Here is a 144,179-nt window from a genome sequence, read left to right on the forward strand (position 1 = left end):
TGGAAGCTAAATTACTTTTTACGGAGAAACAAAGCAATTAGAGAATATTTAATAAAAATGTCTTTTTTTTTTCTTTTTCTCCTTGGTGTGCAGTGGCGCAGCGGGTGAAGGTCTGCACGACGCGCACAGACAATCTGTCGGCACTTCCGCCAGGGCTTCTATAAATGAGCATCAGAAGGTCATGTGATGCCGGCGCTCAGTCATAGAGGCCCCGGCAGCAGCGGAGGATGTGTATATGAATTGCACAGACCTCCACCAGCTGCCATAGAGGAAGATCCAGGTCTCCTGCAGCGCTGCGGGGGATCTGGATCTTAGTCTTGTAGTTAGACCTCTATTTGAGGCCTCATTAGAAGACGGCCTTGAATATAAGATGATGTTATAATCGGGCAAATATATGGTTATTATTTCAAAAGAAAGCCCTACTTGTGCTGAAAAAACAATATATAATGTGTATGGGTGTACTAAATGAGTTAGTGAGCAGAGTTGAATAAAATTATCTAGGCAGATAAAACATTTCTAGCTCCAGAGGACATTGGCCAGGCATTTAATGACTACTACAGTAAGCTTTATAATCTGACACAGGGGCTTCTGCTATAGAGATTAGGCAAACAACTAATTGATAAAATCGATGATAATTGATAATTAAAATCATTGACAACGATTTTCATTATCGATGCTCTGAAAATGCTCTGAAAAACTCTTCTCCTTATATAATCCGACCTCAAACAGAGATCGGATTATAACACTAGAATCCAGATCCCCCGCAACGCTGCAGGGGACCTGGATTCCCCTCACTGTCGGCCGGTGGGTGTCCGTGCGATGCGCACAGACAACTTCCGCCTCTCCCCTCCACTTCCATACACCCCTCTGAGAACTCACCCCTCCCATACACTACTCTGCCTCTCTCCCAACTCCCTGGTGTTTTGTGAACCTCCGTTGCTGACAGGCACTTTAACTGCAGCTTCATAGAAGCCTCAGCGTAAGTGAAGGTCAGTAATGGAGGCTGTCTGTGCACATCGTGCAGACCCCCACCGGCTGACAGAGAATCGAGGTCTCCTGCAGAGGATCATCCTCTCTGTCAGCTGTGGAGTGGTGTATGGCAGGGGGGAGGAGGCAGAGTGGTGTATGGGAGGGGGGAGGAGGCAGAGTGGTGTATGGGAGGGGAGAGGAGGCAGAGTGGTGTATGGGAGGGGGGAGGAGGCAGAGTGGTGTATGGGAGGGGGAGGAGGCAGAGTGGTGTATGGGAGGGGGGAGGAGGCAGAGTGGTGTATGGGAGGGGGGAGGAGGCAGAGTGGTGTATGGGTGAGTTATAGTGGTGTATGGGGGTATAATGAATTTCAGGGTAGCAGAGTGGTGTATGGGGGTGTAATAAATTTCAGGGAGGCAGAATGGAATATCTGGGGGAGTTAGAGTGGTGTATAGGGGGAGGTAGAGTGGTATATGGGGGGTATAATGAATTTCAGAGTGGCATATCTGAGGGAGGCAGAGTGGTGAATCAGGGAGTATAATGAATTTCAGGGTGGTGCAGGGCATTTATGGGCGGCGAAGTCGCACATCAGGGTGCACAGTGGCATGTAGGGAGGTATAAGGCATAAACGGGGGTGAGTGGCATATTGGAAGTTATAAGGCATATCAGGGGGCATGGGCGTAGGAGCCCCTAAAAATCTGGGGGGGATAGCATTTTTACTGGTAGGGTATACCTGGCCATTTCACCAACAGGGACTTTATGACATCACATTATAAATACATAGACATTAATATGAAGTTGGTCCCCCTTTGCAGCTATAACGGCTTCCACTCTTCTGGGAACGATTTCCACAAGATTTTGGAGAGTTTCTGTGGGGAATTTTTGCAACCATGCCTTTATGGACCTTGTTTTGTACACTGGGGCAGTCATGATGGAATAGAAAAGGACCGTCCCCAAAACTGTTCCCACAAAGTTAGAAGCATAGTGTTGTCCAAAATGTCTTAGTTTATCACCTTCAGCTCATAAAACGTTCTACTGGATGAATGGGAGAAAATTCCCACAGAAACAGAAAAATCTTACAACCACAGATGGACTGCACTGGACCCAGCCACAGAGACTACTATGATGTATTCAAGGAACCATCTAACACGTCATGCACACAGGAACATATCCACACACTTAAACACTTGAATAACATACACACGCATGCACACACTTACATACACACACAATAATACACCCCAAAAGATTCCCACACTAATATACCTAGACACATGCCCACTATAACACACCTGGAAACATACTAACATACCCATAAAAACAGATGTGCACAATAACATACCCACAAACATACGCTATCACACCCAGACACGCAAACACATCCTTCACTTACTCTGCCTACCCCTAGATTTAACACGTGGCGCTTTGTATTAGTGATGGCCTAGACCAAGTGTCCAAATGCTACACACAGTGACACACACACTCATTTTAACCAGAAATAGGCCTGGATTTAACCCTAGGTGCCCCTGAGTTAAACGTGTTACAGGGAATCATTCTCTTCCCTTTAACACACACATGCACTGCTCTTACGCATGCCTGCCCACAAAAACAGATATCTACGCTGCAATTGCCTGCAGATACACACTTGCCAATACTCACACATATGCACTACCCTTATACACGCCTGCCCAAACATACATAAACTGCTCACACACACACATGCCTCCCCATAAATATACACTGCCCTTGCACATACTTACACAGACGTATACACTATAAGACAAATACACTCCTTATATACACACATATACACTGCCCATACACACGTACACATATACACTGCCCATACACACGTACACATATACACTGCCCATACACACGTACACATATACACTGCCCATACACACGTACACATATACACTGCCCATACACACGTACACATATACACTGCCCATACACACATACACTGCCCATACACACATACACATATACACTGCCCATACACACGTACACATATACACTGCCCATACACACACATACACATATACACTGCCCATACACACGTACACATATACACTGCCCATACACACGTACACATATACACTGCCCATACACACGTACACATATACACTGCCCATACACACGTACACATATACACTGCCCATACACACGTACACATATACACTGCCCATACACACGTACACATATACACTGCCCATACACACGTACACATATACACTGCCCATACACACGTACACATATACACTGCCCATACACACGTACACATATACACTGCCCATACACACGTACACATATACACAGCCCATACACACGTACACATATACACAGCCCATACACACGTACACATATACACTGCCCATACAGACGTACACATATACACTGCCCATACAGACGTACACATATACACTGCCCATACACACGTACACATATACACTGCCCATACAGACGTACACATACACACTGCCCATACACACTGCCCATACACACGTACACATATACACTGCCCATACAGACGTACACATACACACTGCCCATACACACTGCCCATACACACTGCCCATACACACGTACACATATACACTGCCCATACACACGTACACATATACACTGCCCATACACGCTGCCCATACACATATACACTGCCCTCATGTGCGCGTGCCCATACACACACATATACACACACATATGCCTGCCCAAGTGCCCATACACATTCATAAACATTGCCCATATACATGCCTCACCATATGTATATGCACACACACATATCAGACCCCCCCCTCCGTTTTGCACATCAGACCCCCCCTCCGTTTTGCACATCAGACCCCCCCTCGGTTTTGCACATCAGACCCCCCCTCCGTTTTGCACATCAGACCCCCCCCTCCGTTTTGCACATCAGACCCCCCCCCCTCCGTTTTGCACATCAGACCCCCCCCCTCCGTTTTGCACATCAGACCCCCCCCCTCCGTTTTGCACATCAGACCCCCCCCTCCGTTTTGCACATCAGACCCCCCCCCTCCGTTTTGCACATCAGACCCCCCCCTCCGTTTTGCACATCAGACCCCCCCCTCCGTTTTGCACATCAGACCCCCCCCCTCCGTTTTGCACATCAGACCCCCCCTCCGTTTTGCACATCAGACCCCCCCCCCTCTGTTTTGCACATCAGACCCCCCCCCTCCGTTTTGCACATCAGACCCCCCCCTCCGTTTTGCACATCAGACCCCCCCCTCCGTTTTGCACATCAGACCCCCCCCCTCCGTTTTGCACATCAGACCCCCCCCCTCCGTTTTGCACATCAGACCCCCCCCCCTCCGTTTTGCACATCAGACCCCCCCCCCTCCGTTTTGCACATCAGACCCCCCCCCTCCGTTTTGCACATCAGACCCCCCCCCCTCCGTTTTGCACATCAGACCCCCCCCCTCCGTTTTGCACATCAGACCCCCCCCCCTCCGTTTTGCACATCAGACCCCCCCCCTCCGTTTTGCACATCAGACCCCCCCCCCCTCCGTTTTGCACATCAGACCCCCCCCCCTCCGTTTTGCACATCAGACCCCCCCCCCTCCGTTTTGCACATCAGACCCCCCCCCCTCCGTTTTGCACATCAGACCCCCCCCCCTCCGTTTTGCACATCAGACCCCCCCCCCTCCGTTTTGCACATCAGACCCCCCCCCCCTCCGTTTTGCACATCAGACCCCCCCCCCTCCGTTTTGCACATCAGACCCCCCCCCTCCGTTTTGCACATCAGACCCCCCCCCCTCCGTTTTGCACATCAGACCCCCCCCCTCCGTTTTGCACATCAGACCCCCCCCCTCCGTTTTGCACATCTCTTACCTTTCTCTTCCTCTTTGCCCTCTGGTTTGCTGCTGACTCTCAATGCAGTGCGGCTGCCCACACCTGTTTATTCTGAGCGCCGGGGCTGGGATATAAACGTCATATCCCGTCGCCCGGCGCTCAGTGACTGGTAACTGTTACTTTAATGTTGGACTGGTTAGGGAAATCCCCAACCAGTCCTGTACGCTGCAGCTGCTGATCGGGCCGCTGGGCGCAGACGGCATTCACCTCACACAGCCCTGGGGGGGATTTCTCTATTATCGGTCCCCCCCGCATGATTTCCTGGGGGGGATCCATCCCCCCCGTCCCCCCCGGTTCCTACGCCCGTGTCAGGGGGCACAGTGGCATATCACTGGCATATAAGGAGTATAAGGCATATCGGGAGCACAGTGGCATATCAGGGGGCACAGTGGAATCTCTGGCACATAGGAGGTATAAGGCATATATGGGGGCAGAGTGGCAAGCTAGGGGTCAGATGTGCATAACTGGGGGGCAGTTTGGTAAATAAAAGAACAATATAAACAAGGCTTTTTTCTCATAGTTTTTATGAAAACTAGTTAACATATGAATTAATATTTACTAATAACTTTGTTTTAAAACCTAGTTTGAGAAACACTGTGTTTGGGTTCTTGTAGCTTTTATTATTATGTCAGTAAAATAAGAAGGTGAATAGAGAGAGAGAGGCCATTACAATAAAGAGATTAAAGTGTAAATTGTATGTTTTTTATTACATTTTAAATAAAAAAAATTGCATTTTTCTATATACTCCTATAATAGTATCCCGATTCTAAAACCTGACAAAGACCCTACTAACATAAGAAACTATAGACCGAGTTATTTTTTTTTTTTTTTTTTAATTAATGTAGACATAAAATTATACGCAGCTATCTTAGCGGATGGTTTTAAGTCAATTTATTCCTTTCATAATTCATACTGACCAGATCGGATTTGTCCCTAACAGAATGTCCTGTAATAATAGAAGAATAATGTTTGACATTATAGATCAAGTGGCCGACCCTGCTAGAAACCACGGAGCCTGGGGGTGCATTGGCAAGTCTGTCCCCCAGTTATGCACATCTGCCCCCCAGATATGCCTTATACCCCCTTATATGCCACTCTGCCTCCCTGATATGCCAGCATTTGCTCTGTAGAAAACCTTGTCTTATAATCGAGCAAATACGGTAAATATAAACCATCATTTAGTATGAAAAATATATAAAGATGTGGGGAACATTAAAAAAAAAAAAGTGGAAATATTTTCATAGTTTCACCTATAAAAACTATATATAACCAGTGCACATGGGGGGGGGGAAACCACAAAAGTGTATTTAGGTATTTGTCTTGTTTTCATTTATTTTGGTACTTACAGGGTTAATTATGACTCGCAATGCTTTTTTAAAAAATGTGGTATGTTGGGAGTTGTGCCCCAATAGCAGCTAGAAAAAGAAAAACTGCGTAACAAAAGTATATATTTTTTAAATGTTAACATCCCAAAGTATTTAACTAGGGGCATTTTAACTCTTTTGATTTAACCATTTTAGTGCCAATCTGTCCTAAACATTGCAGTAAAGTTTTATTTTTTAACAAACATATTTTAGTATTTTTTCCTGGGTACGTGAAATTACTTGTGATTAGTATTCAGAAACACCCCCCATATACATGGTTAGGGCATGTCTCTTTGGCGCTGTGGGTTGAAAATTGGAGCATTCTGTGACAGGGCCAGGTTAACTGGAGTTGCCCCAGACCTCCTGTCCTCGGGCAGAGACAGAAATTTTCGTGGAACTCTGGGTCGGTTGTCTGGGGGAAGTTTGCACAAAGTGTTTCGTTGTGTGAGGGTTATTGGGAGATTTTTGTTGGGGATTCGTGTGCGGTTTAGCCGGGTCCTGGATCGCGTCTCTAAGTTATAGCCGGACTGAATGTGGCTGCAGCTTCAGCCCTTCTAAGGGACAATTGTGTAACCCGGCTGGAGCTCTTAATCAGCCAGCACAGCTCTGTTTGCCCAGAGGGCAGCCTCACTACAGGGGGATAACACAGACAAGGGGAAACCCATTGTATCCCTTAATCCCCTCGCCTTATCCACTGCCTGTGTACCCTGCCCCCCAAGCTGATGGGATTTGGGGTTGGGTTCTGTGTGTATCGACAACGTCTGTTATAAAAATATAGGGCCAACACAAACTTTAAATAATTGGAACACATATAAATGTATGTGCGTCAAAAATAGGCAGAGTCACTTAGATGCAAACAAAGGTAAAACATTTAATACGAACAAAAATAGAAGAAGAATATAAAAAGTAGATAACAAAAACAATACAAAACAAGTCTTACAAAACCTTGGAAAGGAATTTAGTTCATGACATCTGTCCTATGCGTTCCTGAGGATGGAGGGAGGGAGTGTTGAGACGCGAAGAGTCCGTGGATGGCAAGTACATCTCCCCTCTACCTCTCCTGCCATGCTTCTCCAATGCCTAACTTATATACGGTTTGGATAATGATGTCAGTCTTGTCAGTCTATTGGTCTTCACCTAATTGGGTAAACAAGCTCACTAAGATCTTTACACGTCGAAACCCTGTTTTAGGTGGTCACTGTACGCATATTGTAATGCCCTTTTACAGTTACAAATATACCACGCATTAGCAAGTTACTATCCTATCTATAGAATGCCTGTTCAGCAAATCCTTCATTCCATATTTAAGGTCAAGGAAACCTTGAAGCCTATTATTGAAACCTATTAATATATCTTAATAATCATTTATTTATGAACAATGATTACATATCTTTGACTATTGCTTATACCAATAATTATATATGGTCCTTTTCTAAATTGGGGTTAGAAGAGATGTTAAATGTATTAGAATCTTTTACAGGCTGGTAAAGGAATGTTGATAGAATTACGGCTCTATATAAGTTCTATGTGTTTGAAAAAAGGGTGGTTCTTGTTTTACTGCACGAATTGTGGTCTGACTGATCCATGGAAAGGATCAGGTGACCCTGTAACGCTGACTGTGCAGTTTTGAGTTTTTTTTTTTTTTTATTAAATGATTACAATTTTTAAAATATATATATTAGTGTGGAATTGGCGCATGAGAAGTGTTCAAATTTGAAATACTCTGGGGTGTCAATTTTCCAAAAATATGTAGTTGGATGATGTAAATTGAACTGGCCAGCTTCAAAGTTGTTCCAAATCAACACATGGGCACAGAATGAATCTCAGAATTTGAAAACTGAAATGCACGTCTCCCAAACAACCCAACAAACCTATGTATGGGCGGTATCACTGTACTCAGATGTTCCTGAACATTGTTATATTATGGGTGTTGTAGTAAATGTAGTAACTTTATTAGTAAATGTATACCTAAATTGCAATCTCTGTTGAAAAAAATCATTCAATGATGATGATGGGGGTGATTTAGGTGTTCACTAAGGCTGCAACAACTAATCGATAAAATCGATAATAATCGACTTTACCAGTCCCTCCCTGCAATCACTGTGACAACTGGCACCACCCCTTCCTTCTCCCAGAACCACATGGCTGTGACACTCATCTAACAGTAAGTATAAAATTAATATTTGGGCTGCTGAAAGTTAGGGGAGGTGGGGGGTTAATTTAGGGGCAGTTATGGTTAATGGGGTGTTTAGGATTAATTTAGGGGCAGCTATGGTTAATGAGGTGTTTAGGGTTAATTTAGGGGCAGCTGTGGTTAATGGGGTGTTTAGGGTTAATTTAGGGGCAGTTGTGGTTAATGGGGTGTTTAGGGTTAATTTAGGGGCAGTTGTGGTTAATGGTGTGTTTAGGGTTAATTTAGGGGCAGCTATGGTTAATGGGGTGTTTAGGGGCAGTTGTGGTTAATGGGATGTTTAGGGTTAATTTAGGGGCAGTTGTAGTTGATGGGGTCTTTAGGGTTAATTTAGGGAATACTGTGGTTGATGGGGTCTGTTACGGAGATGGCTAGTCCGGCCGACTACCTCCACTGTCTCGTGCTCCCTTAGCCTGGGACAACACACTTTCCCCGGTTCCCCAGTCACTAGCCGAGACGAAGACTGAATTATTTTGGACACACAGAGCTGGATATATCCAGCAAAACGCACATCTACATAAAACAAGATATTGGGATACAAACCGCCCCCTTACTCTGCCTCCCAGAGACAACAGGGGCAGTAACGGGATTAACAATACAATGGGGGGGGGGACTGATTTACACAAAATAATAATGCAGGGGTCTGATATTAAATTAAAACAATGGCAGTCACTCCTTGGTGGCAAATCCTGGCTGTCTGCCGGAGATAATCCCCCCAGCCAGTGATGACATGATATACTGCTGGGGGTAGCCACAGAAGCCTTTACAAACCCAGGGCCCATAGTCAATAGGGAGGAGGCTGGCAGTCAGGCCTCTCCAGTGGCCCCAGTGATGGAGGCTTCCGTCAGAGGGTCTTTAGGGTTAATTTAGGGGATGCTGTGGTTAATCGGCTGCGTAGGGTTAATTTAGGGGCAGTTGTGGTTGATGGGGTGTTTGGGGATAATTTAGGGTAGTTGTGGTTGATGAGGTATTTAGGGTTAATTTAGGGGTAGTTATGGTTAATGAGGTGTTTAGGGTTAATTTAATTAATTTAATAAAGTTAACTTAAGGTGCAGTTAGAGGTAAAGGGGGCAAACTAAGGGGAATCTAAATCCTGGGGGCAGTGAAGATTATTAATGTATTTATTTATAAAAGTATTGTCAGTGTGCTGTCAACGGGTCTATGAATCTATGAGGGGACTATGAGATATCTGGGGGGTATAAGGCATATCTAGGGAGGCCAGAGTGGTGTATAAGGCATATCTGGGGGTAGAGTGGATTATTATTCTGCTGTTCGTATTTAACATCATTTGTTTATCAAATTATTTTAAATAAATGAAAAATGTATTCATTTTTTTATCCAATTAATCGAAAAAATAATCAACCAACTAATCGATTATGAAAATAATCATTAGTTGCAGCCCTAGATTTCACTATTGCTAATTTTGAAATAACAATATGCTGCTTGTACTTATTGCCTTGTAACTTGCAAAAAAACCCCAAACATTGGGCTTTTCTAAACTCAGGACAAGTATTAGAATCTGCTTTTTTCATTAACATTAACAAGAGTAATATTTTTCAGAAAAGCATTTTATATATATATATATATATATATATATATATATATATATATATATATATATATATATATATATATATATATATATATATATATATATATAATCAGGGTTTGACAAATTTGTTTTGAATCTAGGAGTCAGCTAAAAGGAGCCAGGATTTTTTTTATTTATTTTCAACGACAAAAATAACAGACTAAATTTACACGTAAAAAAAGACTAGAACCAAACATGGGCATTTACGTTATTCAGATAATTTAATATATTCTTATGTGACACACCAAATTTTCTATGTAATTTTCTATATTTGTGTTTTTCACTTGGCTTTTTGTGGCCATGAACATGCCTTGTGTTTGTCGTTGTCATTTTATTGTCATTGTATTTGTCACTACTTTGTCCTTAACCCCCCATTTAATATTGTTGCCCCTTGTGTATTAATGCCCCAGCCAGGCCCCCCTTTACTATTGAATAATGTGTTCTGCCCCACAACCTTTTGCATTGCCCCCCTTTGTGCATTTATGCCACCACACCCATGTGCATTGATTTATGTGTTACCACCAGCCAACCCTCCTCCCTTGTATGTATGTATGTATATATATATATATATATATATATATATATAATATAAACCGTATTTGCTCGATTATAAGACGAGTGGGGAATTATCTTCTCTGCCAGCCGGTGAACGTCTGCTCGATGAACGGAGACAACCCCCGCTACTGCTTGTACTTCCGCCGTAGCTTCTATGAGGCAGCACCTTCCAATGCTCGTAGAAGTTTCGGTGGAACACCCGGTGGGGGAGTGTTGAATGGGTGGCATAAGGCTTTTCTGGAGACAGAGTGCCCCATGATATGCCTTTTATCCCCTATATGTCACTCTGTCCTATAATATGCCTTTTAACCCCCTATATGCCAGAGTGGCATATAGGGGGTTAAAAGGCATTTCAGGAGGAAGAGTGGCATATAAAGGGTTAAAGGCATATCAGGGAGGCAGAGTGGCATAAAGGGGGTATAAGGCTTTTCTGGAGGCAGAGTGGCATATAGGAGGGTATAAGGCATATCAGGGAGGCAGAGTGGCTTATAGAGGGGGTATAAGGCATATCAGGGAGGCAGAGTGGCATGCCTGGGGGCAGATGTGCATAACTGGGGGGCAGGTTGGCAAATAAAAGGAAATAAAAACAAAATATTTTTCTCAATCATAGCTTTTATTAAATATGAAAAAATAGTTTACATGAATTCATATTTACTAGTATAACTTTTTTCCTATTGGGTCGTCTTATATTCAGGCTTTTTCTTTTTTTCCTAAATTAATATTCAGATTTTGGGAGGGGTCTTATAATTGAGCATATACGGGGTGTGTGTGTGTGTGTGTGTATATATATATATATATATATATATATATATATATATATATATATATATATATATATATATATATATATATATATATATATATGTATGTGTATATATATATATATATATAATGTATGTATGTATCTATATTAGGGCTGCAACTAACTATTATTTTCATAATAGATTAGTTGGCCGATTTTTATTTTTTCGATTAATCGGATAAAAAAAATTAAAGTACATTTTTCATTTTATTTAAAATAATTTAATAAACAAATGATGCTAAATACAAACAGCTGAATAAAAAACTGATAAAATGCATTCCTTGTCTTTATTTCCCAACCAGCCCCCCCAGTTATGCACATTTGAGCTTGCCACGCTGCGTCCCAGACATGCCACGCTGCCTCCCAGACATGCCACGCTGCGTCCCAGACATGCCACACTGCCTTCCAGACATGCCACGCTGCCTCCCACATATGCCACACTGCCTCCCACATTTGCCACGCCACGCTGCCTCCCACATATGCCACTGTGGCCCCTGATATGCCTTATACCCCCTAATACACCACTCTGTCCTCCCTAGACATGCCACGCTGCCCTCCCCACATACGCCTTATACCCCCAGATATGTCACTCTGTCCTCCCCAGATATGCCTTATACCCCCCAGATATCTCATAGTACCCTCATAGAGTCACAGACCCGTTCACAGCACACTGACACCATACTTTTATAAATAAGTACTGGGTTAATCTTCACTGCCCCCAGGATTTAGAATTCCCCTTAGTTTGCCCCCCTTTACCTCTAACTGCACCTTAAGTTAACTTAATTAAATTAACCCTCAGTCCTCAGCATTAAATTAACCCTAAACACACCATTAACCATAGGGACGTACTATACAGCATATTGGGATGATGGGATGATTGGCTGCAATGCTTAGCACTATCATTAGGTGTCAGTACACATTTTACACTCATGGTAAATCAAAGTATGTTCTATTAGGTAGTTCTTGATGCTAAATTGCAATGAATACATTGCAAAAAGAAGCTGCAAATGTTTAACTGTTTACTTGATGAAATATATAGTTTTATAACGGAATCATGGTAAATTCTATAGAAATAATAGAAAAATGTTATGTAATCAAAATATTGATTTAATATGGTACATGTATGTGCAACACCATATTTTACCTGTTTTGATTGGCACAATATGGGAATATATATTTTAAACATGGGGATTATGGGTGGAATATTATAATTACACGTGCTAAATAACACATTTGACCTGTTTCTGATAAGAATATGGGTATAATATTTTTTTTACATGGGGATTATGGTTGGAATATTATAGTTACACATGCTAAGGAACATATTTGATCTGTTTCTGATAAGAATATGGTATAATATTTTTTTTACATGGGGATTATGGGTGGAATATTATAGTTACACATGCTAAGTAACACATTTGACCCATTTCTGATAAGAATATGGGTATAATATTTTTTTTACATGGGGATTATGGGTGGAATATTATAGTTACACATACTAAGTAATACATTTGACCCATTTCTGATAAGAATATGGGTATACTCATTTTTTACATGGGGATTATGGGTGGAATATTATAGTTACACATGCTAAGGAACACATTTCACCTGTTTCTGATAAGAATATGGGAATATTTTTATTTTTACATGGGGATTGTGGGTGGAATATTATAGTTACACATGCTAAATAACATATTTGATCTGTTTCTGATAAGAATATGGGTATACTCATTTTTTACATGGGGATTATGGGTGGAATATTATAGTTACACATGCTAAGTAATACATTTGACCCATTACTGATAAGAATATGGGTATAATTTTTTTTACATGGGGATTATGGGTGGAATATCATGGTTACACATGCTAAGGAACATATTTGACCTGTTTCTGATAAGAATATGGGTATAATATTTTTTTACATGGGGATTATGGGTGGAATATCATGGTTACAGATGCCAAGGAACAGATTTGACCTGTTTCTGATAAGAATATGGGAATTTTATTATTTTTATGTAACCCTTTTTTTACCTTGCTCCGCTGCCAGGCTGGTAGTTACATATTGCAGTGACGCTGGTGACAGGAAACCTGAGCCTCCGCAATTGCTGGGAGATCGGGACATCTTCTTTCTTTATGCAGTGCCTCCACTCAGTGATTTGTACTATGTTGAGTAGGGGAACCCACCCACTGAGAAATGGCCCCTTTCACACAAGAAAATAACACACACAACTGAAATGCTAATTATTTATAGAATATATCGAAATAAACAGGTATTATAATATAAGGACCCAGCTGCTGTGGCTATGCAGTTCAGTTCTAGCAGTGGGTGCACAGTCCTGAGAATATATATATTTAACACAGATAATTGCCAACACCCGCTTCCCCACCCCAAATGTAGGTGTTCTTCCCACCCAGATGTCCCAGTGTTGGTGCACTGTTGGGGCCCTTGATGCAGGTAGCGCTACCCGGGAAGAAAAGTATATATGTTGAGATATATTAGTTAAGTACCTCTCCTTAGTGTCTTCAGGCAGCACTGGGATGCTGCCCCTTTAACCTCCTGGCTGAGAGTATAACTGTCTTCCCACACAGATGTCTGTCTGCAGCTCTGCTTTCACCTCACTGGTACAGGATGCAGGACTTGGACGCTCTGGGTACTTGCAGTCTCTCACTCTCACACTCAGGAAGCATACAGCACCATGCTGTATTCTCTGCACACTTCTACTTCAATGTACTGCTTGGATATCAGCAGTACACACATTAAAGGCAGCAGGCTTATTTCAGGCCTACTTACAGGGAGGATAGTCTGTCTCTCTTCCTCCTTCACTCCCCTGCTTAGCTCTGCTCTTCCAGAAGTTTCTTTCTAGACCCTCTCCTCTGATAGGCTGAGAAACATTCCCTAGCTTAGGAAAACTGACATATGTCCCATAGAGATACTGATTGGCTCAGAGGAGACAAGTAACCTGGTGCTGGAAGGAAAGGTCAGTATCCATGACAACCCAGCTGTAATGTTATTAAACAAAATAACTGCACTGGGTTACATTTACATGGGGATTATTGGTGGCATATTATAGTTACACATGCTAAGTAACATATTTGACCTGTTTCTGATAAAACTATGGGAATATTATTATTTTTACATGGGGATTATGTGTGGAATATTATAGTTACACATGCTAAGGAACATATTTGACCCTTTTCTGATAAGGATATGGGTATAATCTTTTTTTTACATGTGGATTATGGGTGGAATATTATAGTTACACATGCTAAGTAACATATTTGACCTATTTCTGATAAGAATATGGGAATATTATTTTCACATGGGGATTATGTGTGGAATATTATAGTTACACATGCTAAGGAACACATTTGACCTGTTTCTGATAAGAATATGGCTATAAATATTTTTTTACATGGGGATTATGGGTGGAATATCATGGTTACAAATGCCAAAGAACACATTTGACCTGTTTCTGATAAGAATATGGGCATTTTATTATTTTTACATGGGGATTATGAGTGGAATATTATAGTTACACATGCTAAGGAACACATTTGACCTGTTTCTGATAAGAATATGGCTATAAATATTTTTTTTACATCGGGATTATGGGTGGAATATCATGAATACACATGCTAAATCATATATCTGGCCTTTTTCTGATAAGAATATGGATATTTTTCAACATGGGGATTATGGGTGCAATATCATGGCAAGGAACACATTGGAGCTTTTTCTGATGGAAATATGGCTATAATTATTTTACATGGGGATTATGGTGAAATAGTATGGTTGTACATGCCAAATAACACATCTGTCCTTTTTTATGGATAGTTGGGTATAATTCTTATATATGGGAATCACTGATAGACTACCAAGCTTTCATATAGGGAAGGTAGGATCAGTCATGTATTGTTACCTTCATTTTGGGGCATTGATTGGTTATTTATGGATATTTATGATTTTCATGGTTTATGCCAAATATGGCAAACAAAAAGGAAAATACATTAGGTAAAAGTTTGTGCTTTTTTTTTTTGCACTGTACACAAACAAAATATTTTGATGTTCAACACATATATAAAAATATTTATAACCATACTCTCAAAAGAAACTAGTCAAATATGTTACTATGAATGTGTAAGCATTTATTCCTCCCATAATCCCCTTATATGAAAATAATTATACCAATTTACCAAAAGAAACGCATCAAATATATTACTGGGCACGTGTACCATGATATTCCACCCATAATCCCCGTGTAAAAAATATCTATAACTATATTCCTATCAGAAACATGTCAAATGTGTCCCTTTGATCATGCTATTCCTCCATAATCCCTATGTAGAGAAAATATACCAACATTCTTATCAGAAATGGGTCGAATATGTTACTAAGGGTGTGTAACCATGACATTTCACCCATAATCCCCATGTAGAAAAACATTTATAACCATTTTCTTAACAGAAATAGATCAAATATGTTACATGGCACATGCAATCATATCATAGTATCCATAATATGTATGAAAAAATGTAATCATACCCATTTTCTTATCAGAAACAAGTGAAATACCGTATTTGCTCGATTATAAGACGAGGTTTTTTTCAGAGCAAATGCTCTGAAAAATACCCCTCGTCTTATAATCGGGGTCGTCTTCTAATCAGACCTCAAATAGAGGTCTGATTAGGAGACTAAGATCCAGATCCCCCGCACCGCTGCAGGGGACCTGGATCCTCCTGTCGTCGCCCCCCCCCACACACACTTACCGGTGCTTCCGGAGGTGAAGTTGGCAGCGGGGGTTTGTATGCGTCCGTCGCAAATACCTTCCCCGACTGTCAGAGACCAGAGTTCCAGAGTTCCTGATCTCTGACAGCCGGGGAAGGTATTTGCGACGGACGCATACAAACCCCCGCTGTCAACTCCACCTCCTTCCGGCTGCCGCGGAATGAGACGTCAACCCGCTGCCCCGGCAATACAGCAGGAAATTGGAAGCACCGGTAAGTAAGTAAGTAAGTGTGTGTGTGTGTGTGTGTGTGTGTGTGTGTAGGGCATTTCTGGAATGCCTTACACCCCTATATGCCACTCTGGCACTTAGGGGGTTAAAAGGCATATTATGGGGCAGAGTGGCATATAGGGAGGTATAAGGCATTTCAGGAGGCAGAGTGGCGTTAAGGGGGCATTTAATAGTGCACTCTGCCTCCTGAAATGCCTTATACCTCCCTATATGCCACTCTGCCCCATAATATGCCTTTTAACCCCCTAAATGCCAGAGTGGCATATAGGGGTATAAGGCATTTCTGGAGGCAGAGTGCTCTATATAATGCCTTTTAACTCCCTTAATGCCACTCTGCCTCCTGGAATGCCTTATACCTCCCTATATGCCACTCTGCCCCATAATATGCATTTTAACCCCCTAAATGCCAGAATGGGATATAGGGGTATAAGGCATTTCTGGAGGCAGAGTGGCACATAGGGGGTCAAAAGGCATACCATGGGGCACAGTGGCATATAGAGGGTTAAAAGGCATATCATGGGCCACAGTGCCATATTGGTGTGGCAAGCCTGGGGGCAGATGTGCGTAACTGGGGGACAGGTTGGAAAATACAAGAAATAAAAACAAAAAAAAATATTTTTCTCAATCATAGCTTTTATTAAAAAAAATAGTTTACATGAATTAACATTTACTGGTAAAACTTTTTTCCTTTAGGGTCGTCTTATATTCAGGCTTTTTCTTTTTTTCCTAAGTTAATATTCAGATTTTGGGGGGTCGTCTTATAATCAGGGTCGTCTTATATTCGAGCAAATACGGTACATCACTAGGCATGTGTAACCTTGTTAGTGCACCCAAAATCCCCATGTAGAAAAATTATAGCCATATTCTTAACAGAAACTTGTTGAATAAGGTACTAAACATGTGTAACCATAATATTCCACCCATAATCCCCATGTAAAAATAATAAAAAATCCCATATTTTTATCAGAAACAGGTCAAACGTGTTCTTTGGCATCTGTAACCATGATATTCCACCCATAATCCCCATGTAAAAAAAATGAGTATACCCATATTCTTATCAGAAACGGGTCAAATGTTACTTGAATAAGGTACTAAACATGTGTAACTATAATATTCCACCCATAATCCCATGTAAAAAAAAAGATTATACCCATATCCTTATCAGAAAAAGGTAAAATATGTTCCTTAGCATGTGTAACCATGATATTCCACCCATAATCCCCATGTAAAAAAATATTATACCCATATTCTTATCAGAAATGGGTCAAATCTGTTACTTAGCATGTGTAACTATAATATTCAACCCATAATCCCCATGTAAAAATAATAATATTCCCATATTCTTATCAGAAACAGGTCAAATGTGTTCTTTGGCATCTGTAACCATGATATTCCACCCATAATCCCCATGTAAAAAAATATTTATAGCCATATTTTTATCAGAAACAGGTCAAATGTGTTCCTTAGCATGTGTAACTATAATATTCCACCCATAATCCCATGTAAAAAATGAGTATACCCATATTCTTATCAGAAATAGATCAAATATGTTCCTTAGCATGTGTAACTATAATATTCCACCCATAATCCCCATGTAAGAAAATGAGTATACCCATATTCTTATCAGAAATAGATCAAATATGTTCCTTAGCATGTGTAACTATAATATTCCACCCATAATCCCTATGTAAGAAAATGAGTATACCCATATTCTTATCAGAAATAGATCAAATATGTTACATAGCATGCGTAACTATAATATTCCACCCATAATCCCCATGTAAGAAAATGAGTATACCCTGTCACGTACAAGTAGTTTAGGAGACACCGTGGTCAGGTAGGACTCCAGGACAGAACAGGTCAAACAAGCCGAGGTCAGGATTCCGGAGAGCAGGATAGTCAAATAACGTAGCCGAGGTCAGGATTCAGGAAAACAGGATAAACGTAAACGTAGCCGAGGTCAGGAATCAGGAAATCAACAAAGTCAGACAAGCCGGGGTCATACACGAGAATACAGGATCAAACGCTATCTGGGTACTAGCACTAGGCATAGACAACCAACAGAAGGCAAAGTCAGACAGAACTGAGCAGGTTTAAATAGGAACCGCAGAGGAAGTTCAAATCTCCCGCCAAACCTATGACGTCACTTCCAATGTCCGGGAATCACCACCATCCTGGTTGTGGCGTAATCTCCCTTCATATATACCTGCAGTTTGGGAGTTCGCCACCAGAGGGCGCGCGAGCGCTGAAGCCGGACGCTGTGTTCCAGGAGGTCTGCCCCTCCTGCGCGGCAATCCAGCAGACGTCGATGGAAGCGGCACCGCGTTGGAGGGCGGCCTCCCTCTCCTGCGAGGAGGCTGCAGCGGTGATAGCCGTGCGTTGGAGGGGGGTCTCCCTCTCCTCCGTGGCGGCTCCGGTGTCCGTGCGTTGGAGGGGGGTCTCCCTCTCCTGCGTGGCGGCTCTGGTGTCCGTGCGTTTGAGGGGGGTCTCCCTCTCCTGCGTGGCGGCTCCGGGGTTTGTGCGTTGGAGAGGGGTCTCCCTCTCCTGCGTGGCGGCTCCGGTGGTCGTGCGTTGGAGGGGGGTCTCCCTCTCCTCCGTGGCGGCTCCGGTGGTCGTGCGTTGGAGGGGGGTCTCCCTCTCCTCCGTGGCGGCTCCGGTGGCCGTGCATTGGAGGGGGGTCTCCCTCTCCTCCGTGGCGGCAACGTGGGAGCCAGGGGCAGGTAAGTAACAGTACCCCCCCTTGAAAGGGCGCCCTCAGGGCGACCACCAGGGCGAGAAGGACGCCTGGCGTGAAACGCACGTATCAGTCGTGGTACGGAAAGTCGTGCCGCAGGTATCCAGGATCGTTCCTCAGGACCGAGACCCCTCCATTGTACCAGATACTGCAAACTGCCCTGTTGGCGCCGGGAATCAAGAATTACCCGAGGAGTCCTTCTCTCCGAAGCCCTCCTGGCAGTCTCGATATTAGAATTCCCGCCTCGGGTAAACCGGTTGCAGACTAGGGGCTTCAGCAATGAGGCGTGAAACACCCGAGGGATGCGGAGCGTTCTGGGCAATGCAAGTTCGTACGCCACCGGATTGATCTGCCGTAGAACTGGAAAGGGCCCAATAAACCGTGGGGCCAATTTCATGGACGGAACCCGGAGTCTCAGGAATCTAGTAGACAGCCACACTCTATCGCCAGGCCGGTATGAGGGGTTGGCAGAGCGTCTCTTGTTGGCCTGACGTTGCTGAAGCGAAGCTGCGTGTTCTAATGCCGAATGTACCGAAGCCCAGGTGGTACGAATGGCAGTAAGTCTCTCCTCCAGATCTGGAATGGCTGAAACCGGTACTGTCTCTGGGAGTGACTGTGGATGGAGACCATACAGGCAGAAGAAAGGCGAAATCCTGGTAGACTCTTGGAGCGTGTTGTTCCTAGCAAACTCCGCAAACGACAACAGATCGACCCAATCATCCTGATGATCATTGATGAAGAGACGTAAATACTGTTCCAGATGTTGGTTTGCTCTCTCCACCAGACCGTTCGTCTGCGGGTGATATGCTGAAGAGAAGGCCAATGTGATGCCCAAGGATTTCGCAAATTCACGCCAGAATCTTGCCACGAACTGGGTACCTCTGTCCGACACGATCTCAGACGGTACTCCGTGGAGCCGCACAATCTCCCGGATGAAGATGTCCGCCAGGGTAGAAGCGCTGGGTAGCTTCCGTAGTGGGATAAAGTGGGCCATTTTAGAGAAACGGTCGACCACTACGAGGATCACTGTATGTCCCCTGGACGGCGGTAATTCCACAATAAAGTCCATGGCCACATGAGTCCAGGGAACCGAAGGACAAGGGAGAGGTCGAAGAAGGCCAGCCGGACGAGAACGAGAGGACTTGTTGTCCGCGCATCTTGCACATGACTGAACGAATGCTGTAACGTCCCTGCCCCAATGAGGCCACCAAAAAGTCTGTGAAAGTAGCTCTCTGGTGCGTGCCACTCCTGCATGTCCTGAGGTCCTGGCACCATGTAGTGTGCGTAGAACAAGTACTCGCAGACTGGAAGGAACGTACAGTTTCCCCGGAGGCAAGGAATCCGGAGCTTGACCTTGGGAGCGAGTGACGCGGTCCAGCAAAGGGGCATAACCCCGTAACCGAATGGCTGCAACGACCTTGGCAGAAGGAATGATGGGTTCCGGCTCTCTACTCTCCTCCTCAGGTTGCGTATGCATGCGGGATAGTGCATCCGCTTTAATGTTCTTAGAACCCGGACGGTACGTAGCACAAACGGAAAACGGGAGAGGAAGAGAGCCCACCTTGCCTGGCGAGGATTGAGGCACTTCGCCGACTCTATGTATTGGAGATTCTTGTGATCGGTCAGAATCAGGGTCGGTACCGAGGCCCCCTCCAACAGGTGACGCCACTCCTCCAAGGCCAGGATAACTGCCAACAGTTCTTTATTCCCTATATCGTAATTCCTCTCGGCTGTAGAGAAGTGTCTGGAGAAGTAGCCGCAAGGGTGTAGTGGTCCGCTGTACGAAGCTCGTTGGGAGAGTATCGCTCCCACTCCAGATTCAGAGGCATCCACCTCCAGGACAAATGGTAGAAGCGGATTGGGATGCCGTAATACTGGGGCCGTCGTGAACTTCTCTTTGAGAAGAGTGAACGCGGACACTGCTTCGGAGGACCACTCAAACACATTGGCCCCTTTCTTTGTTAAGTCCGTAAGAGGGGCGACAATCCTCGAGTAATTCCGGATGAAGCGTCTGTAGTAATTGGAAAACCCGAGGAAACGTTGCAGAGCCTTAAGACCCGTAGGCCGTGGCCAATCTTTGATCGCCAGAACCTTCGATGGGTCCATATCAAAACCCTCAGGAGTAATCACGTACCCCAAGAAGGTCACCTTGCGGGTCTCAAAAACACATTTATCCAATTTGGCATATAGCCCATGCTGTCGGAGACGGCTCAGAACTTGACGGACCTGGTCGCGATGGACAGATAAGTTTGGCGAGTAAATCAGGATATCATCCAGGTATACGACCACGAATTGCTGGAGAAAGTCCCGTAAACAGTCGTTAATAAATTCCTGGAACACCGCCGGGGCATTGCACAGACCGAACGGCATGACCAGGTACTCATAATGTCCCGAGCGGGTGTTGAAAGCTGTTCTCCATTCGTGGCCGGCACGAATACGGACCAGGTTATAAGCCCCACGTAGATCCAACTTGGTGAAGACTTGAGCCCCATGTAATCTGTCAAAAAGTTCCGAGATGAGGGGAATAGGATAGGAGTTCCGCCTTGTAATCCTATTCAGACCTCTGTAATCGATGCAGGGTCTTAGTTCTCCGTTCTTTTTCTTGACGAAGAAAAATCCCGCTCCAGCCGGAGAAGTAGACCGACGGATGAAACCCCGCCTGAGATTGTCCTCAATGTAGGATTCCATGGCCTTGGTCTCGGGAACCGACAAGGGGTAGACCCGCCCTCGGGGTGGCATGGTACCCGGAAGGAGGTCAATAGGACAATCGTAGGGTCTATGTGGAGGTAACTTCTCTGCCTCCCTCTTGTCAAATACGTCCGCAAACTCCTGATACTGACTTGGAATAACCATAGCGACCTTCTCCGGGCCAGTAGACACCATGGCCAGTCGAATGGGTGTGTCACAGTGCTCCCCGCAAGCTTGACTCCAGTACGTGATCTCCCCAGTTGCCCAATTGATGGTAGGGTTGTGCCTCTGTAACCAAGGGAACCCCAAAACAACAGGAGTAGAGGGAGAACAGATTACCAGGAACTGAAGATTCTCTTTATGCATCATCCCTACGGAGAGTGTCACAGGTACGGTAGTCCGGGTGACTTGTGGCGGATGAAGTGGTCTGCCATCAATGGCTTCAATTCTCACCGGCGTGTCTTTAGGTGTGGTGGGAATAAACTGCTGCTCGCAAAAATGGGCATCAATAAAGTTCTCTGCGGCTCCAGAATCCAAGAAGGCCTCTGTGCAAACGGATCCCCCCGGCCAAGATATCCGAATTGGAACGGTCATCCGAGTACTGCTAGAATCAGAGGACAGACCCAGCACACCTAAAGCAGGTCCTCTAAACCACTCTAGGTGCGGGCGTTTCCCGACTTCTTAGGGCAGGATCGTGCCCAATGTCCAGTCAGACCGCAATATAGGCAGAGACCCTCTTTTCTTCGCCTGGCTTTCTCACTCTCGGACAAACGAGTGATTCCCAGCTGCATAGGCTCCTCGAAGGTGACAGGAGACGTGGGTGGTGGTATGAACTGAGGAGCAAGACGCGGGAGGGAACGTACACCTCTCTCCCGTGCTCTCAGGTTGTCTCGTTGCACCTGCCGTTCTCGAAGACGAAGGTCAATCTGGGTCACATAGGAGATTACGGAATCTAGGTCAGATGGAAGATCCCGAGCAGCGATCTCGTCTTTCAAAGTCTCTGATAGCCCGTTCAGAAAAGCAGCAATAAGGGCCTCGCTGGTCCAATTCACCTCAGCCATTAGCGTACGACATTCAATAGCATAGTCCATGAGGGTACGCTCTCCTTGACGGATGTTGAAGAGAGAGGATGAAGCAGTGGAACTCCTGCCTGAAACATCGAACACAGCACGTAGTGCGGCCACAAATTCGGAATAGGAGCGAACCGCTTGGGTACTCCTCTCCCACAGAGGAGATGCCCATGCCAGGGCCCTGTCCGTGAGAAGCGAGATTATGTAACCAATCTTAGCCCGATCAGAAACAAAGGCATAAGGGTTAAGTTCAAAATGAATCTCGCACTGGTTGAGAAATCCACGGCAGGTCGCAGGATCTCCTCCATATCGCTGGGGTGGAGGAAGATTTATAGGAGCATGAGCCACCGGCATCGGGGCTGGAGCTGGTACCGGCGGTGGAGCTACAGCTGGAGAGGCATGCACTTGTAGACCGGGATCTGTGCGTTGTAGAAGGGTCTGGAGTGCTTGGGCAAACTGGTCCAGACGGTGGTCCATCTCATCCAGACGAGCCTCACAGGAACCCTGAGATCCTACCGAAGCGGGTCTCATGATGGCCTTCTGTTTCTGTCACGTACAAGTAGTTTAGGAGACACCGTGGTCAGGTAGGACTCCAGGACAGAACAGGTCAAACAAGTCGAGGTCAGGATTCCGGAGAGCAGGATAGTCAAATAACGTAGCCGAGGTCAGGATTCAGGAAAACAGGATAAACGTAAACGTAGCCGAGGTCGGGAATCAGGAAATCAACGAAGTCAGACAAGCCGGGGTCATACACGAGAATACAGGATCAAACGCTATCTGGGTACTAGCACTAGGCATAGACAACCAACAGAAGGCAAAGTCAGACAGAACTGAGCAGGATTAAATAGGAACCGCAGAGGAAGTTCAAATCTCCCGCCAAACCTATGACGTCACTTCCAATGTCCGGGAATCACCACCATCCTGGTTGTGGCGTAATCTCCCTTCATATATACCTGCGAGCGCTGAAGCCGGACGCCGTGTTCCAGGAGGTCTGCCCCTCCTGCGCGGCAATCCAGCAGACGTCGATGGAAGCGGCACCGCGTTGGAGGGCGGCCTCCCTCTCCTGCAAGGAGGCTGCAGCGGTGATAGCCGTGCGTTGGAGGGGGGTCTCCCTCTCCTCCGTGGCGGCTCCGGTGTCCGTGCGTTGGAGGGGGGGTCTCCCTCTCCTGCGTGGCGGCTCCGGTGTCCGTGCGTTGGAGGGGGGTCTCCCTCTCCTGCGTGGCGGCTCCGGGGTTTGTGCGTTGGAGAGGGGTCTCCCTCTCCTGCGTGGCGGCTCCGGTGGTCGTGCGTTGGAGGGGGGTCTCCCTCTCCTCCGTGGCGGCTCCGGTGGTCGTGCGTTGGAGGGGGGTCTCCCTCTCCTCCGTGGCGGCTCCGGTGGCCGTGCATTGGAGGGGGGTCTCCCTCTCCTCCGTGGCGGCAACGTGGGAGCCAGGGGCAGGTAAGTAACATACCCATATTCTTATCAGAAACAGATCAAATATGTTCCTTAGCATGTGTAACCATGATATTCCACCCATAATCCCCATGTAAAAAATATTATACCCATATTCTTATCAGAAATGGGTCAAATATGTTACTTAGCATGTGTAACTATAATATTCCACCCATAATCCCCATGTAAAAATAATAAAATGCCCATATTCTTATCAGAACCAGGTCAAATGTGTTCTTTGGCATCTGTAACCATGATATTCCACCCATAATCCCCATGTAAAAAATATTATACCCATATCTTTATCAGAAACGGGTCAAATGTGTTACTTAGCATGTGTAACTATAATATTCCACCCATAATCCCCATGTTTAAAATTTATATTCCCAATTCCAATATTGTGCCAATCAAAACAGGTAAAATATGGTGTTGCACATACATGTACCATATTAAATCAATATTTTGATTACATAACATTTTTCTATTATTTCTATAGAATTTACTATAATTCCGTTATAAAACTGTATATATTTCAGCAAATAGTTAAACATTTGCAGCTTCTTTTTGCAATGTATTCATTGCAAATTAGTATGAAGAACTACCTAAAAGAACATACTTTGATGTACCATAAGTGTAAAATGTGTACTGACACCTATTGAGCATTCAGCAGCCCAAATATTAATTTTAAACTTAGTTAGATGAGTGTCTTAGCCATGTGGTTCTGGGTGAAGGAAGGGGCAGGGCCAGTTGTCACAGTGATTACAGGGAGGGGCTGGTAAGTAGGAACTGCTGCTGTGAGTCACTGAAACGGATTATATAATGAGGGGTATTTTTATCGATTATCGATTTTATCGATTAGTTGTTGTAGCCCTTCGAACTTCGGGTTTCACAAACCGATATCTCCACAAGAGGAGACACCACGGACATTCAGGGAGGAGGAGCCAAAGGGGGAAGAAATGAGAAGCGTCCCCGTCGCCTTGATACGCCGCAACCAGAAGACGTTACACGTAAAGACGAGATGACGCGACCAACACGTACCTGAAATAGGATGGATTCGGACAATATTTAAAACGAACTTTTCCGACTGCTACACATACGTTACCACTGCGGATTAATTTCATTTTTTCTCCTGAGGAAGCCCATGTAGAGGCGAAACGCGTTGAGAAATTAAAGAAGAAAATCAAATTATCGTCATTGTATCGGAGAAGAAAATTCGTGAGGACTTTGTTCCCCTCTCCGGGCCACGGACTTTTTAAATTGAATACTCTATTTGAAATCTACTATCCTATTTTAAGGAAGAAATAAAGAACTCCTTTTACTTTTGAAGAGCCTCTTATACCGGCATTGTTTGTGAGTGCATTTACATATTTACATCGTATTTTAATTAGACGGTATCACACTATCATATATTTTCCTTTTTTTTCCCAATTTACACATGCGCCCCGATTGTTGCTGTGTACGTTTCTGAACACTGAGAGGAGTGTTTTGTTGGGTTGCGGCAGCGTAACATTAGGGAAGTACTTTCTTTTTTCATTTTTACTTTCATTTTCATTTGACTTGTGATTGGGTGTTAACGGTTTCGTATTCTGTATATAACCTATGCTGACTAACTGCATAATAGATACCAAAAATGTTAAAATACATGTATTCCTGTTCATAAGATAAAATACTGTTTTACCATTCAACTCGTGTATTTTTTTCTTTAAAAAAAATGTTTTCTTTAAAATAGCACCAAACTTTAAGTGTGCAGCCTATAATTGGTTGTTGAATTAAAAGTGAGGGTCTTATTGTTAGCTATGCTTTTAACTCTTTATTGCATAAGCTTACCCTCCCATATCAGGATATGTAAAACCTGTGTGTTTTTAATTTGCTAGCCATCAAAGCTTTTGACCCGATAAAGGGAAGACTCTCGAAATATTGTCATTACAAAATACCGGTAGCCAAATAAAAAAAAAAGTGTTAAGATTCTGCAAAATTCTGTTACCTTGCATCTACATTGCTTGGCTAATATGGATACTCCAAACCTCACGTGTCCTGAGACAGAAGGGTGTGGGGCCTAAAGTAGACAGTCACGCAGTGCTACGTGACTCTGCCTACTTTATGCTCTGTCCCGAGACAACAGCAGCAAAAGTTGGCAAGCATGTACCATATTTGCTCGAATATGCAAAATGCTTTGAAAAATACCCCTCATCTTATATTCAAGGTATTCTTATAATTAGACCTCAAATAGAGGTCTGACTACAAGACTAAGATCCAGATCCCCGCAGAGCTGCAGGGGACCTGGATCCTTTGATGCTACCCGGCACTTCCGCTGGGGGTTCTATGACGGAGCGCCAGCGTGACATGAACTTCCGGTGCTCAATACGCGTATACAACTTAAATGTCCCTCCCGCCGGCCCCGCAAGACACCCGGGAGTCTGCTCTGGTAAGTCGGGGGGGGGGGGGGACAGTGGCAGCATATCTCGGGGGGGAGGACAGTGGCAGCATATCTCGGGGGGGGACAGTGGCAGCATATCTGGGGGGAGGACAGTGGCAGCATATCTCGGGGGGGACAGTGGCAGCATGTCTATTAAAAAAACTTTTTCTTTAAAAAAGCACCAAACTTTTAGGGTGCTGCTTATATACGGGGGCGGCCTATATCCGAGCCGATACGGTATATTTTTTAAATGGTTAGAGGTCCTCTTAGGGACCTCTTGAACATGTTATTAATCCCAGTGATGTCACAATGACATCACTTAGCTCACTTTATTATTATTTTTTAATTATTTATATTATTATAATGATTTTTTTATTTTTTAAATGACTAACCGTTTTTTTTTCTCCTTTTCCGTTTCAGCATGGGAGGAGGTTGAGAGGCATGGTTTCTCACTCCCCTCCCCGCGACCCTCATGCACCGATCACACTGTGATCTCTATGCAGGTCCTCACAGACGTGCATAGAGATCGCAGCGTCTGTGTCTCATCGGAGGACAGGATATCCCCCCAGGGGATTGAAGGGGTTAAATTTACTTTTGGAGTTTTTTCCCATTTTCACTTGTTACATATAGTTTTTTTTTTTTACAGGTGAAACTGTGAAATTGTTTCTGCCGATATTTTTCATATTAAATGATAGTATATATATAAGGGGTAGTAGAAGTATTATTAAACACTCATCTACACACACCAGACAAGCCAGAAGGCTTGCTTTTCCCTCAGAAATCTCATGGTGCTTTCACAACCACAAGGGATTCTGGGTAGGCACATGCAAACAAGGTTAACAATTATCACCTTTGCCTCTATATCCACTTTATACATGGATTCCTTGAAAGTAATTGCCCGCTGTACAAGACAGCCTTTAGACAAAACTCAGGAAGAGGTACAATAGCCAGATCACCACTCATTTTTGTATTTAAGTTTATTATACAAAACTGATTATGATAAAACAGACATCAACCTGTTTTAGCAGGAATACAAAGATCAGTAATATTGGTACAGATAGACGATAAGCAGTACTGCGACGCAGCGCAGGGCAATACACGTTACAGTACGACTTCAGTTTACGGAAACCTCAGTAGAAGCAGTGTACAATTACATTCCCAGACGTGGCACATATGGTTAGCACTTTAGTGGAACATAACCTGGGGAAATGGGGGGGGCGAGGAGAGTGGGGCTAGTCTTCAGCCTCTAGACTGTCCTTGAGTGAGTAGTCTCTCAGCAGGCTGTGGATAAGCCTGCGGCAGTCACGGACTGTGACTTGCTCCCTCCTCAGCACCAGGCGGTTCCTGGCAAACCATAAAGCGTCCTTTACGCAGCACATGAGGCGCCAAGCATCCTCAATGGCGCTCTCAGTGTGTGTCCCTGGGAAAAGTCCATAAAGTACCGAATGGTAGGACAGGTAATTTCTCGCGATAGAGTGCTTGAGATCCAGCTCCAGGGCTCTGAACAAGGCCTGTGGAAACGGGCACTGCCAGAACAAGTGGAGGGAAGTCTCCTCCTCCACAATGCACTGTGGGCAGTGTCTATATCTGCACAGCCCCCTGGCATGCATAAATGTCCTTAGGGGGAGGCCTCCCTGAATGGCCATCCATGCAATGTCTTTGTGCCTGTTGGTTAGCTTGCTCAACGACAAGTTAGCCCAGACAGTCTTGGCTGTGGCGTCGGGGAGCCCTGGGATGTTCTCGATAGTGTCTTTGGCTCTGATGAGCTTGTGGATCACACGGGGTAACCACAAGTCTGGTTTAACTCCCTCCAGTTGGTGCTCCCTTACAAATTTGCCCACGTCCGAGTAGAACCAGGGCATGGTCCAATTGTAAGGGACGGAGCTGTCCCACTTTTCCCACTTGAGCTGCCTCCACAGGGGCAGCAGGAAGAAGCGAGACATTGAGTTTCCAGCAGAGCCTTTCACTACGTCTCTGAGAGTCCTGCGCACGCAGTTGCACACAAAGAAGGTCCTCAGCATGGTAGGGATGTCAGGCACTCCTTTGCCTCCCTTGCCGGGTTCCTTGTACATCACTGCGCGCTTTACTCTGTCCATTTTGGAGCCCCAGATGAAGTGGAAAACTGCTCGGTTGATGGCTCGGTGAATGGTGACCAGCAGGGGCCACACCTGAGCCACGTACTGCAGCACGGGAAGAATCTCGTTGCGCAGCACCAGCACTTTCCCTTCGATGGTAAGGTCTCTGAGGCTCCACAGCCCAAATTTCTGCTTTACCTTGTTGAGTCTCTCCTCCCAGCTTTTCAGGGCCGCGCCATCTCTGCCGAACCAGACTCCCAGGATCTTTAGGAAGTCGGTTTTGACGGGAAACGGGATCGGCTCAGAAGTCAGGTCCCACTGCCCGAACAGCATGGTCTCAGACTTCCCGCAGTTGACCTTTGCGCCTGAAGCTCGCCTGAAGTCCTCGCACGTCTGGACGAGCGCTCTCACAGACCGGCGATCCGCGCAGAAGATGGTCACGTCGTCCATGTAGAGCGAGCACTTTATCTCTTTCTTGTCTCTGCCCGGCGCGGTGATCCCTCTGATCTCTGGATTCCGTCTGATGCACTCGGCGAAGAGTTCTATACAACAGACAAAAAGAAGAGGTGAGAGAGGGCAGCCTTGTCTGACCCCAGAGAGGACCGGGAAGGGGTCAGTCTTTCAGCCGTTCACCAGCACCGAGCTGCGGATATCAAGGTACATCAGGTTAGCGTAAGAGCAGAACATCTCCCCCAGCCCAAACCTCCGCAGTACCTGACCCATAAAACCATGAGACAGCCGATCAAATGCCTTCTCTTGGTCTAGGGTGACCAGAGCGGCACGGACGTTGCGGTCCTTGATGTAGTAGATCGTGTCCCTGATGAGGGCCAGGCTGTCCGCGATCCGGCGCCCTGGGATGCCGCAGGTCTGGTCGGGGTGGACGATCTGCCCGATGACTTTCTTCAACCTGGTGGCTAGCACCTTGGCGAGGATCTTGTAGTCCACGTTCAGGAGAGAGATGGGACACCAATTTTTAAGGTCGCATCTCTCCCCCTTCCGCTTATACAGGATCTTGATCATTCCCTCTCTCAGCGTGGGGGGCATCCTGCCCTCCACCACCACCTCCTCGTACAGGTCGAGGAGGTCCGGGCCGATGAGGTCCCACAGCGTTGTGTACAACTCGGCTGGGAGACCGTCACTGCCCGGTGTCCTGCCCTTCCTGAAGGATCTGGCGGCAGAGTGCAGCTCCTCCAGCGTCAAGGGGGCGTCCATGGCTGCGCGACCTGCGGAAATCTCTACTACCCCTTAAATTTAAGTGGAAGGGTTTCCATCACCTTTTACCCACCATAAATTATGTAATGGTATTTCTTAGCTACCCCAAGCCTCATACTATTAAGCCAGTATTACAACCTCATGAGTGGTGATCTGGCTATTGTACCTTTTCCTGAGTTTTGTCTAAAGGCTGTCTTGTAACAATTACTTTCAAGGAATCCATGTATAAAGCGGATATAGAGGCAAAGGTGATAATTGTTAACCTTGTTTGCATGTGCCTACCCAGAATCCCTTGTGGTTGTGAAAGCACCATGAGATTTCTGAGGGAAAAGCAAGCCTTCTGGCTTGTCTGGTGTGTGTAGATGAGTGTTTAATAATACTTCTACTACCCCTTAAATTTAAGTGGAAGGGTTTCCATCACCTTTTACCCACCATAACTTATATATATATATATATATATATATATATATATATATATATATATATATATGTGTGTGTGTGTGTGTGTGTGTGTGTGTGTGTGTGCCCTATTTGTGTTGAAACAAAAGTGTGTGGGTGCACTAAATGAGTTAGTGGGCAATCGGATTTGAGTAAAGACCTAGTAAAAACACAAAAACTGCTGGTCATTTAGTGCAAACATAGAAAAGAAAAAAAAAACTGGCCCTGAATGGGTTAAAATCAGAGGCGTATACAGGGTATGGCAGCTATGGCACGTGCCATGGGTGCCATCTCAAGGGGGGCGCCGGTGAGCGGCTTTTAAATGCCGGGTTTTTTTTTTTTGATGCAGAGGAGAGAGAGAGGGGCCCTAGCAACGAGCCCTCTACCCCTGTCCAAGTGCCGGCATTTCATGCAGAGCGCCGCAATATGCCGGCATCAGCGAGCGGCTTTTAAACACTGATGCGGAGGAGAGAGAGGGATTAAAAGATTAAAGTCTCTCGGGGTAGCTCACCAGCGAGGAGACGATTATATAATTCACGAAGGTGAGACAACAAACGTCTTACAAGTTGACAAAGATTTTATAATGGACCGAATTTCCTGTAGAGAGAGGTGCTTCCAGGAGATCTCTATCCTGTTGGGTAAGTATCCTTCAAATGGGTAACACTGTCTCTTATATTTAGAACGAGTGACTAAGTTAGCCAGGAGTTTCCCTGCCCTGTTTTCCCAGCGATAATACCTTAGCCTCCTTATAGATTTTCATGGACTCAGTAGACTTGGTCAATATGTGGTTCAAATGCTGGTATTTTAACTCTTTCCATGCACACATTTTATCACCTGCCTTCATCAAAGTTTGCAGTAGTATTTTTTTATGTTTTTTTTTTCCCCTCACACGTTGTACTGGTATATATCACTGTCAAGCAACACCCCGATATGTGTTAAGCATCCTCTCCCAAGTATGCCCCATTCATGGGTTTGTTGGGTTATTTAGGAGACCACCTGTGAGAGGTGTGCATTTTTTTAAAAATTTGGACATCTGGCCTGTCTGTGCCCATGTCCTATTTTTGGGGCTTCAATCTATTGGTTTTTCAGTGTTGGCTTTTGTATTATAGAAGTATTTTATACACATATGAACTGACATCCAGAATATGTACTTAAAGGCCCATTAGGAAATACTGAAGCTTTGCTGTCTTTCTAATTGATTACTTGTAACGATGTCGACGCAAGCACCCCCTGCTAGCTGATAGCATGCATTGTGATCAGCATTGCTATGGAGCCTGCTTGTTGATCACAGTGTGATCAGGGCTGGGAAGATTGGAAGGAAGTAAGTGGGAAACAACATTTCTCAATTTTTCCCACAAACATTTTTACAGCTACACAGCCGCCCTTTCAACATGGGACGCACCAAAAAGTCGGTCTCCGACCCCTCTGCTACAGAGGACCGCTCCCTGTCATCCTCCCTCCGGCCGATCTGGCCTCCCAGACCCCAGACGACCACGAGGCTGCATCTCCGGCCAGCACATCCTCTATGGAGGAACCGGCCTCGTTGGTGCCCTTACCTTGTCTCATCCGTCGGAGGTATTACAGGGATTTACCCTGCTCATCACGGAACTTAAGCAGGTGATCCGGGACGAGGTATCGGTGCTCTGCACAGATGCGTGAGAATACTCAAAGACCCAACAGCACCACATTAATATTGCCGCTCAACACGTGAGTGATCATCACACACACTACCTGAGGGAGCTACGCTGCTGGATTGAGGACATTGATAACCGGGGTTGGCGACAGAACATCCGTGTATCTTGAGTCGGACACCCCTGAAGATGTCATGGCGGTCCTGACCGGATTATTTAATGATTTTCTCAGCCGCGCACCTGATGGCCGGGATATAATTTGCCATCTGTCAGACTTCTGACTAAAAGAAGCTATCGTGGCTCGTGCGAGGGAGGTCGGTACTTGGCCATCACGATCATCAGATGTCCTTCTTCCATGACCTATCCAACCTGACCTTACAAGCGAGGAGAGCCCTGCGCCCCCTGACGTTGGAATTACAAAGGCTTTGAATAACTTATCGCTGGGGTCACTGCTTCGCCCCGGTGATCAGGCACGACAACTGGTTACTCACCATCATGATGTCCAAGAAATCCTGCAACTCCTCGGTCTGCCAGACGTCCAGATCTCGCACTGGGCTGATATGGATGCTTTCCCTGGTCAGCTGCTGGATCCTCTGCCTCTTCCTCGCAGACGTGGCCGGCCTGAGTCCAGATGGAGCTCTTCCCTGGGCATCAATACGTGCTCACCTAACGTTCTGGCTTCCCCCAGTCTGGGCGCTATTGAAGAATAGGTGGTCCACTTCAAACATCGCGGAACTGGGGCTTCACCTTCTCTCCGAAGAAAAAAAAAAAAAAAAAGTTTGTGTTTCACGGGGCAGTGGTATTCGAAGATTGATGGAACCCCTGCTTTGGGACTACCAACGGCTACAGTGTTTCTGCTTACATCACTTGACGGCTTATCTCACCGGCTACACACTCCTCTCCACGACTTGATGGACTTTCTGCATCCTCTTGCCCTCATGGACTTTACCCGCCTGCTGTACCTTCTGGACTTATGCCTGTTCTCTCCAGTTTGGTATTTGCCATCTATTCTACTGCCTTTGTGTTGTATTATGTTCTTGATTTTCTTAGTGCCACATACCACAGATAGGAAGCTACTATACTCCCTGCTCAAGGCTTTTTGATCGCCTTTTTGTTCCTGTTTATGAGGTTATCATTCACCTTATACCCATGCCCGCTGTAACCCCCCCTTTTTTTTATTATGTTTACACCGTTTGAGACACGCATGCTGGTTGCTGGGTGGCTCCTGAGCTCCCTGCTGTGGGCTTATCGATTGCCTTCTTCCCGTTATGTCTGTGGGGACCAGACCTCCCCAATTATGCACAACTGCTATATCCAGGACGCCTCTTCTGCGCAACTAGGGTACGTGGTTTATGACTGTAATTTAAAATGGGATTCTGTGTGTGTGTGTGTGTGGGGGGGGTTATCGCTCATTGCTGTTGTATGGAATCGATCCCCGTACTCACGTCAAGTTTGATGTTTTTGTCACCTTTATCCTCTCTACCTCCTGCACCGTATTGTGCCCCCACCTTCGGATGTCTTGTTTCTGCCTTTTGTTCCTAATGTATGGATATATTTTGTCTTTTTCTTTATTGTATTTGACTCATGTTATAGAGTGATGCGGCTGGCAGCTCGCATTTGGTTCACCTGTTTTATTGTTTTTGTTCAGATTTTGGTTTATCTTAGTTATATCCTTTCTGCCGCGGTTGACTCTTCCCCACCCTGTGACGCCTTGGGTTGTCAGGACTATAGTGCCCGTCAAGCGTAGTTCATGTCTACTCTGTCCCCCTCCCCTCTTTTGCCAGCGCCTCTTACCACCTTCCCTTCCCTCCACCCTCCCCCTCCTTTTTTTTCTTTTTCTTTCTCTGAACCTTTCCTCTCTATCTTTGTTTCACTTTCTCTCGTCCAATGCCTTCCCTTGCCCAAAGTGCGATGAACTTGCTCTTCATCAATGTGGCCTTAATATTCCTGAAAAGCGTTCCACCCTTTTCCGGGAATTACTGAGGGGTCGAGTAGATATTGCTTTTGTGCAGGAAACCCACTTCCATGGGCTCGGGAACCTAAACTATCATGCAGATCATATTCCACCGCTTTCTTAAGTAATAATCTGTTGGCTAAGACCAAAGGTGCGGTGATACTTTTTCCCGCCCGTATACCTTTTCAGGTATTAGATACGTGGGTTGATACGGAGGGGATGTTTTTACCTAGCCAGGGACATACTGTTCTACGTGCCGTCCTCCGTGAACTTACTGGCTTCCAAGAGGGGATTCTGGTGTTAGGTGGGGACTTTAATATGGCTTTATACCCCGTGTTTGACACCTCTGCAGGTAGTGCGCAGACTACCGCCACGTCCTGCGGAGGATTATGTCTCTTCTTACAGAACACAAACTGGTTGATTGCTGGAGGGCCCTGCACCCTGCTGATAGGGATTATACTTTTTTTCTACTCCACATGGTTCTTAATCATGCATTGATTATTTCTTTCTCCCTTGCCATTTTGCCACGCTCCTACGTAGCTCTACTATTAGTACGGTGACCTGGTCGGATCATGCCTCGGTCTGTTTCTCTGGCCTCCTCGCTCTTTTGCTCATCTGGGTGCTCTTGGCGACTTAATGAGTCACTATTGTCAGATAAGTTGTCCCGTACTGAGACGTCCCGAGTCCTAAAATGCTATTTTGACAATAACCTTTTGTCAGGGACCCATGAGCCGACTGGGAAGCTCACAAATGTGTAGTTAGGGGCCATTTTATTAGTACTTGTTCAAAACGTAGGCAGAGAGGGTTGACAGGCTCTATACTCAGATATCCGTGGTAGAACAGGCTCATAAGACCTCGTTGTCGGGAAGCGACCTGCAGCTCTTTTTGACTATACAAGGTGAACTAGCCTTGATCCTCAATGGTAGGATGCAACTAAGGAACTGTTCTATGAGCATGGGGATAAGCCCGGCAAGTACTTAGCTACGGCTATCCACGCTGTTCGGAAACCTACATACATCTCCAGGATCCACTCTCGTCCCTCTGATATTTCCCGCTGCTTCCAGAGCTATTATGAAGGGCTATACAACCTCTGCCCGGGTCCCCATGGTCCATCTTCTCCTAGTAAGATAGCAGATATCAGATCATATCTGGATAGAACAATACCTAGGAAAATTACTGTATAAGAGGCAGCTCTCCTTGATTCCCCGATCACTCTGCCAGTGCGCATGTTGGCTCTTAAATCCTCCCCATCTGGAAAATGCCCCGGCCCTGATGGGCTCCCACTTCCACAGATATTATTAATGGGTCCCCACTTTGTGGATGCCTTTAACGCTATTTTGGAGGGTGGTCGTATTCATGACCACATTTTATCGGCCTTGATCACTCTGATCCCTAAAGAGGGAAAAGGATCCTGAGCAATGTGGTAGTTACCGTCCCATATCCTTGTTAAACACCGATTTGAAGCTGTTTGTGAAGATACTCGCTAACAGAATGAAACCTTTCATGCTATCCTTGGTACACCCGGATCAGACAGGCTTCATCCCCGGCCGAGAAGCCAGGGACAGTACCATCAGAGCCCTTACACTTATGCACTTTGTAAAACGCACCTCTACCCCGACCATGCTCCTTTCCACAGACGCTGAGAAGGCCTTTGACAGAGTGGACTAGCCTTTTATGTTGTCCACCCTGGTTCATATGGATTTACTTACCTGGATCAGGTCTTTATACTCCACACCCACGGCCCAAGTTCGGGTTAATGGCTCCTTTTCCGACTCCTTCGCTATCCGAAACAGGACTAGGCAGGGTTGCCCGTTGTCCCCGCTATTCTTTGTGCTCTCTCTGGAGCCTTTCCTTCAGGCTATCAGGATGAACCCTGACATTTGCTGGCTCTGGGTGGGGAACACACACACCATAAGATTTCTCTTCTTTGTCTCTCTACCCCCTACCACCCCCCCTTCCCTTTTACTCTTTTCCCTTGTGTACCTCCCTTTCATGTGTCTAGCTCCTCATACATGCCTGGGCTTCCTGAACTCGCGCTGTTTATGACATTTTGTGTATACAATGATATACTATATTGCTCACCTACGTTCACGCATGTTCATTGTTACAGCTGCTGTATTAGACACTTACATTTTGTTTAATATATTGTATGGAGCTACCTCCCCGATACTTTGTGTTACTTCCTTTACCCCCCCTTTTCCCTTCTGTACCCTTTTTGGAATATTAAAAATAAAGATACTCTGATTTACACTAAAAATAGTATCCTGTAGGCTACTATGTAAGGGTTGGGTGTGGCTCAAGAAAAGTTTATGTGGGGTACGTTTGCAATTGGGAATGTTGTAAAATATAAATTGGGTCATTGTTCATCAGTGGCATCTACTGTGTGGAAGAACAATTCACAATTATATTTCTGGCATGTTCCTACGGTTTTGAATGAAAGCCAATCCTATCTGAAAAAAGTATGTATGATTTGTGTGGATGCATTAAACAAGGAAAATCTTAATGAAACCCACATATGGGTAAAAATGTAAAAAAACTTACGTTAGTGAAGGGGGTAAATCGTATATAATAACGTGATATGTAAGTTGGTAATGGTTTTTAAAACATCCACTGGGCTCGTTTGCTTGATATTAATATTTTGAAATCTAAATGTTTTATTAATATACTTAATCAACAAATATTAGGTGATTTGATTTTATTGGAAGAAATCTCTTTTAGGCATTAAATCTGTGCATATAATTTCATTCCCCATCACGCCATCCCAGTTTTTCTGATGGTAGGCGGAAAAAACGAATTGGGAGAAGATGCATTAAAGTCTGTGTATATAATTTTGAATTAGTGATACATATATATAATCTCATATAAAATGTTTTTTTTTCTTTTCTAGTGATTTCGGTTTATACCAATGGCACAATCTTCTCCACTGAAACCGATATAGCTTTCTATGTGTTAACCAGTGAGAGTGGTCCTTTTGATTTTACCTGGGATTTCGGAGACCAAACATCTGATCAAACAAAAACATTCAGTGTATTTAAAAGATACTATGTTCCAAACAGGTTTGTTTGTTTTTGACTATTTACAATCATAAAAGTATAATTAAAATTAGTCTATAGATCAGGCAGCCTATAGAGTTTTTTTACCCTGTGTATAGTGGCAGTACGTATGGGTTTGTTCTTTCCCCTCAGGATAAGCGTCTGAAAGATGGCAAAGAGTTAAAAAAAAAAAAAAAAAAAAAAAAAAAAGGCCCTCCTCCTACCTATAAAAAGCGGCAACCTGGTAGCAGGATCAGTTTTTTCTTGTCCCTTGCAGGCATCGTAATTCAAGGAGGTCTTCAGAGCGGTGCGGCACACGGGTTGTTGCCAGGGGGGGATGAGAGTTCCACTGTCTGTTAAACTTCCCAGGTGGAAGACTGCTGATGCGCGCCTCGTACAGGTTACAGGTCCAATGTTTATAGTAGCGGAGCAGACGCAGTGAAGTGGAACGCCCGCCCGGGTGGCTATGTGTTCCTCTGTTTGTTCCTATGGCGCTATCTGTAAGTCTAGGCATTTAGCCTGTGCTGAGTGTAACACGCCGCTGCCAGACGGATACAGAAAAAAGACATGCCAACAGTGTGCTGCAGACATCATGGCTAAAGAGAGGCAAAAATAAATGCAATCTTTTTTATGCTGGTTTCAAGACAATTTATCACAGACCTTTCAAGCTTTTAAGGATGCCGCTAAACCTCCTACACCTGAGATGCCAGAAAGAAAGCGGAAAAGGCGTTTATCATCTGCATCGTCTTCTGGAGAGTGTTCCCATTTTTCGTCTGACACATCAAGTTACTATGATTATGAAGAGGATTTAGGTTTTTCTTTTCAAGAAATCAGCAAGTTTATTAAAGAGGTTAACTACGTTCTACAACTGCATCTGGGAGCAAAAAAAAAAGGGCTTCCGGTTCTTCCGAAGGTTATGGAATTGATGCAGAGAGAATGGCATAACTCTAGCAAAAGGAAATTTTTTTTCTAAACATTTCAAACAGTTATTTAGGTTTCAGGAAGATGTTAAATGGGAAGACCTTCCAAAAGTGGATGTACAGATCGCACAGCTTGCCAAAAAAAACACGCTTCCTATAGGGGAGGTAGGGGGCCTCAAGGACGCTAGGGACAAAAGAGCGGAAACAGCCGGTTGGAGAATCTTTCAAGCGGCCAGAAAAGATCTGAAACCGACATGGACCAGAAAATATCCACCAGGCAGGATAAGCCCACAAAGTGGGAGGTTGCCTTCAACATTTCCAAGAAGCATAGTTTCAAACTACAGACAAATAGTGTCTGTAGGTTACAAAATCAGATACAATCGCTTCCTGTGTTCTTCATACCTGACCAGAAGAAAAAACAAACTGTTGGCGGCAGTATCGAATTTATTGAAAAAAGGAGTCATCGAACATGTTCCCTTGATTCATCAGTGGCGAGGAGTTTCCAGATTTCAAAAGAAGTTATGCAACATCTCAATTGGTGGAAGGTAAGGTCAAACCTTGCCAGCGGTCTCTGCTTTTAACCAGTAGACTGGTCCATCATCACAACAGATGCGTCAGAAACAGGATGGGGAGCTCACCTACGGTTTCACAGAGCCCAGGGAAAATGGTCACCAAAAGAAGCAAGGCACTCTTCCAATTACAGAGAATTGAATGTGGTGTTTCAAGCCCTAAAAGCGTTTGAACCGTGCATAAGAAACCAGCGTGTGAAAATTCAGTCAGACAATGCTACTACAGTGTCTTAACTCAACAGGCAAGGGGGCACAAGAGCTTGGAAGCTACTATGTCTTTGTGCAGAGATCAGAAAATTTGGGCATCTGGAAGTAGACCTCATGGCTACAGGGTTAAACATGAAAGTTCATCTGTTTGCTTCCCTTCAGCCTAGCATATGTATTTCCACCGGTGGCGCTTATCCCATGTGTTCTTCTAAAGATCAAGCCAGAGTTCTCGCAGTCCTAACCTTCTGTCCGAACAGGGGCTGGTTCTCAGACCTGCTTCAGATGGCAATTTGTTTTTGGGAACTTTCGGCAGCTATAGATGGAAAATCACAATGTTCTATTGCATACCATTCGGATGTTTCGATTATCGGCGTGGATGCTGCAAGGATGATTTTAAAGGAGGAGGTGTATTCGTGGCAATATGGCCAGTCTTTTGCTGAATTCAATGAGAGGTTCTACGTCGGTAATTTACCTCAGAACTTAGTTGTGCTATGATCACGGTTTGCAGAGTTACCCTCCCTCTATCCCGGTCATTTTACAGTTTCTCCAGATGGGTTTTGGTGCAGGTCTTGGCTTTTAGCCATTTCTTAATTAATTAGTTGGCTTCGGATCCTTTTATTAAGCGATTATTATTTTTTACGCTATTACGATAAAAAAGCCTCCTACTAAATCATTCGTTCTTCCTTGGGATCTGTCTCTGGTTCTTAAGGCTTTATGTACAGCTCCCTTTGAACCTTTACAGGAAGTGTCACTAAAATTCCTCTCCCTAAAAACTGCATTTTTAGTCGCCATCAAGTGAACTAGGAGAGTGAGTGAACTTCAAGCTCTCTCGGCTTCCAGTGAGTTCCTGGTTTTTCATCAGGATAAAGTAGTTCTGCATCTTCGACTGTCCTTTCTGCCTAAAGTGTTGTCGCAAAGTAACATTAACCAGCCTATAGTCCTACCTTCCTGTTATCCTAATCCAACATCTCTGGAAGAGAGCATGTGGCATACCGCTTCTACCACCAGCCTTTGTCAAAGTTTGTGGTAGTCATTTCTTGTACTTCAGGTATAAATATATAGTTCCTGGTATATTATTATTATATTGAATAATGAAACATTGCTGTATTTATTGTTAATTTCAATGTTTTTGTGTTTTCATAGGTATTCTATTAGAGTGAATGCGTCAAATCAAACCAGCAATTTTGTTTCAGATATACACACTATAGTTGTGCAAAAAAGAATAGATCCCAACCGCCTTGCAGCCAGTTCATCTGCATTAGTAAATTCGACAGTAACTTTAAATTGCAGAATCAACTCTGGAACGAATGTTAATTATTTATGGAATTTTGGTGATGGAACAGTTAGACTTGGAGAAAGCCTTGAAACATATACATATATGAGGTAAGGAGATTTTTACGTTTTAAGATCTCTAATAAAAAATGAAAGTTGCTCATTAAAATGACTAGAACATGTTTTATCTTATATTCCATACCCTGTTTTTAATCATCATTTTTATTATCAATACTATCAAAAAAACTTTCTTCACACAATTTGGCAATATGCCAAGCCACTTATCAAAGTTAGGAAATCAATCTAGCTATAAAATGTTTTCTAACTCACGCACCTGCTTTTGAGGGCTACAGTGACACTCCTCTTTCTGGCTTACGGTTAATGAGCGATTCAGTCCTCAAGTGCTCAAGGGCCCAATTTAGTGAATAATTATACACTTACATAAGTTACTTAATTGGAGAGGTCTTTGTTACAAATTGGATTTGAGAGGGGGCATAGAGGTATACAGGTACCTATGTAACAGTTTAGTCACTGGCATTAGATGTCTCCTCCTCAACTTACTATTACTATTACAGTTGTAGAGATCAGTCTTTAGTTTTGTGAACAACACAAAACAATTCAATAAAAATATTGGCAACAAAACTAGGCGTTACACTGTGGTTGCTCACAGCGTGACTGACTTGTGTTTTAGTTGTTTAAATACAACTCTGTTGCTGAGTAGAGTTTGTTAAGGCAGTTGCCCATTTATGCTACCAGCAAAACCTCTAGTTTTTGGACAACAAAAACCATTTATATTGATAAATGTTAATGACAAAATTAGACAATTGACTGAACTGGAGCACAGTGTGACTGTGTTTTAGTTGTTGAAATACTGTTCTTGAGTAGAGTTTATTAAGACAGTTGTCTATTTAAGCTACCAGCAAAACCTCTGGTTTGTGGAAAAACTCATAGAGAAATAATGTGCACGCTCTGCACAGTGTATTTTAATTGAAATTTTGTTCCAGGATTGGGTTTAAAACATCTGCACATTTACACTAAACAAAATAATTAATACATTATTAATATTGGTGTCAAATCAGGCAGGGTAGGGGACTTTTTTTTTTACAGGTGACTGCATTTGGAGGCAGGCATGTATGAAAAAGTAGTCAGTAGTAGTAGTATTCCAGTCCCAAGTAGGCTGAAGCCTTCTTACTCAGTCAGAGTTACCGCACACAGCAGCAGCACAAAACATCATCGCTCTTACAGTGGTAAAATATTGTCTACCCCACCTATTAAATTAAGGTGTGATTTTTAGTTCCTACCAAATGCTCACAGAGGAGTCATGTTCTGATGCATTGGTTGGATCAAAGTTGAAGATTGCTTGTAAGATGTTCTATGGTAAAACAAAGAATAAAATAACTAGCAGTGCCACCATAACCACCACTGGTGCCACCACTACTGCAACTGCTGCCATAACTAGAATATTTCTAATTTCCTAAAGTAAGGATAGGCGGGCACTGTTGAAGGATAGCAGCAGATATACTATATGATTGGGCCTTGTGCAAATGTAAAAAAGGATATGATCACTGACAGTGACACATCTTCCGGTAATTCCTCTGTTAGATGTATTGCTTGTTCCACTCTGGAGAAACAGCAACTGCAGGATTCCCCTGGTTCCCCTACATCCACTAGCACTAGTACCATCACCACCGTCACAAATACTCTTGTGGGGAAAACATGCTACTACCATTGTTTTACAGCTGTTGTATAGCTCCTCAGAAATGTGTGGGATGAGTTTGAGAGTATAAGAGATGGGCGCACCGCAAGGAAGTGAGCCTGGGTGTGAGGACAACCTAACTGCTTGCCATGCAGAAGATTAATATCTAATCAAGAGACTAATGAATGTAGAGACTAATGAATGTTTACAAAAATTGATTTAACTACAGACAGGAGGCTCATATTTGCTTAACCTTATTTACTGTGTCACCATAGCAGCAAAGACATATTAGCATTAGTAAAGAAACCAATCAGAACACAGCATAGCCAATAAGACTGTTAACATCCCAGAATCCTCCTCTTTCTTTGCTGCTGTCACCAGTGTCAGGTCAGTCAAGAACCTCTCATTTGGGCATTATCTGTATTTAGTACATTTTGGTTTATATTTTATATATACCGTATTGGCTTGGATATAGGCCGCCCCCGTATATAGGCCGCACCCTAAAAGTTTGGTGCTTTTTTAAAAAAAGTTTTTTTCTTTAAAAAAAAGCACCAAAAAACATGCTGCCACTCTGTCCTCTCCCCCCCCCGAGATATGCTGCCACTCTGTCATCCCCCTCCGAGATACGCTGCCACTCTGTCCTCTCCCCCTCCCCGAGATACACTGCCACTCTGTCCTCTCCCCCTCCCCGAGATACGCTGCCACTCTGTCCTCTCCCCCTCCCCGAGATATGCTGCCACTCTGTCCTCCCCCCCCTCGAGATACGCTGCCACTCTGTCCTCCCCCCCTTCGAGATACGCTGCCACTCTGTCCTCCCCCCCCTCGAGATATGCTGCCACTCTGTCCTCCCCGCGATATGCTGCCACTCTGTCCCCCCCCCACTTACCAGAGCAGACTCCCGGGTGTCTTACGGGGCCGGAGGGGGACATCTATGCACATCGTGTATACAACTCCCGGTACCGGCACTCAGCGGAAGTGCCGGCACCGGAAGTTGTATACGCGTATTGCGTAGATGTCTTCCGCCGGCCCTGCAAGACACCCGGGAGTCTGCCCTGGTAAGTCGGGGGGGTTAGAATGCATCGTGCGCACGTTCACCGGCAACGGCGCATCGCCGCTGTCGGTGAACGTCCGTGCGATGCGCTTAGACAACCTCCCGTGCCGGTACTCCCCCCCCATGGGAAGTGCTGGCACGGGAGGCTGTCTGAGCGTATCAGAGAGTAGGATACAGGTCCCCTGCACCGCTGCGGGGGATCTGTATCCTAACCCCGCTGCCTGCCCGGCGCCCGGGACTGCATGTCCCGGGCGTCGGGCGCTAGACCCCGAATATAGGCCGCACCCCCACTTTAAAGACTTAAAGTGGGGGAAAAAAGTGCGGCCTATATTCGGGCCGATACGGTATGTTTTTCCCTTTTTTATGTTCTTTTTATTGTAAGTATTGTTTTTTGTGATTTATTTACTTTTTGTGTTTATTTTTATATTACATTTTTACCTTGTTGTTTTCATTTTTCGAGGATTATCAGGAATCCGCGTTTTCTCTGTATTTTTTTCTGTTCTTCCTACATCTGTCCTTTGTTCTGACGCCGAGATTCCATCTTTGTTTCGACGTTTCTCTGCGCCATTACTTCTTCTTTCTTCTTCTTCTATCTTCTTCTGCTGTCCTATCTGATGTAACGGCTTCCGGCATGAAAGTCGGAAAGCGGTTACATTACACTGCTGATGTCACCCGGAAGTTCGTTGGAGGACAGGATGCTAATAATGGCGGCCTCCAGGTCCGCAGATAATGAGATAAAACCCGGTTTAAATGGTCCTCCAATGAGGCACAGACGCTGCGATCTCTATACAAGTCTGTAGGGACTTGCATAGAGATCAGTGTGATCGGTGCAGGGGGATCGCGGGGAGGAGAGTGAGAAACCATGTTTCTCACCCTCCTCCCATGCTGAAAAAAGAAACTGAGAAAAAAAAACGGTTAGTCAAAAAAAGAAAAAAAAAATTAAAATACAATAAATAATAATTAAAAAAAAAACAATAAAGTGAGCCAAGTGATGTCATTGTGACATAAATGGCAGTAATGACATGTGCAAGAGGTCCCTAAGAGGATCTCTAACCATGTAAAAAAAAAATATATATATATATATATATTTAAAATAAAAAAATGTAAAAAATATATAAAAAAGATAATAAAAAAAAATTATAAAACCTTACATCCCATTGCCCTAGCATACCTTCTACCCAGTATAACCCTCCTGCCCCGTTCACAACCCTCAAAACCGTTAAGCCATAAGCATAAAAATCCTACAAAAAATTAGGTATTTCTGAAATCAGGACACCTGAATTGATAAACTTGGAGGGGATTTTCCATCACTTTACCTAATTTTGTGAGGATTCAGAGGGAAAATATAAAAAAATTAGGTGGCTTTTTCAAATTTTTGCTAGTTTTTTTACTAAATTTCTCATTCTAAATTTTCAGCTAATGGTATCAAAAGAAAGCTCTATCTCTCCTTGAAAAAACAATATATAGTTTATATGGGTACATTATTCACAGGAAAAGAGAATAATCGCTCACCCGACATAGCGCAAAAATGGCAAAACTGCACCGGGACTTGAGGTACCAAAAACCCCTGGGATTGAAGGGGTTAAGGTTATTAATACTTGGATAAAACAAAATAATAAAAATTAACACGTGAACAAATGTCTTATATTAAATTGCCTATATTTTTATTTTAAATTAAAAAAAGAACTTTAATGAAAATGAACAAAAATGAAAACATGAACAAATTAATTACATTAAATTGCCTATATTGATTTTTATTTTCTATAAAAAAAAATCAACAACATAGCACTGGGGCGTCCAACGTGTGGCCCGCAGGCCAAATGTGGCCCGCCAGACTTCAAGGTGCAGCACGGTGTGTGCAAGACGGCCACCTAATAAAATGAAAGCGGCCGACATGCACACGCGGCAGTCTTACCACCTCACCTCGCGGCCGCACCACGTGAACGTTGCTCTGCCGCTAAGTGAGTTCGTAAGACAGCCAAGTGTGCACGCTGGCCGCTTTAATTTTATTAGGCGCACACACTCAGTGGCAGTGCCTCAGTGAGGCTCTTCATCCAGCCCCTTTCAAGACGTGACGCTCAAGGGGGCAGGCTTACAGAAGAGTTCCTCCTGACAGGAGAGGATCATCATGTCAGAGGAGAGCAGGAAAAAAAGAAAAGTGAAAACGTAAGTTTAAAAAAAAAAAAAGGTTGGGGGTTCGAGGAAAGTGGACCTATATTTAAGGGAGGGGTGGAATTCCCTTGGGACATCATTAAAACTTAAATAATACAAAAGGGGATGGCTGGGTTTTGAAATGACAAAATTTGGGGGACCGAATGGACGTGGTGACGTAGCACGCTGTACGTCTCACGTGCTGCGTAACACGGCGGCTGGTGCCGACCTGGACCTTGGGCGGATGAGGGGAGCGGCGAGAATGGCGGGAGCGGCGAGCTACTGACTCACCGTTGTTGGTGTCCGGACCGCGGGAGCTTGGACTTGGCGATCCGCACCGGACCAGCGAAGCAGGCAAAGCAGGCTCTAGGAGAGGATTGGGAGCGGCGCGGGCGAGAACGCCGCGGCAAGTGCGGTGAGAACGCCGCGACAATCGCAATAAGCGCGGCACGTAGTAAGCGCGGCATGAACGCCGCGGGAATTTAGATTGAGCGGCGTAGAGCCGTTGGAAAACATGTTTGTGCTGCAAGAGTGAGCGGCGTGGAGCCAATAGAAGCCAACAGAAGATATTCTGACGACGTCTGAATTACTGAGCAACGCTACAATTTTGCTTCAGAAGGGTGAGCAGTGATTATTTGGCGTACTATACTAACCCAGATCTGCATTTCACCCTGGCCTGAGGACTCCCATACTATGCCGTTATACATTTAAGTACAAGAGAGAACTTTATTTCCCCATCCGAAGCTGCTTTATGATATAATGAATCTAGCTATCTATCTTATATTGAATTGATGATTTTTAAACGACTTTTTGTTTCTTTCTTTTTTCCTCTTGATTCTGAGAGGGATAAGGAATCTGGATATATAAATACTAAGGTATATAAAGACTCATAGATATTAAGGAACAATTTTTTTTTTTTTTTTTTTTCTTTCTCGTTAATATCTTGGGATTATATTAAGACGTGTACAATTCTACTGATACTGCTCTTCATTAATATCTTGGTTTAGCAGATCAAGTTCTTAAGAGCCATCTGAATATATTTATGTGTTTTGAAAGAAGATCAATAGCTAAGTTGGTCTCCTTTAATTTATTATTTAAATCATGGCCCCCAAGAAAGATAGAGAGAGGGAAAAGGAAAGAGACAAGGAAAAACGGTTAAGCATCGATAAATCAAAGACTCTGACAAATTATTATTCTCCCAAAGCTGGGAACAATACATCAAAACCGTTGCATGAATCCCTTCTGGATCCACAAAATAACATTCGTATGGACGCTCAATTGGAGTCTCCACAGCCTGAGCCATTACAATATACTAGAGTTTTGAATACAAACGAGCTATACTCTAAGCTAAGCGCAGAGATGAAAAGTAATACAGATGCCCTGAAACAAGGGATGGAAGACATAGCAAATAAGCTTACTGCTCAATCTACGATAATGCAGGGGCTACAATCTGAAATTGAGTCTCTGAAACAAGAAAATAAGGATCTCAGATCTAACATTCAAGCAATGGAAAGTAAATTAACTCACTTTGAAGATCTATCTATATATAGCTCCCATATTCATTTTTTTTTTTTTTTTTTTTTCTCTTTATCCATATACTTCTCACGTTAACATCACACTCACTTTTATTTATATTTTAATATTTGCACGTGGGAACAATCCCTTAATGTAGAAGATTATTTTATATATATTTTTCGCCATATGAATTATACAAAGGATTATATATTGCACCTTACACTATACAAATATTTATAGTTCCCTTAATAATATAATAGTCCGCTCCCACATTCATTTTTTTTTTTTTTTTTTAATCCATATATACTTCGCACTTTAATACCACACACACTCTATATATATTTAATTACACGTGGGAACAATCCCTTAATGTAGAAGATTATCATATATCACATATATATGAATTCTTAGTACACGACTTAATGAGGACACTTACTATAAGCATTATACACACGTTTTTATCAACTACATACACTTAAGCGGGAATAACCCTCCAAGTAACTCATTACTATACTATATCCTTTGATTTATATATATATATATATATATATATATATATATATTTTTATTTTTTTTTTTTCATCCTTTGAATTATACACAAGATTATATATCTCACATGTTTTTATGCGGGATTAACCCGCCAATGTAGAAGATTTTGTACACGACTTAATTTACAAGAACACTTATTATAAGTATTATATATACCGTATTGGCTCGGATATAGGCCGCCCCCGTATATAGGCCGCACCCTAAAAGTTTGGTGCTTTTTTAAAGAAAAAGTTTTTTTTCTTTAAAAAAGCACCAAAAAAAAACATGCTGCCACTCTGTCCCCCCCCCCCGATATGCTGCCACTCTGTCCTCCCCCCCCGAGATACGCTGCCGCTGTCCTCCCTCCCCGCGATACGCTGCCGCTGTCCTCCCTCCCCGAGATCCGCTGCCGCTGTCCTCCCTCCCCGAGATCCGCTGCCGCTGTCCTCCCTCCCCGAGATCCGCTGCCGCTGTCCTCCCTCCCCGCGATCCGCTGCCGCTGTCCTCCCTCCCCGCGATACGCTGCCGCTGTCCTCCTCTGCCCCCCCCTCCTCGACTTACCGGAGCAGACTCCCGGGTGTCTTGCGGGGCCGGCGAGGGACATCTACGCAATACGCGTATGCAACTTCCGGTACCGGAAGTTGCATGCGCGTATTGCGTAAATGTCTCCCGCCGGCCCCGCAAGACACCCGGGAGTCTGCTCCGGTAAGTCGGGGGTGGGCAGAGGTAAAACGCTTAGATAACCTCCCGTGCCGGCACCCCCCCCCGTGGGAAGTGCTGGCAGGGGAGGCTGTCTGAGCGTATCGGGGAGAAGGATGCAGGTCCCCTGCACCGCTGCGGGGGATCTGTATCTTAACCCCGCTGCCTGCCCGGCGCCCGGGACTGCATGTCCCGGGCGTCGGGCGCTAGAGCCCGAATATAGGCCGCACCCCCACTTTAAAAACTTAAAGTGGGGGAAAAAAGTGCGGCCTATATTCGAGCCAATACGGTATATCTCTATGAATTTTACACACTCAAGCGGGTATACCCCGATAAGGAGAAGTCGCACCACACACTATACTAATATTCAGTTTTTTTTTTTTTTTGTTTTGTTTTCTCTTTTTTCCTGCCCTAAACTTAATATCTGGACCAGGTTGGCACCTACGCATGGAATAGCCCTTTATAATGACGGGGCAAAAAATACATAGAAGTTCTATATGTATTAATTGTATGAATGTATATGTTTTTGAATTTATATGTAAGATTAGATGTCAGAGGCTGATAGAGAGAAAGACAAACAATCTAAATGACACTTAGATTGATGTCTATTAATTGCCAAGGTTTAAATTCTCCGCATAAAAGAAGTTTTTTGTATGATTTGTTGACTCGAGATAACATTGATATTTGTTTTGCACAAGAAACCCATTGGATAAAAGGATCCCCCCTTCAATGGAAATATAAAAAATTTTCATCTGTATATGTATCTAGCCTCGAGCATAAGAGGAAAAGAGGAGTTGCAATTATTATAAATGATAAAATCAAGTTCGATAAAATCCACTATGAGTGTGATTCAGAAGGTAGATATGGGATCCTTGTATGCAATGTGAATGATGTTACTTATACTTTTGTAAATATATATGCACATATGAACACTTCTATGGTTAAATATATTGAAAAGGTAATTGATAGAACATATGCTATTGCAAAAGGATATGTGATTATAGGGGGGGACATGAATTGTATCCAAGATGTCAAGCTGGACAAAACTATGAAACATGGGAATTATCCTGATGCTAAATTGAAATCTTTGGCCAAATCTTTCTCACTATGTATTGCAGGGAACAATTTATTTGATATGTGGAGGACAAATAATCCTTCGGTAAAAGACTTTACATTTTACTCTGCGGTACACCAATCTTATTCAAGAATAGATACCTTTTTGTCGGACAGCAAAACTTTAGAAATCTGTAATTCCGCTACCATTGGAGTTAGGACATGGTCGGATCATGCTCCAGTAACGATTGAAATTAAAAATAAGATAGAATTAAAATCTAGGTCAAATTGGAGACTTAATGAATCATTGCTATCATCTCCATTATTTCAAGAAAAATTGAGCACTCTGGCCAAAGATTTCATAGCAATTAACGATAATGGGGAAATTTCCGATACAACTCTGTGGTGTGCGTTCAAATGCACGATGAGAGGTTTCTTAATAAAACAAGGGGCTGTTATTAAGAAAGCTAAAGGAGCTACGCTCTCAGATCTCTATATTCAATTGGCAAAATTGGAATCGACTAATAAATTAAATCCATCTATACCGACGATTAGAGAGATAAAGGTAATTCAACTTGAAATAAAAATAAGCTAATTGAACGTTCTAACAGGAATTTAATTAGGTTAAAACAAGACTGGTATTACAGCAGTAATAGAGCGAGTAAATTACTATCAAATAAGATCAAGAGCCGTACTAGCAAAAATAGGATTAATAAAATTATTCTTAATGATAAACTCTATCTATCCCCAAAACAAATAGGCGAGGCCTTTAGGCTGTATTATAAATCATTATATAATTTACCAGGTTTAACTAAAGATAAATCAGAGATTAGAACCTTCCTTAGCAGATTGAACCTTCCTAAGTTGTCTCCTATACAATCGGATATTTTAAATGATCCAATTCAACTTACTGAAATAACAAATACTATACGAAATTTAAAGAAGGCTAAAGCCCCCGGCCCAGATGGCTTCTCCGCTCCTTTTTATCAACTATTAAATCCAATTATTGCTCCATTAATCTTGAAAATGTTTAAAGAGGTTCCAGTGAATAAATGCTTTCCATCGGAAATGCTTCAGGCCTTGATAATACCTATTCCTAAATTAGGGAAAGATCCAAGCAAAGTGACAAATTATCGTCCCATATCGCTGATAAACCTAGATATCAAAATGTTTTCAAAAATTCTAGCTGAGAGACTAAAAAAGGTAATACGAGCATTAATTCACCCAGATCAAACTGGGTTTCTAACTGAAAGGAGCGGGGAAGATAATACTCGCAGAATTTTAGATCTTATATAAAAATTAAACGAGTCCAGATCATCGGCGGCCTTCATCGCCTTAGACGCCGAGAAGGCGTTTGATCGGGTTGATTGGGCATTTTTAGAAGAAACTCTTAAGATTTTTGCCATGAAAGGGGACTTTTTACATAATATTTTAGCCTTATATCAAAATCCTCAAGCTAAAATCCTAGGCATGAACCTAAGCTCCGATACTTTCAATATCAATAACGGGACTAGACAAGGTTGCCCACTAGCTCCCCTGCTCTATATTCTTTCTATAGAACCTCTTGCGGCCATAATCCGCCAATCGGCTAAGGTTACAGGAATAATAACTGGCCCAATTGAACATAAAATTAGTTTATATGCAGACGATATTCTGCTTACTTTAACTCAGCCAGATACTTCGATTCCTGAAGTTATTGATCTTATTAAAGAATATGGTTCATATTCCAACTATAAATTGAATATTGATAAAACTCAAACTATCGATTTTAATATGGACCCTTCCCACTTAATGTGCCTGAAGGATAAGTTTCCCTTTTTTGCGAGAGGGAAATATATTAACTATCTAGGTATTAAAATTTATAATAACTTTAACGATATAATAACCTATAATTATCTGACATTATTTGATAATATGAAAACCCAACTTAATGAGTGGCAACGCTTAGAAATCTCCTGGTTGGGTAGGTTAAATATACTTAAATCTTATATGATACCTAAGTTAATATATCTATTTAGAACTATACCACTTCCAGTGCCCAGTAAGACTTTGAATCAATTCGATAAAATATTTTCAGCATTTGTTTGGTCAAAGAGGAAGTCTAGAGTTTCACGACTTATACTAAGTAAAAGCCAGGCTCAGGCTGGACTAAACTTTCCTAATATTTCAATTCTACATAAAATTTGCATGTTCAGCCACTTTTTAGCCTGGGATATTAAACGGGATCAAGATTTACCTTGGCGTATTTACGAAAGATGGAAATTAAATATTTCTAACCCACTAATATTAAATATTTTAAAAAATATGCTTAGCTTCAAAGTAAAATTTGGCCCTCTAGATCTATGGTCACTTAGCATGCCTATAGAAGTGCTACATCTATTTTTGGAAGACATAGATTTCAAAATTTGGCAGGTTCATGGGATAAAAAAAATAGGAGATATTTTCTCCCCAGGAGAACTTAAATCTTTTCCAGAAATCCAAGAGAAGTTCTCCCTTCCAAATAGGGCGCAGTTTCCCTTCTTAAGATTTATAAGTTTTATTAAATCAAAGATTTGGACACCAGCAACAGATTTAGACTTATTTATTGAGGGACATTTTAAAAAAAACATAATTGCCAAACTAGGAAAATTATTAGAAAAAAACTCAATTTCGAATAAGCCTAACACCATTATGAAATGGGAGGTTGAACTCGATATTTCTTATCCGTCAGAAAATTGGTACTCCGCTTGGATTAGGACAAGGAATGCTATTCATTGTATTAATCTTCAGGAACAGTATTACAAAATACTCCATAGATGGTATTATACGCCTTCAATCTTACATAAAATGCTAGGAACTACTTCCAATTTATGCTGGAGATGCAATCGGGAACTGGGCTCTATGACCCATATTTGGTGGGATTGTAGCGGATTAATCAATTTAAAATCGGAAATTATGGCATTGTTCCAGAAGATTTTTGGTTCACAATGGGAGTTAACCCCTCAAGCGTTTTTATTTCATATAGATATTCCTTATCAAAACAAATTTAATTTCGATCTAACTATTAACATATTAGCAGCAATAAAAATCTGTTTGGCCCGTAACTGGAAAACAGAAGAAGTTCCAGCTTGGCTTCAGATTCTGAAGCAAATTGAATAGCAACATCTAATGGAGAAAGGCTTCTTCAGAATCCATAATAACTTAAAAAAGTATGATAAGATCTGGTTACCTTGGCGAAATTTCTATTCTGGTACGGCCTGATTTTAATTGCTCAGACTCCTTGGCAATTCTCAATCTTTATATTCTCCTCATATCTCTTGAAAGCCTCATTTGCCCTGTTTAAATCTAAGGGCCGTAAGTTAGCCATCTAAGTTATGAATGTGTATAGATTTAATTCCATATCTGTTTATATATATTTTAGAATTTTTTCTTCTTTTCTAAAATATTAATGTGATTATGGTTTAGTTAATGGAATGATCTTGCTTTGTTTGCTTGTTTGTTTGTTTTGTACCTGAAAATCTATTAAAAATAATAAATAAAAAAAAAAAAGAAATTACAAAATCAATATAAACAGGGGTGTGTGTGGCTGGGGGTAATACACCTGGCAGTGGGGGCATCAATAGGCAAGAGGGTGTCACGTTTCCCCATGCGCTGACCGGACTTGTTTATATTTTACGTTGCTCGTTTCATGTTTCCAGCCACTAGTGGCTGCCCTTGCATTTCAGAACCACTCAAACCAATTATCAGGTCCAGCTGCAGTTGCTTACCTGATTATCACAGCCTTTATAAGCCTGCCCAGCCCTGCAGTCTGGGCCTTGACATTGAAGTCAAAGGACTACCTGTTTGATTCCTGCCTTGCTCCAGAACCTGCCTTGCTCCAGAACCTGCCTTGCTCCAGAACCTGCCTTGCTCCAGAACCTGCCTTGCTCCAGAACCTGCCTTGCTCCAGAACCTGCCTTGCTCCAGAACCTGCCTTGCTCCAGAACCTGCCTTGCTCCAGTACCTGCCTTGCTCCAGTACCTGCCTTGCTCCAGTACCTGCCTTGCTCCTGAGTTGCGGCCAGCGCCCCAGTAAGTGGACTCCAAAGTCGAGTACCCTGTAAGTGGGCAACCTGCCGTGTGCCCTGCAAGCGGGCAACCTGCCATGTTCCTGAGTTGCGGCCAGCGCCCCAGTAAGTGGACTCCAAAGTCGAGTACCCTGTAAGTGGGCAACCTGCCGTGTGCCCTGCAAGTGGGCAACCTGCCATGTTCCTGAGTTGCGGCCAGCCATGTGCCCCGCAAGAGGGCTTGTCTGCCGTGTGCCCCGCAAGAGGGCTTGTCTGCCGTGTGCCCCGCAAGAGAGCTTGTCTGCCGTGTGCCCCGCAAGAGAGCTTGTCTGCCGTGTGCCCCGCAAGAGGGCTTGTCTGCCGTGTGCCCCGCAAGAGGGCTTGTCTGCCGTGTGCCCCGCAAGGGAGCTTATCTGCCGTGTGCCCCGCAAGGGAGCTTATCTGCCGTGTGCCCCGCAAGAGGGCTTATCTGCCGTGTGCCCCGCAAGAGGGCTTATCTGCCGTGTGCCCCGCAAGGGAGCTTATCTGCCGTGTGCCCCGCAAGGGAGCTTATCTGCCGTGTGCCCCGCAAGGGAGCTTATCTGCCGTGTGCCCCGCAAGGGGGCTTATCTGCCGTGTGCCCCGCAAGGGGGCTTATCTGCCGTGTGCCCCGCAAGGGGGCTTATCTGCCGTGTGCCCCGCAAGGGGGCTTATCTGCCGTGTGCCCCGCAAGAGGGCTTATCTGCCGTGTGCCCCGCAAGAGGGCTTATCTGCCGTGTGCCCCGCAAGAGGGCTTATCTGCCGTGTGCCCCGCAAGAGGGCTTCCTGCCAAGTGACATTCCTTGTTCAATTATTGTTGTACCATCACATGCAATACAGCTCTTAAACCTGATCTTCTGTCTGTGGTTCATTCCTGCTCCTGTCTGTAACAACCTCAGGCCGTCATGCATCGTGGGGTACAGACAGCCCCTCGGATCCCCTGCACCTGGGCTCCTTATCTATCTGTGTCCTCGGTTCGTGACAGAATGTCAAGGCCCATACAAGGAGTCCGCGGGGATACCTGCAGCGTGGAATTAGTGGTGAACACGAAGACCAAGACCCAGACACAAGGAAAGATGATGAGACCACAGGTCTGGGAGCATCCGGAGGCTGCTCCTTGCGGTGGGGGTATGTCACGTTTCCCCATGCGCTGACCGGACTTGTTTATATTTTACGTTGCTCATTTCATGTTTCCAACCACTAGTGGCCGCCCTTGCATTTCAGAACCACTCAAACCAATTATCAGGTCCAGCTGCAGTTGCTTACCTGATTATCACAGCCTTTATAAGCCTGCCCAGCCCTGCAGTCTGGGCCTTGACATTGAAGTCAAAGGACTACCTGTTTGATTCCTGCCTTGCTCCAGAACCTGCCTTGCTCCAGAACCTGCCTTGCTCCAGAACCTGCCTTGCTCCAGAACCTGCCTTGCTCCAGTACCTGCCTTGCTCCAGTACCTGCCTTGCTCCAGTACCTGCCTTGCTCCAGTACCTGCCTTGCTCCTGAGTTGCGGCCAGCGCCCCAGTAAGTGGACTTCAAAGTCGAGTACCCTGTAAGTGGGCAACCTGCCGTGTGCCCTGCAAGTGGGCAACCTGCCATGTTCCTGAGTTGCGGCCAGCGCCCCAGTAAGTGGACTCCAAAGTCGAGTACCCTGTAAGTGGGCAACCTGCCGTGTGCCCTGCAAGTGGGCAACCTGCCATGTTCCTGAGTTGCGGCCAGCCGTGTGCCCCGCAAGAGGGCTTGTCTGCCGTGTGCCCCGCAAGAGGGCTTGTCTGCCATGTGCCCCGCAAGAGGGCTTGTCTGCCGTGTGCCCCGCAAGAGGGCTTGTCTGCCGTGTGCCCCGCAAGAGGGCTTGTCTGCCGTGTGCCCCGCAAGGGAGCTTATCTGCCGTGTGCCCCGCAAGGGAGCTTATCTGCCGTGTGCCCCGCAAGGGAGCTTATCTGCCGTGTGCCCCGCAAGGGAGCTTATCTGCCGTGTGCCCCGCAAGAGGGCTTATCTGCCGTGTGCCCCGCAAGAGGGCTTATCTGCCGTGTGCCCCGCAAGGGGGCTTATCTGCCGTGTGCCCCGCAAGGGGGCTTATCTGCCGTGTGCCCCGCAAGGGGGCTTATCTGCCGTGTGCCCCGCAAGGGGGCTTATCTGCCGTGTGCCCCGCAAGAGGGCTTATCTGCCGTGTGCCCCGCAAGAGGGCTTATCTGCCGTGTGCCCCGCAAGAGGGCTTATCTGCCGTGTGCCCCGCAAGAGGGCTTATCTGCCGTGTGCCCCGCAAGAGGGCTTATCTGCCGTGTGCCCCGCAAGAGGGCTTATCTGCCATGTGCCCCGCAAGAGGGCTTCCTGCCAAGTGACATTCCTTGTTCAATTATTGTTGTACCATCACATGCAATACAGCTCTTAAACCTGATCTTCTGTCTGTGGTTCATTCCTGCTCCTGTCTGTAACAACCCCAGGCCGTCATGCATCGTGGGGTACAGACAGCCCCTCGGATCCCCTGCACCTGGGCTCCTTATCTGTGTCCTTGTCTGTGTCCTCGGTTCGTGACAGAGGGTGGTTGGGAATCACATAAATTAATACTAAAAGGGGGGCTGGCTGGGGGCAACACATAAATCAATACACATGGGTGTGGCCGCATAAATGCACAAATGGGACATTAATACACAAGGGCCAAAAATATAAATAGATGTATAACACCTGGGGTACTTCCCTATTCAATTGACTCTTTAAGACTTCCTGGGGTACTTCCTCTATTACGCTACTCGCGTATGTTGTGATTTAGTGGGTACTCCCCTACCCGTTTTTTAACGGCAAATACAGTTACTCTACTTAAGTTGATATGTATATTTTATTATCTGCTGTGTTTTTTTGCTGAGTACGAGTATATAACAATGTCTGCAGGAGAGCCTCAAACTTTGGTCCCTGAAGAATTAAAGGTTTGGCTATCCAATGCGACAATTTCTTTGGATCAAGCCCTAAGTAGAGTGCTGACATGCTTGCCCCACTCAAGATTGTCCTACTGGTGCCCCGGTGGAGCCTCATACTGTCCCTCCTGGGACTCAGAAGCCATCTCTGTAGGCATCAAGGGAATGGGGCAACCCTCTGCCTGACGGCAAGGGCAAGGCACCCGCTAAGCATTCTTCTAAGAATCCTGTTTCTGGCAGCATGAAAGGAGCATCCTCACTTTCGAAATAGTCGGATGATGAAGCGGATACTGATTTCTATGGTTCAGATTACCAAGCTGATCAGTCAGATGTGGAGTCTATTGATGATTTGCCCGGCTCTTCTATTTCTTGACTGGTCAAATTGGTCTCATCAGAGTTTGACCAACCCATAGAAATAGCAAGATCCAACAAGACCTCTGTGGCTGACAATGTAGTCTTAGATGCGTTAGGGAGCCCTTTTTTAGACCCAAAGTACATAAAACATCTGAGGCGTCCTTTGGAAAAAGGAGCACGCAATAAATTAAGGGCAGAGTGTCCTAGACCATCTGTACCCCATAAAGTGATGCAAGGACCCACAGAAGGGTATTGAAAAAGGTATGCGCAGTGCTCAAGACAAGTTACCGGGTCCGGCCTCTCAGATCTCTCAGATAGTGGAAGGAAGTCAGCTGCATCCCTGTCTGGTTAGTGAATGAGCCCAACGCACTCTGATACTATTGGGTAATGCTAACGCGGCGTTATCCGCAGAATGCAGGAAGGTGGCTTTACTGAAGATTGACGGTCATCTCCTCTAGCTTTTGCACCCCAGGGGCATTTTTCCTCGAGGGCTGGATTCCAAAGGGGCTGAGGATTCAGCCGAGCTTCATACGGCCCCAGAGGCAGTTATCAAAATTTTTAACAGAGAGGATCCTTCAGAGCACAATACACTATCCGCATTCCTTTCTCAGCCCAGAGAGTGAACTTTCATGGCAAGGGTTCCTCGAGATCCCTGGGAAGAGCATCTTTCGTTGAGTACTACCATCTTAAAACCCTTTTCTCAGTTATCACAGGCAGGTTAGCTTTGTTTCTACATCATTGGGTTCAGATATGCTCGCATCCCTGGGTTATTCAAACTGTTCAGGTTTATGTCATAGATTTCTCTCAACTGCCACATCAACACATAGCACCCTGTCCCATTTCTATGTCTCAGGCAGATGATCGTCTCATTCAAGAGGAGTTGATATCACTATGGGAGAAAGGGACTATAGAGGTTTCTCGTCACCCTCCCACTTTTATCAGCAACATTTTCCTTTTTGCGATGTTTTGCTTGAAGGAGACTGGTTCACCAGGTTAGATCTAAAAGACTCTTATCTCACCATTCCGGTCCACGAGGATTGTCTGAAATTTGGAAAGCTCAGTTATGGTAATTCACTTGCCTTCTGTTTGGGTTAAGTTCCACCCCATGGTGTTTCACCAAGATTTTGAAACCCGTTGTGGCCTTTTTCAGGGAGTTAGGCATTCGTTTAATTATGTATTTGGACAATATCCTGCTCATGTCCCAAGACCCGCGACTCTTACGGTCACAAACAAACTTTGTCGTCAGTCATATTGAACGCTTGGGCTTTGTGATCAATTGACGACAGAAGTCGGCTTTGACTCCCTCTCAGGTAGTTCAATTTCTAGGCTTCGAGGTGGATTCAGTCTCGGGAGTCTTGAGACTCCCTCAGCCCAAGATCAACAACATAAAGAAGGAGCATCGGGCTTTGAAATTACCAGAGTTGTCTCTTCGGACTCGCATCATGGGCCTCTTATCGGTGTCCATTCAGGCCATATTCCCAGGACCACTCCATTATCATGCTCTCCAGAGATTGAAAACACAACACCTGCCCGTCGTACGATCAGATGATCACGATGCTGTTGGAAGCCAGATTGGAACTTCGTTGGTGGCTTCGTCATATGGAGGACTGAAATGGCAGAGCCATTTTTCGGATCCCAACCGGATCTGATCTTGGAATCTAATGCCAGTCTCTCAGGTTGGGGAGCGGTCTCAGAAGAGACAGCGACGAGACGGCAACGGGCAGTCGATGGTCTCACCAGCAACGTCTGTTACACATCAATTGTGTCGAATTGATCGCAGGGACATTTACGATAAAAAGTTTGGTGAAGGATTGTTCCAATTGCTATCTCCTTCTCAGGATGGACAATTTCTCAACTGTCCGCTACATAAACAAACTGGGGGGTTCACGGTCCAAGATCTTGACCAAATTGACCAAGGATCTGTATCACCTTTGCCTGGAACGAAACATCTTGATTCAGGCAGAATACCTGCCCAGGAAGAACAATCTGGTAGCAGATTGGTTCTTCCGGTATTGGCGAGATGTTAGCGATTGGAAGCTCGACGCGGACGTATTCGCGGCGTTAGTCGGAGCTGGGTTCATTTTCTTTGGATCTTTTTACCACTCGTCTCAACAGACAAACTGAAACGTTTTTCAGTTGGATGCCAGACCCAGAGTCCGCGGGGATAGACACGTTTCTCCACATCTGGCCCCACTCATTGCACATACTTTGCTTCAGGTACGCAGACAGCAGATTAATTTGACGCTGATCACCCTATGGTCAACACAGCCGTGGTGTCCAGTTCTACTGGAAGTGTCATGGGCAAATCCAGGAACCTGGAGATCTGCCGCAGCTATCACAACAGGTTAGAGACTTACTCAGAGTCGCTTGGGCCCCAGGCGCCAGGAAGACGTATATCAATGCTTGGAATGGCTTGGCATAGTTGATGTCTGGGACAACAAGAGGATCCCTATTCGGCACCTCTACCTTGCGTCCTAAATTTTTTGGCCTCTTTTTTGCTGAAGGCAAGTCCTATAGGACTATAAATGTGTTTTGTTAAGCACTTTCAGCGTCACATGTTAATCTGGCAGGGGTTCCTCTGGGTAGGGATCCTTTGGTATGTAGATTGCTTCGTGGAATGCGTCTTTCTCAGCCTCCCAGTCCTAGATACTCTGGTTTCTGGGATTTTCAAAATGTTCTGGAGGTTTTTGAAAACTGGCCAGATAATGTATCATTGTCATTCAAGCAACTTTCAGCTAAATTAGCTGTCCTTCTCACCTTTAGTCTTTTCGACGAGTTTCAGATATTAGAGCGTTTGATATAGAGTCTATTTCTTTTCCCCTGGATTGTGTCTGCATGTCTGTTTCTCGTAGGACAAAATCATTGTCTACTTCAGTTTCTTATCCCTATTTTCCTTCGGAACCAAAGTTGTGCATGGCTCTCTGTTTACGTCACTATATTGAGATTACTCGATCGTTAGGTCCTTCACCCCGGGGTCAGTTACTCATTTCTTATGTAAAACCTTTTCATCCATCTCATGCCGTTCCATTGCTTGGCGGATTAAGTGGGTGTTATGTTTGGTGGGTGTTGACACCTTCTTTCGGGTGCATTCTGTCAGGGGAGCAGCGGCTTCTGCGGCTTTTTCGGAAGGTGCTAATTTGATGGATATTTTGAGAGCAGCCGATTGGTCTAGAGTATCTACTCTTAGGAATTTTTATTTTCGTTCTTCTTAGCATCCAGCTTTTGCTCTCTTAGATCAGCTTTAAAATATGAGCCTCCTGTCTGTAGTTTAATGAAGACAGGAGGCGAGTATTTGGCCACCCTCCCTGCCCTTGTCGAGTTGGCATATATTGTGGGTGGGTTTATAGATTTCTGGAGATTTCATTAGTATTGTCATTATATTGTTTGACACTTTTATGGAGACATGATACTGTTATGTTTTCTCTATTCCTTTTTTTTTTCAGGTTGAATGGCATTGTTTGATGAAGGAGTTCTATCATGGTCGAATTTGTTTTTTATGGTTTATGGCGACTTTGTGCAAGGTTCCCTGTTCCGGTTCAAGTGACAAAGAAAGAGGAGGATTCTGGGATGTTAACAGTCATATTGGCTATACTGTGTTCAGATTGCTTTCTTTACTTATGCTGATATATCTTTGCTGCTATGGTGACAAATAGAAACATAGAAAGTGACGGCAGATAAGAACCAGTAGGCCCATCCAGTCTGCCCAACCTCTGAGTACTTTCCTTTAGTACTTGCCCTTATCCTATATCTAGCTTGGCCTTATGCCTATCCCATGCTTGCTTAAATGACTTTACTGTATTAACATCTACCACTTCTGCTGGGAGGCTATTCCATGCGTCCACTACCCTTTCCGTAAAGTAATATTTTCTGATGTTACCATTAAACCTTTGCCCCTCTAGTTTATGCTTGTGTCCTCCTGTTGTGGTAGTATTTCTCCTTTTAAATAAACTCTCTTCCTTTACCTTGTTGATTCCCTTTAAGTATTTAAATGTTTCTATCATATCCCCCCTGTCCCGTCTTTTTTCCAGGCTATATAGGTTAAGATCCTTTAACCTGTCCTGGTAAGGTTTATCTTGTAATCCATAAACCATTTTAGTAGCCCTTCTCTGCACTTTCTCCAACATTTCTATATCCTTCTGGAGATATGGTCTCCAGTACTGTACACAATACTCCAAGTGAGGTCTCACCAGTGATCTGTACAACGGCATGAGCACTTCCCTCTTTCTACTGCTAATACCTCTCGCTATACAACCAAGCATTCTGCTAGCATTACCTGCTGCTCTACTGCATTGCCTGCCTACCTTTAAATCCTCAAAAATAATTACCCCTAAATCCCTTTCCTCACACGTTGAGGTTAGGACAGTACCAAATATTCCATACTCTGCCCTTGGGTTTTTATGCCCCAGGTGCATTACTTTGCATTTATCTACATTAAATGCCAATTGCCACAGCTCTGACGATTTTTCCAGTTTTCCTAGATCGTTTGCCATTTTGCTTCTTCCTCCAGGAACATCAACCCTGTTGCAAATTTTTGTGTCGTCAGCAAATAAACATACCTTTCCATCAAGTCCATCTGCAATATCACTGATAAAAATATTAAAGAGAATGGGTCCAAGTACAGATCCCTGAGGTATCCCACTGGTAACAAGACCTTGTTCTGAATATACGCCATTGACTACAACCCTCTGTTGTCTGTCACTCAGCCACTCCTTAATCCATTCAACAACAGTGGGATCTAAACCCGGAGATTGCAGTTTATTTATAAGTCTTCTATGTGGGACAGTGTCAAAGGCCTTACTGAAATCCAGATACGCAATGTCTACTGCACCACCTTGATCAATTACTTTAGTCACCCAATCAAAAAAATCAATAAGATTTGTTTGGCAAGATCTTCCTGAGGAAAACCCATGTTGTTTTTGATCTTGAAACCCATGTGACTTCAGATGTTCAACAATCCTTTCCTTTAACATTGTTTACATTAATTTCCCCACTACAGATGTAAGACTAACTGGCCTGTAGTTGCCCGACTCCTCCCTACTGCCTTTTTTGTGAATGGGCACAACATTCGCTACTTTCCAATCCCCAGGGACAACTCCCGTTACCAACGATTCGTTAAATATATCAGTTAACGGTTTTGCTAGTACACCCCCAAGCTCTTTTAATAACTTGGGGTGTATCCCATCAGGTATTTGTCTTAACCTTAGACAACTGAAGTAGAACCTCCGCCTCGATAAACTCACATATTTCAAATGATTCAGTCTTTTTTCCCAGCCGAGGTCCCATTCCATCATTTTCATCTGTAAAAACTGAACAAAAATATTCATTGAGGCAGTCAGCTAAACCTTTATCCTCTTCTTCATATATTCCTTTTGTTTTTAGTCTAACTAATCCTTGTAAAGGAGGTTAAGGAAATACTCGCCTCCTGTCTTCATTAAACTTAGATTATTCAAACACCAAGGCTAGATAAAAACCCCAATTTTGTTCTATTAGTTCTTCACAGAGGATACATTTAATTTGTTTTAAAAAATTGTAATATATACATGTTGCTCTATGAATATGTTGTCACACACAAAGGATGTCTTAAATCACAAAAGACAATAAATGCTCAGTTATGACAGTCTTCTATTACTGTTAACAAACAAATCTAAATTTATAATTTCAGTGAGGGGGAATTTACTGTGAAAGTGCTGACCTTCAACAACATCAGTTCTGCGATTTTGACTAAGCAAATTTTTGTTGTAAATGAGCCCTGCCAGCCTCCTCCAGTAAAACATATGGGACCACAAAAACTTAAGGTATTTATTTTTATGCTTAAATTGTCTTTCCTGTGTTTTACTACTTACTGTGAACATTTGTTAAACATTTTGTTTTGGTATGGGTTTTTGTGAGAGGGGGGCTCCTCGGTTTTACAAGTTGTGTTACCTTAGGTTAATTGAGTAATCTTGGGAATGAGGGTAGGCTGTATAGAGTATATTAGGCGTAGATATAGATAACGGTGTTGCAGATTTTTAACCTAGGAATATATTCACAAAAGCTGGGGTTTCCAGGTGAGCTAAACTATTTAACTTCTTGAATCCAAAGTCATTCATGATCCCCATGAAATTGCAGGAGACTTCAATTGTGAATGGATGCATTGTGTTCTAAGTGACTGAAATGCTCCATTCATGTAAAGTGAGTTCAACCTCTCTGAGGTGAATAAAAAAAAAAAGAAAAGAAACTAAGTTATCCAGCTGTAGGCTATATTGCTGTGGATGGCACAAACAAGGCAGTACTTGGGAACCGCCATTAACTCTCCCAGTGCCAGAAGTCTGATGCAATCACATGAGGCTTACTTTCTTGTAACATCCATTAAAAAAAAAACTATGCATGTGGGGGTTTTCTGTAATCCAGAGATGCATCTGAATACTTGGTGAAAAAAGCAATGAGATTGGTGGCCAACTAAGTATCCCCTTTGTGACAATAGCTAATTTTTATTTTTTTGTTCCCTTCGTGACAATGGCTGTTTTAACATTTCTGCAGTGCCCGTGTTTAGCTATATATTTTTCATTCTCATTTACTGAACCCACACAAGTTATATATTGTTTTTAAAGAAAAGAAGGGCTTTCTTTTTACACCATTTTTTTTATTGTACGTTACGTACCCGCATAGGCGGTGCTCCTCTTCCCTACCTTCTGTTCAATGAAGGGGGAGGCCCACTTCTACTCTCAGCCGCTGCTACAGCAACCACCGCAGAGAAGGAGACCTTCCTCTACCTCAAAACCGCTCCAGCAGCAGCCAGTACAGAGAAGAGGGAGATCCTCCTCCAAGACACAGCAACAGCCTCCAAGGAGGAGGGGGAGACCTGCAGCAGTCAGGTCCTGCAAATAAGAATTCTGTGCACGTGCCATCTAGAGATCAACTCAGGAACTACAGGGCTTTATAACAGCAAGATTGGAGACACCAGAGTCAGGTAGAACCCAAGAGTAGAGGATAACGCTATCCTCGGCAGTCTTTTCGTGTTTGACCTCGGCTTGTTTCCTCGTTTATGTTGATTCTCCGTTATCCTGACCTTGGCCTGTTTGACCACGTTACTGCTACTCTTGGGTTCTACCTGACTCTGGTGTGCTGTGCGGGACAATGTATCATATTTTATTTGTACCAAAGTCAAATAGGACCTTTAGGACAGTATTAAACCTAAAAAGCCCGAATCCCTTTCTAAAGCTATATTATTTAAAAAATGGATTTGAAAACCAGCAGCTTTGCTGTGTAGTGGAAGTCAAAAGATGTGCTGAGCACTAAACTATTTGAATGTATAAAAGTTTATTCCGGATACATGCAGCTGCATGGAGTTCCATACTAAAGCAGACAGGTCTGACAACTTCAGAAAAAAACCCACTATATATATATACATATATATATATATATATAATTACAAAAAACTCTATGCTTTTACCTTGAAAGATAATTAGGGCTGCAACTAACGATTATTTTAATAATCGATTAGTTGGCCAATAATTTCTTCGATTAATCGGATAAAAAATGCAATCTTTTTAATTTAAAATAATGTAATAAAAAACATACAATTTACACTTTCATCTCTTTATTGCAATGGCCTCTCTCTATTCACCTTCTTATTTTACTGACATAATAATAAAAGCTACAAGAACTCAAACACAGTGTTTCTCAAACTAGGTTTTAATACAAAGTTATTAGTAAATATTAATTCATATGTTAACTATTTTTCATATGTAATAAAAACTGAGAAAAAAGCCTTGTTTATATTTTCTTTTATTTACCAAACTGCCCCCAGTTATGCACATCTGACCCCCAGCTTGCCACTCTGCCCCATATATGCCACATCCACTGTGCCCTTGATATGCCACTGTGCCCCCGATATGCCTTTTACTCCTTATATGCCAGTGATATGCAACTGTGCCCCCTGATATACCTTTTATCCCCAGATATGTCTTATGCCCCCCTGATATGCCTAATATCGATATGCATTATACCCCCTATATACCTTATAACTTCCAATATGCCACTCACCCCCATTTATGGCTTATACCTCCCTATATGCCACTGTTCACCCTGATATGCCACTCTGCCCCCCATAAATGCCCTGCACCACCCTGAAATTCATTATACTCCCTGATTCACCACTCTGCCTCCCCCAGATATGCCACTCTGAAATTCATTATACCCCCCATACACCACTCTACCTCCCCCCATACATCACTCTAACTCCCCCAGATATGCCATTCTGCCTCCCTGAAATTCATTACACCCCCATACACCACTCTGCTATCCTGAAATTCATTATACCCCCCCATACGCCACTATAACTCACCCATACACCACTCTGCCTCCTCCTCCCCCCTCCCATACACCACTCTGCCTCCTCCCCCCTCCGATACACCACTCTGGCTCCTCCCCCTCCCATACACCACTTTTCCTCCTCCCCCTCCCATACACCACTCTGGCTCCTCCCCCTCCCATACACCACTTTGGCTCCTCCCCCTCCCATACTCCACTCTGCCTCCTCCCCCTCCCATACGCCACTCTGCCTCCTCCCCCTCCCATACTCCACTCTGCCTCCTCCCCCCTCCCATACTCCACTCTGTCTCCTGTCAGCAACAGAGGTTCACAAGACACCAGGGAGCCGGGTAGAGAGGCAGAGTGGCGTATGGGAGGGGGAGGAGCCATAGTGGTGTATGGGAGGGTGGTATTTTGTGAACCTCCGTTGCTGACAGGCACTTTCACTGCAGCTTCATAGAAACCTCAGCGTAAGTGAAGGGCAGTGACGGAGGCTGTCTGTGCACATCGTGCAGACCCCCACCAGCTGACAGAGAGGAGGATCCTCTGCAGGAGACCTTGATTCTCTGTCAGCCGGTTGGGGTCTGCATGATGCGCACAGACAGCCTCCGTTACTGCCCTTCACTTACGCTGAGGCTTCTATGAAGCTGCAGTGAAAGTGCCTGTCAGCAACGGAGGTTCACAAAACACCAGGGAGTCGGGAGAGAGGCAGAGCGGTGTATGGGAGGGGGGAGGAGTCAGAGGGGTGTATGGAAGTGGAGGGGAGAGGCGGAAATTGTCTGTGCGCATCACACGGACACCCACCGGCCGACAGTGAGGGGAATCCAGGTCCCCTGCAGCGTTGCGGGGGATCTGGAATCTAGTGTTATAATCCGATCTCTGTTTGAGGATTATATAAGGAGAGGAGTTTTTCAGAGCATTTTCTCTGAAAAAAACCTCCTTTTTATAATCGATAAAAATCGATTCGACTAATCGATAATGAAAATCTATCGATGAAAAAACTAAAAAAAGCCCTAAAGATCACTATGATCTGAACATACATAATATTAGCATGTAAAACACTGGTGGGTTTCAGAAATAATAAGTAGACACCTTTTGCCCTGGAATGACCCCACTTCCTTAAAACCAGTTATCAACATTTTAACCTATGTCCTTTGACATGTTTATCATATTCTTTATCTGGTAGAGAATGGGGATTTAGCATCTTATGATCTCTATTCACTCACATCCCGATATTCCACAAATGTTTCCAAAACAAAAGATAAAACCATAGATCTCAAAGAAGTGCTCCACACATTCCCTTCTGTGACGGAACCCTCTATCACTGGGGCCACTGGAGAGGCCTGACAGCCAGCCTCCTCCTTATTGACTATAGGCCCTGACTTTGTAAAGACTTGTGTAACTACCCCAGGGCTTGACAAATTTGTTTTAAATCTAGGAGCCAGCTAAAAAAGTTAGGAGCCAGGACTTTTTTTTGCCCTACACTCATACTTTTCCCTGCACCCATGCTTTGCCCTGCACTCACAGTCTCACACTTTGCCCCAGCCCTCACACTTTGCCCCAGCACTCACACTTTGCCCCAGCAACCACAGTCCTGCACAGACATACCCAGGTTCCTGTGTTGTTCACCCTTTTTGGTATGAAGAATGATCCACAAAGGTTCTGTTAAGTCAACTTTTATTTATTCCAGTTCTGTATCATGATACCTTAGGTGCTTGCTTTGCACTCTACTCTGGGTGTCTGCAGTTCTGGCTCTTGCTGAGGCATGATGTCACTTCCTGTTATCTGACCCTTATGCATATTCATAAGGCTCAGCTCAGCACATCCTTCCTTTTCTAAACAAAAACAACAACAACAAAAACATTCGTAATTATTAATAGAACTATTGTTGCAAAACAAGATGTCTACATTTTCTGACATGTCTAGCAACATATAACACATAAACTGAGTATAACGCAAAATGAAGTAGAAATTAGTTTAGGGTCAGTTTGCAGTTAACATTCTTCTATGAGTCTATGTGGCCTTCTGACAGCTCTGCCACTTGATGTATGTTGGTTCCCCTGTGAAGACTGCGGTAGAGTTCCACCTGTATAATGTTCTGGGGCATGAATGCCCTCTGCATTGTCAGTATCCTCAAAAGATGGCTCATCACCAAAAATTGTATCACGATCAATTACATTCTGCTCATGTTGTATTTCAAGACAATCCTTTTCTGAAACCTCGGGATTGCTTAACAAATCCATATCCAGTGACTGGGGTCCAGAGAATGATTTGTTATCTTCAATAATTGTTTCTGATTACGTCTCAAAATCACTCCGTTATTTGTCTTTACTTCAAAGGACCTGTCTGAGACTTGCCGCAGTACTACAGCTTTATTCATCCAACGTTGACCTGTTCAGATCTTTACAGTGTCCCCAATGTGCAGCATTTGTACATTATTTGCACTTTTGTCATAGTTCCTTTTCTGACGTTCCCTTATTTCTTCCTTCTTTGCTATGTAGGAAGTATGCAAGTGTCTGTTAGAATGATACTGATTCAAATTCAATTGTGGTAGCTTTGTCTTTATCTGACGTCCAAAAAACAATTCCGCAGGAGATTTGCCCCCCTCCAAAGGTGTAGCTCGATAATTAAGCAAAGCTACTTGTGGGTCTTCACCTGAGTGACTAGCCTTTTTAAGTAATCTTTTAAGGATTTTGACACCGCACTCAGCTAATCCATTACCTTGAGGATATTTTGGGACTTGATGTTTTGTGAAGAAATCCAAACTCCTCAGAAAATGCCTTAAAGTACCTGCATGAGAACTGTGGTCCGTTGTCTGTTTTTATAATTGTAGGGATGCCAAACCGTGAAAATATAGCTTGTAATTTCCTGCATACATGCTCTGATGATGTATTCCTGAGTTTGGCAACCTCTGGGTACGATGAGTAGGAGTCCAGCATAGCTAGGTAATCACGTCCATCAAGTGAAAACAAATCCACTCCAAATCCTCCCATACACCACTCTGCCATGGAATCTTTACCATATCTTCTTGCAGTAGAGGTTCTTTTGGACTGGCAGGCTGAAATGACTGACAAGTGTGACATGAAGAGACTAGCGCTGCTATATCACTCATCATTGAAGGCCAGAAAAGAACTTCCCTTGCTCTCCTCTTACATTTTTGTATCCCTAAATGTCCTTCATGTATTTTTTGTAGCAGGTCACGCCTGAGAGAAACTGGAATTATCAATTTCCTGCCTTTCAAGAGTACATTGTCAAGCTCTAGTAGTTCGTCCCTGTGTGCCAAGTATTGTTTAGGCATGTATATTTTCTTATCTGTCGAATGTATGGCTTGTATCACATTTTGAAGTGTTTCATCCTCTGCAGTTGCCTTTTGCAATTTTTTCCACATTACTGGTGAAATCACTCCAGACATCATGATGCTGTTAATATGAACATCTACATCATTATCAATGCCATCATCAGGAGACCTGGTTCGTTCAGACCAAATCCTAGACAGGGTATCTGCGATTAAAAGATTTCTGCCAGGAGAGAACTCCAATGTATAGTCATATTTTTGCAGCTTGAGCAGCAGTCTCTGAATTCTAGGTGGAGCTTTCCATAATTCCTTATGAGAAATTGTGATTAAGGGTTTATGATCCGTTTCAATTGTAAAGGAAGTGCCATAAACAAAATTGTGAAATGCTTCACAGCCAAACGCTATGCCAAGCGTCTCTTTTTCTATCTGGGCATACTTGTATTCAGTTTCTGTGAAAGCCCTGGCAGCGTATGCAATAGGCCTCCACCCTGTGCCATCATTTTGTAAGAGAACAGCACCAAGTCCATCTTTCGATGCATCTGTGGAGATTTTTGTTTTAAGTGAGGCATCAAAAAACTGTAGCGTAGGAGCTGTCATTAGCAATTCCTTTAATAATACAAATTCAGCCTCATGCTTTTTCCCCAGTGCCACTCAACAGCTTTTACTAGTAAATCTCTCATGTGTTTAGTTTTGTCTGATAGATTGGCAATAAACTTGCCCAAGTAGGTTACCATTCCCAGGAATCTTTGTAAATCTTTCTTGTTTACAGGACTTGGCAAGTTTTCAATAGCCTTGACCTTGGTAGGGTCAGGCTTCACTCCAGAACTTGAGATGATCTCTCCCAGGTAAAGAATCTCTGATTGAAGAAATCTACACTTTGTTTGGTTTAACGTTAATCCCTTTTCATGTGCAATCTGTAGTACTTTCTCAAGTCGTTCATTATGCTCAGCTTCATTAGTACCCCAAATCAGAATGTCATCAATGTATACTTTGACACCTTCTACCCCATCAAACAGTTGTTGAATAGTTCGGTGAAATATTTCAGGCGCTGAACACAGACCAAACGGAAGACGCTTGAAACAGTGCCTTCCAAAAGGTGTATTGAAAGTACATATGCGCCTGCTTCCTTTCTCCAGAGGGACCTGACAAAATCCATTGGAGGCATCGAGAACTGTGAACAGCTGGGCACCTGCCATCTCCCCTAGGATTTCATTTCTTGTGGGGATTTGGCAATGCTCCCTTTTAATACTCGCATTTAACTCTTTGGGGTCCAGACACAACCTTAGGGAACCATCCTTTTTAGCCACAATAACCAAACAATGAACCCATTCTGTTGGTTCATGTACCTGTTCTAGGACATCCATCTTTATCAAGCGCTGTAGCTCTTTTTTAAGTTTGTCTCGTAGGGCTACTGGTACTTTGCGAGGAGCATGAATCACCGGCGTTGCTCCAGTCTTTAAGGCAATTTTATATTTAATGGGAAGTTTTCCAAGTCCACTGAAAACATCCTTATACTTTACAAGTAAGGTAGCAATGCTCTTGTGTTTCAGTTCTGTAATCTCAAAGAGCTGGGTGAGCAGTCCTAACTGTTGTATAGACTGTAATCCAAGCAAAGGAACCTTTTCTCCAGGAACCACAACAAACGGGTGTTTTGTGACTGTAGAGTTATGCTTTAGGGTAAGTATGCATTGACCCACAGTTGGAATGTCAAGTCCACTATATGCCTTCAGTACTTTAGTTTGTTTCTGAAGTTTAGGTCTAGGTTCTAGTTTTTTCCACAGAACATCTGGAATAACATTGGGATCTGCTCCAGTATCTACTTTAAATGGTATCAGTGTACCATGTGCTTCCACCTCTATAATCCATTCTTTAGCTGGCATAGGCAGTTATTTGACCATGTCCACAAAAAGATCTTCATCACTAGAGTCAGAGGTGTATGTTTTAACAGCATGTAGTTGTGTAGTTGTATATTTTTTGCAGATCCTACATTTCTGTCCATATGCTGGACATTTGCGAGGCTCATGATTTTTGCCACATTTCCCACATGACATATCTCTGTGCTTTGCATCTTGTATATCCACTTTATTCCTCTGTCTCCTCTCTGACAGGTGTCGAGTGGACAATCCTCTTGAATATGTAGGTCTGTGTGTTCTTACATCATTAACCACATCCTGACTGTCTTGCTTATATAAGACACCTAGTTGTTTTCAGGACTGCTCTGCAGACTGACAAATGAACACAGCTCTTTGCAGAGTCAAATCACAATCCCTTAGTAGCCTCTCACGTGTTTTATTACTGTAACAGCCTATCACAAGCCTATCTCTGATTAAAGATTCTTGCAGAGTGCCATAGTTACAAGACCTGCTTTTTAATTTGAGGTCAGTGAGAAACTCCTCCACTGTCTCGTGTGGTAGCTGAACCCTGGAGTTAAACACAAAACGTTCATATGTCTCATTTTTCTTTGGTGTTCAATATGCAGAAAATCTTTCCATAACTATTTCATAGTTCTCACTATCAGTTTCAGATAATTGAAAAATGTTATATATGTCCAAAGCTTCTGCACCAGCAACAGTTAAAAGCAATGCTACTTTCTGATCACTTGGCAAAGTGCTTGTGTTTGTTGCTTTCATATACAGGCTAAATCTTTGCTTGAATGATCTCCACACTTCTTCCAGATTACCCACAAACCTGATTTCAGGAGGTGGCTTCAGACTATCTGTTCTCACTGGTAAACTCTGTGAGGTTTGCTGGCCATGAGGTGTGAGACTAATTTCTGCTCTTTGTTGCAGATCCATGCTTCTTTATTTGTTTGTTGCTTTTACCTGGAGAACCCCACTTCTGGTACCATGTGTTGTTCACCCTTTTTGATATGAAGAATGATCCACAAAGGTTCTGTTAAGTCAACTTTTATTTATTCCAGTTCTGTATCATGATACCTTAGGTGCTTGCTTTGCACTCTACTCTGGGTGTCTGCAGTTCTGGCTCTTGCTGAGGCATGATGTCACTTCCTGTTATCTGACCTTTATGCATATTCATAAGGCTCAGCTCAGCACAGTTCCAGCATGTACTGGCTGACTTGGCATGATAGGATGGCATGTGTATTGATGCTGCACATGACTTAGAGCACCCTGTGCCATGCTCCCCCCCTACTTACACAACCATGCTATCACACACACTCATTCATACACCCTCCTTCACCCCCTTACCTGCACTGCAGATCTCTCTCATGCCTAGGGGCCCTGCTTATTCTCTCTCTGTCTCTCTGCACGAACTTCTCTTGTCCCGCCCACTGGGAGGAGGAATGGAGCAGTCATGTGACGTGAGATGAATTCACAGTAAGACACACAGTTAAGCTGTCCGGCCCCTGCTGGGATTATTTTCGGCCGTTTTTTATTTTTATTTTGCCGAAGATGTGTTTCGGCCACCGGTTTGTCTTACAAACACCTAGGCGCCCTGGGCTACCCCCAGCAGTATATCACCTCATCGCTTGCTGAGGGGATTATCTCCGACAGTCAGCCAGGATCGGCAACCAGGGAGTGACCACCATTGTTTTAGTTTAATGTTGTATAAGTCAGTCCCCCCCCCCCCCAGTTCCACCAATACAGACATTTACCCCGGCTGTCCCTGGAACAGATAGTGGAGGTTGGGACCCTATTGTTTTGTTAATCCCGTTACTGCCCCTGTTGTCTCTGGGAGGCAGATTAAGGGGGCGGTTTGTATCCCAATATCTTGTTTTATGTCAATGTGTGATTTGCTGTATATATCCAGCCTGGTTTTACCCTACACTGAGTCTCGGCTAGCGACTGGGGAAAGAGTGTGTTGTCCCAGGCTAAGGGAGCGCAAGTCAGCAGAGGTAGTCGGTTGTACTAGCCAGATCCGTGACACCTTCAATTTATGTTACTGGGATGAAATTCATAGAGGCACAGAGTTGAAGAGAGATTCATAGAGAGAGAGATATACACCGATCAGCCATAGCATTATGACCACCTGCCTAATGTTGTGTAGGTCCCCCTTTGCCGCCAAAACAGCCCTGACCCATCAAGGCATGGACTCCACTAGACTGTGCTGTGGTATCTGGCACCAAGACGTTAGCAGCAGATCCTTTAAGTCCTGTAAATTGCGAGGTGTGGCCTCCATGGATGCATCCTGATGCCGTGTGTTCTCGAGGTAACCGCCGCACATGCACCCGGTCATCCAGGTGATGTAATAAGATATGCTTCATCAGACCAGGCCACCTTTTTCCATTGCTCCCTGGTCCGGTTCTTATGTCACTTGCCCATTGGCGCTTTTGGCAGTGGACAGGGGTCAGTACTCTGTGGCTACCCAGCCCCATACTCAACAAACTGCGACCTTTCTATCAGTACTAGCCTTAAGGTTTTCAATTTGAGCTAAATTAGCTCGTCTGTTGGATTTGACCACACGGGCAAGCATTCGCCCCCACGTGCATCAATAAGCCTTGGTCGCCCATGACCCTGGGCTTTTCCTTCCTTGGACCACTTTTAATAGGTACTAACCTTTGCAGACCAGGAACACCCCCACAAGATCTACCACTTTGGAGATGCTCTGACCCAGTCATCTAGCCATCAAAATTTGGCCCAATCACAATTTGTCAGTCACTCAGTGTCACGACCGAGGTACGGGTTCTGGAACCGCGCTGCAGAATCGGCGCCTCCTGGTGGAGAGAGGACGCACTGCCACCAGGGCACAGGAGATACTAGCCGTTCACCACCGAGAGTATAGAGTAGGTAAAACACAGGAACAAAAAATAAAAAAATAATAACGGTATCCAAAGGGTCAGGCAAAAGAGTAGTCGGGGTCACACGCAATGGTCAGGGCAGGCAGCAAAACAACAAAGGTCAGATTCAAGCAGGAGTCAATACCAGAGAGACAATACAGGATTCAGAACGCTAGTGTAGGCAAAAGGCACTAACACAGGCAAGGTTGTAGTGCCAAATGAGGGTTTAAATATCCCTCCAACAATGTAGATCCTCCTACCCTCCTAATTAGGGGGAGGAGGAAAAGTTATATCTGTCACTTTAAGAGTGACCTGAATATTCATGAATTAAGCCGTTCGCGCATGCTCCGTCACGATCACTCGAACTCACCGGGGACGCGCGCCTCGAAGGAGGACGGACCCGGCGGCAGCTCACCGCGACGGCGTGAGCAGGTAGCCGACCGCGCGGGCTGCGTCTCGGCGTCCCTGCCGGCCACCCGACAGAAGAGGTAACAGTACCCCCCCCCTCTACGAGAGCCATCCTGGCGATCAGGAGCAGGTTTCTATGGAAATCTGGAATGGAAAACACGAATCTTGGCAGGAGCATAAACATCAGAGGCCGGAATCCAAGAATTCTTCTGAGGACTGTATCCCTTCCATCTAATAAAATATTGTAATTGCCCCCGTTTCTTTCTAGAATCTAAGATAGTCTGTACTTCATATTCCTCTTCATCTTGTATAATTACTGGTTCAGGAACCCGGACCGAGGAAGAGAATTGATTAGTCACCACTGGTTTCAGCAACGAGACATGAAATGCGTTATTGATACGCAAAGTTTTAGGTAAGACCAGGGAATAGGTAACTTCGTTGATCCTTGCTTTAATCTTGTACGGCCCGATATATTTGGGTCCCAAAGTTCTGGCAGCTTGCCGAAGATGCAGATATTTAGTGGAGAGCCAGAGTCACCGGGATTAAGCATAGGTCCTCTGGACCGATATTTGTCAGCTGACTTCTTTTGTAGTCTTTTAGTGTGCTTTAAATGTTCAGCCAATACAGCCCAGTGATCTTGTAAAATTGAGCTTCTGCCGCTAGAACCCCTGTGGAACTGGTTTCCTGAGGCCATAATTGAGGTTCGTATCCATGAACTGCTTTGAAAGGAGACATCCTCAGAGATTCATGAAATGAGCTATTGTAAGACCATTCAGCGAGATGTAATAATGTAGACCAATCTGACTGGTCTTCTGAGACATACATCCTAAGATATTGTTTTAGTACTTGGTTAGCTCTTTCTGCTTGTCCATTAGATTGCGGGTGTTGTGAAGAAGAGAAATGCAACTCGATACCCATGAGCTTACACATAGCCCTCCAAAACCTGGAAATTAATTGTGATCCTCTGTCGGAGATCATTCTTTGAGGTACACCGTGTAAACGTACAATCTCTTTCATGAAGATCTCGGCTAATGTACTGGCAGACGGTAGTTTGGAGAGAGGGACGAAATGAGCTTGTTTGCTGAACAGATCAACTACAACCAGAATTGTCGTGTGGCCTTTGGAGAGAGGTAGATCTGTAACAAATCCATGGCTATATGTTGCCATGGTTGTTCTGGAACGGGTAATGGACATAGCAATCCTGCCGGTCTGATGCGGGGTATTTTATTATGACCACATACGTTACATGCTTGTACAAAGTCTATAATGTCCCGAGTCATAGAAGGCCACCAAAACTGTCTTTGGAGAAGAAATTTCACATTCCGAATCCCCCGATGACCTGCTACAGGAGAAGCATGACCCCAAGATAAAACGGCTTTACGAAACCGCGGTTGAACATATAATCTCCCAGGAGGTGGTATCAGTCCCTTGGGACGAGGTGTCTGTGATTTGGAGATGTGCCACATGAGGGTGTTGCGAATGGTGGTAATGATTTTGGTAGGAGGAATGATGGGTTCAACAGGGGTGTCAACATTAGGTGCTTCGTGCTTCCTGGACAATGCATCCGCTTTACGATTCTTAGAACCCGGACGAAACGAGATAGAGAAATTAAAACGGGTAAAAAATAATGCCCATCGAGCCTGTCAGGGATTAAGTCTTTTGGCCTTTTCAATATATACCAGATTCTTGTGATCGGTCAGGATTGTGATGGGAATGGTAGTGCCCTCCAGAAGATGTCGCCATTCCTCTAAGGCTAATTTGATAGCTAACAATTCTCGATTACCGATGTCATAATTTCTTTCGGCCGGAGTAAAAGTTTTAGAGAAGTAGGAACATGGGTGAAGACGATTTGATTCCTGATTACGTCGGGACAGAATGGCCCCGGCTCCACTTTCCGATGCGTCGACTTCCAGGATAAAAGGTAAGTCTGGATTGGGTCGTTGTAAGATAGGAGCCGTTGTAATGGCCAATTTTAGTTTTGCAAAAGCCTCTTTCGCCACCGGGGTCCAGCATATGGGATTCGCCCCTTTCCGGGTGAGTGCTATGATTGGAGCAATGGTTTGAGAGACGTTCCGGATGAAGCGACGATAATAATTAGCAAATCCCACAAATCGCTGTACACCCTTGACGTCAGAAGGTTCTTCCCAGTCTTTAATAGCAGAAAGCTTGTCTGGATCCATCTCCAACTGTCCGGATGATAAAATATAACCCAAGAACTTGACTTTGTCGCATTCAAACTCGCATTTCTCGGCCTTGGCGTATAGTGAATGGTCTCTTAAACACTGCAATACTTGAGAAACATGTCGCCGATGCTCAGTCAGATTTTTGGAATAGATCAAGATGTCATCTAGGTACACCATAACATGGGATAGCAACATATCACAAAAGATGTCATTCACAAAGTTCTGAAAAACTGCTGGAGCGTTACACAGTCCAAAAGGCATAACTAGATATTCATAATGCCCGTATCGAGCATTGAACCCGGTCATCCATTCATCACCCTCCTGAATACGAACAAGATTATACGCCCCACGGAGGTCAAGTTTGGTAAAGAAAGTGGTGTCCTTTAATTGGTCATATAACTCAGTTATGAGGGGAAGAGGGTATTTATTTTTTACAGTTATTTTATTTAACCCCCGGTAATCGATGCAGGGGCGTAAAGAGCCGTCTTTCTTGGCGACGAAAAAGAACCCTGCACCGGCTGGAGATGCTGAAGGCCTGATGAATCCTTTTTCCAAACTCTCTTCAATGTATTGGGCCAAAGCTTGATTTTCGGGTTGAGATTATGGGTACATGTGCCCCTTAGGTGGATTTGTACCCGGTAGCAACTTGATTGCGCAATCATATGCACAGTGAGGAGGTAACGTGTTCGCCTTTTGTTTCGAAAAGACGTCCAAAAAGTCCCAGTACTGAGATGGTATTAGTTGACGGGGGTCTGTAGCTGGTGTGTCCAGTATTAAACTTAGTGGGAGTGTTACAGCACTTCTTTAAACACTCCTTACTCCAGCCCAGGATCTGCCCTTCTCTCCAGTCAATGCTGGGGTTATGAGATTGGAGCCATGTCATTCCCAGGATAATGGGTATGTGAGGACTGGACAGGACATCGAATTGTATCTCCTCGAAATGTAGAACACCGACTACTGCACCAATAACGTCCGTTTGAGAGGACACCAACCCTGTTCCCAGGGGAGTCCCGTCTAACGCAGAAATAGCCGTCTTCTGGGTCTTTGGCTTTAAGGGTATATTATTATCCAGAGCCCAGGTCTTGTCTATAAAGTTCGCTGCTGCCCCTGAATCAATGAAAGCTTGGGTGGCCACTTGGTGGCCTTGCCACTGCATCTTGATGGGAACAAACAGTCTTTGAGGTTGAGGAGGTGTGACTACAGTAGCACTTAGTGAAGCACCTCCGGTCTTCACTAAGTTCTGGCGTTTCCGGACTTCTTTGGGCATGCGTAGATTAAATGTCCCTTCTGCCCACAGTATAAACATAGGCCCAAGGATCTTCGACGCTGTTTTTCGTCTACGAAAGATGAAGTACCGGGCCTATTTCCATTGGTTCCGCGGCCGTAGGTACTGGTTCAGAAGATGTGTGGACAATTGGATGAACCGGAGGCCGAAATTGACGCGGCCTTCTGTCTCGTTCTCTCTCCCGTTCAAATCTTCTCTCCAGACCTCTGGCTTCTAACCGTAGGCATAGAGTAATTAAGTTCTCCAGATCACGAGGTAAATCACTGTAGGTGAGGGCATCTTTCAAGGATTCATTCAGCCCCCTACGAAAGGCAGAAGTTAACGTGCTGACATTCCAGTCGGTTTCATATGCGAGTGTGCGGAATTCTACGGCATACTGAGCCACCGTTCTTCTTCCCTGTTGTATCTCCATAAGGTTGGATTCAGCTGCTTCACGTCTCCCTGGAGCATCAAATACGGCCCTGAATGAAGCAATAAAGGCGTCGGCGTCGTCCAAAATGGAAGAGTCTTGTTCCAATAACGGCGAGGCCCATGTTAACGCTTCTCCTTTTAATAAATTGATGATAAAAGTCACTCTGTTGTTGTGGGAAGCGAAGGTGTGTGGATGTGCATGAAAGTGTAGAGTGCATTGATTCAGGAACCCTCTACACTCATGTGGGTCTCCAGAGTATTTTTCAGGTAGTGGCATCTTTGGTGCTTTAACGAAAGTGCCAATTCCAGGCGCAGGAGGTGAGGCGTCCGAAGATGCACTTCGGGAGATTGTAGGTGCAAGATTCGTGGCCATTGATCTGAGCATGTCAGCTACGTCATCCAATTTTTGTTCCAAGGATTGGAGCTGAGACGCATGAGCGGCTAGGACTTGATCTTGTCTTTCTTGATGGTTGGACATCCTTGCCAATTCTGCGGGATCCATATTGCAGGCCTGTGTTAACTGTCACGACCGAGGTATGGGTTCTGGAACCACGCTGCAGAATCGGCGCATCCTGGTGGAGAGAGGACGCACTGCCACCAGGGCACAGGAGATACTAGCCGTTCACCACCGAGAGTATAGAGTAGGTGAAACACAGGAACAAAAAATAAAAAAATAATAACGGTATCCAAAGGGTCAGGCAAAAGAGTAGTCGGGGTCACACGCAATGGTCAGGGCAGGCAGCAAAACAACGGAGGTCAGATTCAAGCAGGAGTCAATACCAGAGAGACAATACAGGATTCAGAACGCTAGTGTAGGCAAAAGGCACTAACACAGGCAAGGTTGTAGTGCCAAATGAGGGTTTAAATATCCCTCCAACAATGTAGATCCTCCTACCCTCCTAATTAGGGGGAGGAGGAAAAGTTATATCTGTCACTTTAAGAGTGACCTGAATATTCATGAATTAAGCCGTTCGCGCATCACTCGAACTCGCCGGGGACACGCGCCTCGAAGGAGGACGGACCCGGTGGCAGCTCACCGCGACGGCGTGAGCAGGGAGCCGACCGCGCGGGCTGCGTCTCGGCGTCCCTGCCGGCAACCCGACGGAAGAGGTAACACTCAGATCCTTAGGCTTGCCCATTTTCCCTGCTTCTAACACATCAGCTTTGAGAATGAAATGTCCACTTAATATGCCTAATATATCCCACCCACTGACAAGTGCCATGATAAGAAGATTATCAGTGTTACTGTCTTCTCTTGGCAATGCAGTAGTTGGTAAAATACTAGAGCATTGAAGGTCTGAGTGTTTTTTCTTGTTATTCAACCTACAGTTTGTGTTCTCCACTACTGGATAGGATTGTTACATTTCTGGAAGTCACAAAAACCCCTGGGAGATGAGTATGTGACGTCGCGCGCCACGTTCGAGCATCGAGCTGAGCTGACTCCCCCGCCGGGATGTGTGAGCGGTCTCCTGACTGGTCGGAGATCTGCGGTCTACATGCAGTTTGGATATATGGATCAGATGTCTGCTACCTTGTACCTGGGATCAGAAGTTGGCTAAAAGATAGAATGCAGAGGGTTGTTGTGAATGGATGTTTCTCAGCCTGTACGCAGGTATTAAGTGGAGTGCCTCAGGTGTCTGTCCTCAGTCCTCTTCTTTTTAATTTATTTATAAATGATCTCCCAAGCTGCATTAAGAGCCATGTCACAGTTTTTGCTGATGACACAAAATTAGGCCGGGTAATTCAGACTAATCTTGATGTTTCTTCTTTGCAGGAAGATTTAGACAGAGTTGGGGACTGAGCATGCAAGTGGCAGATGAGGATCAATATAGAGAAATGCAAAGTTATGCATTATGGTAAAAATAATAAAAATGCAACCTATTCTTTAAATGGAATATCCTTGGGGGAAACTACCAATGAGAAGGATTTAGGAATAACGGTTGACAACAGACTTGACAACAGTGCGCAATGCCAGCAAGCAGCTGCGAGGGCCAGTAAGGTTTTAGCATGCATAAAAAGAGATTGATTTTACAGGTCATTGGTAAGACCTCACCTTGAATATGCAGCACAATTCTGGGCACCGGTCCTTAAAAAGGACATTATGAAATTAGAAAAAGTGCAACAGAGGGCTTTGAAATTAATAAGGGGATTGGGAGATACTAGTTATGAAGAGAGACTAAAAAAGTTAAAATTGTATACGCTAGAAAAACGGCGTCTCAGAGTGGATATGATAACATTATATAAATATATGCAGGGCCAATATAAAGAGCTCTTCAGTGACCTGTTAATTAACAGAAATATACAAAGAACAAGAGGTCACCCTCTGAGACTGGAAGAGCACAGGTTTCATAGACACCAAAGGAAGGGATTCTTTACAGTGAGGAATTGAATTCACTTCCAAGGGAGGTGGTGTTATCCAATACATTAGATACCTTCAAAAGGGGCCTCGATATTTTCTTAGAAAGGCATACAGGGATATAAATAGAATAACATTAATATTTTAGAGCTTCTTGATCCAAGGAGAAATCCGATTGCCTCTTGGAGTCAAGAAGCATTTTTTTCCCCTGATAGCAGAGTTCGAATTATCTTAATTAGGGGTTTTTTTGCCTTCTTTTGGATCAAGAATAGGAAGGTTAGGTAGAAGGGTTGAACTTGATGGACTTAGGTCTTTTTTCAACCTTATGAACTATATGTAACTAAATATGCAGCCTGAATTGAAACAATGCTACGGATGCTCCATGCTGCTAGATAAGGCAAAGTACCCTCAGATCAGGGAGTGTGAGTAGCCTAGCAGGGTGATAAACTGTTTTATATGATACAGTGTATTGACCCAGACTGCTATTCACGAGGGTTATTCTGCCTGGATTGAAAGAAAAAAGTAGGACTATCTGGATCTGTCCAAGATTTCTGTTGCTTAATTTGCTTGCTCCATACTATAGGGAGACTGCGCCTAACGTGTATATCTGTAATGTATTGTATCTTTTAGGGGAAGTTCACAGGAGATATAAAATACTATCGATATAGGTACCGTGGTAGATTTAATACTCTGGCAATGTATATAATTAAAAGGATTTGCGGATACATGATACTAATTACATTTATATATTTGGGATATGTGCATCAATAAGTTACTACAGCCTAGAACCTGGCCTCTCTGCTGTTCATGTCTTTGATTTTGTGCCCTATGTGAAGTGGAGATCAGTCTAAGGGCAGAGCACCCTCTGAGGGTAGAGGGAAAACATCTGGAGAAGAAAACCTGCCTAGTATAACTCTCCAACCCTAAATATAAATTTGGCATCTAGAAAGCTGTTGGAACAAAAGCCTCTCTCTAACAAAGAGAGGGGAAAAACAAGACAAGAGGCTGTCTGATTTCTTCTCGCCACAAGCAGACAGGTCCTCAAGTCAAACAACTAGCTATTCGACTCCAGATAGGAGCACAAGTAAGGACAAAGATGATTTAGTGGCACAACTAGAAGGGCAAAGGTACAAAGAGAGGCAAATGGTCACACCAGAATATATTAAGGCATGCTTTCAACACCAGTTTCAGCAAATAAAGCCGATACTTCAGGATAATTTGGTGGCTTCTCAAAAGGAGCCAATGGCTGTTGGTCAAAGATTAAAAACTAATGAAGAAAAGATGGAAAATTTGGAATGTATGGTTGCATCTCAGGAGACATGAAAAAAACAACAGGGATAGATACAGTAACTGCAGTCTAAGATTACTGACATGGAGGATAGACATAGACGGAATAACCTGAGAATTAGGAATGTCCCTGAAGACATAACTCATGACAAAGTAGAGGCCTGCCTGATTTTAATAAAGAACTGGGAATCACACTAGACAGCAATGTAAACTTTTTTGAGAGGTACCATAGACTTTCAAAGCCGAGGAATCTCCCTATGGATGCCCACAGAGACATTATTTGTTGCCATTCATAGATGTCACGACTTACCTGTCCTTCAGGGAATCCAGTCTAGACGCTACCGCTCCTACTACCAGCAAACCAGAAAGTCACTACACCATGCCTCCCGGTTCCTAGCACCGAGCGAGTTACTCACAGGAGGGGGGCGCACCTGTCCAGGAAACTGACAGGGGGCGTTCCTATTCATCTACTGAAGGGCGGATCGGAGTCCCACTTTGGGGATGTGGCTCTGTGTGGCACCAGATTTAAAGGTCCAGAAATCCTGCTTTCGGTTATCCTTGTGTGGTTTTCGTGTTCAGACGTATTTTGCATAGAGGGGAGAGTCTGTCATATTGCAACATGATCTAATGGCTAGAAAAGCCTCCAAAGTATTATTTGTTTAATACTGTTCCTTTAAGAATCTCTGACCTGACCTCACAGCATTTTAAAAGCTTGGTTCACCTGTGCCTTAGGGCACAATTAATGTGTTAAGAGACTGACTAACGCCTGAATCTGCTCCTGAGAATCCTGAAATATAACAACCTTATCAGGACCTCCTGCCTGTTGTGAATTTTGACTGTGGATTGAACTACCCATTTTGCATCAACCCCTGTTTTTTCTACTCTGGATACTGTTACAGGGTCACCTTATGCTGGGTACCCCTATTTGAGGGCTGAGGAATCACCAGTCAGTCCCTCATACGGATAGCTCCTGCTATCCAAGGATCAGTCCTACCACCATTCATAGTAAAACAAGAACTCCTTTATTTCAAACACCCGGAACTTATATAAAACCTCAATTCAATGTGCACCAAACCCAACCCCAAATCCCATCACAGATCCCATGAGTATTGTAGAAAAGCCCCTTAAATACTGGGATTTATAACCTTAACCCGTCCGGCTTTCCTTTAACTACACTGGTTTACTCAAGAGGAACCCCACCGTGTTGGGAGCCAGCTGTTGTCCTTGGAGATTAATAATTGTTAGTCTTGAATATCTAAACTTCTCCAGTGATCAAACAGCAATCAAGACCACAGCTTCTATGTCTATTAATCAGGTTTATTCGAAAACAAATTATCAATTCATACAGTACTGATGCTGGAACAAATGGTGATAAAAGGTACTGTAGGTTCAATATTCTTGGTGAGATGAAGGTGAGAGCGTGGAAAGAGACCTTGTCCTTGTAATCATGGCAATTTATACCCCTTTACATTTGGTTAGGGTATACGTAAAGGAATCCTATTGGAACAGTTATATGATACACCGGCATTCCACAGAAGACCCTCTAAACTACAAGATTGTCCCTTCTGAAGTCTGGGGCTGCAGCCACATTCAGTCTCTGGGCCGGTTACAAAATAAAACGCCTTATAAAATATCACCGGGTCACGATATCACAAACTGGACACAAAAACGCTGGCTACACTTCACATGAACATATGAGCCAGTTAGCCTGGTCCTGTCACAGATACCAACCTGTACCTTTCACAATCTCTATGGACTGTCTGATGTTTTCTCTTTAAAGAGATTCTGAACTTACCCTGCCTTTTCGGATCAATTGGAGATTATCAAAGTTTCTTCTTCGAATTAATTTGACTTTACCTGTTTGCCATATTAATCTGACCCTGTGTTCTCTGAGAGGCTGAATTATATCATCTCATAGAAAGTGATTTAGTGAATTTATTTATATTCAGTCTGGCTATTTATATTCTGTCAGTCAGTTCTTATATGACAATATCTCTTCTTTTATGTGAATTCCTGTGTACCGACTCTGGCTTGCTGTGGCTACCCTTTTCGTGTTTGAACCCCAGCTTGTATGACTACCCTCTTCGTGTATCGACTTGGCTATTATGATAACCCCCTTGGTGTACCGAATTTGGCTTTCTTCCGACACCTCATTTAGCAGATAAGTCCTACTATGATTATCCACGCTTCTGCCACTTATCCACACTCAGGGACTGTCTATTATATTACCTATACCCTGCCTGCTCTCTGCCTGGTATCTCTCCTGCCCTGTTTGTCCCTTTGAGGGTATCCCCACTTGGAAACTCTCAGGGTGAAGATTAGACAGAACAGGTTCTGGGATACAGGTGCATGATAATATGCATTGAGAGAAAAAGTTATGAGAGCAGCAAGACAAGATCTGATAAAAGAAATATGCAAAGCAAAGGAAATCCTTCGTTCCCGCTTCATGCTACACTCGTATTGAGAAAATACAATATCAAGTATCATTGGGGGCTCCCTACTAAACTCATAGTAGGGACGGGTGATGAGACTATTTTGCCTGCTAGGGATAAGGGGACATGCTAGATTCTATCTGTGTATGGGGAGAACGTGGAGGGGGTTTGATGCGGGAGGGGGGGAGGAGTGGATTTGTCCTGGTTTTCATATTGGTATATATTTTCATTGACTCATTTGTTCCCCCTTTTTTTTCTTCTCTTTCTCCCGGTGGGACTCAAAGCACTTTACAGGTATATACATACGAGAAAAAGAGTGAATTATCTAAAGGATTGGGAGAAAAGATGGGTTTTAAGTCTTTTTTTTTTAAAGTCTCTAAAGATGGGGCCTCTCTGATTGAGAGTTCCAGAATGTGGGAGCAGCATGACAGAATGCATTGGAGCCAGATTTTTTGTGCACTTTGGGTCAGGGGAGGGCTGGCAGCCTAAGGCCTGGGGGGCAAGTCACGTGAATTGGCTCCGCCCCCTCGCACTCACCTTTCACCCCTCACGTTGCTCCCATTACTATGCGGCCATCAGACTGCTGGAAAACTTACCTAAACAGCCGCTGGGTGCTGATGCCACCGGCCTGAGCTACTTTAATCCTTTTTTTTATTTATTTAATATGCCGGATTGGCTTGCCTTGCCATATTAAAAATAAATAAATAAAGTATTACAGTAACTCCAGCCAGCAGCATCAGCACCCAGCGGCCTTTTAGATTCGATTTCCAACAATCTGATGGCCGCATAGTGATGGGAGCAGCGTGAGGGGTGAAAGGTGAGTGCGAGGGGGCGGGGCTTTCACCCCTCACGCTGCTCCCATCACTTGGCGGCCATCGCATACGGCCGCTGGGTGCTGATGCCGCCGGCCGGCGCTGCTTTAATACTTTTTTTTTTGTCCATTTAATAGACGATCCGGCTTGCCATATTACATTTTAAAAAAAAAAGTATAAAAGTAGCGCCGGCCGGCGGCATCAGCACCCAGCGGCCGTTTAGATTAGATTTGGGTAATGAGAGAAGAGACAAATGTGCATTGCAATAATCCAGGCGAGATGTCACAAATGCATGGATGGCAGTATCTTCTGGTTGGGATCTGTTGAAAAGAGATGTTGGATCCTTAGTTCCTGGTGTAAAGGAAAGGTAGAGCTGCATGTCATCTGCATAGCAGTGGTATCTTAATCCATGTTGTCTGATGATGTCCCCCAGTGGCAGCATGTATATGGCATATAGAGTGGGAGATAGAATGGATCCTTGTGGTACTCCACACGTTAGTGGTGTGAGAGCTGAGGAACACATTCCTGATGACACCCTCAGTGACTTGTTTGTGAAGAAAGATTTAAACCATGACGTAGAAAGATTTTATAATAAGGGTTTGTAGCAATGGGTGTGAGGCTGGCAATACTTGGATAGGAACTGAATAGTTGGAAGAATATATAATATTTGATTAGACTGAACTAGAGAGAAGGCTTAGAGAAACGTGCCCACAATTTTAAAGGACATGGTAAGTGGTCTAATAGGGGAGCACTATGTATATCACATCTCAAGAGTAGTAATAGAAACAAAAAATACAGCGCTTACACAAAAAAAAAAAACACACAGACAGAGGGGGGGGGGAATGATCAAGAGCCAAACCCACACACCAATAAGTGAAAAAAACTAAATAATCAATAATAATTACCAGTCTTTTGTGTTACAATAAAAAAAAATGTGTATATAAACAATAAACTGTTATCATAACCAATAAATGACAAAGCTGCTAGTCTTGAATAATACACGTTCTCCAACAGGTAGAGAAAGCCTACAAAGATAAACACAAACTGAAAAAGAGACAGCACTTGAATAAATGTAAAAACGATATGTTTAATACAAAGACAAAAAAATATACAGTACATTTAATAAAAAATACAGAGACAAAAAAAATATATATATAAAAGACCTCAATAATTGGGTACGAATATATAAATAAAACAAAAGCAGTGGAGTGATGTTCAGCCTGCCGCACTAAGGGTTAAAACAATAAATATACAGGGAGAACCGAAAAGGAAATATACTATATATATCTAAAAGAAAAACTCTTACCACTGGTAATGACTGTGCCTGGCCAGGCTTGCGCCAAAAAAACAAGCAGGACGCGTTTCGTTTGCACTTACTCAGCTGCAGCTGCAATTTTTTTTGTCTCTGTATTTCTTTTATTTAATGTACCGTATATTTTTTTGTCTTTGTATTAAACATATTGTGTTTACATTTATCCAAGCGCTGTCTCTTGTTTTCAGTCAAGAGTAGTAATCAGGGCCGGCCCTACAATGGAGCAGAGTGGGGCAATTGCCCCAGGCGGCACTTTTGAAGAGGCGGCACTTTCCCGCCCCAAGCGTTTTTTTTTTTGTATTTAGCGGAGGAGAGAGAGGGGCGCCGAGTGGTTTTCGCTTACCAAGTTGTCAGTACCCGCTCGGCGCCCCTCTCTCTCCTCTGCGAGCCCTCTAGCTCAGTCTCAGTGCTGGCTTGTAATGCTGAGCGCCGGAAGTGACGTCACTTTTTAACGCTCATCATTGGCAGAGCAGGGAGACTCGCACCGTGGCAGAGCAGGGAGACTCGCAGGACTGTTTAAAGGTAAGTACAAAGGGGGGGGGGATAGGGTAGATAATAGGGATGGTAGATAATAAGGAGGGAGGGTAGATAATGGCATCGGTGAAGTTTAAAATGCCACCCCCCTCCTGGCGTCGGTAGGGGGGGGCTTCATTTTAAACTTTGCCCCAGGCGGCATTATGTCTTGGGACGGCCCTGGTAGTAATGTTTTTCCATAGGCTGAATGTAGAGATCAGACTAAAGTTTGCGTAAACTCACTCTAATAACGGTGGTTACATTCAAAGGTGGTGGTAGAATCTTATTTGACATATACCAAGCGGGAGGACATTGTTTTTGAAATTCGTGATTATGGATATAGAAGTTAATTCAAGAGGGGTACACATTGTGTAAAAACATTCTATAATAAGGTTATGTAGAAATAGGTGAGAGGGTGCACTAGCTGAATTGCAATTGAATAGGTGGAAGAATACACAATATTTAGATTGGGCCAGTGAGAAGTCTCAGAGAAAAGTGCCCGTAATCTTTAAGAGTATAGTTATTGGGACTAATAGGGAGACGCTGAATACCTTTTAAGAGCAGATTTTTTTTTTACTTTTACTAAATAAGACCGCTTATGTTTTATCCCTAGAAGGTTTCCAACAGTGGTATGTGCATCACTTGGGGAGACAAAAAAGGAGTGTAGCAATGCTTTATAAGCAAAGAATTAGATATTGAAATCAAGTATCAAGACGTTGATGATGAAGCTAGAGTTATCATAATGGTCATACAGGCCCAGGGAGAAGTTTATACATTGGTAAATATATATGCCCCAAATGGATCTTCAGATGCATTTTTCCTTTAGTTATATAATAAAATAGATAAAATTAACTCATTCAGTTCCCTGTAGACGTACCAGTACATCCATAAAACGCATCTAAAGAAACATATATGGACGCACCGGTACTTCTTGCCTTTCTTGCAGCCTGGACCGTTCGACAGTAAGGCTGCAACTAACGATTATTTTCATAATTGATTAGTTGGCCCATTATTTTTTCGATTAATCGGATAAAAAAATAAATGTACATTTTTCATTTATTTAAAATTTAATAAACAAACAGGATGTTAAAAACAAACAGCAGGGTGTCCGACCGCCGAGTAAGATGGACGCTTGAGCCACTGTCTCCGCCGCCGCTCGCATCTTTCTCTAGATAATCCGCGCTCATCGCCCTCATGGGTCGCTCCAAGAAACCGGCCACTGATCCCTCTACGCCGGGGGACCGCTCGCGCTCCTCCAATCCTTCCTTCCGCGAGTATTTCTGGACGCCGGCGGACCTGGCCTCCCAGGCCCTGGAGGACCACGAGGCCTCGTCTCCGGCCAGCTCCTCATCGGTTGAAGGACCGGCCCCGGCGCTGCACTTACCGCCTGCATCCCAGCCTCCAGAGGTGGTGAGTCTCTTCTCCTCGGCACCGTGGAAGTCCGATTTTTCGCTGCTCATCGCAGAGCTTAAGCAGGTGGTTCGCGATGAGGTCTCTGCTGTACGCTCCGATCTGTACGCTCCGATCTGGCAGACCCTCGAGGCCTCCGCGACACAACACCAACTGACGCACACTCAGACACAACAGACGACTACTCAACACGCTCGTTACCTGCAAGAACTCCGCCGCAGGATCGAAGATCTTGATAACAGGGGTCGTCGACACAACATTCGCATCCGTGGGATCCCGGAATCCGAGGGCCCGGAGGATGTGACAGCGCTCCTTACGCGGCTCTTCAATGACCTCCTGGGTCGTTCCGCTGACTCCCTGATGCCCCTGGATAGAGCTCATAGGGTCCCCCGCCCTCGAGGTGGACCTGGGACCCCCCCAGAGACATTATCTGCCACCTTACGGACTTCTTGGTGAAGGAGGACATCATGCTTCGTGCCCGTGAGGTGGGCACATGGCTGTTTGACGGGCACCAGGTGTCCTTCTACCAGGATCTCTCCGACCTGACTCTGCAGGCCAGGAGGGCCCTGCGGCCGCTAACAGCTGAATTGCGGAGGCTGAATATATCATACCGTTGGGGGCACCCCTTTGCCCTGATCATCCGTCACGACAATCGGCCTCTTGTCATCAGGCACTACCAGGATGTCAGTGGCGTTTTGCAGCATCTGGGCTTCCTGGACCTCCGCATCTTGGACTGGTCGTCTGCAGATGTGGTTCTTGGCTCTCTTCGCATCCCAGCTTTGCCGCCTCGGAGCCGTGGTCGTCTGGATCTAGCCCGCAGGGATTCTCCTCGCCGTCGGGCCTCCCATGCGCAGCACACCCTGGCTTCTCGTCGTCGGGGTGACATTGAAGAGTAGCGGGTTGTGAGTCTTTGCGCTGTTGCTACCATCGCCGTCGCCTCACCTGTTGTTATCCACCCCACACTCACTGGACTTTTGTTGGGACTCTCTTGTTGACAGTTGCCTCGTTCTTGGCTTCTGCACCGCCGTTGTACACATACATTCTCTTTCCACACTCTTCTTTCTCCCCTTTTTTTTTTTTTTTTTCTTTCTCCGCAACTACATGCTCTCCACGCTTTTATTTGATACTACCACTCACCTAGTGTCATACACGCTCAATCTACACGGATTGCAACTTGTTTACCGCATGCCCTGCGCTTATGTTTGCGCCTGCCATGATCTCGCCGCGTCTACTGGGCGGGCATTTTCATTTTCATTATCTTTGTTCTACTGGGCTCCATATGCAATGTTTCCTGTTAGTGCTGAATGCTGTGCTCTGGTAAGGGGGGGGTTGGGGAGAGATCTGTGGTTATTGGGTTTTTTTTTTTTTTTTTCAGTTCTCTGCACCAGCATGCTCTCGACGCATTTCTGTGGCTGATATCCTCGCTATCCGGATGCCATACGTGCCTCATGTGCATGGTTTACTGTGTTTTTACTATGCCTTGCGCTTTTGTTTGCGCTTACCATGCCTTCGTCAAGTGTATTGGGTGGCTCTTTTCATCTCCTCTGTGATGGTGAGCTCCATATGCAATGATTCCTGTTTGTGCTGCATTCTATGACACGGATGGGGGGAGGGCTGGGGGGGTTTCTGGTTTTTTTTTTTTTTTTTGCGCCACCTTCATCTACATGCTCTCACCGCGTTTACTTGGCTGATATTGATGTTGCCCGCCTAGTGCCGTGCGAGCTCAATATACACAGATTGCTGCCTGTTCTCTTCACATGCACTGCGCTTCTATATATGTCAACCATGATTTTGCCACGTCTACTTGGCGGTTATTTTCCTTACCTCTGTGTTGATGGGCTCCGTCTGCCAGGATTCCTGTGGGTGGGGGGAGGGTTGGGGGGGGTTTGTGGTTATTGTTTTTTTTTTTTTTTTCCTTTGTGTAGAAACCTCTTGTATCTTATTGAGAGCGCTCGGCCTTGTTCGTGGGTCTCAGCACTTCGGTTTGCACGTGACGTGCGATGGTTATTGTTACTCTTGTTTATGTTTCTTATCACTGTGATATGCCTCTGGGTTTCCTTACGGGGCGGTTATTTCCGTCACTAAATATCCAGGTTGTATGGCCTGGCTATCGCTCCCCACCCCTCCCATTTACCCCTCTCTTTGCGGTCCTTATGCTTTCTTATAGGTCTGCGAGCGGCGGCCCTTATTGGGCTCGTCTCTTTTCTCCTCTTTCCTTTTTCTTCTCTTTGTCTCTGGTTTCCTCTCTTCTCTTGTCGGTCGGCTCCTCCCCCCTACACGATATCGCCCTTCAGTTACTGGGTGCGGTTTACCCGGTGGGTGTAGTTAGTGTCTTTCTCCTCCTTTCCCCTCTCCTTCCCCTTTCCTTCTTCCACCTCCTTGCCTCTCCCGCCCCTCTTTTCCTTCCTTTGACCCGTGCTCCCCCCCCCCTTTTTTTTTTCTTCTTTCTTTTTTCTCTCTCTTTCTCTCCTTTGTTGTTGTAGCTGTCGTTGTTTGTGTCCCTCTCCGTCTTTGTGTGATGTCCGCAATGAATGCTGGTTTGAATCTGCTCTCTATTAATGCACGTGGTCTGAATACTCCGGAAAAACGCTCCTCCCTTCTACGCGATGTCAAGCGTGGGGGAATTGATGTTGCTTTCGTGCAGGAGACACACTTCTTAAAGTCCAAGGCCCCCAGGCTACTTTCTCGATTCTTCCCCACTGGGTTTTTCAGCGATAACCCTTCCGTTAAGTCCAAGGGTGTGGCGATGCTTTTTTCTAGTCGGCTTCCGTTTCATTTGCTTGATACTCGGGAAGATCCTGAGGGGAGATTTTTGTTGGTGAAGGGGAGGATTCTACAGCAAACTTATACGTTTGCCAATGTCTACCTTCCCAACAGAGGTCAGCCTGTTGTTCTGCGCCGTGTCTTTCGGGAGTTAGAGGGCTTCCAGGAGGGGATCCTTGTGCTCGGGGGTGATTTCAACGTGTCTTTACATCCTGCCCTGGATACCTCTGCTGGCACGTCCGGGACTACTCATCACGTTCTTCGTAAGATTTCGGATATCCTCTTAGACCACTGGTTATTGGATTGTTGGAGGGCCTTGCACCCTTCCGACCGGGATTACACCTTCTACTCTATGTCTCATCACTCCTACTCCCGAATTGACTATTTCTTTCTTCCCTGTCACCATGCTTCTCTCTTACGTAGCTCCACTATTGGGGTCACTACTTGGTCTGATCACGCCCCGGTCACGCTTTCCTTGCTATCCCCTCTGGCTCGCCCCCTAGAGCGTTCCTGGCGCCTCAATGAGGCGATTCTCTCTGATGCCGCTGTCGGTGCGGAGGCTCTGGAGGTCCTTCGTCGCTATTTTGAGGAGAACTCACTCCCTGAAACCCTGTTGTTGACTGTCTGGGAGGCGCATAAGTGCGTGATCAGGGGTCACTTTGTCAGCGTCTGCTCTCACCGTAAACGTTTGGCAGCGGCCAGGGTTGATGAGCTCTATGGCGAGATCGCTGAGGCGGAACGGGCTCATAAGTCTTCTGGTTTGGGGGCTGACCTACAGCGCTTGCTGGCTCTGCGGGGTGAATTAGCCTCTATTCTTAACGAGCGGATGCAACGATCCTTTGCTCGCTCTAGAGCCTTGTTCTATGAACACGGGAATAAACCAGGCAAATACCTTGCTAGGGCTCTGAAGGCGTCTCGCAAGTCGGTATATCTCTCGAGAATCCGCTCCTCTGACGGCCAGCTCCGTTCGCTTCCCTCAGACGTCGCTGCCTGTTTCAAGGCATATTATGAGAGGCTGTATAATGTGCGCGGAGGGGGATCGCCTTCGTCACCCCGTGTGGAGTCTGACGAAGTCCGGCATTGCTTGGAGCGGACGGTCAGCCGCACGCTCACTGCAGAGGCGTCTGCCTCCCTTGATTCCCCGATCACGCTCCCTGAACTTTTGCTGGCCCTTAAGTCCTCTCCCTCTGGTAAATGCCCTGGTCCGGATGGGCTTCCGCTGCGGTATTATTCCACATTCAAGGATCTCCTCGGCCCCCATTTTGTCGCCGCCTTCAATTCCATCCTCGCGGGTGGCCGTATTCACGATCATACGTTGCTGGCCTCGATCACCCTCATTCCCAAAGAGGGCAAGGATCCGGATCACTGTGGCAGGTACCGCCCTATCTCCTTGCTCAACTCTGACCTTAAGTTGTTTGCCAAGGTTCTTGCCAATCGTATTAAGTCTTTCCTGCCCTCTCTGGTCCACCCTGATCAAACTGGCTTCGTTCCTGGTCGGGAAGCGCGGGACAGCACTATCAGGGCTCTCTCTCTGATGCATTTTGCTAAACATGCACGTGTCCCAACGGTCTTGCTGTCTACTGACGCGGAGAAGGCCTTTGACAGAGTTGATTGGTCCTTTCTGTTTGCCTCTCTAACGCGAATGGGCTTCGGCCCCGGGCTGCTCACTTGGATCCGCGCTCTTTACTCCACTCCAGCGGCAGGGTTGTCCGCTATCCCCCCTTTTATTTGTTTTGTCCTTAGAACCCTTGTTGCAATCCATCAGGGGTAACCCGGACATCAGCGGCCTCTCCGTCGGGGGCACGCACCATAAGGTTCTGGCGTACGCGGACGACCTCCTCTTCACCGTCTCTCAACCGCGGCTGTCGCTTCCTATTATCATGCGTGAACTATCGCTTTACGGTGCTCTTTCGAATTTTAGGATCAACCCATCCAAATCCGAAATTCTAAACGTTACCTTGCCTTGTTCTGAAGTTCGCTCCATCTCGCCAAGCTTCTCTTTCTGATGGAGTGCTGATAGAATTAAGTATCTGGGGACATGGCTCTCCCCTGACTTCTCCCAGCTTTTTCGCTATAACTTCCTGCCTCTCCTTGCTGGGGTGCAGGCAGATTTGCTACGGTGGAGATGTCTAATGATTTCTTGGGTGGGCCGCATCAATGTTATTAAAATGTCTATCATGCCTCGTATACTATACCTTTTTCAGACCCTCCCTGTCTCTCTTCCCTCGTCGTTCTTTGTGTCCTTGCGGCAGACTCTTTTGCGGTTCGTTTGGGGATCTCGGGCCCCTCGTGTCCATTTCTCCACTCTGATTTTGCCCAAATGTCAGGGGGGCCTGGCGTTGCCTTGCCCCCGTTCTTACTACAGGGCATGTCACCTTCTCCGGGTTGTGGAATGGGCCCATGGCCCTAGTCATAAGCAGTGGGTGGCTGTTGAGTCTTGCCTCTTGGGATCCCCTGCTGGTGTGCTGCCCTGGTTGTCGATTCCGACGGCTAGGTCTCTAGCCACGCCTCACCCATTTATACGGGCCACGTTGGACGGCTGGCATTCTGTGCTCCGGCACACTCGACTTTCCACTGTTCCCTCCCCTCTGACCGCTGTCAGGGATAACCCCGACTTCCCACCCGGCCAGGGGCAGTTCCTTTTCCCTGCCCTTCCCTCTGATCGCACTGGTAGTATCCGCTCCTATTGGTCGCCTGCGGGCCTTAAGCCCCTGAATCAGCTCTCCCCTTCTTCACCTCCCTCTTTTTCCGATGTTTTTAAGTACGCGCAGCTTCGTAGTTTCTGTTGCTCTCTACCCCGGCAACACAATCTTTCTCGTGCCCTCACTGTGTTTGAGGATATCTGTGTGGCGCCCTCCTTATTGGCTCATGGTGTTTCCCGTCTGTACGGCCTCCTCCTCGACGCTTTTAACCCTGTGCCACCGGCGTTTATGGGTCGTTGGGAATCGGAGCTGCGACTCACCTTCACGCGGCCCCAGTGGGAGAGGATATGTGTTCTCAATTACCGCTGTTCCAGGAGTGCCAGGGATCAGGAAATGTCGTATAAGTTGCTGGCCCTCTGGTATCGACCCCCTGCGCTACTCTCTGCCTACCGCCCTGATGTTCCTAACCGTTGTTGGCGGTGTAATGCCACCCCGGGTTCCCTCCTTCACATCTGGTGGGAGTGTCTGGGTATTGTCCCTTTCTGGACTGCTATCCATTCCACGCTTCACCGCTTTACGGACTCGGTTCCCCCTCTTACTCCGGAGTGTTTCCTTCTTTTCCATGTGCCCCAATCCGTCAAGCGCTTTCGGAAATCGGTACTTTGCCATCTGTTGGTGGCCGGTAAGGCTTTAATCCCTTTACACTGGGGCTGTCCTGCCCCCCCCCCACGTTCGCTGAGTGGGTGCTCAGGGTGGAGCGGATCCGGACCCTGGATGAACTTCATCATGTTGCTTCTGGGAGCATGGAGCGGTATCAGGCCACGTGGTTCTATTGGCTGTCTTTCGTGAGTGACCTTGTTATTCGTCCCTTGTTGGAGTGATTTGTGTACTGTACGTCTTTGCCGTCTTCTTTTCTCCTCTTTCTTCCTCTGTCTTTCTTTGTCCTTGTGTTGTAGTTGGGAATTTTTTTTTTTTCTTTTCTCTTTCCTTCTACTCTTCCCTTCCTCTCTGGTCCCCTCTGTCTCCTCTCCCGTCTGTACCCTGTCCCTCCCTCCTTTGGCCCCTCCCTTCCAGTTCCTCTCTACCCTTTTTCTCTTCCTTCCTTGCCCTTTCCTTCTGGACTGCTCTGCGCATCCCTCTAGCATGTGAGCCCTTGGGTTCAGGCTTTCCCGAGAGCTCTTGCGTTGCCTGCTGGTAGGGCTCGCAATACACTTCCACTTCACCCCTAAGTGCCTTGACATTCCCGGCTTTGAAAACTGGCAAATGTTAAGATAATTTCCATTAGTATCAAATGTTATATACATTCTCTTTAGTATGGGCTCTCTAACATTGGTGCTTTCCTGGTGCCACTCTAGCGTGAGACCGAATCTGGAAGGGGGATTCAGTGGTATCCCGTGATTAGTGCACTGCCCAAAATACTGTTTGCATGTCGTGCCGTTCACTCCGATTTTTCATATGTCCTACGCAAATGTTCACGATCCTCATATACCTGCTATGTGGTTCTTCCGCATTGTGTTTCCGGACTGTGGTTCCTTCGCTGTATGGGCACTCCGTGTGTTCTTGCGTGTGATCTGTCCATGTACACTGTTATTGCCCTTCTTTTGTAGCGCTTTGGCGCACTGTGTATCGCCTATATGGATTCTTTTTCCCTCCCCTTCCCCTCCCTTTTTTCCTTTTTGTACCCCTTCCCTGCATTATTTGGAAAATTACAATAAAATTCTGATTTACCCTAAAAAACAAACAGCAGAATAAAAAAAACTTTGATAAAAATGCATTTCTTGTTTTTATTTCCCAACCTGCCCCCCCAGTTATGCACATTTGAGCCCAGGCTTGCCACACTGCCTCCCAGATAAGCCACATACCCCCAGATATGCCACTCCTCCCTCCCCACATATGCCTTATATGCTCTATATGCCTTATACCCGATATGCCACTGTGCCCCCTGATATGCCTTATACACCAGTATGCCATATACCCACAGATATGCCACTCCGTCCTCCCCACATATGCCTTATATAGCCTATATGCCTTATACCCCAGATATGCCACTCTGTCCTCCCCAGATATGCCTTATACACCAGATAGGATATAGTGCCCTCATAGATTCAGACTCAGCACACTGACACAATACTTTTATAAATAAATACAGGATTAATCTTCACTGCCCCCAGGATTTAGATTCCCCTTAGTTTGCCCCCCCCCTTTACCTCTAACTGCACCTTAAGTTAACCTTATTAAATTTAATTAAATTAACTCTCAGTCTTCGGCATTAAATAAACACTAATTAAACCCCAATAACCATAACTGCCCCTAAATTAACCCTAAAGACCCCATTAACCATAACTGCCCCTAAATGAATCCTTAAGACCCCATCAACCATAACTGCCCCTAAATGAATCCTTAAGACCCCATCAACCATAACTGCCCCTAAATTAACCCTAAACACCCCATTAACCATAACTGCCCCTAAATTTTTTTTGTCAATTCTCTTTATTGAAAAATAAAAAAAACGTCATTAAAACGTTATTAGACATGAGACAGAGTTTCAAAGACACCATGCAGCACATTTCAATCCAAAAATACATGCAGAGCAGGCACAGGAATATGTAAGTGAGCATTAGGGAGCACATTCACAAGAGTATGCTAATACATGACACTCTAGGGCCATAACAACCCCGGGCACTGGATACCTTTGTTGCAAAAAGTATATGCATGGGTAGACAAATGACTTGGTAAACCATGAGAAAAATAAAAACCAAAAAGAAGGAAACAAAGTAACATATGAAACTTGCCCCCTGTGTACCCCCTGTAGAGTCAAGTCATAAATGAGGCCCAAGAGAAACACATAAAGATAAACGAGATGCACAATATCATGGCGGAGCACAACAAAGCAGTAAGGCTCTGAAACTAAGATGTTGAGAGCGCCCTCATCCGACCCCCACAGCGTCTGTACAGCAAGTCAAGAAGGTGACCTGAGGACACAAATACAGTCCAAGGGAGTCATTTAAGATCGTTTTTATATTCCCTTCCCCGAGAAGTTGCGACCAAATCCTCCATATGGGCAATAAAATTTACTTTAGCAATCCAGGCACCAACAGGCGGTGGACCTTGCATCCTCCAGAACCTTGGAATGATTGCCTTAGCAATCATTCCAGAGATTTCTTAAAGGCAGTCACAGAGGAGGGAGCATGTAACAATAATAGCGTCTCCGGTGAGGCGGAGAAGTCAGGGTCCCTGATCTCCCTTCTTATCCCCACCACCACCCTCCAGAAGGCCTGTAGTCAAAGAGGTGTCAGACGAAATATTAATGCCTAAATAGCGGATTGCCTGATCCTGCCACTTCATAGGAAATATGTTAAGCAACGTTGATTTGAGCTCAGCAGGGACGTTGACCCCCAGGATCCCCGGGAGAAGCCCGTAAGATCCCAAGTTCGTTTGCCACATGTGTGAGGGAAGTTACTGGCTCAGATAATATACACAGCGTATCATCAGCATAAATAGCGATCTTATGTGTGAGGCCCACCACCGTAACACCTGAGCCGTTTTCATTTGCCCTGATTGCGCATGCCAAAGGTTCCATGGCAAGAATGAACAGAAGGGGAGACCGAGGGCAGCCCTGTCTAGTGCCGTTCCTCAACTTCAGCACACCTGATAGAATACCATTCACCCGTATTTGCGCCGTGGGGTTGGAGTAGAGCGCCTGTAGGAGACATCGAAAGCTGCCCTGTATGCCTATCTTATCCAGGACCCGGAACAGAAATGGCCATGCTATCCTATTGATCGCTTTTTCAGCGTCCATAGAGATCAATGCAAATGGAGAGCTGTGACTCTGGGCTATCGTTAGGAGATTGAGCACCTGAATGGTGTTCTCACGGGCCTCCCGTCCCAGGACAAAGCCCACTTGGTCACCGTGAATCAAAGAGGGGATGTAAGATTGCAAGCGCATCGCCATAACCTTGGCCAATAGTTTCATGTCAGATTTAATAAGAGAGATAGGGCGGTAGTTAGAGCATTGCTCCGCATCACTCCCCAGTTTAGGAATCAGTGCTATGTAGGCCAAATTTGTCTGGGGGTGTGGAGACTGTGGGCAGGGCCGGCCCAAGGCAAAATGCCGCCTGGGGAGAATTTTAAAATGCCGCCCCCCCCTTATCTACCCTTCCTCTCCCTCCGTCCCTGCCGCCCCCCACCCCCATTATCTACCTTTCCTCCCCCTCCCTATTATCTACCCTTACCCCCCCCTTGTACTTACCTTTCAGCAGTCCTGCGGCGAGTCTCCCTGTTCAGTCTGAACAGGGAGACTCGCCGCAGAGGAGAGAGGGGCGCCGAGTGGGTACTGACAGCTTGGTAAGCGAAAACCACTCGGCACCCCTTTCTCTGTCTTTCGATTTAAAAAAAAAAAAAAAAAAAAAAAAAAAAAAAGGGCTTGGTGCGGCAAAGTGCCGCCTGGAGCGGTTGCCCCACTCGGCTCCATTGTCGGGCCGGCCCTGACTGTGGGGTAGCTTTGAGCACAGCTTTAATCTCATCGCATGTAACTGGGGCATTCATGACGTTTCTGGACTCATTCTGGCCTGATCGGACGGTGGAAAATTTGGCTAAGTAAGAATTCAACCCATCCGAAAAAGAAGGATCCTTGTAAGGCAATGGCGGCAAGTTGTAAAGGGATTCGTAATAAGAAAGGAAACGCTGAGCTATACCGTGGGATTCATGACATAAAGAACCCGAGGGTTCCCTAATCCTAGCGGTATAAGAGGATGATTTTCATACCCTTAGCGCTCTCGCTAAGAGCTTACCTGGCTTGTCGCCAAACTCATAGAAGAGTTTTCTAGTAAAAGAAAACGTACACTTAATATCCGTGTCCATCAAAGTGGCCAGCTGGTCCCGAAGGGCCCGCAATTGGGGAATGATGTCTGGGGTCAGAGTGGCCTTATGAGCTTGTTCTAACTGAAAGATTTTATGTAGGAGCAGTTTAATGTCCACAAGCTTCCTTTTCTTAAGTGTAGACCCTAACTTGATAAAGTGACCACTAAGGACTGCCTTATGGGCCTCCCAAACAGTTGGGAAGGGCATATTGTCTGTGATGTTTTCTTGAAAATAATTGCGAAATATGTGTTGATATGTCCGATAAATGTGAGGGATCACCCAACAGATTATCATTTAATTTCCAACACCAAGGTTTAGGTAGTGGGGGTGCCAACTGGAGGATAAGATGTACTGGAGCATGGTCGCAGAGAGATTATATATCAATACTGATAGAATGGAGGTGAAGAAGGTGATGATGGGAAAAGAACAGGGCGTCAATTCTAGAATATCTGTCATGTACGGTCGAGTAATATGTGTAATTATTAATGGTAGGATGCTGTGCCCGTCAGACATTCAACAGTTGGTCAACATGGAGAGATTTTTTAACCTTGTTATTGTTGGAAAAAGAGTCATGGGAGGTGCGGGAGGAGGCATCCCTACGAGGATCTAAAACCATGTTCAGTTCCCTTCCAAATATTGTAAGCCCAGGCGTGTCAGCATACGGCACAGAAATCGGTGTTGACCACGATTTGGCACATAAATGTTACCCAGCTTTACTTTAGTGTTTCCTAAGATGCATTTCACGAACAATGCCCTACCCTCTGCATCCCTCCAAACATCTAGTTAGCGAAAAAGGCAACGATTTGTGGAGAAGGATGCGACTCCTTTGCAGAGCCGTATCTACTGAAAATAGCGCCTATGGCAAGCACTGAAATTGTGCCCCTGTCCATATAACTAAAACCCATTTACTAGCCCCTGCTGCCGATATATATATAAATATTAGTCCCTTCTGCCGATAGCAGGTATAGATCAACACACAAACCCAGATCAATTGAAATTCACTTGTGATCTCAGCACTGAAGGTATATATCAAATAAACACAATCAGATATACAAAGCCTGTATTTGCAGGTATACAATAATAATATATGAAACGTAGCATCGCAGGTATAGATCAAATAAATACATGGAAACAGCATTGCAGGTATTAATCAACTGAATAAGACATATTAACCCTGTATTTGCAGGTATACATAAATAATGTATGGAAACATAGCATAACAGATATGGATCTACAGAATAACACAAAAACCCAGCTTTGCAGGTATAGATCAATTGGAATTCACATAAAAACACAGCATTAAAGGTATATTTAAAACCCCCTAAATTACAGGCATAGATCACAGGTTGCACACCCCAAAGTCAGCCCTGGCGTCCTCACTGCCCACATAAAACCTGACCAGCAACCAGATCACACAAGATTTTCCATCTTTGTCCCCAAATAGCACAGCACAAGTGAACTTTGTCCCCAAACAGTCCGGCCTGTGCCATCTTTGTCCCATATACACCCTGCCTGTGCCATCTTGGTCCCCAAGGCTCAAACCTCCTGCTAGTGCCATCTTTGCCCTTCCACAATTATACATCTATGATACACACAAACACTTTTACAGTCACTCACTAATTCACACTTTAATTCAGACAACTCATCCACATATTAACTCATGCTCTCCCTCATTCAGACAACTCATCCACACATTAACTCATGCTCTCCCTCATTCAGACAACTCATGCTCTCTCTCATTCAGACAATTCATCCACATATTAACTCATACTCTCCCTCATTCAGACAACTCATGCTCTCCCTCATTCAGACAACTCATGCTCTCCCTCATTCACTCAATGCATCCACACATTAGTTCACACTCTTTACTTATATCTACCCCCTCTCCTTCCCTTATCACTTTCTAACCTCTCTCCTTCCCTTATCACTTTCTAACCCCTCTCCCTCCCTTTTCACTTTCTAACCCCTCTCCCTCCCTTATCACTTTCTAACCCCTCTGCCCCTTTGTAGTTCTCTCACCTTGAGGTCCAGCGACAGGAGCACGAAGCTTCTGTCTTCCTGCACTGCTGCGGAGCCCGCTGCTTCACTGCTGAGCGCCGTAGTATGACGTCAGCAGTGAAGCAGCGGGCACCAGCGAGCAGCTTTTAAACACTGTCTTTTTTTTTTGATGCAGGGGAGAACGAGGGGCGCCGAGCCTCTGCATCAAAAAGAAAGACAGCGTTTAAAAGCTTTTAAATGACATCATATTACGGCGCTCAGCATGTTTTTTTTAGCAAGTTACGGGTCAAGTAATACAAGTAGCGTTTTGCTATTTCAAAACCATTTTTTCCAAATCTGGTAATTCTTCCCCATGTGCTATTTCGGGTATCTTTGAAGCCGGCCAATACAATTTACCCCATCAAGCTATATATTTCTGAAGACTAGACACCCCAGGGTATTTAAGATGTTAGTGTTTTAACTCTTTCCACGCACTTATTCTACCACCAGCCTTTGTCAAAGTTAGCAGTAGTGTATGTTTGTGTGTGTATTTTAGCCACACACTTTGTACTTTAGGTATAAATCTCTAGCTCCTGGAATATGCCACTGTCACACAACACCCCAATATGTATTTCAGTAACATCTCTTGAGTATAATGATACCCCACATGCATTGGTTTATCTGACTGTTTGGGGGCAAAAGGGCCACATTTGGGGCATGTGCATTTTTCAATCTTGAACTTTGACATTTGGTGATCCTGTGCCTATGCCCTATTTGGTACATCTTTGAGCCCGGCCAATTCAGTGTTCCCAATAAAACCATATATTTTTGAAAACAAGACACCCCAGGGTATTTCAAATGCTTGTATTTTAACTATTTCCATGCACTAATTCTACCACCAGCCTCAAAGTTAGCAGTAGTATTTTTTGTGTGCATTTTTCCCCACACACGTTGTACTTTAGGTATGAATTTACAGGTCCTGGTATATATCACTCATGTCACACAACACCACAATATGTGTTCAGCAACATCTCCTGAGTACAGTTATACCACCCTTGCATGGGTTTGTCAGGTTGTTTTAGGACGTGTGCATTTTTCAAAATGGAAATTAGACATATGGTCATCCTTCCCCCGGTGTTAATTGGGACATTGTTGAACCCGACCAATTCAATTAACCTTATCAAATCATTAATTATTTTTTTAATAGTAGACACCCCATGGGCATTTAACATGCCAGTATTTTAGCTCTTTCCATGTGAGAATTAAAGCGCTAATTTTAGGACTTGCTCATAAAAATATATATATATGGCTATGGTAAATATGAGGGTACCAGATAAGACTACTGTCCCTTTAAAGGGGTGAGTGATTTATGGTTTATATCCCTTTTTGATCCACAAAGAGTATATGCTTGGTGGATACAATCACTGCAACTAGACACTATGTCAGTGAGTACATAATTTTAATTGGGGATGGTTATTGGGTATATTATAATTAAAACGTGAATGTCTACAGACATAAGCTAGTAGACTTTATCAGGTATAAATGTATGTTTGCTCAGGCTTGCACATTATTTTTCACAGTATTATAAATGATAGATTTACAATTTATAGAGTCACTTTTTATGTTATTATTATTTGTTCTTACACTATTTATACCTACCTGTTACTACCATGATTTGATATTATACAGGTTATTTCTACCCCTATGTGGAGTAGCTACGTACTTTGTTATATTCAATATTGCCAATTAATTTTATGTTTTGTCCGGAGGTTAAAACTTCACAGTATATATATATATATATATATATATATATATATATATATATATATATATATATATATATATATATATATATATATGAGCCTAGTTTTCTAATAAGGCATCATATCACTAGACACGAATAATACACGGGCATTTCACTTAGATCTCCGTATCGGCACAGATTTATATTAGACCAACTATTTGGTTAATTTTAGTAAACGTTGCCATGACGTCACGTGCATGTGCACATTGTTGAGATACACGCCGAGCTTGGTGATTGTGAACACTTCAGGTGCAGTAAGTTCTGTTCCTAATGATTGTAATTACACATATTATAAATGTTAGACACGCTATGTCTCTGTTATGTCCTGATGAAAGTCTGAAAATAAAAGACTGAAACGTTGACTTGTAACACAGAGTTTTGAGAGATTTATTGAAACCAAGTCCCAGGAGTGCTGGTAACTAATTTTGGAATTTATATACATGACTGCTCCAGTTACCAGGCACCGGGCAGAGAAATTAAGGTTGGTGTGCAATTGTACACTTTGGACTTTATATATATATATATATAATTTTATATTTTTTGTAACTGGTGACATCAGTGGAAAATAATTTTTATATGTTACCTGTGACGGACCGACCAGGGACCTCAGGCAGGTTGTCCCTCTCCGCCAAGAGCAACTTCTCCCTTCAGGACAATAATTCCCAGCAATCCGTCGGCAATATCCCCAAGCAAAGTAAAGGGATATCGCTATCCAGTACCCAAATAACCAGGCAAGACTAGTCTTTAGGTACAACAAGAGGAGAACTGATTTATTTTAGACACAGATGGCTGGATATATCCAGCAAAACACACATTAACATAAAAGAAGATATTGGGATACAACCCCCCCCTTAATCTGCATCCCAGAGACAACAGGGGCAGTAAAGGGATTAACAAAACAAAAGGATACAGACACCACTAAAATAAGGAATACACATTGTCTTGATTAGATTATATCCCAGACCTTAGTGTGTCATGTAAATAGGAAATAAGGCAATAATAAAATACATTTTTATTAATAACACACAAAAGGATAACATGGGACTCTTTACCAGGGCCCAAAGTCTGTAGTAAGGAGGCTGGCACTCAGTCCCCTCCAGGACCCAATGGCACGGAGGCTTCCGTGACATTACCATTTTTAAAAAACATTTTTTTTAGATATTTTTTTCTTTTTCATTTATTTTACTAATCATATAGTGATTAGAAAGCTGGTCTCCATTGACTTGCATGGTTGAATGCAGTACCTGTATTCAACCTGCAAGTGGAGCCAGATTCTCCGGAGTGGTCACGGTGCGTCCTGGGGTAGGAGTTCGGTGTCGCTGAATGCCTCGTGATGGAGGCATTTTAGCGACACCATTGAAGACCATTGACGACACCAGCAGCGTTGATGCCCCACCAGAGAGGAGCCAGACATGGCCGCTGATGCCAATCTCGGTGTTTCTGAATGCCTCAACATTTAAAGCCATGACGGTCCTGGCACGTCAATTGCCACTAACCAGATGTTAGTGCATGACGTGCCAGAACCGGCAATTGTCATTAAGAGGTTACTATTTGAAGAGTAAGTGGTAAAATAAGAGCAATAGGGCACCTTCCGGCTGCAGCGGAAGTTGCCTACGCGAATCGCGTAGACGTCTACCTGCTGCCCCGACTACACACCAGGGAGTCAGAAGCACCGGTAAGTTTGGGGGAGGTTAATGGGGGGCATAAGACAGGAGGATCCAGGTCCCCTGCAGCGCTGTGAGGATCTGGATCTTAGTTTGGTATCCCTTAATCCTATCATTATTTCTAATATTGATTGCTAATGGCTCCATAGATAATATATATAGGAGTGGTGGTAACGGGGAACCCTGACGGGTGCCATTTCTCAACTGAAACCAGGGGGAGCAGAAGTTCGGCCTACTACTCTAACCGAAGGATCTGAATACAAGGATAGTATCGCCCTGTGCATCCATCCTTGTATTCCAAATCTTAGCAAAGAATGGCTTAGAAACCTCCAACTGACCCGGTCAAACGCCTTCTCTGCATCTACCGCCATAGTCAGCAGAGGGGTTCCCGATCTAGTGCAGGCATCTATGTTATCAAGTATCCTTCTAGTGTTATAACTTGAAGATCTGCCGGGTCCATATGAATCACTGTATCCAGAATGCACTTCATCCTTTCTGCCAATATAGATGAAAAAAGTTTGACATCGACATATATTAGTGGAATCGGGCTTACCTTCGTTTAAAATTGGTAGGATATTAGCTCTCACCATTTCTGGTGGAAAGCAACCCACCTGTACAATGTCATTAAAGGTGACCATTAGTTGTAGTGCTAGTTGTGTCCTGAATACTTTAGAGAACAGTTTGCTAAATCCATCTGGGCCAGGTGTTTTATAGCTAACTAGCTTAAGAATTGCTCTATCTACTTCTCCCTCTGTTATAGGTCTATTTAGTTTGTCTCTCTGATCATTAGAAATATTGGGTATCTCCGTACTATCCAGATAATTATTTATTTCCTCATCTGAGTTCTCTACAGGTAAATTGTATAATCCCCCATAATACCTATTAAAAAATTACCTATATCTTATAAATATCTGGCTACCATCTATTGGTTTTGTTATTTGATTAGTCGCTCTTTGCTCTTTTAATCTGTTGGTGAGCAGCTTATCTGTTCTATTACCTCTAACATAGTATTCAATGTTTAATTTCTCCATTCTAATATTTTCTCTAGTTAATTTATTCAATAAGCAATAAAGTTCAGATAATTTCTTACCCTGTTCTCTTTTATAATTATTCTTTATTTTAATGAGGTGCCCTCTGTGACGGAAGCCTCCATCACTGGGACCACTGGAGAAGCCTGACTGCCAGCCTCCTCCCTATTGACTATGGGCCCTGGGTTTGTAAAGGCTTCTGTGGCTACCCCCAGCAGTATCATCTCATCACTGTCTGAGGGGATTATCTCCAGCAGACAGCCAGGATCTGCCACCAGGGAGTGACCACCATTCTTTCAGTTTAATGATGTATAAATCAGTCTCCCCCCTCATTGTATTGTTAATCACGTTACTGCCCCTGTTGTCTCTGGGAGGCAGATTAAGGGGGCGGTTTGTGTCCCAATATCTTGTTTTATGTTAATGTGTGTGAGAAATAAATCAGTCTTCGTTTGGTTTTCGTTTGGTTTTACCCTACACTGGGTCTCGGTTAGTGACTGGGGAACCGGGGAAAGTGTGTTGTCCCAAGCTAAGGGAGCACAAGACAGCGGAGGTAGTCGGTCGGACTAGCCAGCTCCGTGACACCCTCTAATTACTGCTTTGAAAGCGCACCGATTGTTTGCGCTCAAACTATCAATTGGAACGTTTTCTTTGAAGTAGTTAGATATTGTTTCAGTGAGGCCTGCTTTATCTCTCTGATTTTTAAGTGAATAATCATTAATTCTCCAGGTAGATTTTGGATTTTGAGGCTGGTTGTCTTTTATTTCTAGCATAATAATTGTAACCACCTTACCTGTGGCTACGGCTGCAGCAACCTCCCACAGATGCCGTTGGACCTTGCGCATGCGCAAGCCACTCCAATGATAGCCGACCATTTACTCCTGTGGCAGTATACGCATGTGCAGGCCATTTCTCCGTCTATTTGTGCACTTGGCTTGGGGCGAGGTTATCTGCCTAGGGCCTATTTTAGGGCTCCTAAGCTGTCCATTAGCTGCCTGTCAAAGAGATTCATTGCTTGCTCTCTGGGCTCTGCTCGTGCTTCTCAGTTATCCTGTTTGTTCTCCTCGGCTATGTCTCATGGCTATCCTGACTTCATCAATCCTTAACCTCGGCTACGTCTCACGGCTATCCTGACTTCTCCAATCCTTGACCTTGCCTTCGTTTGTGGACTGCTGTACCCGTGTCACAGACGCCTGTTATGGTTCGTGTCTGGGTTCTGCACTGTGGATCCTCAGCTACTGATCCTGACCATTCCTGGCTGTTACAATAATACTGTGGTCTGACCATGTGTTGTCTTTTATGTTAATCCTATCTATCTTATGTATCAAGTCGGTATCTCCCCATACCATGTCTATTCTAGAGTAAGAGAGGTGTACTCGTGAAAAGTCAGTGAAATCCTTTTCTTGTGGATTGAGAGTCTGACATATATCAAATAAAATATTATAGTTTAATGTTTTTGCTTGTTTGAATAATTATAATTCTAATAATATTTAAGATTTACTGGTGAGACATTCGGAAGGTATATGTTAATAAGTGTACTTTTCATTATTAATTTCACATATCAGAATTAAGTAACGGCCTTCTGGGTCTGATATTTGATAGCGCATATTCAACTGTACTGTGTTTCAGAAGATTATTGCGACTCCCTTTTTTTTCTTAGTCTTGGCAGAAGCGTGATACGCTTTAGAGAAATATTTTCCCACCATTCCTATTTTCTCTCCAGTGCTTTCCTTGTAAGAAGCAGATATCTATTTGCTCTTTACTTAAAAAAATATATACAATTGATCTTTTTAGAGTGGTGTTCATTCCTTGTGCATTTACTGAGATCATTCTAATCATTAGTCCAGCCATGTATCACCCGCTCCTTACCCCACGCCATATCACAAACAACATAAAACATCATGGTCACAAAATTTGAGAGCCATCTATCCCAATAATTGGTTGGTCTTTGGTATCCCTTCCCAGAGCCTTCCTTTCGCTTGTTATTTTCATTAATGCGAAATCTGTGTTTATTAAATAAGACACAAAGCAGGAGGCATCCTCCCGTCGTATTAGCGCCCCTCTAGCGAAGCTCCTATCGTGATCGATTGGAGAGAAAATAAATGTACATATGCTGAGCTGGTTAACCATACCAATGTCAAGAGTACCAATTTGAGGTTACATTGGTGGGGGAAACTAATCCAATGTATAATCAAAATTTCAATTATTTAGTGATTCCCAGCTATATAACCCTTCAGTGAGTGTATACTACTTTATTCTATTATTTCTATTTCCTGTGCTTATGACTTTTATTCTACTATATCCTCCTCTCCGTGTGATTACCTCTCACCAATTCATTTATGCTATTAAAATTACATTCTTAGTAAACAGAAAAAAATAAATGGACATTAAAATAAATAACCCTGTGGTTATGTATAGATCACAGGCAAATATGTTTTAAATATATAGTACAAAGTCCTTTCAAATTCCTAAACTAGTGCATTTTAAAAATGTATTTTTAGTAATGCCCCTCGGTGTGACCTTTCAGTATAAATATATTACTATGTCTTATTATATCTATTATCAAAAGTGCTGAAAACTTTTAATCCACTGTGACCTCCCCTCCCTGTTTTCGTCTCCTGTTCGGCTCCACAAATAAAATTAATTCCTAAACCATTTCCAAACTTGTGGGAAAAAAAATCAGGATTTCAATAATTTAATAATTCCCAGCTATACAACCCTTCAGTGAATGTATACTACTTTATTCTATTGTTTCTATTTCCAATACTTTAATACTAATATTTCCTCCTCTCTGTCACGCTCTACCCAGACTGCGGAGCTTCATGTCTTTTTTTTCTCTGTCTTGCTTTAATCCATTCCTGGATTTCCGTATGCTCTGTTCTGATCTTCGATCCCTTGATTCCAGTCTTGCTCTTTGCTTCAGCTCTGTTTCCTTTATAAGCTGTGCCCCACCTATGTGTTCTGTTTGTCTCAGTCTGTAGTCTAAAGGTATGTCCTTCTCGGTTCTGTGTTTGGATTCAATGTTTAGTTTATCAGTACTTTGTATGCAGGGCTTAGCGTTGGGACCCACCGTCATTGGAGTACTTTGTCGTAGTGGTGGGCTAAGCATACTATGGCCATATGATGTGACGGAATCTCCAATTGTTATCACATAGTCGTAGGCTAGTTCCTGTATTCATGTTTGTCTGTCTCTTATGTACCTTTGCCCTTCTTCCCTGAATCATCTGAGGATTTCGGTTCCTCTCTCCTCTCCCCATGCCCCAGTTAAGTTGTCATATCCTTGCTTAAAGGAGAAGCGTCCGAGGATTCCGGCTCCTCACTCCTTCCCCTGTGTTCCTTGCCTTGTTCCCTGTCCTTTGTTGTGCCCTGTACCATGTATGTCTTGTCTGGTTATGTTCCTTGCTCGGTCTCCCTGTTCCTTGCTCTGTCACCCTTGCTTGCTTATGTTTCCGTTATATAATCTGCTTAGCTTCCATTCTCCCAGCCTGCAACATCCTGCACATGATTCCAGTGCTATGTCTCATGCCTGCTCCAGGGTGCCTGCAGGATATCTCCAAGTTCTGTTATGTCATCATCCGCTGCTATGTCAGGGTGCTGGTATGTGGCTGCACAACCCTAGGTGCCCACCGGGTGAGTGCGTTCGCCCTGCGCCAGGCCCTGTCCAACTCCGCTACTGCACCGTAACTCCTTAACACAATCTTTGGGTGCGCTGGGTCTTTACAGTCATCTGTATTGTCCCAGTCCGTGACACTCTCCATATATTTTCACCTCACCAATTAATTGCTGCGAGTAGAATAGATAGGGTAAATAGCCCTGTGTTGTGTAAATATCAAAGGCAGATAAATCTCAGTCAGATTATTATCAGTTATATTATTAAAAAATCCTAACACAAAATTCTAAACTCATTTTGAATTCATTATTAGTAATCTCCCCTTTGTGTGATCCTTCAGTATATCTATACAGCTATATCTTACTGTTTCTGTTGCCAGAAAGTATTAATGACTTATAGCCTTTGTTCCGCCGTACCCTCCCCCCCATATGGTTCCATCTCACCATTTAGTTCCACAGGATTAATTCCTTAACCATTTACAAACTGTAGAAAAAAATAATAAAAAAACATATATATATATATATATTAAAATGATTGGTTTGTGGTTTCACTATAGAGTACTTCACAGTCTCTACTATGTCTATTTTGAGATCTAGTAGGACTCGCCACTTTTTATATATCTAAAACAAACATTGACCTGTTTAGCAACACTTAGAATTCTCCCCTTATAAGAACTTCATTTGTTTTAACCAGATTTCCATTTTTCCTGGGGAATCAAAAATCATCGGTAGATTTTTCCATATTATTTTTAGGTTGGAGAGGAAGCCCCAAAATGTCTAATTTCGTTGAGTCTCAGTATCCCTAAAACAGTCCCAAATCCTTTACGCCATTTACTTGTTTGGTAGGACAAGTCCTCTAGAACCAGAATATCTTTCTATTTATCAGCAACTTCTTTTTTTCCTCAACTTGCTCTCGTTAGGCTGTCCTTTATATGTAGCAAGTGGAACTTTGAAATTACTTCTCTTGGATACCCCTCTACATTTCTTCTTGGTTTTGGAATACGATGGTATCTTTCCATTACATTTTCTTGGTCTTTTATGTCGAGTCCTAAATCCTTATAGTGGCCCAAAAGAAACTCCCCAAGTGACTCTTGTGGATTATGTCGAAGTCTCACATTATTCCTCCTAGATCTATCTTCCAATTGTCTTAGCTTTAGCTCCAATACCCCTATTTTATTTGAGGCTTCTTTCTGTATCTCTTTGAGACTGAGACAGCGGGAGTCCATTTCAGACACTTTTTTTTCATTTGTTGACATTTTCGCCGTCAGATTTTTAAGCTCCTTGCTGATTACAGAGCTGTTATTTATTTCTTCTTTAATAGTGTAACGGGTTCACCAAGAGAGCTGTAGTAACTCCCAGAGATCACCCACATGTATCCTCCTGTTGTCCCCGGAATCACTTCCAGCACCAGTCAGCATGCATACCTTGGAACCCTGCTATGTGTACCCAATAAGTAGACATACAACTACCTTGAACTGAGTACAGCAGGAACGAACTGTTTATTGTAGTAAAACATAGACTCATATAGCCACATAACTTCATTAACATAAATTAACAGATACATGTATTCAGCCCAACCTTTAATCCCCAGTCAGCAATCCTATTGATGGGATTAATTAAACAATGGAGTTCCTGCCTGTTTGGCAGCCAGGCTGGAGCCATCTCTGACTACCTTGGGGCCTTGTATGACAGGTCATTCTTTCACAAATAGTATTTAACAGAGAGTCCAGTTTAGTCAAGAATTCCTGCATAATTACCGTATTGGCTCGAATATAGGCCGCACTTTTTCCCCCCACTTTAAGTCTTTAAAGTGGGGGTGCGGCCTATATTCGGGGTCTAGTGCCCGACGCCCGGGACATGCAGTCCCGGGCGCCGGGCAGGCAGCGGGGTTAGGCTACAGATCCCCCGCAGCGGTGCAGGGGACCTGCATCCTACTCCCCGATACGCCTAGACAGCCTCCCCTGCCAGCACTTCCCACGGGGGGGGTGCCGGCATGGGAGGTTGTCTAAGCCCCCACCTACCCCACGGACTTATCGGAGCAGACTCCCGGGTGTCTTGCGGGGCCGGCGGGGGACATGTACGCAATACGCGTATTCAACTTCCGGCACCGGAAGTTGTATTGCGTAGATGTCCCCCGCCGGCCCCGCAAGACACCAGGGAGTCTGCTCCGGTAAGTCGGGGGGGGGGGGCAGAGGAGGACAGTGGTAGCATATCTCGGGGAGGGAGGACAGTGGTAGCATATCTCGGGGAGAGAGGACAGTTGTAGCATATCTCGGGGGAAGGACAGTGGCAGCATATCTCGGGGAGGGAGGACAGTGGCAGCATATCTCGGGGGGGGCAGAGTGGCAGCATACTTTTTTGGTGCTTTTTTAAAGAAAAAAACTTTTTCTTTAAAAAAGCACCTAAGTTTTAGGGTGCGGCCTATATACGGGGGCGGCCTATACCCGAGCCAATACGGTATTTCTTTTCTCATTCTGAACTCCCAGAGCTTCTTGAGATGAATATGACTCATAGCTGTTAGGATTGCTGTGTTCTTCAGCAGTTTTATCTCTGAGCTCTTACTTAGGATTGATAAAAAAAAACACTGAGGCCCTCTTAGGTTGTTTGTCTCCCTTTTTCATCCCTCTTTTCTCTCCTGGATTGCTCTTTTGCTTGTTCCCTTTTGGATGCCATTTCTATTGCTTAAAGCTTAAAAATAAACAAACCTAGGATTGTTCGTATTAAATGGTACCCTATTGAAATATTTATCAGCAACGTGATAACTCAAGATTATAAAAGAGAGCACCCATAGGTGTGTGAAAGAGAGTTCTTTAGGCGTCCATTAAAGGTCAACAAGTCGCAGAATTTCATATCAGCAAACATATGTTCAACTGATCCATAATCGGATAAATAAATAAATAGCAAAAGGCTTATCTCAGTCTCCTCGTCTCCTCATCCGATTTTCAGCCGCTGGGAGGAAAATGCATCCGGCGTGTTTGTCTGCCGCTCCCAGCGTAATCCCGTCCTGTTCTTAATGCTACAGTGACGGCGCAGTCTGACACAGAACGGTGAAGGGTAAAAAGTTACTTTTCAGCCTCACGATAGTCCATTTGCTCCTTCCCATGTAAGGAGCCCTCGGACCCTTCACCAGAGTGGGCGATTCATCACGACGGGCACCTATTCCCTGCCTCTTGCTTGCCTGACTATGAACTCCTTGGTACAGTCAGGAATACCGGAAAGTTTGAACAAAAAGCTAAGGCCCAACACCCGAGATGATACGGCCGAGTGAGATAAGCCAGCGGCTTCCCAGTGACAAATCAATGATGATACTCCATGAGTTCGGACACAGCTGTCTTACCCCACTTGAAGCAAGGGGAAACTGGGTGGGAACCTCTGCATCCTGAACACTCGTGCCTGAACCGACAGTTTGCACCCCACCGACACTTGCTGTCATTAAACTGATAGCAGCAGCCTGGTATGCGCTGAGTGGATGGGGTAGGGGGTTGTGAGGCCGACCCCACCACCCCATTCCTAGAAAGGACGCAAATCCTCCTTGCATTGCAGGATGGGTCATGATAGACAGCCAGAGAGAGAGATCCATGTGGTCCCATCACCCCAGCCCCCCATAAGTATGGCATGCCGTCCAAATGAAGTCCTGGTAAGTGAAGATGCGGAGCATTTTTCTGGACTCTTCTCGATTACGCTAGCGAGGATGGAGAAAGCCCTAATCCAGTTCCCAAAAGTCTTGGGAATCCTCCTATAGTTGTATTTTTCTTTTTCCTTCTCCTTTTCCTTATCCGATCCTTCCTTCTTGGGAGGAAGGGCCTCCTCCAGGGGCAGGAGGGAGAAGATTTCAACAAATTCATATCCAGGGGGCCTGCCCAACACATGTAAGCAGCACCTTTGGCGACATCCGCCACCCCGGACACGGGATCAGCCCTGAAGACTCCTCCATAGTCATTGGAGCCACTAGGGTGGTGCCTGCAGATGGTACACCCTCCATAGTGGTCAACCCACTGGGGAAGCCACTGCCGGAACCATGGGCGACCTTGAAGCCTGGCTTGCTGTCGCCCACAGCTAACGCGAGTGAGCGTCCTGATCCCCGAGAGGAGGTTCATGCTGCTTCGGTTGAACCCTTATTTAGGAAAGCCTTTAAACCCGATAAGAAATCCCCCATGGCAGGACCCAGAAAATGCATATGGCCGCTAACATCCCCTGAGGGACCCATAGGAAGAGCGCCTGGTGTGTGGAGAGGATCCGAACGGTCAGCCACCAGAAACTGGGCCTCTGTGCGTGTAACCGTTTCTGCCTCAGCATGGAGAGTTGGTATGATAAAATTATATAAATATATGCAGGGCCAATATAAAGAGCACTTCAGTGACCTGTTCATTAACAGAAACGTACAAAGAACAAGAGATCACTCTTATAGACGACAAAGTAAGGGATTCTTTACAGTAGGGACAATAAACGTATGGAATTCACTACCAAGGGAGGTGGTGTTAGAAACCTAGGGGTCTGGATATTTTTTTAGAAAGCCATGACATACAGGGCTATAAATGGAATTGATACTTTAGAGCTTCTTGATCCAAGGAGAAATCTGATTGCCTTTTTGAGTCAAGAAATAATTTTTCCCTTTTTTTTGCCTTTTTTTGGATCAAGAATAGGAAGGTTAGGTAGAAGGGTTGAACTTGATGGACCTTAACTATAGTGTTAAGTAACTATAGTGGTGCAACCTGGGAGAAGAAGAGAGATGAGACATCCAACCCCTCCCTCTGTTCAGAGGACCCAGGAATGATACAAGGCAGTTGGAGTGGAGAAGGAATGCCACCATCAGGTGCCGTGACAGACATGGGAGGGAAGGGGTTAACAGCCTCCTCATAAGAGGAGCCAAACTGCTCATAAATAGGATCACCCCCCCTCCCCTGCACATGAGGTAAAAGAGCACCATTGACACAGGAATCTATGGCTTCCGTCTGAGAACTACGGTTACCAAAAGCCCATCTTGGGCCGGAGCATGTACTCGGCAGCAATCTTGGTGCACCCTCCGTGAAGCCCTTACAGGCCTGCTCACCCTCCTCCTGAGCGGAGCAACGCCACATGGAATCATGGAGGAAGATGAACGTTTTTGGGGGCTCCTGTGTCCCAGTCTTCGTGGAATTCACCGCGGCTGCACCTCCTAGTAACAGCTGGAGACTCCCCCACAGAAGTCTGGAGTCTTGCAGCCAAAGTCCTGGATCCAGTAGGCCGCACTACAGGCTGTCAGTAAAGCTGAAAGCTCAACACCAAGAAAGCTGATGCTAGCTGCAGAACCAAAGTGGCACTGACTAACCCCTTTGCTAATGATAGGCATCCCACAAAAACCGCACCCCCTGCATACAAACATAATCACACCACACTCACCCCCACTCATACATGCCCCCTGTCCACCCAGCTAGGCTAGCTCCCAGGGGCCTGATGCAGAGGTCTGTGCTGGAGAAGGAACATACATCTTACTCCTTGAATCGCCTGGCATGAGGCTTCTCTTGCCAAGGTAGGTATTGATATATGCATTACATGTGGTAAAATGCATTGACGTCCATACAAAACAGATATTTTTTGAATATTTACACAAAAATATAAAATGAAATTTGGGCACTGGATTGCCTGTTTTTAGTTACTATGTCTAAGAATACAAAAGAGACCTACCCAACTTGGCTATTTTACGTTTTTTAAAAGGCTTATGCCCCAGCAGGGGACCTAATGGTGATAGGATGCATTTAGCATGATTTTTTTACATTTTCATTTAGGTCCGGAGATATGAGCATCTACAACTTGGAGTCACGTTTGAAGCTAATATAATGTGCAACATCTCCCAAGGCCTTCATTACTACTGGTCCTTTGTTAAATCAGATGGGAATGTAATCCATTTCCCTACCCAAGTAAACAACAGACGGCAAAGAATTGTAATTCCAAGATTCTTCCTAGATTATGGAAAGTATACTGCCATTGCAAAGGTATGTTTACAGAGTTAATATATGTACATTGTGCGCATATTACACTACAGTTGCAAAGTTAAGGGCCATTTTAAATTTAGCTTGTTTTTGAAAGAAAAGCTAATTTTGTCAATGAAAATAGCCTCTAATGGATCAGAAATACAGTCTTGGCACTGTTAACATTGTAAATGACTATTGTAACTGTACATTTTTAGTGGAATATCATATCTCCCAACGTTTCAAAATGTGAAAGAGGGACATTTGTTTTTTACCACTCTTGGATAACTCACCAATACAAGCAATTGCACTTTAAAAGTTCGCGATAGCATCACCCCTTAAAGCACACTTCATTTTTGACCGCACAGTCATGCATATTAAAAATAACCAACGCATTGAATTGAATTTCCATGAGGCTCAGCCAGATATCATGATGCTGGCTGAGCTTTATGGGAAGTGCAGTTAACAGTACATAAAACTGCAGATTTTAGCTGTGAACTACAGTTTCCATGAGGCTCAGCCAGACATACTGCTTCCATGATGCTGTAGTCAACAGTAAAGCTGCATGTTTTAGCTGTGAACTACAATTCCCATGATTCACAGTCAGCCAGGTGTCTACCATGATGTTGGCTGAGCATCATTGGAAGAGTTAACAACAAAAAAAGATAATGTTAGAATCCTGGAAGCGAGGCTACCTTTCTGGCCAGGAGGAGTCTCATCTGGTCCCTGGTGGGCTGCGGGGGCACCCTCCTGGGCTGGCAGTGGTGTGGAAGGACCTGCTCCCTCCATGCTGTCTTACACCCCTCGTCAGCGCAGGGGGCAGTAGTCAGTTGTTCCACAGCAGAACTGATTTGCTGTTTCCCAAGTTTTGTATAATGAGTACCGTATTTGCTCGATTATAAGACGAGTTTTTTTTCAGAGCAAATGCTCTGAAAAATACCCCTCGTCTTATAATCGGGGTCGTCTTATAATCAGACCTCAAATAGGTCTGACTATGCAGCTGCAGGGGACCTGGATCCTTCTGGAAAATAGAAGGAAATAAAACCAAAATATTTTTCTCAATCGTAACTTTTATTAAAAAAAAATAGTTTACATGAATTAACATTTACTGGTAAAACTTTTTTCCTATAGGGTCGTCTTATATTCAGACTTTTTCTTTTTTTCCTAAATTAATATTCAGATTTGGGGGGGGTCATCTTATAATCGAGCAAATACGATAACTGTATGGTCTGTAGAATATTTAGCCAACGTGTGTAACAATATTTCTCTGCCACTCTTGCCTCACAAAAGACCTGTGAGTAAGATAGGGGCAGAGCTAACATGCTAAAATAGCTTTTAAGGGTTGCTGCGCTACCCCTCAAAGATGCCCTAGGAGTATGTTAGTATACAAGAGGCTTTTTGTTATTCCTCCATGTAAAAGCTTCTTATTAAATGTCGGTCTGGAGAAACAAGCTAACTGTCACATTAGTCTCATCCTGTGAAACTCATTCAATTGTTTTTATTATTTTGAAGAATAGATGACATTTGTTTATATTTAAAGCTTTTCAATAACTCCTACAATCTCCTTTTTCAATAGTTCATTGGTGAAAGAAACATGTGGACCCCTGTAAATTGTTTTTATTTAATAATACAATGAATCATGTCCCTTTTTGATGTTTAATAATATGTTTGATTGACCATTTTTAAAAAGGAAAACTTATACAATATTTTAGGTGCAAATTGTAGGAAAAGTAGTTTACAGCAATTACACAGTGCCTTTAGAAGTCATTGCCAGCAATCCTGTCAGTGTAATTGCAGGAGGAACACATCATTTTATAAACAAGGACACAACTACAAATTTTACATTAAATGGAACAGCATCCTTTGACCCAGATAATCCTGAAGCTTCTTTAAAGTGAGTATTATAAAATTCATCAAAATAACTATTGTGTTTTCTTTCTTTGTGTAGGGTTCATTTTTGTTTTGAAATAAAAGCAAATTGTAAAAACTTAAATAACATCAAATGTATTACAAATACACATAACTGGGAACTTGTGGGCTCAGGTTACCTGAAGCATACCGTTGTGGTGGGCAGTCCCGCTGATGTCGGTGGGCAGTCTCATTGCAGGAAACAACCTGATTTAAAGGAAGGGTATGTGTGTATATATGTATGTGTGTGTGTATACGTGTTGTGACGGACTCGTACCTTCAGGTACACCACTGTGGAAATTATACCGACCTGACCAGGCAGCTAATACTGGTGAACTACGTTGCAAAGGGAAATATTACTGAACATTTCTTATATTCATTCGGTTTAGTTTCCCCAAGTGTTGGAACCATCTGTTGTCTGTGGATCCCCTACGTACCCAGTTTTTATGTTATGCCCCTTTTTCATATTGCCTCGGCCCAGAAGCTGTCCCTCTGCCGCCCACACTTCCATGCCCAGTGCCGGGACATCCAGGTTCGCCTTTGGGCACCATTGTGTAGCCAGAATAGCCGCATGACCCACTATGCCCTCTGTGAACCAGAGTTGGGGGTCTTTTTGTGGAGGCTAATCCCTTTATGTTCCTGGGAGACCTGAATCCCCCAGCTAAAGGGGCCGGTTATATAACTCAGATTTCTCATTCTGTGTGTTGATGTGATTATATATATATACCGTATTTGCCCGAATATAGGCCGCACTTTTTCCCCGCACTTTAAGTCTTTAAAGTGGGGGTGCGGCCTATTTTAGGGGTCTAGCGCCCGGGACAGGCAGCAGGGTTATGATACAGATCAGCCGCAGGGGTCCTGCATCCTACTCTCCGATGCGCTGAGACAGCCTCCCCTGCCAGCACTTTCCACGGGGGGAGTGACGGCACGGGAGGTTGTCTAAGCGCATAGTGCAGACGTTCACCGGCAGCAGCGATGCGCGTAAACAGCTGCCGCCACGTCTGCACGATGTGCTTTAACAATCTCTCTTGTTATGCTCGCATCGCCGCAGCCGGTGAAAGTCTGCGCGCTGTACCTTAATCATCCTTGCCGGTACTTCCCACAGCAGAAGTGCCAGCACCGGAAGTTGAATACGCGTTATGCGTAGATGTCCCCCGCCGGCCCTGCAAGACCCCGTGGAGTCTGCACCGGTAAATCTGGTGGGGGGCATCTTGGGGACAGAGTGGCAGCAAATCTCGGGGGGGGCAGAGTGGCAGCACATCTTGGGGACAGAGTGGCATCATATCTCGGGGGGGTAGCGTGGCAGCACATCTTGGGGGCAGAGTGGCAGCTTATCTCAGGGGGGATAGAGTGGCAGCATATCTCGGGGGGGCACATCTTCGGGACAGAGTGGCAGCATATCTCGGGGGGTAGAGTGGCAGCATATCTCGGGGGGGATAGAGTGGCAGCATATCTCTGGGGGCACATCTTCGGGACAGAGTGGCAGCATATCTCGGGGGGCAGAATTTTTTTTCTTTAAAAAAGCACCTTACTTTTAGGGTGCAGCCTATATTCGGGTGTGGCCTATATTCGAGCCAATACGGTATATGTGTGTGTATGTATGTATGTATGTGTATGTGTATGTGTGTATATATATATATATATATATATATATATATATATATATATATATATATATATAAATCTGTGCCTGTGTACAATAAAGCCTTCTGTGACGGAACCCTCCATCACTGGGGCCACTAGAGAGGCCTGACAGCCAGCCTCCTCCCTATTGACTATGGGCCCTGACTTTGTAAATACTTCTGTGGCTACCCCCAGCAGTATATCATCCTATCACTTGCTGAGGGGATTATCTCCGGCAGACATCCAGGATCTGAAACCAGGGAGTGACCACCATTGTTTTAGTTTAATGTTGTATAAGTCACTCCCCCCCCCCAGTTCCACTACAGACATTTACCCCGGAACTGATTTGGGCCAGTAATAGATAGATCCCTTTACTGACCCGGTTGTCTCTGGGAGGAAGATAAAGGAGGCGGTTTGTATCCCAATATCTCGTTTTATGTTAATGTGTGTTTCACTGGATATATCCAGCCCTGTGTGTGAGAAATAAATCAGTCTTTGTTTTGGTTATACCCTACACTGACTCTTGTGTGCGTATGTGTGTGTGTGTGTGCGTGCGTGCGTGTGCAGGGCCGGACTGGCCCACCGGGATACCGGGAAATTTCCCGGTGGGCCGGCAGGTCCGTGGGCTGGGACCAGGGGCGGGCTGGGACCTGAGCGGCCGCTGGGTGCTGATGCGGCCGGCCGGCGCTACTATAATACTTTTTTCTTAATTTAATATGGCAAGCTGGTCCGGCTTGCCATATTAAATTTTAAAAATGTATTACAGTATCGCCGGCCGGCCGCATCGGCACCCAGCAGCCGTGTGCGATGGCCGTCTAGTGATGGGAGCAGCGTGAGGGGTGAAAGCTCCGCCCCCTCGCACTGACCTTTCACCCCTCACGCTGCTCCCATCACTATGCAGCCATCAGATTGCTGGGAATGTAATCTGAACGGCCAATGCGTTCTGATGCCGCCGGCCGGCTCTGCTTTAATACTTTTTTTTTACTTTATATGGCGAGCCGATCCTGCTTACCATATAAATAAAAAAAAAGTGTTAAAGTAGCTCCGGCCGGGGGCATCAGCACGCACCGGCCGTTTAGATTATATTCCCAGCGGTCTGATGGCTGCCTGGTGATGGGAGCAGCGTGAGGGGTGGAAGCTCCGCCCCTCGCACGCAGCCTGCTGCAGCACCGGATGTCAGGTCAGTGACATCCTGTCAGGAGAGAGAAGAGAACAGTGTGCGGCTATCAGAGGACGGAAGTCAAGAGAAGTAGAAGGTGAGTAAAGTAATGTATTTTTTTGTACAAAATGTATAATATTTTTTTGAATGTGTTAAAAAGAAAAAAAATCGGCATGTGTGTGTATGTAAGTGTGTCCCCCTATATGCCACTCTGCCTCCAGAAATGCCTTTTACCCCCCTATATGCCACTCTGTCCCATGACATGCCTTTTAACCCCCTATATGCCAGAGTGGCATATATGGGTATAAGGCATTTCTGGATGCAGAGTGACATATAGGGGATTAAAAAGGCATATGATGGGACAGAGTGGCATATAGGGGAACATAAGGCTTTTTTGGAGGCAGAGTGCCCCATGATATGCCTTTTAACCCCCTTTATGCCACTCTGCCTCCAGAAATGCCTTATACCCATATATGCCACTCTGTCCCATGATATGCCTTCTAACCCCCTATATGCCACTCTGCCATATAGGGGGTTAAAAGGCATATCATGGGACAGAGTGGCATATAGGGGTATAAGGCATTTCTGGATGCAGAGTGACATATAGGAGGTCAAAAGGCATATCCTGAGGTATAGTGGCAAAAAGGGGGTTAAAGGCATATCACGGGGCAGAGGGGCATATAGGAGGGTTGAGGCATATCAGGGAGGCAGAGTGGCATATGGGGGTTAAAAGGCATATCATGGGACAGAGTGGCATATAGGGGGGCATAAGGCTTTTCTGGAGGCAGAGTGCCCCATGATATGCCTTTTAACCCCCTTTATGCCACTCTGCCTCCAGAAATGCCTTATACCCCCCTATATGCCACTCTGTCCCATGATATGCCTTTTAACCCCCTATATGGCAGAGTGGCATATAGGAGGTTAGAAGGCATATCATGAGACAGAGTGGCATATAGGGGTATAAGGCATTTCTGGATGCAGAGTGACATAGAGGAGGTCAAAAGGCATATCTGGAGGTATAGTGGCAAAAGGGGGGTTAAAAGGCATATCACGGGGCAGAGTGGCATATAGGAGGGTATAAAGCATATCGGGGAGGCAGAGTGGCATATAGGAGGGCATAAGGCTTTTCTGGAGGCAGAGTGTCCCATGATATGCCTTTTAACCCCCTTTATGCCACTCTGCCTCCAGGAATGCCTTATACCCCTATATGCCGCTCTGTCCCATGATATGCCTTTTGACCCCTATATGGCAGAGTGGCATACAGGGGGTTAAAAGGCATATCATGGGACAGAGTGGCATATAGGGGGTATAAGGCATTTCTGGAGGCAGAGTGGCATATAGGGGGTTAGAAGGCATATCAGGGGGGCAGAGTGGCAAGCCTGGGGGCAGATGTGCATAACTCGGGGGTAGGTTGGCAAATTAAAGAAAAAAAAAAAACATATCTCAATCATAGCTTATATTAAATATGAAAAAAATTGTCTACATGAATTAATAAAGAAACAAGTTTCTTACCAGAATATCGTGAAGAATAATGTGATCAGTGTTTTGTTCCACTGAATAAAATGGAACTCTTTCATCTAAAAATGTTTGCAGTAGTAAATATTTTGATCCCATTATGTGTAATGTATTTCATTTATTAGGGCCTTTTAACACTTTTGCTTTCTGGCACTTTAATACAAATAATGAGATAAAAAGAATGGCGAATAGTGTGAGTCGGGTATGTATAAGGGGTGTGTGTGGTTAAAGAGCGCGACCATGAGATAAACTATATGGGGCTGGTCTCCAAATTTTTCCAGGGCTGCTTTTCAGTCCCAGTCCGGCCCTGTGCGTGTGTGTGTGTTTGTGTGCGTATATGTGCAGGGCTGGACTGGGACTGAAAAGCAGCCCTGGAAACATTTGGAGACCAGCCCCATATAGTTTATCTCGCGGTCGAGATCTTGTACCCACACGCACCCCTTATACATACCCGAGTCGCACTATTTGCCGTACAAATAACTATAAAACATTATTGGTATTAAAATGCCAGAAAGCAAAAGTGTTAAAAGGCCCTAATAAATTAAATACATTACACATAATAGAATCAAAACATTTGCTACTGCAAACATTTTTAGATGAAAAATTTTATTTTTTAATAAAAACTATGATTACGACATTTTTGTTTTTTGTTTTTATTTCCTTTTATTTGCCAACCTGCCCCCCCAGTTATGCACATCTGCCCCAGGCTTGCCACTCTGGCCCCTGATATGCCTTTTAACCCCCTATATGCCCCTCTGCATCCAGAAATGCCTTAAACCCCCCCCATATGCCATATAGGGGGTTAAAAGGCATATTATGGGACAGAGTGGCATACAGGGGGTATAAGGCATTTCTGGAGGCAGAGTGGCATATCGGGGGTAAAAAGGCTTTTATAGAGGCAGAGTGGCATAAAGGGGGTTAAAAGGCATATAATGGGGCACTCTGCCTCCAGAAAAGCCTTATGCCCCCTTTATACCACTCTGCCTCCCTGATATGCCTTATACCCTCCTATATGCCACTCTGCCCCATGATATGCATTTTAACCCCCTATATGCCACTCTGCCTTCAGAAATGCCTTGTAGCCCTTATATGCCACTCTGTCTTCAGAAATGCCTTATACCCCTATGTGCCACTCTGGCATTTAGGGGGTTAAAAGGCATATCATGGGACAGAGTGGGATATAGGGGCTATAAGGCATTTCTGGAGGCAGAGTGGCATATAGGAGAGTATAAGGCATATCAGGGAGGCAGAGTGGCATATAGGGGGGCATAAGGCTTTTACATAAAAAATATTATACAGTTTGTTCAAAAAATAAATTAGTTTACTTCTACTTCTTCCACTTTGGGGCTTTTTCATCTTGTCCTCCGTCCTCTGGTAGCTGCAGGCCGCGGTTTTCTCTGCTAACAGGAAGTCACTGACACGACATCAGTTGCTTCAGAGTGCGAGGGGGCGGACCTTTTGCCACTTACACTGCTTCCATCACTATGCGGCCATCAGATTGCTGGAAATCTAATCTAAAAGGCCGATGCGTGCTGATGCCGCCGACCGGAGCTACTTTAATACTTTTTATTTATTTTTTTTATTTACTATGCCGGATCGGTTAAAGTAGCTCCGGCCGGCGGCATCAGCACGCATCGGCCGTTTAGATTAGATCTCCAGCAATCTGATGGCCGCATAGTGATGGGAGCAGCGTGAGGGGTGAAAGGTCCGGACCAGCTTGCCATATTAAGTTTAAAAAAAAAAAGTATTAAAGTAGCACCGGCCCGGGGCATCAGCACGCAGTGGCCGTTTAGATTAGTTTTCGGGCGGCCTGGGGGGCAATTGTCCCCCTGCCCAGCCCGCCCCTGGCGCCGGAGGAGGCTTCCTATCCCGCTCGCAGCCGCTCAGCTGCTGTTTTCAACGTTAGTTTGGGCCACCCGGAAATTTCCCGGTATCCCGGTGGGCCAGTCCGGGCCTGTATATGTATGTGTGTGTGTATGTACGTGTGTGTATTTATTTCCTAGTGTTACACACTGAGAAGTGTACCCTGCTAATATTTGTTTGAAAATACTAAATTTTTCCTCATTGTTTTTATCCCTGAAGAGTTTATGCCAGTCAATAAGTTGTAAAGCTGCCCTTATCTTATTAAAATTGGCCTTCTTAAAATTATATGCTTTAATATTCCCCATGGGCAATTTCTTTTTTGAGTTTATTTCAAAAGAGACCATATTGTGATCACGATTACCCAAGTGCTCCCCCACTTGAATGTTAGACAAAAGATCAACATTGTTTATCACCAGATCCAGACAAGAATCCTTTCTAGTTGGTGCTTGTACCAGCTGTGACATGAAGGTGTCATTTAACAGGTTCAAAAACCTGAATCCGCTTGCAGAACTACTAGTCCCACTATCCCAATTTATGTCAGAGTAATTAAAATCTCCAATAATTAACGATTTACCCAGATGTGCAGCTTTCTCAATTTGCTCTAACAGCTGCTCTTCCTCATCATTATTAACATTAGATGGTTTATAACATATCCCAACCAGTAGTTCATTTCCTTTCTTTTGCCCCAAGTTGCTATCTACCCATAACCCATCTACCCAGTCACAAATTCACACCTTTATTCACATAATTTATTCACATAATCATTTATTCTCTCCCTCATTCAGAAAATTCATTCCACACATTAATTCATACTCCCTCATTCAGACAATTCATCCATGCATTAATTCATTCAGACTAAGATCCAGATCCAGATGCAGGGGACCTGGATCCTCCTGTCAAACCCCCACCCCCACACACACACACACACTTACCGGTACTTCTGAGTCCCCGGTGCTTGGTCCGTGCAGTGTTTAGAGCTCTACGCGATTCGCGTACACAACTTCCGCTGCAGCCGGGAGGAGGTGCGGTTAGCGGCGGGGGTTGTCTGCGTCAATCGCGCAGACCTTCCCTGGCTGTCAGAGATCCTAGTTCCCCGTGATCTCTGACAGCCGGGGAAGGTCTGCGCGGTGGACGCAGACAACCCCCGCCGCTAACTGCACCTCCTCCCGGTTGCAGCGGAAGTTGTCTACGCGAATCGGGTAGAGCTCTGCATGCTGCCTGGACTACACATCAAGGACTCAGAAGCTCCGGTAAGTTTGGAGGAGGGAGGGGGAGTGAGTGTTAAATGGGGGGCATAAGGCATTTCTGGAGGCAGAGTGCTCTGTGAAATGCCTTTTTACCCCCTTAATGCCACTCTGCCTCCAGAAATGCCTTTTAACCCTCTCTACGCCACTCTGCCTCCTGAAATGCCTTATACCTCCCTATATGCCACTCTGCCCCATAATATGCCTTTTAACCCCCTAAATGCAGAGTGGCATATAGGGGTATAAGGCATTAATGGGGCAGAGTGGCAAGCCAGAGGGCAGATGTGCATAACTGGAGGGGCAGGTTGAAAAAAAGGAAATAAAAACAAAATATTTTTCTCAATCATAGCTTTTATTAAAAAAAAAAAATGTTCAAATAGTTTACATGAATTAACATTTACTGGTAAAACTTTTTTCCTATAGGGTCGTCTTAAATACGCAAATACCGTATATGTGTGTGTGTGTATATATATATATATATATATATATATATATATATATATATATATATATATATATATATATATATATATATATGTGTGTGTGTGTATGTATACGAATGTGCTACTTCTCTTGGAACATCATTGCCGATTTTGTGGAATTAGTACTTTTATACATTCATATTAAGGAACAAATAAATTTATGATAAATAAGTTATTAATAAAACATTTTATGGAGCTAAATATCCCTAGGCTTCAATTCAATATAGCAGCAAGACAAAAAAATAGTTTTCTCACTATTGAACTAGATGCAACCCTAAGTGCCAAATGCTCCTGTATATACTCTATGATCTTCATTGGTGCTACTTCATGGTTTGTCAATAAGTGGAAAGCTACTTATCTGTTACCCCCAGATATCTTAATACTTTTGTTTATTTTCTTCTAACAAGCTTAAGGTTTCTGTTTTATGTTTGTAGGTTTCATTGGCATTGTGCTCCAGTCAGTAAACATACGCATCAATGTTTCAGTTCTTCTGTGCAAAATCCTCTTCACAGCAATGACTCAATAATCAGTTTTCCTGTCAACCTACTTGATGGCAAGTTTGACCAGTATCAGTTTACACTGTTTGTTTCCAGTGGTGATCGTATTTCCCCAAGTGCACAAGTTTTCTTGTCTGTTAAAACCTGTACTAAACTAAGGTATGTATGTTGACCTTAATAAATGCAATGAATAGTAGATATTATTTAGTACTTATGATCTATTTAAGAAAACATTTTCTGCATGGTAAACAACTTTATTGTTCCCAAAAATTACCATAATATACTTTTCAACTATGTCTTCAATATGCATTAGGATGGACCAACCCTCTAAAGCAGAGACAGCTTTGCATAATGATTCATAAATGCAGTGGGATAAGACTCAAGAAATCTTTAATTTAAATATACATTTTGCATTGACCATTTCATCGTTGCAGGATACTTTTTCCATCGATATCCATTCATTCAGTTGAGAAGCTAAAACCATATGTAAACATTACTGGAGCTTATTTTTTAGTAGACAAACCTATGTCTCTGGTACTGTCTCTACTCTACTCTACTGTCGATTATTGTATTTCATTTTTGTAGAGTTTCTCACATTGTGTTTAATGGGCATTCAGTATACCACAGATTATGCAATATTACAGCCAGCATTCCACATTCGCATGGTCTAAGGTTCATAGTAGTGATTGGAAGTTTGCATCAGTAAAGTGAATCGGTTCATTTCGAGTGATTCATTGAAATGGACCGATTCATCAGTTCACTCAATGTGACTCATAGCAGTTACTGCTTCCCAGTCCCTCCCTGCAGTCACACTGACGATTGGCCCTGCCCTTTTCATTATAGTCTATGAAGTCTCCTGCTGAGCAACTAAACTCACAGTAAGTATAAGATTAATATTTGGGGTGCTGAAAAGGTTAATCTAAGGTGCAGTTAGAGGTAAAGGGGTGCAAACTAAGGGGATTCTAAATCATGGGGGTAGTGAAGATTAATGCTGTATTTAGTTAAAAGTATAATTCTGTTCGATTCAGAGTTGCTGTGAACAATTCAGTGAGTCAGTGAATTGATGACTCATAGTTCCTCTGAACGGTTCAGTGAACTGATGAGCTGTAAACTGATCCCTGAGTCTGTGTTCTGTGCAGATGACTAGGATCATATTACAACTGCAGTACATGATTTACAGACTGAACTGTTACAAATGAATAGTTCAGTCTACTCAACTAATTAATCTGGATCATTGAAAAGAATCGGATCAAAAGAACGATTCTTTCATGAACCTGACATCACTAGTTCATAGGCTTCTCACTGACATTGCAGGAGTGACAAACTTTTGAGATTTACCGTATTTGCTCTATTATAAGACAAGGTTTTTTCTGAAAAATACCCCTTGTCTTATAGTCGGGGTCGTCTTATAATCAGACCTCCAAAAGGTCTGACTATGAGACTAAGATCCAGATCCCCCGCAGCGATGCAGGGGACCTGGCTCCTCCTGTGTTATGCACCCCCCGCAACTTACCGGTGCTTCTGAGTCCCCGGTGCTTAGTCCGGGCAGCGTGTAGAGCTCTACGCGAATCGTCTTATATTCAGGCTTTTTCTTTTTTTCAGAAATTAATATTCAGATTTTGGGGGGTCGTCTTATAATCATGGTCGTCTTATAATCCTGTTAAACTAGCAGGCATCAAGCATTTAATGTCATGCCAAAAAAAAAAAAAGCTTTAAAAAAATCTGATTGAAAATGGATGGTTCCTGATGCAGATGACTGCCTCACCAGAGAAAGGTGGGAGTTATAGTCCACAAAAACAGGTGAGCCTGTGGCGACTAGTATTTTTGCTTGTTTTTCTATAATGTACCTTATTAATGCCCAATTACCAGATATTGTATAATGTTACCTAGGGCTGTAGAATGTGGGTGTAGGGCTGGGTGCAGGGCAGAGTTGGAGACTGAGTACAGGGTGCAAAGTGCAGGGGCACAGTGCAAAGTGCTGGGGCACAGTGCAAAGTGCTGGGGCACAGTGCAAAGTGCTGGGGGCAAGGTGCAAAGTGCTGGGTGCAAACAGTGTTTGGGTGCAAGATGCAAAGTGCCGGGGCAAGGTGCAAAGTGCTGATGCTGGGGCGAAGTGTGGGTGCAAGGCAAAGTGCTGGGACCAGAGTGCTTGGGCAAAGCGCTGGGGCAAGTGCAAATATGGGTGCTGGGAAAACTACACTGCAATAATAATACACCAAACTTATTTTTGTATTCTAGCTGCAAAGAACATCGCACATAATAATAAAAATGGCTGAGGGTTCTGGCAAGGCAACCGCTGAAGAAAGTGTGCGACCCAAGTCCTCTAAGGCATGGGAGCATTTTACTTTAAATGCTGCAAAGAAGGTTGTAACCTGTAAAATTTGCAAAATGGAGCTTGTGTGGCACGGACGTATGGACAAGTGTAACTACTGAGGCTTACATGCCACTACATGTGGCTGGAAGCTGTCTTCTCTCTGTCTCACTACAATGCCACTTGAAGACAGACGTACAGCCGCAAACATCGCAGAATGGATAGAGGAGGTTGCCGCAAAGTTTGAGATTCCAGATAAAAAAATAATTGCCATTGTACGTGACAGTGGTGCAAATATTGTGGCAATATTCATATGTGGAATTCAGAGAGCTGTTAGTGCTGCAAGAGCACTAGTTGAGCATTTAAAAAAAAAAAAGTGAGCTAGCCAGCAGTAAGTTGAAGGAGAAGCAGATGGGTACACCAGAGCACAAACTTCTTCAGGATATAAGCACTAGATGGAATAGCACTTACTATATGGTCGACAGACTTATTGAACAAAGGTGGCCCGTAACTGCCACTCTGTCTGACCCATCTGTTACTCAAAAGGGGCAAACATTATTTGGAGTTAAAGCCAGAACAGTGGAATCTTCTTGAAGAACTTTCCACCGCTCTTAAGTTTTGAATGCGCCACTGTATTCATGAGTGGCCAAGAATATGTAACTGTATCTTCCATGCCTGCACTTGTGAAGGGGCTGTTAAGGTCCAATGAGGTTGCCTGTTTTGAATCATTTCCGCTGAAGAGCTTCCAAGCCACAGTAACAGACCAGCTTCAAAGCAGATGGAAGGGGATCCTTTTTGAAAACATCCCAAACACTGTTGTTGTTTCCTCTGCCCTGGATCCACGATTTAGGAGACTGACATTTTTAACACCAGAGCAAATTATAAGTGTACAGGCAAAAGTGCAGACAGAGGCGCTTGCTGTAAGAAGGGAGATGATGCAGCGGGAAACAACCTCTTCGCCTGTAACGACAGTTGACGTGCCCTCAACATCTGCTGCTTCTCTACTTGACTCACTCCTTGAGTCTGGGGGCCGCAGTGAAGAGGAGACTAGAGAGGGAAAACTTGAGGAGGAGGATATTCATTCTCAAGTACGAAATGAGGCCCAGGCTTATTTTGCAGAGAGGCCCCTTGCCAATGAGAGAAACCCTTTGAATTGGTGGAACACCAACCAACAGAAATATCCTACCTTGGCAAAACTGACAAAATCCTACTTGTGCATCCCAGGCACCTCCACTCCATCAGAGCGCCTCTTCTCTGCTGCAGGCAACATTGCTTGTAAAAAGAGAGCCAGCCTCAGCCCTGAGCATGTGGACATGTTAACATTTTTGCATTCTAATGCAAAGTTTCTTGAACAGTAATAGTCCACCTCTTTTAAGAATGTTTGGGGTTATTTTGTTTCATAAATATTGTGTTTGGGTTCTTGTACTTTGAAAATATTGTTTTTTATTACATCATAACAAAATAAGAATGTTAATGTAAATTTTAAGTTGTTTTTTAACATCCAGTTCGTTAAATTATTTTAAATAAACGAAAAATTTGCATATTGTTTTTTTTTATCCGATTAATCGATTAATCGAAAAAATAATCGGCCAACTAATCGATTATTAAAATAATCGTTAGTTGCAGCCCTACACATAATTAATAGATCCCGAAAAAATTCTACCTGCCCCATCAGGGGTTAATATAGCAACAGAAAGAACATGGGGCAAATGAGCATAAAAATAAAGATAATACTTACCCAGTGCTGCTTACTTGTCCTGTTTTTCTTCTTTTGATATATTAACCCCTGGTGGGGAAGGTGGAAGTGGCAGTGAAGAGAAGTAGCGGAGGTTCCGCACATCGCGCACTAAAATCCAAATCCTCTGCAGCGCTGTAGGGGACCTGGATTCTCTCTGGCACCCGATAGGGGTCTGTGCGATGCGTACAGACAGCTGCTTCTCCCCTCCACTTCCGTTGGGGCTTCCATGATGGCAGCTGCACCGGAAGGTCACATGACGCAGGGTTCAGTAATAGAAGCCCCAGCGGAAATGGAGGGGAGAAGCGGAAGTGGAGGGGAGAAGCGGAGGATCCAGGTCTGCTGCAACTTTGCAGGGATCTGGATTCTAGTGTTATAATCCGATCTCTATTTGAGGTTGGATTATAGAAGGAGGGGAGTTTTTCAGAGCATTTGCTCTGAAAAAACTCATTTTATAAATCGATAAAAATCAATTCAACTAATCAATTATAAAAATCGTTGACAATGATTTTCATAATCAATTATCGATTTTATCGATTCGTTGTTGCAGCCCTAATGTCATCTAAATGAAGACATGTGCAGTCTAAATGTATGTACGGCTACATACACACGATATGCTTGGTAAGGGTGTTGGGGCTTTTCGTAAAAATATTTTGTTTATTATCTATTATTTTAGGGAAATAATGGCGATTTTTTTTTTTTTTTTTTTTTTTTTTTACCTTTTATTTTCAACATTTGTACGATATTATGTGATATCATATCATATATACTTTTTGGAGCGGCCATATTTGCACTAGCAAGTCATGCTTTGTCACCATCTGGACACTGTATCGTCTACTGAACACTTACTCCCTCTCTAACAAACCTGTTATATATGACGGAATAGGCGTGATGGTAGCGGGAACAATTGTGCGAGTATCCAAAGAATAGGCATCAGGCATTTGCACACACTAAAGGTTATCTAATCTGCCTGTGCTGATCGCCCTCTGAATAATATGAAGAGTATAGGACATACTCAGATTGGTTGCCCTCCCGCAACGGCTTAACTCGATATTCGGTCTTCCCCATAGCATAATATGGGCAAGGTAGGCAGCCATTGTTTGGTTCTTTTTTTTTTCTTTTTTTTTAAATTAATCTCTCCATTTCCCCATCTCAGGGACAGATGTTTATATATTTGGACTAAAATCCATTAGTACCTCTGTGTAACCCTCTGTTGTCTATTGGTTGCCTTGTCTCAATTCCTCATTTGAATTATCTTCTTACTTTATTGTCCTCCTTTGATGAGGAGAACTTGTGATGGCACCTTTGCAGCCCTGGCTCCTGCCATATTATACATGACCTTCTCTGCTCACCATTAAGATAGCTGAGACCTGGCTCTCACAAACAGTACTGTGCGAAGGATGCTGTCAGCATCAAGGTTTTTAGGAAATGGATACCCAAAGCAGGAACAATCCGTGGGTTCAGAATGAAGACACAGGTTTGTGGTAGCGGTGATAATCTCGTAAATGGTAAACAGGCACGGGTCAAGGCAGGCGGCGACAATCTCTTCAATGGTAAACAGGCACGGGTCAAGGCAGGCGGCGATAATCTCAACAACGATAAACAGGCACAGGTCAGGGCAAGCAGCAAACACTCAAAGTCAGGAGCCGGTCCAGGAGCCAAAATACCGGAGACAGGCAGTATAGGAGCAGGATACCGGTATAAGGGAAAGGAGGACAGCAGGACACAACCATAGGGGAGCTGGTATAACCAAGCAATGAATGTAGTGCATGGTTCCTTTTTATAGTGTCGTTTGTAAGCGTCAAAGCTCTAATGGATGACGTTTTGCGCGTTCTGTAATTTCTCTTACTCCCTGTAGAGGGAGTAGGTGTACATGTTTTATTCTGCGTGCGCGTCTTACCACTAGTAGGCGCGCGTGCACAGTACGTACGCGTGTCAGTCCTGAAGCCTCACGGTGGAGCTGCATGTCCATCCCGGGGATCCCCGGACAGAGGCAGACATTTTTGTGAAACTCTGGGTCAGGTTATCTGAGGGAAGTATTCGATTATGGGAAAATGTTTTGGAGATCTTTATTGAAGATTTGTGTGCAGTTTAGATTTTATAATGTGTGTTAAGCTATAACCGGCACAAGAGACTGAATGTAGCTGCAGCTCCGGCCCTTCAAAGGGAGAATCATGTAACTAGGCTGGAGCTCTTTATCGGCCAGCACAGCCCTGTTTGCCCAGAAGGCAGCATCTCTACAGGGGGGCATAATACAGACAGGGGAAACCCATTTTATCCCTTAATCCCCTCACCTGATCAGTTGCCTGTGTACTTCCCGAGCTGATGGGATTTGGGGTTGGGTTCTGTGTGTATTGAGAAGTCTATTAAAGGAATGTTGATAGAATTAAGGATCTATGTAAGTTCTAGATGTTTGTAATAAAAGTGGTTTATGTTTTACTGCACAAATTGTGGTATGACTGATCCATGAATAGCAGCAGCTATCCATATGAGGGTAATGACTGGTGATTGCTCCGCCCTCAAACAGGGGTACCGGTGCTCAGTCCTAGAAGCCCCGGCAAAAGTCCTGGGTGGCAGCGGAGGTTGTCTATGCACATGGCGCAGATATCCACCAGCTGTCCCCACTAGACACAAGGGAGTCTGGAGCATGGGGGACAAGTCTATGGATGCATCGTAAAGACGGAAGGGGGGGCATATGGGGGGTATAAGGCATATCAGGGGCAGATTGGCAAATAGGGGGGGGGGATAAGGCATATCTGCGGGGCAGAGTGGTAAATAGGGGGACATAAGGGATATCAGTGAGGCAGAGTGGCATATAGGGAGTATAAGGCATAGCAGGGAGGGGGCAGAGTGGCATTTAGGGGGGTATATAGGGGGACATGAGGCATATCGGGGGGGCAGAGTGGCATATAGGGGTATGATGGACTCGTCCCTTCAGATACACCACTGTGGATATTACACTGGCCCAACCACCCGATCGCCTGGAACCCATTTCAGCCTGACCAGGCAGCTAATACCGGTGAACTAAGTTGGGAAGGAATAATATTACTGAACATTTCTTATATCCATTCGGTGTAGTTTCCCCAAACATTGGAACCATTTTTTGTCTGTGGACCCCCTAAGTACCCAGTTATACCCCTTTTTCGTATTGCCCGAACCCAGAAGCTGCCCCTCTGCTGCCCACACCTTTAGGCCCAGTACCGGGACATACAGGTTTTCCTTTTGGAACCATTGGATGGCCAGGATAGCCTCCTTCCCCCACTATGCCCCCTGTGAACCAGACAGGATTATCGCCACTATCGGTGGAAGAGGTGGGAGGTAGTTGGTCGGACTAACCAGATCTGTGACGGTGGTGGCAGCGGCAGGATTGCTCCTAGCCAAACGTGACATCCAAACCACCACTGGGACCAAGAAGCCGAGACATAGAGCACCCTACGAGTGCATGGACCAGCACTATGCTAAACTTAAGCGGAATACTTTGAAAGACCTCCTGGATGCTCGTGGAAAGGTTGCCAGCAACAAAACCAGGGATACCCTCATTGTGGAACTGATGGCAGACGACTAGGCTCAAGCCAGCCCTGTTACCCCAGCATACCAGGATGAGTTCCAGAGGGACGTAATGTTCTGCTTTTCCTGCTACGGGGCCCATCTGCCCACAGAGGTAGGGGACTGGATGCCAGCAGAGGTGACTGTTCTGCTGGGGAAAGGTTTCCCGCCCGAGGCGAGTAACCGTCGAAAGCTCCCCTATGCCGCCTTCAAATCCTTCATCGAGGCGGAGGGGGACATCGAAGGATATCTCCAAGACTTCGAGCAGCAATGTCTGTTGCAACAAGTGGTGGCCGCAGATAAAGTAACCATCCTCTCCTGCAAGCTCACTGGCCGGGTGGCTGAAGCCTACCGAGTGGTGGCCTGCGAGGACTGTACCAGCTATAAGCGAGTGTGAGAATAATTACTCGTTTCTCCATTACCCCGGAGGCACAAAGACTCAAGTTCTGTAGCCTCTGGTAGACGGACAAGGACACGTATCAAGAATGGGGGCATCGGATGGAGAAAGTGGTGCAAAACTGGTTCACAAGGAGCCTAGCAGCGACCGCCCAAGAGGTGACTCAGTTGTTAATAATCAAGACTACATAAACATATCCACATATAAAACATAAGAAACACAATCCGAACATATAATACTAAACACAAAATATAACTTTAACCTATAAGTAAAGACAATAACAAATAAGAAACATATTTGGGAGTCGCCATACAGGTAGTGTCACATGAAGGCCAAGGGCTATGTGTAGCTCTAGAGTTGTGAGAGAAAGAGAGATTTATTCATTGTGAAGATTAGATTTATTCCGCTGTATCATTAGAGACTAATAAATGCCATTTCTTTAAAGCCTGGTCTGCTATTGTTTCGTGTTTACCTTCAACAAGGCCCTTTTCCATTTGCAATTGATAACTTATTTGTGTTTTTAGTTTTTCCCAATGAGGGACTTCTTGGTTCTTCCAGTTACGTGCCAGAAGAATTTTAGCCGCCATTAATATATGGAGGGCTAGATATTTTTGTATATTATTTTCATTTGCCCATGTTAAATGGAAAAGGAAACTCTCAAGAGAATGTTGTATACCAGTAATTCCTAGCATGTCTAGCACTGAGACGACCATAAGCCAGAACCTGTCGAGTTTTTTACAGCTTCACCAGATGTGTATATAGGTGCCCTTCTCCATGTTACATCTCCAACATAGGTCAGAGACCCGCCGGAATATCTTTTTCAGCTTTTCGGGAACCAAATGTCACCTGTTCATTAATTTAAAGTGTAATTCGTTAAGGTTTAGACAGTGTATTTTTTTTAACTTAGAAAGTGTTCTGAACCAGTCTTCCTGGTTAATTTCATGGCCTGTATCTATCTACCACTTCAAAAATGCTTTAGATTTAGTCAAGGAACCCTCTTCTTTTTCTTCACATATGCCGCTTTTTAACACTATTTTGATGTTTAGATCTTTCTCTGTCAAGGTTATTATCTTAGTTTTATTTTCATTGACTGTTCTATTCTGAGTATCTATATAATTCTTTATTCGCAGGTAAGTAAACGCCTCCTTCCGAGGTAGGTCAAACTCCTCTACTAGTTCAGCAAAAGATCTAATGCTATCATTTATGACCAGCTGATTGTATTTCTTTAGGCCGCAAGCATACCATTTATTCATATCTAAATCCTTAATGTTTATTTGAAAGAATTTTTGTGAGGCATTCGGGATCATGACACATCCTACTTTTTTTGATTTTCTGAAGGCTCCCCAGAATTTTAACACATTTCTTAGAATTAAATTATTCCCAGGGTTTAAATTTTGTAGATTAGATGATAATAAGAAACTTAAATCAACAGCATTTATTATTGAAGATTCTATTGTATACCATGACTCATCCTGATCGGAATCTAGCAACCATCTTGAGCTATGTAAGATCATGGCTGCGTCGTGATATTTTTTAATATCTGGAAAGGCTACCCCTCCTTGATTTATATTTTTCTTTAGGGTTTTCATGGAAATTCTTGGGGTTTTGCCCCCCCCATATAAATTTAGTGACTGTTCTTTGTATCTCCATCAACCAAGATTTAGAAAAAAGAAGAGGTACCAATCTGAATAGGTAGGTCCATTTTGGGAGAATATAAGATTTAACACTATTCAATCTTCCCCACCATGAAATCTCTATATTAGACCAAGAATTCAAAATCTCTGAAGTATGAGCTAATAGAAATTTAAAATTAGTTTCTATTAATTTAGCAGGATTTGTTGTTCTTTTTATCCCTAAATACGTTACTTCCTTAGAGACCCACGAAAATGTATATTCGTTTCTTAGTATCTGGGTCAAAGATTCGAGTGGAGTCCCCAGCATTGCACTGGTTTTTGATACATTAAGATTATAGTTTGAAATATATAGTTAGATACAAATATAGTTAGATTATATTCCCATATAATCTAATTTCTTTTAATAAACATTCTATTGTAATTACTGAATTAAGAATAGTGATAACAATATCATCGGCATGTAACATTATTTTGCCTTCTTTTCCCTCATTCAGACATCCCTTGATTAGTGGATGATCTCTTATATTTTGGGTGAGGGGTTCCAGGGAGAGTATATATAAAAGAGGGGATAGGGGGCATCCTTGTCTGGTGCCATTCGCAGTCGGGAACCACTGGGAAGATATTCCCTGACCAACAATCCTAGCAGTAGGAGAAACGTATAGGGCCATTATCCTATGTAGTATGTCCCCTATAAAACCATATTTTTCTAGGGATGCCCTCAGACCCTGTCAAATGCTTTCTCAGCATCTAAAAATAGGATCTCCGTTATCTTTATTTATATCCTGAATGTGTTTTAGACATCTGATATTACTGCTAGGGGTTCTACCGGATACAAAACCTACCTGGTCTTTATTCACTAAAAGAGGAATTATATTTTTCAATCTTGATGCTAATAAGGCAGCATATATTTTAGTGTCTGTATTGATCAGGGAAATTGGTTTGTAGTTAGGGATCTTTTCAGGGTCCTTATCCTGTTTTAAGATGGGAACTATGTTAGCTCGCAACATTTCCAGAGGAAAATGGGCCTCCAACTTAAGTATATGAGAGAATTAGTTAAATTCTAAGTTTTAAGTGCCACATCCAGAGGAGTGAAAGCGAGAGAAAGAAAAAAAAATGATTCATTCCTTCTAGCTGTAATAATATTAAGGCAGTATTATATGGCATCGATTTCCATCCATAACATCTATAATATACAGAAATGTATTATGCCCTTATTACATATATTCAGATCATGGCTTTTGATCTAGGACTTCCAGGTTGGTTAGACAAATCTCTTGATGCTGATGGAGAAAAGAAGGCTTGTTCTTTTCTTTTCTTTTGTTCTTGGTCTTTGTCTTTACCTGGCCTTTTTTCTTTCAGAAAGACTTCAGGACTTTCACATAAATAGAGTATGGAGTTAGTTTTTCTTAGCGAGACACATGATTCTCTAATCGGGACACTTTAATAGATCAATTCTCCTTGTCAGCTCCGCTCCCAAACTCAGTCTTTGCCAAGGCACTAGATATCAATAGAGCTCTTCATCGCCAAACAGGTGTGTTAAATCGTTGCTCTTTTGAGACTGCTCAATAATATCAGCTGATCAGTATCAAATCTTATTTATAATGAACGAATCCAAACTCTCACTTCTGGGACTCTAATCCTTCCGCGCCCCCGTATTAGTTTTGGACTTATTGGTGTTTGCTAAACACAGGTGTGTCATTTTATGCAGGTTTAATAATTTGCTTGCTCTGTTCCAGTGTTTCTACACAAGACAAGTCTAGATACTGCTAAAGTTATCAGGGTAAGTGATCAGAACAGTCTCGGTAGAAAGTTAAACCAGTTCTATTTTAACGTAGAGCACAGCCAATCAGCTGGTGGTTCTAATAACCAAGTCTTCAGCTGTTCTGTATTAATTAATTAATTAATTAATCAATTGTCAGCTTCAGAGGTTGGAATCTCCAAAATCACCTTCATCCACACTATTCACAATAAAAGATGGCAGAAATATATGTCTATGCACATCTGACAGTATTTTATGAAAAGCAAAACCCTGTAGTAGCTTATACAAATACTGCCTTAACAAGGAGCAGATATGATCAGCCAGTTACTTGTGGTTATTTATTTTAGCCAAGACTTCAGCCGTTCTGTATTAATTAGGCACTATTTTCAGCTTGAGTAAATCTCAGAAAATCACTCTCATCTGAACCGGTCACCATAGGAATTGGCAAAGATATATAAATGAGCAGATCTGACGTTTTTTTTATGAAGAACAAGTCCCTATGGTGACAAGAGCCAATTCTGCCTTCAAAAGGAGCAGGTATATTCGACCGGTTGCTTCTGATAGTTTCTATTGACTAAGACTTCAGCCGTATTGATTAGGCACAGGTGTTAACTTCAGATGGTTAAATCTCAGAAAGTTACTCACATCATCACCAGTCACCATAACACTGACCAGTGGCGTCGCTACAGGGGGGCAAGGGGGGGCAATTGCCCCCCCTAGGATATTCCTTGCCCCCCCTGTTGCCCCCCGCCAAATTTGGAGCCACCCAGGACGGACTGTCCTGGGTGGCTCCAAATTTGGCAGATTGGGACTTTAACCCCTTGACTGCTAACTGCTAGGGCTGCTAAGTGCAATGGGACTTTAACCCCTTGACTGCTAACGACGGCATGGTGTCGTCGCTAGCAGTCCCAGTCACCATGCCGTCACTAGCACTACCTTACCTTGATGGAGGGCTGTGGACCTCCATCACCACCTACCCCGGCGATCTGCCCCTCAAACTGAAGGGTATCACCAGGGCCACCCGATCTGCGCAGTGACATCTCGCGCAATGACGCGATGACGTCACCGCGCAACTTTATCAAAAACTGATAATTGTCAGTTAAAGAGGTATGGGGGCATGCTGCTTAGATGCCTGTATCTCAGGCATCTAAGCAGCTACAGACCCCCAACATATACTGTTGGAAAGGTAATTACCTCACCTTTCCACCTCATGGTATATAGCTTGTAAAAAAAGAATAAAAAATATTAAGTTAAAAAAATAAAAATTTAAAAGAAAGTAAAAAAAAATGATTTAAACATAAAGTAGTTTAAAAAAAAAAAAAGTTTAAGTATTCTAGCTAAATGATCAATGTGGTAGCCAATGTTACCACAGTGATCATATAGCTATAAAAAGTCACCTTCCCTTTTTAAAAATGGCCCATACAAATTTTTTATCCCATGATCGCTTTGATCATGGGGTTAAATTTAGCCAATGGTAGAGCGAGGCAATTTTTGAAATCCTGATGAACTGCAAATAATATTAAAATCGGCCATTTAGCCATCTCATCCCTGGAGCACCTTGCATTTTTACTGCAAAAATTATTTTTGCTGTAAAAGTGATTTTTTTTTCTCCCTTTACCATCATTTCTTTGGGATTGTAAGGGGAAAGAATGGTGTGTGCTTCTGTGAGTGAATGTATGGAAAGGATTGTGTGTGCTTCTGTGAGTGAATGGAGATATGAAAGGCGTGTAAATGATCAGTAATTAGGGTTGAAGCCTTGATGTGGCATTACTGTTCACGTAGGAAGTTAAATTATGGCACAAAAAGTACACATTTGCAAGAACTACACCCCTTGGTGCATCAAATGAGGGGCTGCATGTGTGTCTAGTACCAACCTGGAGTGCGCAAGACACAAATGAACATGTCGCTCTGGTTAGAAAAAACATATTTTCTAGCCAAAGCGACATATTCCATCATTATTTGTGCACTCAAATTTTGTCCTAGAAATACATGTAGCCCCTCATTTGAAGCTCCAAGGGGCGTAGTTTCTTAAAATGGATGAATTGTCAGAATGAGGGAGAGCATGAGTTAATATGTGGATGAAGTGTCTGAATGAGGGAGAGCATGAGTTAATGTGTGGATGAATTGTCTGAATGAGGGAGAGCATGAGTTAATATGTGGATGAGTTGTCTGAATGAGGGAGAGCATGAGTTAATATGTGGATGAACTGTCTGAATGAGGGAGAGCATGAGTTAATATGTGGATGAACTGTCTGAATGAGGGAGAGCATGAGTTAATGTGTTTGTGTGTATCATAGATGTATAATTGTGGAAGGGCAAAGATGGCACTAGCAGGATGTTTGAGCCTTGGGGACCAAGATGGCACAGGCAGGGTGTATATGGGACAAAGATGGCAAATCTTATGTGTGTTATCTGGGTACTGGTCAGGTTCCATGTGGGCAGTGTAGACACCAGGGCTTGCTTTGGGGTGTGCAACCTGTGATCTATGCCTGTCATTTAGGGGGTTTTAAATATACCTTTAATGCTGTGTTTTTATGTGAATTCCAATTGACCTACACCTGCAAAGCTGGGTTTCTGTGTTATTCTGTAGATCCATATCTGCTATGCTATGTTTCCATACATTATTTATGTATACCTGCAAATACAGGGTTTGTATGTCTTGTTCAGTTGATTAATACCTGCAATGCTGTTTCCATGTATTTATTTGATCTATACCTGCAATGCTATGTTTCATATACCGTATTGGCCCGAATATAGGCCGCACTTTTTTCCCCCACTTTAAGACTTTAAAGTTGGGGTGCGGCCTATATTCGGGGTCTAGCGCCCGACGCCCGGGACATGCAGTCCCGGGCGCCGGGCAGGCAGCGGGGTTAAGATACAGATCCCCCGCAGCGGTGCAGGGGACCTGCATCCTACTCCCCGATACGCTCAGACAGCCTCCCCTGCCAGCACTTTCCACGGGGGGAGTACCGCCACGGGATGTTGTCTAAGCGCATCGCACGGACGTTCACCAGCACGTCCGCACAATGCATTTTAACCCCCCCGACTTACCAGGGCAGACTCCCGGGTGTCTTGCAGGGCCGATGGAAGACACCTACGCAATACGCGTATACAACTTCCGGTGCCGGCACTTCCGCTGAGTGCCGGCACCGGGAGTTGTATACACGATGTGCATAGATGTCCCCCTCCGGCCCCGTAAGACAACCGGGAGTCTACTCTAGTAAGTTGGGGGGGAGGACAGAGTGGCAGCATATCTCGGGGGGGGGGGGGGGACAGAGTGGCAGCATATCTCGGGGGGGGGACAGAGTGGCAGCATATCTCGGGGGGGGGGAGGACAGAGTGGCAGCATATCTCGGGGGGGGAGAGGACAGAGTGGTAGCATATCTCGGGGAGGGAGGACAGTGGCAGCATATCTCGGGGGGGGACAGAGTGGCAGCATGTTTTTTGGTGCTTTTTTAAAGAAAAAAACTTTTTCTTTAAAAAAGCACCAAACTTTTAGGGTGCGGCCTATATACGGGGGCGGCCTATATCCGAGCCAATACGGTATTATTATTGTATACTTGCAAATACAGGATTTGTATGTCTGATTGTGTTTATTTGATATATACCTTCAGTGCTGAGATCACAAGTAAATTTCAATTGATCTATACATGCAAAACTGGGTTTGTGTGTTAATGTGTTGATCTATACCTGCTGTCGGCAGCAGGGTCTAATATTTATATATATATATATTTATATATATATCGGCAGCAGGGACTAATATTAATATATATATATCGCAACTGGGGCTAATATTAATATATATGGGCAGCAGGGGCTAATATTTATATCAGCAGCAGGATCTAATATTAGGCCCTGAAATCATTTAGTGCAAAAGTTAAGGTATTGTGTTGTTTAAAGGATTGCAAGGATTAGTCGTACTAAATTGTGGCTTCAGGCTTCCCATGTTGAATGAGCAACATGATCCAATAACAAAAGTATCATTCCATAGCACATTACTTTTGGCAATAAATATATATATATATATATATATATATATATATATGTTTTTTCAGTGGTATGATTTAATGGTGGAAATTATTAATGCCCCCCCCAGTTTGACTGTGGTATCTTGTGTGCCCCCCCTATATATTGTTTCTAGAGTCGCCACCGACAGTATGTTATAAGAAGCAAGTCCCTATGGTGACTTACACAAGATCTGCCTTAATAGAATACATGTATAATCAGCCGTTTGCTTCTAAATATTTCTAGCAGAGCAGTTTGTGTGTTTTTTCTTCAACTGTAAATTCTCTCTTCTCAATTAGTGCACCCACACAAATCATATATTGTTTTTTCAGCACAAGTAGGGCTTTCTTTTGAAATAATAATCATATATAAACCATGATTAAGTATGAAAAATATCTAAAAATGTGGGGGAAATATTTTCACAGTTTCACTTATAAAAAAATATATATAACCAGTGCAAATGGGGGAAAAAACTCCAAAGGTGTATTTAGGTATTCGTCCTGTTTTTGGATACACCTCATATGCCTGGTATTTTGGCACTTACAGGGTTAAATATGAATGACGCGCATCGCTGTTTCTAAACAAGAATTTTTTTAAATGATTTTTTTAAACTCGTGTAGACTTATGGGGGCTTGTTTTCGGTGTAGCAGCAGTGCCCCGTACAAAACGGGTATTAACCCCTAAAATGCTGCGATCGCGGCATTGAAGGGGTTAACGCTGCACTGTCGTAATTATGGAGCGATCAGGCAGCGGTGGAATTTTGTGGCAGGGCCCCACACTCAACAAACAACCCCCTTTCCTGAAGCCACCTGTGTTTTGAGACTACAGAATTGCTCTGTTGGAGTGATCGAAGGCTCGGGGTGGCTGTGCTGGTCTGCGCAGACACCTGGGCAGATAGCAGCAGCAGTGGCCCCATGATCGATTGTGGCGATGTGGGCTGTTTTTTTTTGCAGTCCACAGGTACGCATAGGTGGTAAAATCCCCACCAAGGCATTTCGCCTAGCACAGGCTTCTTCAGAGTATATACACTCTGAGGAAGCCTGTGCTAGGCGAAATGCGTTTGTGTGTTATTTTATATTAACCTTTTGTTGGTTTTTATTACCAAAAGTTTAAAATAAGTTTTTTTAAAAAAACTATTTTATCTTGCTCCTGGACCTTTTTTAATTTACAAAACAGAATACCTTGTCAGCCACCACTATATCCTTGGTGGGGATTTTACCACCTATGCGCTGCGGAGTTAGCAATTTTATCACTGCTCACCAAAAAGAAACTGAGGACACTCCAGACTGCTCCTAAGGCTGCTGCTAAAGAAATTCCAAGGCAAGGATTATACCGCCTAAATGCACATCTTGGGGCTAACTAAGAAACCCATACTACATAGCGCTGCCAAAGAAATCTTTAAGGTGAGGATTATATCGCCCAAGCGCATCCTTTGGGGCTAACTGAAGAAGCCCCCACCAAATGTGAGTAGCCCCCTGAGGCCTTCATTTTATAAAAAATAAGCTTTAAGACAGGGGTGTCCAAGTTTTTTCTGCAGTGGGCCACTTCATCAGAATTGTATACGTGCGAGGGCCGCACTAATTTTTCACTGTGAGAAAATATGGCCTTTAATAAAATATGCAGATTAAAATAAAGTAAATGACACAAAACCTTTACTTTTCCTATGACTGGTTTCTGGGCCTAGAAAGTGTTGTGACTACAAATTCAGGATAATTAAAAATGAAATACTTCTATTTATTCTAGGGATGCACCAAAATGAAACTTCTGGACCAAAACATTCACTTAGCCAAAACCGAAAATGACCCCCCCACCTTTAAAAATAATACTAAAAACTCACATTTTTAATGTTTTAATTTTTAATAAAGTAGGTAACACACCACAATTGGACAAAAAAATTATCAATATGACTTGGCATGATAGGAGTGTGATTGCTAACAGCAATCACACTCCTATCATACCCAGGCAGGCAACCAGTAAATGCTGGTACCTAGGCATGATGGGACTGTGCTTGCTGTGAGTATGCAGAATACCATCTCTGAACGCACAACACGTTGAACCTTGAAGCAGATGCGCTGTTAGCAATCACACTCCTATCATGCCAAGTCAGCCAGTACATGCTGGTACAGGATGGCTGTAAGTGATGTGCAGACCCCATACTGCTGGCAGCATCAATACACAAGGGGGGCAGCTAACTAGGTTTCAGCATGCACTGACTGACTTGGCATGATAGGAGTGTGATTGCTAACAGCAATCACAGTCCCATCATGCCTAGGTTCCAGCACTTACACATCCAACCAGTAAATGCTGGAACCTAGGCATGATGGGACTGTGATTGCTGTTAGGAATCACACTCCTATCATGCCAAGTCAGCCAGTACATGCTGGAACAGGGTGGCTGTAAGTGATGTACAGACCCCATACTGCTGGCAGCATCAATACACAAGGGGGGCAGCTAGCCAGGTTTCAGCATGTACTGGCTGACTTGGCATGATAGGAGTGTGATTGCTAACAGCAATCACAGTCCCATCATGCCTAGGTTCCAGCACTTACACATCCATGATATCACACACACACTCATTCATTCATATACTCATTCATTCACAGATTCATTCCCTCAATCACGCATACTCATTCAAACACCCTCCACACGCGGCCTCCCTCTGCGTTCTCTGGTACTGCACAGAGGAAGCAGGACTGGAGTAGAGTCATGTGATGTCACGTGAACTCCGCTGGGTTCCTCTTCCTCTTTGCAGTACAAAAGACCCTCCCACTGGTAAGTAGCAGGGCTCTTGTTGTAGCAGGGCTTGAGGTACGGCCCGCGTAACATCGGTTGCCCTGGCTGCCGATCTTACGCGGGCTGCACCTCGAGGTCTCGCGGGCCGCGTTTGGCACGCAGGCCGCATATTGGACGCCCCTGCTTTAAGTGATATATTGCACTGTTTCTCTTTGTTTCGTGTTTCTCTTTCTTTCTCTTTCTTTCATATATTCACATCCGTGAGAGCACAGCCACTAACCCCCTTGTGAACTACCATAGCTTATTTAAACCTTTGTGACCTCAGATGAAGCAATATTTTGTAATTACCGTGTGTGAGGGAGAGATGACATCTATAGCAGGTAATAAACACGTTTAAACTGTTTTGCAATTCATCCCTTTATTGGCGTTCGCCCCTTGTTTTCGGAGATTTGTACAAATGTACGTTCTTCCAGCCCTCCATTGTCCAATTTTGGTGAGCCTGTGCGAATTGTAGCCTCCTGTTCTTAGCTGACAAGAGTGGCACTCAGTGTGGTCTTCTGCTGCTGTAGCGCATCTGCTTCAAGGTTCAACGTGTTGTGCGTTCAGAGATGGTATTCTGCATACCTTGGTTGTAACGAGTGGTTATTTGAGCTGCTGTTGCCTGTCATCTTGACCCAGTCTGCCCGTTATCTTCTGACCTCTGACATCAACAAGGTATTTTGGTCCACGCAGCTGCTGCTCACTGGATATTTTCTCTTTTTTGGACCATTCTCTTTAAACCCTAGAGATGGTTGTGCGTGAAAATCCCAGTAGATCAGCAGTTTCTCAAATACTCAGACCAGCCAATCTGGCACCAACAACCATGCCACGTTCAAAGTCACTTAAATCCCCTTCCCCCCCTATTCTGATGCTCGGTTTGAACTTCCGCAAGTTGTCTTGACCATGTATATATAGATACAGATACAGACGACCCCAGTGGTGATCAGCCGGCCCCCGGACCAATGAAATCTACAAGAGTGGTAAGGGAGTGCGGGAGAATGAATGAATAAAGTAAGTGTTTAGAGGCAGAAATGGGACAGGCAGGCTGTACTTTGGTTACAGCAGTGGCGCAGGCAGGCTGTTTTAGGGGCAGCGGTGGCACAGGCAGGCTGCTTAAGGTACAGCTGTGGCATGGGAGGCAGTTTTAGGGGCAGAGGCCTACCACATCAAAGTCTGACTTTCGATATAGTGATAGGGGTTATGCTGCACTATTGTCAATGTCTGGCTCAGCATATAGTGACCGGAGTTATACCGTACCATATCTTTTAAGTAAATTCTATTTACTTAAACATATTTAATTTTTATTTATAAGTTAATAATTTATTTTTTCAGATTTCTATTTTTTTCCAGTTGATGTACAGTTTAAAAATAAATATTTTTGCCAACAAATTTTTTTTGTGTTGGCGGTGCCACATACAGGATCTGCCCCGGGTGCCAAATACTCTAGGTACGCCCCTGACTGACCATGTGCTCTTTTGTCCCAAGTTTCTGTTTCATATGCTGACTAACTGCATAATTGATACCAAAAATGTTAAAATACTGTTTTACCATTTCACTTATGTGTATTTTTTCTTTAAAAATACATTTTCCTTTAAAATAGCACCAAACTTTAAGAGTGCAGCATCAGTTACGGTCTATAATCAAGCCAATACAGTTGACCCCTACTAACTTAACAATCACTTGGTAACTGGCATAGTTGATAATGTTTAATAAGCAATGTTAGGTAATGTAACAAAATATTAAACATTCATATTGTAGCTAAACATACATTCTTAACTCAGTTTATTTTGAATGCTCATTGTATTATTACGTTATTAAGGACATAACAGATGATATTTTATTTTTATGTATAGTATGTATGTATGCACTCTTAAAAATCTATAACCATTAAACAAAAACAAATGAATCGAAATATTTTTCTCCATTTTCATAATTTGTAGGTTTAGGAATAGATAATGAATATGAACTTTTGTAGTAGGTTGTAGGACATATGAGCATGGATAATCAGAAAGTGGAAAGTGAAAGGTTTTTTTTGTCAGCATGATGGCACCTTTTTAGATGGGGAAGGTAGATAATCTTTTGGTGGCAACCTGGTATTTCTAATTCTGGAGAAATCAGCTACTACATAGTGTCATTGGTCAAAGTTTCAAGTCAACATACTGCATATTTAGTTATGGGAGGTCAAACTAATCTGCTGGTTTAATACCCTACGCACTGGCCTAAATAGAGACAGAAAATTCATCTCCCATTATAACATTACAAACTATCTCACCAACATCGAATTAAATTCAAACAACGTATTCTTGGGGACATTTGACACCTTCATGGATCTGGCATCTGTCAAATGATTTTATGGCCCCTCTAACCAGGGAGTAAACTGACCAAAGATGCTCTGACTGAACCATATCTGTCTATTAGATCTCTGCTAGTCAGGCTAATTTACTGCTGAGCAAATTCCCCCATACCTCTGTGTTTATTTAAAGTTTTTGTTAACATGTGAATTGTGTTTTTGTATTTAGAAAATTATGTTTTAGCTTCATTAATGCCTGAAGAAGGGACCTAACAACTTGGTCTCGAAAGCTTGCAATTAAACTGGTATCATTTTAACTATAATTTTCTCCTGTTGATCCAGTCTGTAAAGCACAAAAAGTGCTCTTTACTGCCAATATCTTTTACTGTTTCTGGTGGTCCAAAATGTCAATCAAAC

At 44.1% G+C, this 144,179-nt stretch overlaps 1 long non-coding RNA gene across 1 annotated transcript; it reads left to right on the forward strand.

Moving 5' to 3' along the window:
- Window positions 1-40,057: 40,057 nt before the first annotated feature.
- LOC128497328 (uncharacterized) lies at window positions 40,058-112,924 on the forward strand. The gene is made up of 3 exons (XR_008354297.1): window positions 40,058-40,116; window positions 61,663-61,795; window positions 112,841-112,924. It is a non-coding gene; the product is annotated as an uncharacterized LOC128497328 (long non-coding RNA).
- The last annotated feature ends 31,255 nt before the right edge of the window (window positions 112,925-144,179 follow it).

Source organism: Spea bombifrons, chromosome 5 (genome assembly GCF_027358695.1).
Source record: "Spea bombifrons isolate aSpeBom1 chromosome 5, aSpeBom1.2.pri, whole genome shotgun sequence".
Classification (NCBI taxonomy): Eukaryota; Metazoa; Chordata; class Amphibia; order Anura; family Pelobatidae; genus Spea; species Spea bombifrons.